Below are 144,179 nucleotides of genomic sequence, written 5' to 3' on the forward strand. Positions count from 1 at the left end.
AGTGTGTGTGTGTGAGAGTTTGCGCGTGCGTGCATGTTTTGGGGCCCACTCAGGTCGCTGTGTGGAGGCTGCTGGACAAAGGTCCTGCATCCCTTACTCTGATTGGTCCTCCAAGAGGAGACAATCAGCCTGGCTTGATGGTGATTGGATGTCCCATGAGGACATCCTTGAAACATTTCTGTCTACCACACTGAAAACCAATTCCAGCCTTTAGCTACTCATTGGCACAGTGCTTCTCCAAGTGAGATCCAGGGGACCCCCAGAGGTCCTTGAGGTGGTTCCAGGGGACCCCCAGAGGTCCTTGAGGTGGTTCCAGGGGACCCCCATAGGTCCTTGAGGTGGATCCATTAAAAACGTTATGTGTGTGTGTGTGTGTGTGTGTGTGTGTGGACACAGAAAGAGACATGGGGCAGGACAGACAGAGGTGGTAGAGTGGGGAGTGTGTGTGTGTGTGTGTGTGTGTGTGTGTGTGTAGGGGAGAGAACAGGGAGCCATGCCCTTAGTTCAGCCTGTGTGATAATTAATGGCTGTCAGCATGTCTTTTAGCGTAAGAAGGTGCTGACAGACAGCACTCCAGAAACGCAAGGAATGTGCAGGGACTCCCTCACAGGGAGAGACAGACAGACACAGACGCATACACGCATGCGCGCGCCCGCACACACACACGCACGCATGCACGCACACACACGGAGAGAATACTTTTGGTTTAGGAGGGTTTCTCTACCATCCCAAGGGGAAATGATAGGGGTCACCAAGCCTGGGAGATCACCCGCTGGATCACCCTCATGTACAGCAGCCATTTGAGGAATTCCAGAACATATGTGCAGGCTGTGAATGTGATACCAGTCTCCTGTCAGTGCAGTTTGTGTGTGTGAGAAAGGGCTAGAGGGCAGGTATTCTATTCACAACATATACAGTACATTTATTTAAACAAAACAGTACCTTGCACTACTGTATAGGTTGCTGCTGCATGTACAGTAATCTGTTTAATATGCCAACCCACACAGCCAGGGTAAGCTTGTACATATGATGATGCAATGTTGCATTATTGAAAAAAGTAATTTCAGAAACTATATCATCAACCATTACTGACAACCCTTTGTGTACTGTATGGTGCTGTACTTGTAGTAGCATGTAACACCATGGAATGTAACTTAAAATGTGCAAATGTCCAATTTCCACTTATTTGATTCATACAGGATCCAGGAACAATCAAATTATATCAAAACATCAGCTCATCGTATAGATTTTCCATTGATCTGAAATAATTTTCCGAAGACACTGAAAGACATTAAACTAGTAGATACCATCATTTTAGTATTGGTCTACTTTAGGGCCCGTTGCTCAGCCTATGTAGACCACAGGGGGGCAGTATAAACACCAGGAGACATGTCTGGGCAGACAGTGCTCCCTGCTGGCACTTCATGTCCCTACATGTTTGTGTAAATGTAAAGATGGAAACTAAGCTTTAAAACAGTGGTTCCCAAACTTTTTCGTCAAGGACCCCCAAATTGACACTAATTAGCCTGACCCCCATTTGAAAAGATATGCCAGGGGCCCCCATAAGAGAAGATTTTTACGGCTCTAGCAGTGATTCTCATCCCGTTTAATTTCAAGGACCCGCAGTTTGAAATGCATTAGGGATTAGGCTACGGACCCCTCATTTAATGGCATTTCTATCTCGGATACCCAAATTTATATTGAAAAATCTACAAATGGAACCAAATGGACCCTAACAAACTATCATTTAGTTGGGGACCCGCTGGAACTCCCTCAAGGACCCCTGGGGGTCCCCGGACCCGACTTTGGGAACCACTGCCCTACACGTTTGTGTAAATGTAAAGGTAACTAAGCATTTAAAAGACCAGGATAATTACCTGTGCAATGTAACGGTTTTGACAGAAAGGACAAGAAACACAAGCAACTTTCCAGAGTTATGTGATTCTCTCTCCAACCTGGTGCCTCTAAATTATTGAATCGCACCTTAAAGAAGGCAAGGCAAAAGTAGTAAAGGCAATTAAGGTATAAGTTTAATATTTTTGAAAAGTATGCATATACAAAGAACAAAGACTTCAGACAAAGCATTTGGTTTTGCACCAAAAACAAAAAAACAAAAACAAATAACAGGTTATAATAATTATACTGACTTGGGCTGGACTTCAACCCAACTCTAAGCCACCAGTAAAGGAAAAACAAAATAACCAATCACAGATAATCTTTATCAAACAGTCTCTCTGCCATTGGAGGTTTCTGTTACGTATACTAAACCAAACCAATCACAGATAATCTTTATCAAACAGTCTCTCTGCCATTGGAGGTTTGTTACGTATACTAAACCAAACAGAGGTTTGCTTTATGTTAACTGGCAGATAAGAGTTCAGGTGAGTTCCGACCCACTAAATGTAAAAAGGAGTTAAAAGTAACCCTCATTTTTAAAAAATATAAAATTAAAAACAAACGGAACAGAGCAAAAAAAAAGGTTTTGGTAAAAACATCTGGAGCCTACATCAACATTGTGTGCCAGCTTACATTATTATTATTATTATATCTGTTAAACCTATCATCAAAACAGAGACCAAGGCTCGGCTACATGCAGTGGCACACCGTTAGGACGGGAGAGAGAGACAGCCCATCCGGTCACACAGAATCTACGCCCTGCCTGGACACAGCTGGCGCTGTGTGATAAAACACGCAAAGCCCGAGTAAGATCAGATCTACAAGATCACAATGTGTCGCATTGCAACACGTTGTGAGGCGCCTGAAGATCTGGTCATCTCGGAGCACAACAATGGCACGCAATTCAGTAGAAAGGTCATGCTTCGAATGTGGCTATTGGTGTACCACCGAGGGTGTCTCTGTTGTGCCCGTTCTCACTGTGTGGTTACAACAATGGTTCAACGATATCCTGCCTACACTCCCTTGGTCCCTGGCAACATATTAAGAACACACCGCTTGTTCTGCTAACACTGTTTTAAAAGTTCCCTGCTTCAAAAAAAGGCCAATTCCTGCGGTCCGCTCACAGACCCTTTGCTATTGGTTTGCCTGTAGCTCTTCAGCGAACACTGCATTCCAAATAGACCGCTAGTGAGCACCCTGAACGCCTTGCACATATGACTGGATTAGATGGTACAGAGCAGAATGGTAGGTCCTAATAGAGCATGTAGGACATCAACTATGGTAACTTCACATAATTATCCAATCCTTTCAGATGTGCACAGTTCTCTGGGTGGCCAAAGCTTAGCTGAGTCAGTCCACCTGGAATATGGAAGAAAGTTTTTTCAGACTTCAATTGTGTTTGTTGAGGGAAGGGGAGGGGCGGGTGTTGGCAAACAAAAACAAAGAAGCACTACTTGTCAAGTGCTGCTGAGAAGGATCGTCGGGACCAGGTGATGAGTGCGCTCGTCACGGGGCGCAGAGAAAGCAACACTCAATCAGGCAGCTGGAAAAGGGGCAGGGCTTAATTCCATCAAAAGCTTTTCATTGGCCAATGACAGCTAAGTGGTTGGACACCAAGAAGTGGATAGGCCACAACACTGACAAGATTCAACTCGACATACCTCTTGAATTCTACTAAAGCCTGATGTAGTATTTCACCATCCTGCCCAGAGCCCAGCTTGTTAGCAGGGTTAGGTTTGTCTTCTGTCTGACCAGGCCAGACTCAGATCTAGGTCATTATTGCAGAGGGTTATCTCAAACTTAGTTGGTCATCTTCTTTCTTAGTCTTTGCTGTTGGAGGACATAGCTGTTAACCAGCCTTAGCAGAGCAAGGGAAAGGGATGGAGAGGGCAAGAGAAGAATGTGTGTGCATGTATGTACATAAGGTAGGTGTGTGTGTGTGTGTGTGTGTGTGTGTGTGTGTGTGTGTGTGTGTGTGTGTGTGTGTGTGTGTGTGTGTGTGTGTGTGTGTCATGTATTCTTTCAGGACGGTATCACTCATAGCAGCACACATTTGCGTTTCTTCTTGGGCTCTGGGGGCTCCAACGCAGCCAATATCGCCTCATCAAACACATTCTTTAGGCCTTTCTGTGGACACAAACACACACAAGCTGAATGATGAGACAACACACTCTCACACAGGTCAAATAAAGGGCTCAATGGGAGACAGACATGGGAGGAAGGTCACTGTGCAAATCAAAGTGTAACATCAGGTCCAAACAAACACCTATTACCATGGATTGTGTGCGCCGTTACATCAGAAACTAATCAGTTCATAGCCGAGTACAGAAATGTATAACCTCATGGAAACTAACTGCATAATTTTGTCCGTGTTCGAAGGATTTGTGTGGGTTGCCAACTCGCCGCACACCGAAAATAGCCAACAGCTTTTTGATCGGTTAGTTTCAGTGTACGAGACACAAGCAGCTATTACCACCTCACACCAAACGTCAAAGACAGGAACATGCAACAAATCGAGCAAAACTCTCATGATTGTATCTCAACAAATTTGTCTCTACCAGTAAAATGACTAAAATCGCTTGAAAAGTTGGTATAAAGATGGCATTAGTACAGTATAACCCAGGCTTTAGGATAAAGACACCAACACAGCACATGTTACTGTGTTGAATGTCGAGGTGCACATTGGTTGTGACACTTCAAATTCATTGGCAATTCAAACAAGAAAGTGGAGGTAAAGAGAACAACGATCCAAAAATATTATCCACACACAAAGGTAAAGAGGTAGAGGCTGAGTGTATAAGGCAGGACAAACAAAACTAACACGTCAGAATCACACAGACAAATCGGGCACATGACCCCACACACACACACACACACACACACACACACACACACACACACACACACACACACACACGCCAAATGAGATTCAAGTGTTGTGATTGTTGCATTGAGATGGATGTTATGAAAAGTGTTTGCCCCTAAGCAGAACAGTGTAAGAGCCTTACATTTAGCCTGATCATGTGATGTCTAAAAATGTGCTGCTGAATGCAGGGAACACCCACAGGGGCTCTAGTCAGCTCAGAGTACACTAGAACACCCACAGGGGCTCTAGTCAGCTCAGAGTACACTAGTCCTAAACTACACTCCTCTGTGGACTAAAGAAGAGAGAACAAGAGATAAGTTAACTTATCCTTTATTAATCAATTCCACAAACCATTTATTACAATTAAAATGTATTAAATATCATCTGAATTTCCAAGACAGGAGGATATGCACTGCAGCAAATTGCACATTAGTCATATAGAGAGGATGAGTGGCCATAGAAATTGTGAACCGAGTATGCTTTGCTTTCCGACAGGAAGCAAACATCTTCCAAGAAAAAAGAAGGAAAAAAAACAGTGTCTGGTTATGAACCCATATAAAACAAGTGTTAAATATAGCTCAAGGTGTGCCAATATTCCATGCTTTGATGCTAAAGAACGAATAGTTCCACATTTGTACTAAACAGAAACCATAAGCCGACATCTTGGCCTGTTAATTATACATCAAACAGTAGTACAAAATTACATAACCATTAGTTTGTTAATGGAGGCACAGGTTGTATGAATGTGCAGATCTTTCAACACTGCTGAGGCCTGAAACGAGTCCCACATCTACTCCAAACCCTCTCTACATTGAATGCTATTAAATGGGAAAAGCAAATCTAGGCTAACTGAAGCAACAATGGCCACATCCCAAACAGCATACTACATCCTCTATAGCTTTAGCTCTACTCTTGGCCACAGGCCAAATATATGAGAGGGCCAAAAGCAGAACCCTCTGAGGAGAATAATGATATGTCTGCTGATGTGTCTGACTTGTAGGTTAATGATGTCCATTCAAAATAAGTTCAAGCTAACCCCTTTCCAAAACTTAAACATAGTAGGCTAACAGGAGCGAAACCAGTGTTGATTTGGCCAAATGTTATTTTTTATGTCATTCAGTATTGTTACAGCTTGGAAAAGGTTAGAAAACAGAGAGACAAGCTGTAGTGAGCTGAGCTCTCAATACAAAGTAGCAGTGGGTGAGAGGAAGTGAAGACAGGAAATGGTTGCTGATTGGCATGTTGGTTACTTGTAAAGTAAAGACGCGAAAATACTTGAAAAGCAGCAGCTATGAAGGGAAAAGAGAGGGGGAGAAGGACATGGGTAGATAAGAGATGGAGAGTAGAAAGGCAAGAGACAAGGGGGATGAGGGGGAAATGGTGGTGGAGGTCAGAGAACAATAGCAAGGATAGGAAGAGAGGTGGTGAAGAGGAGTGGGCGACTTTAAAATATACAGCATTTCCTCTTTCTCTTGGTCTCGGGCGGCTCTAGGGCAGCTAGGATAGCTTCATCAAATACATTCTTCAGCCCTCGCTACAATGACAGAGGGGAGGGGAGAGAACAACAGCACTATTAGCACAGCAAGCACAGGCACAGCGAAAGAGAGAGGGAGATGGGTACATAAGAGGAACATGGGCAAGCAAAGAGGAACAGTGTCTGAAACACAAGCGAAGACTGTAGAGATAGAATTAACCACTTAAGCCTTATTGGCAATGTGAAAACAGACGATCTGCAAACTTGTTGAGCTTGTAGATCCTGCTATTTTGGAAGACAAATTTTGACATTTGTTTTCCTATAATGACATTCCCAAAATACACACCAGGGTTAATGTGGTTAAAGTATGTGGGTGGGAAAGACATGACAAAAAGAGAAGGCGTGTGAGCGAGCGGCCACAGACTAGACGCAGACCAGCTCTGTCAGCTGGGCTGTGAAGCAGAGGTGTGGATGGAGGGATGCTCCCCAGACCACAGGGGCAGCGGACAGGAAACAGGATATTACATCAGCAGCAGGGGGGAGGGGGGCAGGAAGGAAGGAGTGGAGCAGAGAAACTATTGTTCTCTTCCAGCAAGGCCCGTCCCCACAACCTGGGACAGGGCAACCCACCCACCTATTGTTTTCTTCCAGCAAGGCCCGTCCCCACAGCCTGGGACACGGCAACCCACCCCCCTATTGTTCTCTTCCAGCAAGGCCCGTCCCCACAGCCTGGGACACGGCAACCCACCCCCCCAGGGGGGAAAAAAATAAGCTTCTCTCTCCCCATTCTGTTTGTCACTGCTCCTATATCTTCATAGACTCAGCTGAGACGGTACAATCAAGGTGTTAGTCAAATCAAAATATGTTTACTGGAATTTATCTAGCAATATTAATGTATGTCGGATTGTCACTGTCCGAATTTAATTTGGGGTGTGGCAACTCAGTGGTTAGCACTGTTGTTTCACGTGACAATGTCCTGGGAAAGGGATTGAGCCAAACTGAGACCTTTGTGTGTGGAGATTGCACGTCTTCTCTGTGACCAAACGGCATCAAGGTTAGTATGCTAGTTCCTTTGACCACGGTAAATGCCCTTATAACTGCAACCTAGTCACTGCTACTAAAAGTTTGGATCCAGCACAGGGGACAAATGTCCCCACAGGAAATCAATAATGTGCAACTTAAACACCACAACCTTGTTTAATAGTATCTGTACTGTCTCTCTCTTCTGAGCACTATATATATATATATATATATATATATATATATATATATAGACAAATATCAGTGTTTCATTTTGGTTTTAAAAGTCTAAAGACAAACACACATACTGTCACAATACATGCAGGAAAAGGAGTGTTTTTCATTCCAACAATAACAATTTTGAAACCCAACAGATATTTAACTATATCAGCAATCAAATGTTTTCCCTAGCGTACCATTACAATTTTGGAATCTGCAAACCACAGCCCTGATCTAACCTGATCTATTTCGGCTACATTGAAAATGAGGGCCTGCCCCTCAATTGTACTCCGAGCTGATGATCAACCAAGTATGGCCTATGGCCTATACATGTTTCTTCTGAATCATATGTAACCTTTATGGGACTTGAATCAACTCTGACCTCATGAAGTAAGACAGGACAGTGATCAAACATGGTCAACATTCAGGTCAGAAACAGAGGAACAATATGCATATGGATCAGGGGACATATGTTCCTTTTTACACCACTTTCTTGCCTTTTAACCTCTGTAGAACATACTGTACCATATGCAAGTTGATGTTGCAAGTTCTCTATAACCAGCAATCGGTGCGTGATAATTCTGTGCATCAAATTAGATTTTATTCCAAGGCAATCAATGTCAGACTGCCTCTTCCATGGGCAGAGAGGGTGAGAGTGTACGATGGCACTGGACATAACGCATTGCGCAACTTACTCTTACAGGTAAAGGCACCTGGCACGATGATTGGTTTCATTAATGTAACGCCCAAACCACACCTATGCATAATGTTAGGGGTAGCGAAAGTGTTTTAGGGTTAAGGCTCGTGGCGCAATAAATCCCTAACCCTTATACTTAAAACCTTTTTTTGCCATTTTTTACTATTTTTATGAACATTTGTAAAATAGTGAAAATAGCCGATCTACATCGACACGACGTGAGCTGGTAGATCTGCTATTTGAACCATTTTAAAATGTTTTTCAAAATAGTAAAAAAAAATGCCAAACCGTATACGCATATATGTAAAGATAGGGCCCTCAGCTTGCATAGCTCTTACCTGTGTGAGGGCTGAGCACTCCACGTATTTGACAGCCTTAAGGTCCCTGGCCAGTTTCTCGGCCGTTTCTGGAGTAATGGGCTTCTGCTTGTTCTTGGCCAACTTCTCTATAGTGGACGGGTCGTCCCTCAGGTCGATCTGAGTCCCCACCAGCAGGAAAGGCGTCTTTGGACAGTGGTGGGTGATCTCTGGTACCCACTGAGCATCACACAAACACAGAGAAATGTAAGGATACGAGAAAAGCACTACGGTACAAAAAAAACTAACCAAATTGCTGGCATCATACTGTACTTCCCATTGCCTTCAAAAAAATATTTATTTTACAATTTTGTTTGGAGAAAGGAGAAAACCCGGCAAGTGAGAGACAGAGGAGAGAAGTAAGACTTGCCTTTTCTTTGACGTTTTCGAAAGAGGAGGGGGATACGACAGAGAAACAGACAAGGAAGACATCTGTCTGGGGATAACTCAGAGGTCGTAACCTGTCATAGTCCTCCTGACCTGAAGAAACCAAACAAGTGAACACGTGTTTAAAATACACAAGTTTAACACACACACACACACACACACACACACAGTAGCATGCAACAAGAAAACACATACCTGCAGTATCGAACAAGCCCAAAGTGTAGGGCTCGCCTCCGATCATTACAGTTACAGCATAGTTATCAAACACCTACAGTTTGGAAAGAGGGAGGAAGAGAGACAAGTGGTTACAAATCAGTGCACACACGCGCACACGCACACACACGCACACACACACACACACACGATTATAATCTCTTGGCTTCATCCACTGACCGTAGGTACATATTCCGAGGGGAACTTGTTTGTCGTATAAGAGATGAGCAGACAGGTTTTACCAACTGCTCCGTCCCCAACTACAACACACTTGATGGTCTGCATAGCTGGCTTTTACACAACTCATTCAAGATCTGGAAAAGAGAGAAAAACAGGTTGTTTCATTAGTGAGGGGCTATAGCAGAAGGATCAAACAACATGTGGTCAACATAGAACAAAGAGATGAGCGAGAACAGGAGATGGCATTCACAACTGCTATAAAGCAAGTTGGAACTGTTAATATACAGTACATCTACAAATTAAAGACCCGTTTTCAATTGAGTTGGAATCATGGACAGAATCGGAGAAGAAAACGAATAAGAAGCAGTATCTCAAACAAGGGGATCATTATGTCATGCCATTTGCCACAATGATACAGCACAATTTACTAACGATATAGGACTACAAGAGAAAAAGTATCACTGCATGTGATTGTGTCTACACTCCATCACTGTATACATAATATATTTTGTTAAAAAACAGCTCTATTATTCCAACTAGTCCTTACCCGTTCTGATAAGTTTCAACTTGTATAATATACTTGTGTTTTTTAATGAATAAAAACAGCAGTATAACATGAAAGTATTCTTACAAATGCATGGTAGGTTGTTTTCATGGCAAGGACCGCAACATTTACACTTATTATCCCACAGACCCCCAATTGAAAAGTATCAAGGACCCCCAGTTTGACATGCACCACAGAAAGTAAGGACAGTCCTACAGGTACTCCCGAATATATTTGGTATGTCGCACAGATCCAATTGCAGGTGCATTTGAGTCCAAAATGGTCACAATTTTGAGCTTTGGCTTGAGAGAACTCATGGCTTTTGCAACCTGTGATGTTGTGAGCTTGTAGATTAGCCGTTTTGGCGTTTTCACCGGAGCACGCGCTGTAGCCACTTCACGCTGTGTGTGTGTGTGTGTGTGTGTGTGTGTGTGTGTGGGGATCACATTATCCACTCAGGAGAGAAACTGACAAATATAATTTCTTAGCAATTATAGGCCAGTTCAGTACTAACCCCCCACCCCGCCCCGAGCTTGTAGATCGTCTATTTTTGGCAAAGAGATAGTGTAGACAGAAACAAAGCGGTCAAGTATAGACAACTCATGTCCAGTCTAGAGGGTTTTTTTAAGTGATGTGACGGTGAGGAGTTTCACAGCGAGTGTGTACGGCATGCATGTTTGCGACTTTGCCCCATCATCTACCCAAGATCCACTACTTGCTGAACAGGTGCCGTCATGACCAACAAGTACGACTTGAGTCATTGAGTGCAGCGACAACAACAAAACAATATTGTCTGCTGTCTTCCAAGTTCCCACCTGCAAATACCTTAGAGTATATATGAATAGAGACGGCACCCGGATGAAACCCTGAGGCGAAATGGACATAGTGGCCGAATTTGATATTGCAGCGTAGGCCCAAACACATGAACGCGCTGGTCCGTTGACTATCATTGTGCACGTTCACGATGACACGTGAACGCTGAATGCCTGCAATGATAGTCAGCGGCAGCGCGTTCATGTGTTTGGGCCCAATCCATCCCAGAATGCACTCTGTTCCTACCCAGAATGCACAGTGAAATCGCCTCATGGGCTTTTGAGCAACTTAATGCAAGTGGATGGGAGGAGAACTCGGGTGCCGTCTCTATTCATATATACTCTAAGGCAAATACCCCCTCAAAATGACATCCTTGTGACGATCCTTTCAATATATTGACTAAAAACTGATAATTATGTCAGGTAAATCACAACACAAACCTGTCTGGGACTGTAATCACAGACGGAACAAAATCGACCCATTTGAATTTCTGTGAGAGTCAACAACCAAATGAGCTCTCAATTCTTGTAAACCCATACATATATATACATATATAGCCTGCTGCTCTACACCAGGTTTATAGGAGCATATTTTTTTTACTGCCTACATTATAGATCTACATTATAGATGTTGTGGCAGCCAGCAACATTGGATATTTATATGATACATATTGAATTAATCCAACTGGTTCACGGCTCTGGATAGAAAGGCGGTTCAGCTGTCACTAGCACACGCATCTGGACATCAAAGCATTGCGCATTAGAATGAAACGCTTGTAGAATAATTCATGCGTTAAATCCAGTCTGACTGCTGACGGACATTTTGAAAAACAGTACAGTAGTGTGTGTGTTCAACATAATTTGCTACTATTGTATGAGTTACAATAATATACAAGATTTATATTAATAAGAGATATATTGCATTTGTTTAATTAGCCCTAAACAGAATACAGATGGTGGTTTACGTTTCATTTAAACTGTTAATCCCTAGAACATACAGTCCATACATTTGACATGCTGTCTGACTACAAGTTGGATCAGATGTGTACATGGCATTAGTTTCGCTTCACTCACTTTGTTAATGCTGTGCTATTCCTGGATCTGTGCTATTCTAATGGATACACAATAAACCACCCCCAATTACATACATTCCAGAGCCACTGTCAGCAACACAGTAACAGTGACACTGACACTGACACTGACACTCACACTCACACTCACACACACACACACACACACACACACACACACACACACACACACACACACACACACACACACACACACACACACACACACACACACACACACACACACACACAAGCTACCAATTAAGACAAATATTTGGGAAAGTATTACATATCAACAGAGGACATGCGTCCTATCTGATTGCATTAAATGATGTTAAATACACTTTGCCACTCGATTTTCCACTTACTAAGCATGCCATACCCTATATATCTCATATCGTTAGTCCATTATGCTTCTCTTCAAACTGGCCTGCTTGTCACACTATCTGGCCCTCTCTCTTTATTTTACATAATGTACCGATTTAATTAGAGAATTAATAATTCTCTCCTGGGTAACACATTTTCCAGCCAAACAGACGTAGACATTACGGGGTGCATACTTAATTTAGACTAGTCATTGGTTAGACATGGGTTAAGGTTAGGTTTAGGTGTGCTGCCCGTGGGAGGTTAGGTTTAGGGTGAGGGTTTGAGATAGGTTGTAGTTGTAGGACTAATGACTGGTCTAGTTGTAGGACTAATGACTGGTCTAACCAATGACTAGTCTAAACCAAAAACTGTCTAAACTAAGTACTGCACCCGACATTACTACATGATTTTTACCAAGCAATTTCCACAACTTCTCTCCAATATTTTACCCCATTTCCATGAATTCTGGAAGCATATTTTTGCATCCGCTCTACAATGCCTACATATAAGATTTACACCTGCCTCCCATCCCAAATCCAGTGCCGGTCCATCGGTTTGAGTTGGAGAGGTCCAGGTTTACGTTGAACATCATTGCGTGTCACCAGCCTGCCAGAACAACTCTGAGAGCAAGCGACTTGAAGTAGGATGCAAATGTAGAGAGATATGCATAAGCATAAGCAGCATAGCGCTGAAATGTTCATCTTAGCAGCAGGAGTTGTACGACTAACGCCAGGGCTCCACCGGACGCGTTGCGTCTCCGTCGCGTGCGTCAAAAAACGCACCGGTTCAATTTGAATGCACGCGTCGCGTCTCCGTCAACGCAACACGGGCAGTGGAGCCACCCTTCATTGATTAAAAAGGGAACATTCCCTGGCGGTGACGGAGACGCGACGCTGACGCGCCCGGTGGAGCCCTGGTGTTATGCTGAGGCTTCCATGCCTGAGTGAGGCCATAGACTTCAAAAAATATTATTTTGGGGGGAGTGGCACTTTAAGGGCCCACATCACTTCACCCGATACTGCACCCAGCATGGCTTTGCCTCTCTTTGAGCCAGTTATTATGTAATTATGCATACTAGCATTCGAGAGTCATACATTACTGAACACAGACATAATTCCAAGGCATTTCTGCGGATAAACAAACTTCTTGTGCTTGTAAAATTAACATCCCCACCACCAACTGCAAAATGTTATTTACACCAATGTGTATCACGTGATTGATTTAAAATCATAAAAGGGTATCATCATATGTCAAAAAGCTGATCTACAAGCTATAGGAGGTACTTCTGTGGTCTGCTGGCTCTGTCTACACAGGAGATTTGGCTATGATCAGTCTGGAGGTTTGTCAGATTAGCTACGGACACACAGACACTGAGCCTCTTATAGGTGCCACTGCCTATGTTTCGGCAAAGCCAGTTTTTACGGTGTGGCTAATGGCAGAATGCCATAATGTCATAGGCTGTGTGCTCATAATGCACCGTCAACTGATGGACACCCAACGCTGATAAATAATAAACAAAAATACTTGTATTTGACCTGGTAAGTCTTATTCAATTTGACACAGTAAGTCCATTTATATTACTAGATGATCGGGACGGTATGCAGCCCTCACATCTAGAGTACTCATTGTACCCATCTGTGTCCTTATGCCCATTATATGGAGATCTCTGATGTTATCAGTACATGCCCATATATTGGAATGCCATATGGATGGGCCATATTGGTTGTGGACAACTGGACATCACCACACTCCCTCGAGGCCTTGGCACTGCGCACGCCCAGTTTTGAAGTCAGTCGGTCCAATCCCATATATATGCACATATTTATTGTACAATTATAATAACCAACTATTGCAGGTAGTGTGCTCTGGAACAATGCGCATCTGATCGATCGACCTTGGTGATCAGCAAAAACTGTGGTCTATCAATTGGTGCATATGCATACCTAATAAACAGCTATAATAACAGCACTTATTACAACTATGTAATTTACTTTTAGCCAAGCCAAGCCACTTTTAGAGTTAGTGCTGGGCTTAAATGTCACCCTAGGGCTGCTTGTCGATGTACTTCTGTGTATTTGTCCACTGTCCAGTGATTAATAACTGCCCTATCTGGGATCGAAGGGCAAGGACGGACTGTCCAGATGTAAATTCTCTTCGTAATTTAATACACAAAATTATCGTTCCTACAGCACTGCCAGAGAATTTCCTCGACTACACTGAAAATGAGGGCTTGCCCTCAACTGTACTCCTTAAATAAAGGTGATGATGATGAATCGTCCGGGGAAAAAATGGGGAGCAGAATGTCCTTCACACTACAGCGAGGGATGTTAACAATGAATCAATCGATTAATTGGCGTTAAGAATTTACTCGATGAAATGTATCGATTTTCAAAACACTGAACATTCTGTGGTTCTGATTTCCCAATTCCCACCATTCTTAATCAGAATCAAAGTCATTGCTTTTAACGGATCGTTGTGGATGATATACCACAGTTCGTAAAGCGGGGTGTAGTGCTTTGGACATGATATCCAAACATGCTTTCTGTGGAGTGTGGACCCTTGTAAATCACTGATGTTTTTGTGACTAAATTAAATAGCAATCACAAGAAAAGACGAAAGGCCTCTCTCTCGAATGCTGAATGAAGTGACCCATTTGGTAATGGTGAAGAGTCTTCAAGAGACCCGGTGAGAAAAGAAGTATTGGTAATACTGCAATAAACATATCAGATATTGATAGCGTTTTTGATCAATATCTTTTTTACTTTATTTCGAATTCATGCAACATCAGACCCTACCTCTCAAATATCCATGATTTGCTGTTGATGAACTGGTCTTATATGTGCTACGTGGCAAGCCTGCACCAACGTAAACACCAGAGAACATATGGTACTCTTAATTCTAGACATGTAATGCTGCAAGTAGACCAAATCACCTGCACTGTGGCTGCCAAGCAGCTAAGTAACAGCTTCTCATCTGACGTCTAAGAATGGAAATGTCCTTTATCCGAGGGAATGAGGCTGCTAGATCCTCAGCAAAGCTCTCTTTTATGTGACAGACGACACTTTGCTCCCCCTCATTCCTAATTTCCTACATATTGGGCGAGCACACCTCCCATCCCTCTCTCCCAACAGTGGGTCACTGCGGCTTAAAGCTGGAGCATAACGTCATCTGTTTAGTTGTGCTGCCTGCACAGCACCATTTAGCTAGCTAGGAGCCTAGGACATGATCATAGGTGTCAATCTATGAATATTAATGCTGCCATGACAATTCACTTTCACAATTATGATTTTTATAAAAAACGTACTGATCCCAATAGTAGAAATCATTGCACACTGAAAAGCATATGCAGGCAGCATACACATTTTCTGGAATATTAAAGAACCCTATTTGACTGCAGACTACAGCATAGTACAGGAACTCAGCACAGCTTTGCAGCTAACTTTGAATGATGGAGCTGAATTAATAGTAATACCCAATGCCTATAACAGCAATTCACTTTCACTAAGGCAGGACCCAATAGCAACAACCCCCACATCCCTATGACTCTTTCTTTTTTCTACAAGCCTTTGTCAGAACTTGAACCCCAGCCTCAAATCATCCATTCTTCCTGCGCAAAATGCTCCCATGTCCCTATCCCAACATGTTGAGATATATAGACTAGTGCTGCATGATTCTTGCTCAAATGTGAATCTCGATATTCCTCCACAATAATTGAGATCACGATTCTTATTTCTCACACGATTCTCATTTTTTCCATTAAAATATGTATTGTTTTTAGTCTGTAGATGCTGGCCATTACTACAAGTACATTCAAAATGTGGCAAACTACTGTGGCTTTAAACAGACAACATCAAAGTGCTTGACTTAAACCTCTCTTAATGAATGAATGAATTGGACAGCCAACTAGTGCTGCACGATTCTTGCTCAAAATTCTTGCTTTAAAAGAAATCATCCTCAGTCTGTCCTCTCTACAGTGTCATAATAGGTCTGCAGTCTGCACTAAGCCTATGCACATCTCTGCATCACTGGGGGGTAGGTGAATGTACACGAGGTTTAGCAGAGAGGGACACAGCAGCAGAGTGCCTGTGGTTGCAGTTTCAAAGCAGATACTGTGACCATATGGAGAGAGTGTGGGGTAGAGGGGAATTTAATAAACAACGGTTTGACTGTGCTGGACCACAGTTAAACCGTTGTTTATTAAATTCATCCTCCTTAAAAGATCAATTCCGATTCAGTTTGAATTCAAGTACGCCAATAGATTAACAGAAATAAGCTTCCTCCTCGCTAACTGTCCAGTCCATTAGGAAAATGGGAGCTACCCACATCTCTCCATTTCAGTGTGACCATGGCTGACATGCTTGAAAGTTTAATTTCTCTTCAAATGTTGCCCGCAGCATGTACTGGTATGCTAGCAGCAAATCCCATCACAACAAAAGAAACAATATCATTAATCTAGCAAACCTGATCACAGCGAGTCTGAGCACGCTGTTGATACCAAGTCACCAGAGTGACCAGACCACAGAAGGGCTTTATGAAAACACACTACTGATTGTTATTACTTATTAGGAGGGATACAACAATGTGACATTTCTGGCCGATACCGATTAAAACACTTTTATCTTAGGCTACTTCACATCATTCAAACATAATTACAAATTCAAATATAATAAGTGAATGCATTATTTTGATATTAGTTCGATACCAATATTGCATTTTAAGGCCAATGTCGGCTGATACCAATATGATGACCGATGAATTGTCCATCCCTAATTGTTATGCTGCTGGGAGGAAAAATGAAAAACAAAGAACAAATAAATGCATTTGCTGCATGTAAACTCAACACACAACTCATCTTGCTGGTAAAATAAATCAATCTGCTGTACAGTACTGGATGCTCCATATTGGCATGATGTTTGTTGTCATTGTCATGTTGACACTACAGTTGTAACGCGGTCCCGACCCTAACCCTTTGTGTTGTGTTGTCATCTTTAACTAAATGGTTAAGCAACCAAGATTATTACCCAATTACGACATTGTATTTCCTAGCCTTAAAATATGTTTTCATGGTTATGGCAAAAACTATTTTAGAAGCACTACCCACCCATTTAGCCAGAATTAGAACTGCATCTAAGTATGTAGTAACTCCATAACAGTGATAATTGTGATGTTGACCAGATTTTTGCATTTTAGTTAAGTGAGGGGCGCTCTTATCATCGTACATCATCATGATGATGTAACATGTCGATGTACTCGTTCACATGAGACGTACATTCTCCATTCATTGTCAATGGGAATTTAACTTTGTGTAGGACAAAAATACCGATTTGCTCATCCACAGATGACAAATTCTCCATTCATTGTCAATGGGAATTTAATGTTTGTGTAGGACAAAAATCTACACTAATAGCTGAATATAGGAGGGGCTAGCACCCATCAAAAATAATTACTAGATTTAGTTACTAGTAATTACTATACCTCAATTCAAGATTTTCTAACACACTTTGCGCCTGCATTTGCTTGTTAATGCAATCAGGATAAGCTATTGCACTAACAAGTTTGCATTAACAAGTTAGTCAGTTACTGGTTGCAATTTTAACTACATATAAATAAAATAAATACAACTAATACAAATGAGTTAATTAATTCATAATACACAAGTAAAACTGACATTTCTATGTACATCACACTATCTTCAAGTAAGTCATTTGACTTGTACACAATTTAGGAAGGCTAATGGCTCAAAACGCATGAAGTGCAGCTCATTGTGTCATCATCACTTGATTTTCACCACGCAACAGCATATGGCACTTCCTGCCCCGCAGGGCCAGTAATGGTTTGCAAACTGTGGCCTACTTTAAAGTACAATGTGTAACCAACTACCCAGAACTAGAAAGACTTGCATCCATGAACACAGACAACTCTGGAATATCTGAACACGTCCCTGGATTATATCTGAACACGTCCTTGCAGCAGCAGACAGCTTTTTCAGTAAACTGAGATGTGTTGGTAGGTTGGCCACAGCTGCAGTAATGACTATCAGACTTTAATCCACTCATTTGTGTTTGTAGGCCAGCCAGCAGCCCAGCACAGTCAGAAAGCAGGGCAGCCTATGTGGGCTTGCAGTGAAAGCTGCTGAGTTTCAGTTTGCTAGGATGACAGCTGACAGATGCTGACACTTAAAACAGAACACATAGCTAATTGGAAATAAGCACTGGATTGGACACAAGTGCATCAAGCCCGGAATTCACTTAACCTCAAATTAGCTATTAATGATAAAATGTGATGCATCTAATTCCTCCAACTTGCACAATGAATAGTACCGTACCGTCGTGTATTGACTATTACACGACTATTTCACAAACGACAGGCGCTACAGCAAGGTGCTGACTTGCTTTACTACCGGATTTACACACTTTAAATTCCACTGTGATTGGTCCCGCAGTTTGCCTGAAAGCTTTCTTGCGGGCTCTTTTCATATACAAGACCCAGACCCAGTGATGCACATACACACAGGCCTGACCCAGATAAGGATCTAGGGTATTGTGCCTATTTGATGCGACATTTACAGTGTCAAAACACATCAAACAACTAGCCAAAGATTGAAATACTGTTTTAACAGGAATTATTAACAAATGGATGAATAATCAATGTATAAATTACAAGTTTTGCTCATTTAGCGTGAAAGTACATTTTTCGCTCAAGAAAGTGCAATACGCAGCTAGTATACGTACATTTGCCTAGCCATAACATAAGTCATTGCAACACCCACAACTCAAAACTAACAATTGTAATGTTAATTATAGTCTTCGCGTTCAAATCGAACCACATCGTCCGGACTTGATCAAGCTTGCCTGGATTGATTGGCTAACTTAACTGGCAACTGTTCTTACTAAACGTGCATTTCGGCCTTGGCAGAAAAACAATGTTGACAAATAGGTCCATGATACTACCTTTGATTGTAAAAAATAGCTAACAAAGTAGCTCGACGATACTAGACAGTACTGTAACCGCACAACAGCCCCACCTCGAGGCACGTCGCGCTAATGTCAGCTAACATGAACTATTGCTGTTGAGAACTGCCGTTGCTCCCTTACTGTCAAAACGAAACGACCCATGATATAAATGACTGTCACACAACCAAGTTAAGAATTTTAACAATAACGACTTCACAAAGGGTCTCTTTGCTAGCCGGTGTGAACACACACTTCTCTCTTAGCCGGGGTCGTTTACTAACCTAGTTAGCCCAGCTGAGCTAACGTTAGCGGATGCTGGTGCTGAATGAGACAGGCATAAACTAGTATTGTGACCCGTTAACCTCAATATGGCAAACTCATGATAATCGCAGTAGTTTAACTATGAGCATTAAGACAGCATTCAATCGCTTACATTAAAACAAAAACAAGAGAATGAAAAGGAAAGATTTGTTTTCCGTACCGTATCTTCTATTTGTGTGAGCCGGGCGTTGGCAGGCTGACGCTAGGGGCTTCCCACTCAGCAGAACAGGGACACGTCGCGTACTACGTCACTCAGCATCATTCAACACTCACCAGTCCAGTTCGACACGATCTGGGTTAACTTTAAACTGAAAATGTATTTGATCGCGATTTCAATTTCAGGTGTGAAATATGCCTCATATGCCCATATGCCTCAGTACCCCAGTCAGAAACCAAAATTGTGGATTTTCTTTTGTCCACTGCATAAGAACTTTATGCAATTCAGGAATGTGCATTGAAAAATAACATTTAGTGTACTGTTTATATCCCATTTTTATACCATCAGTTTGTTCCCGTTGACAGATTATATTGTAACATTTTATATAGCGTGGTTTACGCTATGACCGTAACACTTGCTGTAAGAATTGCTCATTTCCTTAACATTTGGAAATAAGGACAAAATGCTAATTTCTTTGAGGTCAAGTTTTCCATCTCATACATTTAGCGTTCAACTTACAGTATCTTTTTGGTTAAACTGTACCCACAAACTATATGCCAGAATTAAACTTAATTGGGACATTTCACCATACAAACATAGTGCTTTAAATATTTAGGTTTCAGCTAGTTTGTTTATTGTAATGGTCTATGGCTTTTCCTAAAAGCACTCTTAAAGGTTGTGCCGTCTTTGTGAACTTAATACAACAAAATCACAAACTGTATCTTAAAAGTTGTCTTGATTCGTCTGCAGCTTTGTTTGACCTACATTATTAGAATGCTATTTTACTGCCTACCATTAGATGGCAGTGTAGCTCTATACAATCTCTAAAAATCTCAAAAGAGGTGCAAAATACTGGAATAATGATAACATCTGTAAGAAACAAAAACAAAGGGCTTTATTCTTGAGAAACCTCTAGGAAAACTAACCATTACAACATCCATGTTACATAAACAAGAATGTCCATTTAATTTGCAAAACAAAACGAGTGGGAGAAGGAAAAAAAGTCTAGAAAATTTAGCATCGCAAACATCTCAGTTGTGAAACTTAGGTGGTGGTGGTGGCCACACTCTGCAGCAAGGTGATGTTGTCTCCTTTTAGCATGATCCTCCCTGAAATACATAGGCAGAAAGAGAAAACTGTTAAGTTTAAGACAGTTAAGACAGGCAGAGCAATTCAACAAATGTAATGTAAAAAGGGACATACAATGACAATTCAGTTCTGGATAAGCCAATAATGGCCATAAAGGAGTGAATATTCATATCAAATTCATACATAATATACATACATTAGATGTCATGACAGCTTACAATTTAGTGTCATTCTGACTAAATTAGTTGCAAGGAATAATTAAATAAAAAAAACAAAATCAACGAATAGATCAATTGGGACCGTCTCTAGGTTTAACTAGTTAAATCAAGGGATCTTCTAATCTTGGTTAACTAAAGGTTAGGACAGACAGCTTTAGACTGCATGCATCTCACCCAGGGGCTTTCTGTTCTTTGTCTTCATGTGGACTTCCTCGGAATCATCTAGAACCAGGTTCATGTACTCGTCAAAGCCCTAAGATGAGAAAGAAATGTGAGCATAAGCTTTCTTCTCCAAAATTGATACTTGATTTAAAGACATGCATACACTGATCATTTGTGGGAAAATGCAGGTCTAATAAATAGCCTACATGTAATCTTTACTCATAGCGTCAGCCAGTCAACTCGAGCAGACTGCACTACAGAACTCTTGCGGTGTGTGATGCCTAGTCGGCTATCAATCGTTTAGTGTCAAAGCCACACAGATATGTCGATTTAAAAAAAAAAAAAAAAAGACTCCTGTAGTGTGAAATACATAACGATCTGATGACTCGACGACAACCCCTAGGGGCCATTAATCAAAAAATGATATTGTAGGTAAACATGTTCACAATCACAACCAAACATGGGGAAGAAAGCGATCTAAACACCGTTTGGATTGGAATTGTCCCTCAGGGTAAAAACGTTTATTTATTTTTTACCAACAGCAGCTGAAGTCCCTCCCGACATCAGTCCCACACATAATCACTGACCACTATCTTAAAGGAGAATTCCATGCTAGAAGGCTTTCTTACCTTTCTTTGTAGTCGTTACGTCCCCACCAAAGAGGTCCAGGTGTTTTTGTGTGTGCAAAAACTCCTTATTGGCTATTTCCCCTACCATAAGCCCTCAATGAATTGCATTGAATGGGAATTGAATGGGGCTATGGGGTGTTGTGCTAATTCGCTTATTTCCATCGAAATAAGTAGTAAAGTGTGCCGCTTGGGATATTATTTACATTATGAAGAGAGGATATATACAAAAAATATATATTTTTGAGCGATGTAAATAAGCGAATTAGCACAACACCCCATAGCCCCCTTCAATTCCCATTCAATTCAATGCAATTCATTTAGGGCTTATGGTAGGGGAAATAGCCAATAAGGAGCTTTTGCACAAAATAACACCTGGACCTCTTTGGTGGGGGCGTAACAACTACAAAGAAAGGTAAGAAAGCCTTTTAGTATGGAATTCTCCTTTAAGACGCCAAAACGCTATTAATTAAAAACTACCAGGATTGTTTTTTTTAACTGGCAGTCTTGGGCGAGATGGTCCGGTTGCCCCCCGTGACGCCGGGCCTGGCTACACAGAGTCTGACTGAATAGATTCAGTATAATTACATACAAAAACACCCCTGTCTACCAAAACAAACAGTGAAAACACCAAAATATAGCGAGTGAGCAATGCGTTTCTTCAGGTAAACACCACCACACTACTCAACTGCTGGGAATACTCAATCTACCGGCACGCCTCAGCCTAATACAGCTAGTTCAGTGCGTCACAGGGACAACAGTTGCAGAAGGGATAGACACTGGAGCAGTGGATAGTTAGTCTTTTATTCAGGTGCTAGTACAACAAGAAATGGCTGACGTTTCGATCTTCCTCAGTCACATGTATACATACAGCAACAGACAATTGCCAAGCTGCCTCCGATTGGCCTACCCTTTCTGTGATGCACGCGGAACTGCTTCGCCGTCTAGTCATGTCATTCACCAAAAAAGTCACATTCGCGAGCATTCCGGACCGGCTTTAGTTTAACATACTATTGGTCCGACTGTTATTAGACCGACAACCTACCTCAAACCCTAACCGCATGACCGGGAGCAGCGCATGTTCGACCGGATGTCCGACCATTGTTTCCACATTTCGATCCGTTGGTGTGTCTAATCTGCGTTTGCATCCCAGCATGGCCCACGACTTTCCCTACTTGGGATTTACTATTCTGTGTCTATCGGGTTGCAACTCGAACAGGGCTGAGTCGGCTCAAGCGAACTTCGCAACGTTCGACACGGCACTCAGTGGTGTCTCACTGTCTCTGGTGGCTCAAGTTCGCTTGAGATGGCGCCCCTCTGTCGTGGTCTAAAACTATACTTTATCGGACAAAAAAAAACAGTCCATGTTTGTTGGAAAAATAGTGACGGCAGCGGGATTCGACATGGCTGTGTCGGAGTCCACCAATGCTTTTCAATGGGAAATTGGGAATGCAGAGATCCACTTCCAGATCTCTGCAAAAAAAAAACATCCCGGTGTGATCGCACGTTTACCCATTAAAACCAGAAAAGCATCTCTATCATTTTTAGCTATGTAGTAGCATACCTTTTTTTAAGGCATTTGTAGAATGGACTTTGGGTCTTAAATAAATGTAAATATTAAGTTAAATACTATCCATTTAAATTAATGAAAATGCCATTTAGGTTGATATTTACTCTACAATCAATGGGCTCTGAAAGTGAACAAAAAAAGTTGAAGATCTGTTGGAATCAGTGTAGAGATCAGAGAAGACGCCTGATGCTGCCTTTGTCTCAGTGAAGAGATGGATTGAACAGGCCACAGGGTGGATAATGCAGTGGTGGCTATTTTCATTAGGGATGCCTCAATCACGATTTTTCCACTCCCGATCAACCATCATAAAAACCTATTCGATACCGATCCCGATAGATCACATATTTAAGTCTCTCTATGCTGTCCGATATCTGGCAGGTGGCACACTTGTTTTTATTACTGATTTTCTAGTCTGGAATGTTAAAATCAGGATTGATCCAGTGTTATTATTTTGAGCACTGTAAATTACCCAGGAATAAACAATTATATAATATCACTATCCCAAATGTTAACACATTTTTATTTGAACTTACAATGATGCAGCCTTCTATCCGCATGTTCACCTGTTCATACAACCACACCTGGATCCGTGAGCGCTGCAGCAAAGACACAAGAGGAAAAGATTAACGCCAGATCAACTTCAAGTAGACAAGTACAGACACAAAACATAAGTAAAGTATATAAGAAAAATATAAGAATACTTACATTTTGTAAATACCTGAAAATTAGGTTCTGGTAAAAAATGAGTCAAGGGAAAATGTGGCATATCAAAGCAAATAGCACAGATATAGTCTATAGTGCTATAGTCACAATATTATCCGTGCTTGTCCATATTTATGTTCATACTATTCAAGGGAGAGCTTTTGCACTGCACGTCTTGAGGACAATAGGCCATGTTGTGCTTGTATAACCAGGAAACCAAGACAAATGACTACATACAGTGCATGTTGTATACAGACCTGATGGGCTATCGATATATTTTTAAATGTATTTTATTTAGTAAAAGCAATGCTCAACTCCACGAATGGCCAGGTTATATATTATTACATATATTATTCTTATTCTTGCCGTCGACTAAATGATTTCTGAATCAACAAGTCACTTCTTAATTTCTTAGAAAGCTCAGGGTACATAAACGTTACGCTATAACATAATATGAACATTAATCCACCACAGAAATTGACTCCACTCCAGATGAGTTTTATCTCGTGAGGTTTTCTTTCGCCGACGATGAATGACAAGCTAACTCTGCTATCGTTGCTAGCAATTCAATAGTCCGTAGCGTTTTTAAACCAGAAAGGATACAATTGGCTGCACCATAACCTTCTGGACCTTCTGTCCTTGTCCTCTGTACGCCATCCCTCCAGCTGAGTAGCACGTATCTACGAATACAGTAATACGTTTTTAGATGATTCTGTTGAATTCAATTCCCGTAATAACGAAAGCTGCACGTTGATGTTTGCTTCAATGGCGGGGTCGGTTTCTTCCGCATGCGCATGCGCATCAACCCACGCGTAGTAAGGAGCAGGAGCTTCCGTAGTGGAATTGGACAACCAGCGTCCCCTGGAGGTAGGAGGTCGCGCAACTGGCCGTTTTGTTTTCAGACGGAAACAAATTAGGCCCAATTTGGTGAGCTTACTGTAGGCCCTCTGTTGTAGGCTACCTACAAATAATGATGATAATGATGCGTTCGTAAGTAGGCCTACATAAAAAATAAAGTACAGATACATTCTCTAAATCAAGGTGTAATATATTCGCCTAGATGTTGGCCTCTATATTATACAAAGTTCTCAATTAACATTTCCAACCCCAAGATGATTTTACTACGGGAAATATAAACTCAATCTTAGAACTATAAAGCGCAATGGTTCACTTTTTGACTTTTCCTTTGGCTTTGTCACAGCTCGTTCTTCCAATTTGAACCATCTTCTTTCTTTCCCTTCAGAAATTAAGCAAGCCCAACATTCTAATCTCAATTCTCAACACATTAATTTGTTCAGGTGTTGCAGCATGTGATGTGACATGTCCTATAATTGTTGCATACATTGAAATTTCTATATGTCCGTATTTACATCTTTTCATTCATTTGGTTGACTCTGGCTCATTCTGAATGCAAATAGAGGTCCAGTCCTTCACTGAAATGGTTCAATATGAACTACTCCCAGCACCAAGCGTTTTCTGAATTTCAGTTCTCAAATATGAAATTAAAATTCAAATGGCAGAAAAATACACACCTTCCAAACCTTTTTGCAAATTAATCTGAGAAAGAAAAGGAAATAGATTGAGGAAAAGGTGTGCTCTTTGAAAATCCAAAATTAAACACCCTCAGCTGACTGTTTTCCAATATATTTGGCAGTTGACTGTGTTGATTTTATTACTAGAACTAGAAGGACTATATTGTCCATTAGAGGGCAGTGCAGTCCCATAACAAACTGATTAAAACATCACTAGTCTGGCACATTGACATTCTGCACTTGCCTTTCATCAATGTATTAACAGTCAACGGATGTCAGTCACCATTCACCATAAAGCAGCACAACATAGAGAGAATAAGCCAAAAGTTTATGATTTCCATTTTAACAGATTTTTAACATGTTAATCATTACCCTGTCAGTATTTACTTCTCTATGACTGGAAAGTCATTGGTAGATTCTGGCCTCATCAGGACAATCAGCCAAACACCGTTTGCAGCTGAAGTCCCTCCCGACATCAGTCCCACACATAATCACTGACCACTTTCTTATCCCATTTTGGGCGGGAACCCCTTTTGGTGTTTTAAAGCATTATGTTATACTTTAGCTATTGAAAAATAGCAGATCTACAACATACCTTAGCCATAATTGGCTAAGGTATTCCCCCAGAATAGCTCAGATAAGAATAGAATATTGACAATTTCTCTGTTGTGCACAATAGTCTTGTAATAAGTCAGGGACGGCAGCCTTGAGTGTGCATTTAACAATAGTATTAATACACAACATCGGCCAATACAGCTATCCACATAGAAAGTGTGATGGGGAATTAGCAGCCGAGGACAGACGCAAGTGAGGGGAAGAAAAGAAGCAAGGAGCCATGGTGGCGTAGGCCAAGGTGTCGTGTTTCAGAGCAGGAGCCCCTCTGCCTAATCTTAAAAGGAAGGGGTATTGCTATGGCTTGTGGTAGCATACATCGCTCATCAAGCATGGCTGCCAAGTGTCACATGCTTGTCTTTGTGCTGTGGGTAGATGAATGGGCTACAGACACTCAGTGCCACACACCTGCTCATATTCTCAAGGAACAGTGCAGGCCAGGCGGATACTGTCTGCAGACTGTTTAGTTCATCAACACAGGCCTGATCGAGGCCTTCAATCAAATAGGGCCTAGGCTAAGGCCCAAACCACACCAATGCAACTAGTCGCAACTCCTTGCAACGAAACAGATTTAATATAAGGACACCGATGCTCCTTGCAACTGGACTCCTTGCAACTGCCACTGGGGATAATCAGGGTTGGCTGCATGCAACTACTACATACATGCAACTACTCGTAACTGTTTGGTTGCAAGGAGTTGCATGGCGAATCATTGGTGTGGTTTGGCGGCTGTAGTGAGTGTGTTATATGCAACATACTACCATGTTCATATCAGTATTAAAAGCAAAGTTTATGCACATTGTCTGGGATGAGCTCGAATCCCATTTATTTCAAATAGGAATGGGATTGACCCCTAGTCAGTGTATGGAGTGGATGCTCACTTGGGTTGCAGCCAGAAACCCTTATTCCGACATCCCGTTGGTCCGACTGACCACCAGAAACCTAACCTCACACTAGTCTAATGGTTGGAATGCCTGTGTCCTCATCATGTCAGGGTTCAATCTGCTCAGGAGGTTGGGTGGTGTCCGTGTGTGTGTGTGTGTGTGTGTGTGTGTGTGTGTGTGTGTGTGTGTGTGTGTGTGTGTGTGTGTGTGTGTGTGTGTGTGTGTGTGTGTGTGTGTGTGTGTGTGCGTGCGCGCGTAGTGGCTAAGAAAATATCTCCCCTTGTCCAGCATGTTGTAGCTTATCATATTATGTAACCCCCCTGTAATACACACAGGTTGCAAGCACGCACACACACACACACACACACACACACACACACACACACACACACACACACACACACACACACACACACACACACACACACACACACACACACATACACACACAGATGGCCAGTGTACAGTGTTTATTTTTTTTTATATATATTTTCCTCTTTTCCTATCCTTCCAACCTTTCTTCTCCTCGTCTAACCCTCGACTCGACCGTCCCCCACCACTCTAAACCGGGCCAGCCAAAAGGAACTTCCCCGGTTAAATCAACCTCCTCTTTACATCACTTCCTGTTCCTGTTGGTACTGATTGTTCTGAGGGGAAGGGGACAGGGAGGGGGGGTGGGTTCTTTGTTCCCTTATGTCTGGGCTCACCTGCTTGACCCCCACCTGCCAGACCTGACCCCCCTGTGGGCCTGGTACAGCCAGCCAGCCAGCCAGCCAGCAAACACTCTCTGTCTCTTTCCTGCCTCCGCCGCTGCCTTTCTGACTGACAGGATATTCATAGTATGCGCAGAGCACAGACATAATTCACTGTACCTTGCCAAATGCTTACAATCTCAAATTTGTCAATTGTCAGTTTTTGTTGCGCAGCATAGCACTGCTTCTGTTCTGTTCTTTTGTTTTGTTTTGTTTTTAGTTTTGTTTTATTTTTTTGGGGGGGCAGTAGATGTGTGGACATTGATAAACTGAGCCCTGCGATTACAATCTTATGAGGCTATTGTGATAGTGTTGTTTCAAGCCGTGTAAACCATTTATCAATTCACACTCCTGTGTAAGGTAACCTGTTTATGGTGCTATTTTCTATGTGAAGGCGTCTTGTCTCGTCCTCCTCAATGGTATCACTCAGGAAACTTATGACATAGTGAAAGGCCATTCAGAACCTCTACGGTTGCTGACATGTTTATTCAAAGCAGACAATTGGATTTGCCTCTGTAGAGGGTGGGGTGCCTCGTTATTGCTCTAACCTGTGTTCTAGGGAGTCAAACAAATTATAGAAACATGTGTAATCATGTCTGCGAAGTCTGCCATAATCTTTCCAAATGCTGCGCTTATTTGTACGAGTCACTGGGTAAATCCAGCCAACTGTATAAATGACACACTCGTGTGAAGTGAGGGGCGCTCTTATCATCATACATCATCACATTCCAGCCAATCACAATTGGCGTCCTCACTTTTCTGTCATTCCGGCCAATCACAATTGGCGTCTTCACTTTTCTGCATCACTTTTTATCCTCAATATGTACTTTGCTCAGCCAATCAAATCATCGCTATGGGGTGATCAGCTAATAAAATCATCGCTATATGATTCACACAAACACACAAAGCTGGTAGCCTCGGTCCCAGCCTTACTCATCTGCAAAGCTGGGCATAGGAGGGGCTAGCGCCTCTAAAATAAATGCTATAAAATTGGGCAAAGGCGAGGGACAGACTGTCAAATTCTTACCCATTGTAATGAGTAGTTTTCATCCAACTGCCCTGCATTTACTCTCTATTCTTCCAAGCAAGAATTGCAATTGTAAAACTCTAATTGTCAGGAACAGGAGGCTGCAGCAACAGACAATTGGTAATCAGGGAAGGTGAAGTTCGTTGTGGGCTTTTCTGTGAAAACAAAAAGCTTGAGAGTGTCTGAAACAAAGCATATGCTCATACACATCCAAATTCACCAGTTAGCTATCATCAGTATATATGGCTGTTGAGCAGATGTAGGCTGCAAGGGCTTTGGGAAATTCAAATGCTGTACTGGAGAATCCAAACCACCTGACATCTTTGTCTTTTTAGGGTTATAAATGTTGTAGTTAAAGAAGAATATGGTGTGTGTATGCGTGCATGATGGCGTGCATGCAAAATGTTATTTATGTCCATATGATCCCATTGTGTCTTGTAACCTGTGGCTTCCATGCATTGCATGAGTAATGTCAGCATCAACAAGTGACAGATTTTATTGAACACACTCTGAGAACTTTACTGGGGGACTTCCAGATTGGTCACATCATTTGAGAGAGAGAGAGAGAGAGAGAGAGAGAGAGAAACTGTTTTCAACAAGTTCATACTTTTTTCTATAAAACAATCCATTCAATAGCCATCGCCTTGGACTTGCTCATGCAGCCCTTATCTTGTTTTAACAGGACCGCTGAGATGCACAATACATTTATTTTCCCTCCAATTAACACCGTGAATAATATGCAGGTCCGATAAGGGCTTTTTGTTTGAACCGCTGTTTGTGAAAACTAGGAAACGTGGAGGCATTTTTCATTGTGAGGTTGTTTGGCTGTGGCGCTGGGGATCTGATGAACACGCTGGCCAGTGCTGCTCCCGAGGTGGAGGGGTCAGAAAGCAGAGGGACTGAGGGGGCGGGGCTGCGGGGGCATTGGGTGGCTTGCAGCTTTCAGGAAAAAGGTGCATGCACTAAACAATGCACTGCCCATGGCCAAGGCATTAACCATTGGAACTAACCAGTAGCCATATACTTTACAATTGTTGTTAGATTGCGGATACAAGCGGCCAAAATGAGTTTTCTCCAGCCACGGGTGGCTGGCATCTCCAGCCAGACGTGTGGCTGGCATCTCCCTTAAGCTGCATTCAGACCTGAATATATATAACAAGAAAAAGTGCCCTTCTGGACACAGGTCTCCACCAGGAGGATAGGACTGTGTGAGATGTTTTGGCAAAATGTTTAGGAGTAATATAAACATGTTTTTTTGTTTGTTTGTTTTTTGCAACAATTTTTAACCTGTTGGTGGCGCTATAACAGGCCAATGTGAAAAGGGTGGGATATATTCCTCAGCCTAGTAAGAAAATGTGTGAAAGATTTCACGTAAATTGCATGCTGCGTTCATGATTTGAGGCTTTTGTTCAAAACGGGGCAATCTTGCAAACTGTGAAAGCCAATTATAGCCAATTAGGATGGAATATGAAATATCGGACAGATCCGACTTGAGCACATGACCATAGAGATACTGTGTAACGATTTGTGAATCTGGAGGAGTAATATCAAAAAATGTGTTTTACAAAAGTCGGCCTCCTGGTGGCGCTATAAAAGGCAGATGCGGAAAATGAAGGTCAAAGGTTTGTCCTTGGCCTCTAGGGAGTGTGCATGCAACGTTTCACGCAGATCGGTGCAGTTTTAGGTAAAAAATGTGAAAAGCTGCCTCATGGTGGCGCTATAACAGGCCGTTCTGGAAAATGTGGGGCAGAGGTTCATCGTTGGCATCCAGGGAGTGTGTGTGCAAAGTTTGGCATCGACCGGGTTAACGGTGCCGGAGATTAGCTGGTAACGGACGGACAGAAGGACGGACGGACACACACACACACACGGACGGAGTGCAAAACATACTCTCTCCCCATGCCTTCGGCCTGGTGGAGACAATTATATATTCTCCCTCGGTTCGTCCCGTTTGTACCGCGCCAGGTCGCGCGACTCGCACCGCGCCAGTTCGCGCAATTCTCATCTTTGCATTGACTTTTTATGTAATCATGCCACTCTAACCATCCAAGTCTGAACGCACCTTTAGAGATATGGTGAGAAGTTCAGTCACACGGGAGAGACTCGGAGTAGAGTCGCTGCTTCTTCGCTTGGAATTAAGGAGCATTAGGTGGTTCGGGCATCTGGTTAGGATGCCTCTCGAGCGTCTCTCTAGGGAGGTCCTCGATGCAGTAGCACGTCTCGCTGGAAGAAGACCCCGGGGCAGACCAAGGATGAGTTGGAGGGTTTATATCTCTTATATCTGCCGCTACCACCTCGGGATCCCAGAGAATGAAGTTACTAATGTTGCTCAGGAAAGGGAAGTCTGGAGCTCTTTGGTGGAGTTGTTGCCCCCGTGACCCGACTACGGATAAGCGGTTGAAGATGGATGGATGGATGGATGCGTTGTTAGAACAGTAGCTGTACTGTAGGTAACCTTGAAGGGGGAAAGCTCAGGTTGAGCCCAGAGTTCCATCGGCTCTGCAACAGACAGCATGATTGTTTTCAAGATTTATTTTTGGGGTTTTTTGTGCCTTTATTGACAGGAAATGCAGAGAGATGGGGAGTGACTCTCAGCAAAGGTTGTCGGGATTGGGATTCGAACCCACAACATTCTGTCAGGGCCTAGGTGCCTGGACCAATACGCCAGCTGCCTGGGCCAGACAGCATCATTCTGACTGTACTGATTTGTGAGAGAGATATGGAAGGAAAAGACAGAGACAGATTGTGACACTTAGTCACTTACCCCTTCTCAAGGGACAGCTTCCAGATATCCCACCAAGCCAATCAGGAACAGTGAGGAGGATGGGTGGAGGGTGGGAGGGATTCAGAGATAAATGACATGGGAGCTGGAGACCGTAGCTGTGGGCCTCAAGCCGACAGCCTGGCTGGAGGCTGGACAGGGGCAATGCATGCAGGAGACTTCACACAGATGACCTGGAGGCAGTACAGTGGCCGAACGTAACTGATCTGGAGGACAGACAGGAGGATGGCCAGACATGCACAGCCACTCAGTAAGATGAACAGGAGGACAACCAGATGGGTGGAGCCTCACTGGAGACTGGCGCCATAATCACCCTGGAGGATGACCAGAAGGCAGGATAGATGGGCAGAACAACTTTGGAAATCACCGGCAGGGTTGCCAAGTCCGCTTATTTCCCGGAAGTTGGAAGTTTGTTTTTTGGAAGAGTCGGAAGGTTTTTTCCCCGAGTTGCGAGTTGTGGTTTTTTGGGCTTGTTTTAAAAATGTGTGGCTTGTTTTGAAAATTGAACAATTTTACAATTTACAATTTAGGCATTTAGCAGACGCTCTTAATCCAGAGCGATTTACATTAAGCAATAACAAAAGCATGGCATACATCACATATATAAAAAGTAGTTATCATGAATCATGCGTAAACTATACGTAACAGTGGAGTATCTATGAACTATACATACTATACTATATAATATATTATACATGTGTACTATAAAGTGCTATGACTACATAAAGTGCAATTCTAGAGCTGTCTACGTAACAAGCTATAAGTCTGTTTAAAAATCTAAGTCTACATAATGTGCTATCTAAGGGGATAGGCTAGGGCAAGTGCTACTAGTGTGGTACGAGGTGTACTTCCATAGGATTTCTTTGCTAAAATAGATTTTTTTGCTGTTTTGGCTTTTATAGGGACCAAACTGTCAGAAAATGATGGGGTTCAAATTTTCCCAACCCCCATCCCTTTATAGTATGCCAGACAATTAATGTCCGATTTTCATAATATTTTGTAGTTTATTATTATGAAATATGTTGTTTTGTAGGTTTTAAAATATTCTAAGTTTATTTCTTACACTTTTAAAGTAGCCAGAATAATCTTTTCTGACTTTTGGCTGGGGTCTTTCTTCACCCGGGACCCCTGGACTCATCTCAGTACTCATTTACATTCCTCGCTCTGCTGCCAGCCCATATAACCCCATTGTGAACCCGGACATTTTGAGTACCCTAAAGTTTTATGTTAGAAATGTTGAGTATGGGTCCCCAGCATTTAGAAACTTATTTATAACATTTTGTGTTACACAGTTATAGTGTTGTAGTCGAGTCCACCTAAAGCGAGTCCAAGTAAAGACCAAGTGCTACCTGAACATTCAGGTAGAACATAGATCACACTTTTTGATTGCCTGCAAATGTAGTCTTTCTTCCTGCTCCTGCAGATGAAACATGGAGTCTGCTCCACATCATCACAGTGTGATGCCCAATTTACTTTCATTAGTCATCTCCTGAACCCTGCTAGTTCCCTCTGTCTTAGTGAAGGTGTAAGAGCAGACATCTCAATTGGACCCATACTGCTCCTGGGTCGAAATTAGCTTGAAATTGTTCAAGCTAACCTGCCGAGAGCAGACGTCGACAGAAAGAAAGAAACACCATGCTTTCTCAAGAAGTGTGATCTTCTGAGGTGGGAATGTTCACAGGTTTCTCAATTAATTTGAACAATGTATTTGACTGACAGGCTCCTTACGTGACTTTACTCGAATTAAAGATCTTGTGCAGTGCCCGGTGTTGAGTTAGTCAGACCCACGGTTGTCCAGAACCACCACAAAAGGCATCTGACTGGGCTCTGGACAATGTCCCTGCCCGGGATCCATATATGGAGCTGGCCTGTTCTGACATCACAACACTCCATATTTTGGCATGCCTGACACAGAACTCCATATAAGGGACACAGAGAGACAGATACAGGGCATAAAAGGGACACTGACAGATGGGTGGAACGGGTCTGACACGGGTACAACACGGGTACAACGGGTATTGCATAGCCGGGTGGGGCATGGATCTCCAACTTCCATCATCCATCAACTCGGTTCTCTACAGCCGGGCACCAGTGACACTAATGGCACAAAATATTTTTCAGATGGGGGTCCACAGTTAAATACATATTAATTTATGGGTCCTTGAGTGAGTTGAGTTGAGCTATGCAAAACAGACATCATAATTTGGTCTGCCTTTCATTATTTTCAAGGAAAAAAACTAACTTTTGTCTCTGCCTTTCAATTGCCCTACTTCAGGGCAAAAACAAATACATCATGTCATTGATTAGTGAAGTGGTTAACGCTAAACTCCAGTTTATTTATTTGGTTTTACTGGAACAGGAGGTCAGTCCGGGGGCACCCAGGTGAGGAAACACCCCTATCAAAAGTCAGTAAAGATTCTTCTGGACACTTTAAAAGTTTAAGAAATCAACTCAGAATGTTTTAAAACATACAAAACAATTCTAATATTATGAAAATTGGATATTAACTGGCTGGCATACTGTTCTGGGAGGTCCCAAATAGATGATCCCCCCAGAAACGGGGTGGGGGTCTGGGAAATTTGAACCCCATCATTTTCTCATAGTTTGGACTCTATAGAACCAAGATCTGCAAAAAAAACAATTTTAGCACAAAAATCCTACAGGAGCTGTTTTTTTGACGCCTCGTACCACACTATACGGGCCATGGTGGAGTCTGAAGAGGTGGGTTTTCAAGCCAACATGTCTTTAATGTATATACTATAAATACTGGTTTGGGGGAGTGTGAATCACATTGAGTGACAGGTCTGGGACTTATTAAGCCCTGGCTAAAGTATGTGTGTAATAGTATAATAAATGACCAAAACATTAATTATTACATACATACATACATATTTATATTTGATAAATGCATGAAATCTTTTTTTATTAGGATTATATGGCCATATTATTGGGCTTGTTTCGCTTGTTTTTCGAGGGGAGATTTTGCTTATTTCTCTCGCAAAAGTTGGCATGTTTTTGGCTTTTTTTCGGATTTGGGATGAAGGCCTGCTCTGAAGTCCTGTGACGGGCTGTGACGCCACATGAGTCAATACATCATCAGATCTGCTCTGGAGGCCTGCTCTGAAGGCCTGCTCTGGAGGCCTGCTCTGAAGGCCTGCTCTGAAGGCCTGTGACGGGCTGTGACGCCACATGAGTCAATACATCATCAGATCTGCTCTGGAGGCCTGCTCTGAAGGCCTGCTCTGGAGGCCTGCTCTGAAGGCCTGCTCTGAAGGCCTGTGGCGGGCTGTGACGCCACATGGGTCAATACAGGCCTGCTCTGAAGGCCTGTGACGGGCTGTGACGCCACGTGGGTCAATACATCATCATCGAGTAGAGAGCTACTCGAACCCACACTGTTTCTTTGGGAACGCTATATTCTAGATAACATTACTGTCCTCAATCTAGAGGCATTTTGTCTTGTTTATCTCAGTGTGAGACTTTGTGGTTCAACCATGTCTACAAAACAGATAAAGAAATCTGTCAGGGCTTGTACACTCAGGTATAGCAAGCCATTGTTGCAGATGTTTGAATCCACTCCATAATGAAGTTCACCATTATGCCAATCATGGATTGTCCTCAGCAACTTAACTTGACTCGGATGTTGTCCACAACAGTATACTTGACAATTACAGTTAAGTAGTAAAAATAGCTAGTTTGGGTCCCGGGGAGACATCACATTTCTCGAGTTAAAAAGTTTGGGAACCACTGTGTACCTGTATAAACATTCAGAACACTATAGGAAATGTGTTTATGTTTGGAAGCACAAGAGAAACAGCCATTAAAGGCAAGTGCAGTCAATATCACACAATCCACAGTCTTGCCGGTTGGATTTGCTACGTTTGAAACGGACAAAGACAGGCAGGCAAGCAGGCAGGCAGGCAGGCAGGCAGGCAGGCAGGCAGACAGACAGACAGACAGACAGACAGACAGACAGACAGACAGAGATCTCTATGTATGGGCATGAAAGAGACAGAGACAGACGGGTACAACGGGTACTCTGACAATGGGCACAATGGGTATTGCATAACCGGAGGGGCATGCCTTCCGAAGGCATCAGCTTAATAATATTTGTAACAGCCTCGAGAGACGTAACGTGTGACCAATAGCATGCATCTATAAAACAAAAACAAAATATGGTTAGTCAAAGTTTCCATTCAACAGATGATGATATTTCTTATTCATTTTAATGAAATGACAACTTGTCCGCGGATAGGCTTGGGTTGAAGCATGCACGTGTGCAGAGACCATTGAGTTACAGTGGCCCAACAATGCCAACAAAGGTCCCTGTTTCTGCACAGTCTGTAATTCACTTATATGGCAGTGCTTCTTTCCCCTCCCAGCCGCTTGTCTCAGGACAATGAAACACAAGGGCATGTTTCACATTACCAGAATCAAGAGCTGCGTGGAATAAAACGAGCCTTCTGTGATGTTTGAGACTGAGAGGGAATTATTTAATCTCATAGAACTATTTTATCTTGCTTCCTGTTTTTATCTGTCCATGAAACTGACACCTGCTCACACACAAGACACAAAAGCAGGTGAATACACATACCGTGCGCACACACACACACACACACACACACACACACACACACACACACACACACACACACACACACACACACACACACACACTGGAAGTGGATCCAAATAAAGTGCCTAAATATGGTGAACAAAAGATATGCAGGGGAGCGAAAGGAGAAGCGGAACAAAAAACAAACAAGTAATGAAATTATAACAATACGGAGAGAGGGAGAGGTAAAGAGAGAGAAAGAGAGAGAGAGAAAGAGAGAGAGAGCAAGAGAGTGAGTAGGGTGCGGGTGCCACAATGGCAAGGAACAATCGTGCCGCGTCAATGGAAAAAGAGAGGTGGGGGTGGGGGTGGGGGTATCTGGACAATAGAAGCGATGACAGGAGCACAATGGCTGCAGTGTTTTCAATTAGACATTATCTCATAGACAGAGTGGCAGGTCTCATTGTGTGAGGGGGGCTATTTCAGGGCTGCCTTTGTGTGGGGCACTGCCCCCCCCCCCCCCCCCCCTCGCCTCCTCTCCTCCCCTCAACTACCTCTACCCCCTCGCCCCCGCAGAGGGCCCGTTCCCTCTTGTGTGTGTATATTTGTGCGTGCATGTGTTCGTGCATGTGTGTGCGATGTGGATGTGCATGAGTGTGTGCCTATGGAAAGAGAGCAGGCCTTTTATGTGGCCTGCTATTTGCTTTCCATCAGTCCAGGGCAGATTGTGGGTGGCTACTAGAGGGTGGACCCCAGCCACTCGGAGAGATGGGATGAAAACACAAGGGTGGGTGGAAGGTGAGGAGCATGGGGGATGGGGTAGTAGGCGTAGCCAACAGGGCCTATACCTGCTTTGACCCATGGCCACCTCGCTCGACATCTCGGTGGCCCAGACGGCCATCGACTTGTAGTTCGTCACACTGAGATCAGCACAGCCTCATGCTTTCAAAAGAATTTATGTTGAACGTGCATAAAGCTATCGGTTCAATCAGGTTATTGTGGTCTATCTGTAGTTATGTACAGAGAAGTGTTTGTGATCTGGGGCTCACGCTTTCAGCTCGACGCGTTTACGATAACATAGGTGCAGATGCGTTGTTTTGCCGCTTTCGACGGATGAGGGCTTGGAAAATGGCGGGGGTGGGGTGTTTTGCGGTCCACCCGCTTCTCAGAAATAATGCGAAAACTTCTCTTATCGGACACGGGCATCTATAACACTTACATTTGTAGTATGCATGTTGATGTGTGCACACAACGGCAGTTTTGACAGTTGTCATTTGGATTCTCACCTTATTTCTTCTATGCGGTTGCCCCATGTCAGGGTGTGTGCACTGTGTACTGGCTCCCATCTTACTTGTTGGTAAAAACACCTTGGTTGTCTAAATGCACACATCGGCAGATCTGCGCCTTATCACTCTCATAATTGTGTCAGCTAAGCAGAATAATCTGCATGAGGTTTTTTTCCACTGTTGGTTTTTATCTTGACTGTGATGGGCTCTTCCTTTGGTGTGCATGCTCGATTCCATATCTCTCTTGGGTTCGTGACATAAGTGACATTGTTACCACTCATGGTTATTTAAAAAAAAAGTGTATGCCTTTGAAAAAAAAGTTTAAAAAAAGTAAAAAATAAAACATACAAAAAACCCCAAACATAAATAAAGAAAAATCTAGATATTCAATAACTCCAGAATCACTCGATTATTTTTATTAAGCTACGTTTACTTCTACAAGGACTTACAGGAAGTAGGCTACACAGGAATAGTTTCGCTCAAATATGAAGATAATCAAATAGAAATAAACAATAGACAAACAAATAGACATATTCAATGTGAAAATAACTTTCACAATTTTTATTTTGTCAACGGTGGATCCGTTTACTTCATGTCTGATAACATATGTTGCAAAAACCAAAGACACTTTAATAAATATTAATTTATCCATAATCTAACTGTCAAGAAAGTGCCCAAATCAAACTGGTGGATAACTATAATTACGATGGCGCACTTACTGCCCTTTCAGGCACATACAGTACTGTGGGTCGGAGACGTGCGGACAGTCTTCTGTTTGGAGTGGTTAAACTTCCATGTGGTGCATGATGGCAGTGGTTTAGGCTGCCTGAGCACTGACTGACACACCCTAGTCGGCTACTTTTTGGTGATTTGTTCCCTCAAGTGGGTTTATAAGTGATAATCTAGGGTTGTCCCGATTAAGTTTTCTTTTCTCCCAATCCAAGTCATCTGTCAATAGTCCTGATTGGATTTTTGGCCCCTTGAACTCTTGAAGTAACAGAGGCCTTATCTGGAGAGAGGTGCTCAAGGTTCAGCATAATACACATTCAAATGTTTGTTATGACTTTTGCTGTACAAAAGAATAATAATACAATAAGAATACATAAGAATTAAATGGAGGCATAAAATGTGTGATAGACCATTTTACTGCAAAAATGAAGGCACTATCAAGTATCAATGACTATGCCTCTAAGAAATTGCCCAGAATGTTGCGCATTGTCCAGTCCAGCTAGCAGCCGTGTGCTAAGTTTCATATTCTAGTTTATAGACATTTGGATGTTTAAACTGTTTTGCATGGTTCAGTGGTATTGTTCTTAAACGGTCTGAAAGAAAACTACAACATGACATCACGCCGCGGTGGTAACCGACTCACCGCTCACCAAAACACATCTCGATGTTTTTAATAACCGGTGGTCACCTTATCACCTAAAACTGGATTATGAATAGGCCTTTAGTGAACTACTCCTTTAACTCCACTTGAAGCATGCTGCTTGCTCCTCTTGCAATGAAGTTGGCTTGTCTGGTGAAGCTGCTTTTTGCAATGGTCCTCTCTTTTTTGAGCTGCTTGACCGACTTCCCCAGGACATCTTCTGCGATCTTGACTTCCTCTGCATCAACACAACATCTTATCTCTGGATCTGAAGCCGTTTATCCTCAGGTCCAGGCTGCTTGCAACTGTCAAATTGTTGGTTTACAACTGTCAAGTCCTAACAACTCAACTCAATCAACATTTATTTTCAAACCTTTTGTTTGCTGATCGGTTGGCTTCATTTGTTGATTGATCTAAAGGTTGTAAACCTTTGAAGACAGAGAAACAAAGGTTAACAGCATTGCCATTGTACAACAATTTATAGTATATTTTAAACAACTCAAATATTTTTCAAACAATTAATGTCTTTAGTTTAAACAATTAAATGTTTTAGACATTAAATGATTAAAGTCAACATTGTTAAGCTTTTTCAATTTATTTTTACAATGACTGTATTCTGTTGGTTTAATCTGAATTTGACCCTGATTATGACTGCAAAAAAAAGAAAAAAAGGAAAAGAAAATGTTCCCTTCTAGCCGGGCAGTAATGAGTTTGAACTGAACTGAACTGAAAGGGCTATCTCATGCTGAAATTAAACCTTGTGACCTTATCATATGAATAAAGATTCTTATTTGCAGTCATAAGATAGTATGACTGCAAATGTCATAGTGAGAGTGATTGTTCATATAAGGCTATACACAACCATGTACCGCTATTGGCAACATATTCACTAAGACAATCTTCATTGTTTCTGCTGTTGTTTTTAATAAAACCCTGACTGCCATTTGCATACTGGTATCTGCTCTACAAATCTGATCATGGAGAAGGCCAATTTTGCACATCCTGTATGTATACAGGGCTATATCTTGCGCCACCCCTTAACCCTTATCCCAAAACTAATTTGCCATTTTTTACTATTTTAGAAAACCTTTTAAAATAGTTCAAATAGCTGATCTACAAGCTCACAACGTGTAGATGTAGATCGGCTAGTTGAACTATTTTAAAATGTTTTTCAAAATAGTGAAAAATTGCAAATAAGTTTAGGGATACGGGATAAGGGTGGTGCAAGATGGAGCCCAAACATGTACAGTATGTATACTCTCATGTTTAAAATATTGTCCTTAGCCCAGGTGAGAATTATTTTTAGCAGGAAGAAACTGTGTATTGAGGTACTGCAAACTTTCAATTTCATACATATTTTAACTTTCATTGTATTAATTTGTGTTGTCTTGTATGTCTTGTATTCTTATCTCAAAACGTGACGCAATGAATTTTGGATTCCACCCAGACATCAATAATGCTCATATAATCTTGTTTTATGTTGGGACATAGAATGCCAATGAGAGTTTGCTGTGTAAAAGAGTGTGTTAACGAGGACGTGTTTGTGAGTGAAAGAATGAGAGAGGGAGCGGGCAAGAGAGAGAGACAGAATGAGAGGGGGAGCGGGGTAAGAGAGAGAGAGAGACAAACAGTGAGGAGAGTACTAAAGACAAAGTGACAGAGACCGTGTGAGATACAGAGACCAAGAAAAAGGGAGTAATAGAGATTGAGAATATGTTCGAGAGAGGGAGAGAGAAGAGATAGAAACAGACAGAGGGGTTGTGGTTGTGGAAAAAGACAAGGAGGTAAAGGAGATCGAGAAAAGGAGAGAGAGTTTGAGTGGGACAGGGAGTCAAAGGGATAGTGACAGAGACTGAGAGACAGAGAGAAAAGGGTCAGAAAGAAAGTGGAGTGGCAGGCAGGGTGAGTCAGATGGTTGGAGTGTGCACTGTGCAGTGGGCCCCAGCAGATAGGCATCTAATGGGCGAGGGGGAGAGAGAAAGCAACCGAGTGCTCTGATTCCAATCTGCACCACCAGGAACTGACAACCTCAGAAGAGAGGCGCACAGGAACTGAGTGTGGGTAATTGACTTCAGTTGCGGTTGCGTTAGTTAAGACATTATGTGTATAGGTGAGGCTGCTGATGCATGGCAAAAAAATAGACCACAACTGCCACTGCTGCCAGAGGAGGTATCATTGCTGTAGTGCCCATGATTCATGAATGCCAGTACTGGGCCCACGCTAAAACAACTATATTGGCTAGTGGCCTCCCATGAGCCACACAAACTTCACATTGTACAATGACATGGTGGTTGTAGCCTGTGGTCGCCCCGACAACACCAGTGATGCAGAATATATGCATACTTGACCGTGTTCATCGCTGTAAATATTATTGAATGGTGCAACCACAATCATATATATTAACTGTATATATGATTTCGGTGTGACAGTACAGTACAGTAGAGGGACCCCCTGGGGACCCCCCACACTCTGTCATTTCTCAACCATATCGGACGTGGGGCGGCTCGCCGGAACCGAGTCGGCCCCCTGGGTGCATTCCTGGGGGTCTGGATGTTCCGGGGACCCCCCGGGGACCCCCACATGTTAACTCTGTCATTTCCCGACTGTTTCAGACACGGGGCACACAGGTGGGATTTTTTTATTTACAGTGACACACACAGTTGTATGATGAAGTGGAAATTAGTCTTGAGTCAGTGAGTGCACCTAAGCCCAGTGCTATCAAATAAACAGACCAAACAGACTTGGCACAGCTCAGTATGGCTTGGCTTTGGCTACATCAATGCAGACAAAGGTGCATGACCTGAAAGGCAGCAGAGGGAATAAAGGTAGCCGATTCTGAGGCGTGCAGGTTTGTGTGTGTGTGTGTGTGTGTGTGTGTGTGTGTGTGTGTGTGTGTGTGTGTGTGTGTGTGTGTGTGTGTGTGTGTGTGTGTGTGTGTGTGTGTGTGTGTGTGTGTGTGTGTGTGTGTGTGTGTGTGTGTGTGTGTGTGTGACTGTACATGCACGTCTGCCACTGTGAGGCTGAAAAGATGAAGTGTAGAGACCGGAAAAAAGGAGAATGAGCTTGAAAAACAGAAGAAAAAGGGAAAGGCTAAAGGAAAGAGAGAGAGAGAGAGAGAGAGAGAGAGAGAGAGAGAGGGGAAAAGAACATTTGAATGAAAGGCAGAAGACAGAAGAAAGTACAAACAAGATAAGTAAAAAGGAATGGTTATAAAAGGGGAGTGTGAGAGGGACAGAGAGAGGGAGAGGAGAAAAAAGAAAAGAGAGGGAGAGAGAGAGAAAAGAAAAGGGGAGTGAAAAGGAGAAGTAGAGAGAAGGGTTTTGTAATCCCGGAACAGTGGTGTTGTGCCGTCTCCATGGTGACAGGCACAAAGGCCCGTGGTTGGCCATTGATGGCTAATTGTACTCTTCACAGCTCTTTTGTTAATTGTTGTCTGCCCAGCTCCCACTTCCTGCTGGGCCGCAGCACAAAGCCACGAACAGGGGGGATTAGAAATGGCACATCAGCTCCCAGTGCAGCTATAGCCCCTCTCTCTCTCTCTCTCTCTCTTTCCCTGTCTCCCTTGCTATGACTCTTTTCCCGCAGAGCACTGCTTCTCTTTATCTTCACCTCCCAATGACAGTAGCCTACTATGACTTTGCTTGTTTCCCTTCTCTAGATTGAGCTATAGTTCTTTTACTCCCATGCTACTGCTCCCCCTCTCTCTCCCTCCCTCTCTCTCTCTCTCTCTCTCTCTCTCTCTCTCTCTCTCTCTCTCTCTCTCTCTCTCTCTCTCTCTCTCTCTCTCTCTCTCTCTATCTTCAGACTATAGTTCAGCTGGGAATTTTCTCTTTCATCATCTTGTTCATTTTCTTTTTGTGCTACGTTATAAAGTGGAGAAGATATATGTAAAAAGTAAAAACACAACAGCGTGCAGGTTTTCAAGATTTCAAGATTGTTATTGTAACAATACAGTACAATATATAGTACAAACATGGAACATAGCCTACTATGAAGTTATTCACACTAAGTTTACCTACCTTTGTTACTACAGGGAAAACATACACATGTTACTCTTTTTTTAGGGCTATGCTTTTGTGTTTGTGTGAATAATAGCGATGATTTGATTGGCTGAGCACGGAATTGAGATGATTTGATTGGCTGAGCAAAGTACGGAGGATAAAAAGTGAGGGCAGAAAAGTGAGGACGCAAATTGCGATTGGCCAGAATGACAGACAAGTGAGGACGTCAATTGTGATGTGGCCGGAATGTGATGATTGTTTGCCCTTTTTTGCACTCTTTATTTGCTGTGTTTGATGTTTGATGTTATCTATGCTGCTGCATTGTCTGAAGGAAGCCAAACAAAAATACATTTTACTCTTATGTACCTGTACACAAGATGTAACAATAAAGTACAACCTTGAACCAAGTAGCCTTTTGGGTCCTGTCTCAACATTGTAATAGTAGTAAAACAATAACAAAGACATTATAAATAATAATAATAACCAGTAAGACACCTGAGGGCGAGAAGCGACCTTGCATGCACGCATCCGCCTGGGTAACAGCAGACTGCTGGGCAAGAGCTGGCGCTTTGGCATGGGGGATCAGATCAACATATAGAATTAATTCTGTACTGGCCATATATGGAGCGTGTCTTGAGTGTACAGGGTTTGATGAGGTCAGATCAACATATGGAGATCTAAGGGTGGCAGCAGGGGCAGTGTCTTGAGTGTACAGGGTTTGATGAGGCCCAGGTAGGGCCGGGCCTTAATTTTCGGGCCTGTTGAGAACTCTAGTTTCCGCCGGCTGCTGGGCACGGCTACACTAATAACTTTGGGGCAGGCCTGTCTAGAGTTTAAATGGACAGGTATGAGGTATCAGTCAAAAGGGAGACATCGAAGAGGAAGGATGGATGGCGAAGGATCAACATATGGAATGTCATGAAGGTCAGATCCATGTATGGAGATCTAACTGACTGACTGACTGACTGACTGACTGACTGGCGGACTGACGGGAAATGCACAATTTCATAGTAAATAATAATAATGATGAATAATAGCCTAATAATAATAATAACATTTCACTACAGTGACGCTGACACAACCAATCCTTCACCTTATTCTTCTTGAATAGCAAAAAGAGAATAATGCAGGTGCATTCATTGGTCATCATAGCATAGGCCTAATCGCGTGTGTGTGCGTGCATGCGCGCGTGCGTGTGTGAAGTAGATCAACTTATTGACAGGGAACAATCGAAGAAGACGAAGCGCTCGTCTCTGGGGCAAAATAGGTATTGGCAAGTTGTGGCCCGTCCAGTGAGCCAGGCAGAGTCAAGACCACTGTGTTTGTGTGTGCGTGCGTGCGTGTTGTGTGACTCATGGTGTGACTGCGAAAAGGAGTCCTCTCCCTTTAAGTGGGAGGTGAGCGCCAGGGAGTGTGAATGCTGGAAACAAAACACCAGAAAGTCATCGGGAGAGAGAGAGGAGCGGCGACCGAGAGGAGGTTACCCCAACAACACACACACAGCCCAGCGCAGGACACAAGTAGTAAATAACACGCTTCTTCAGCCCTTTTCCCTGGCTGTCACCACCAGAAGACAGAAGCCGAACAATCTGCGAGCTCATCTGTTCTGCCTCAAACCGCCGTGCTTTGCATGCGGTGAGCTATTAGCGGCGAGACGGGACGGAAGTTTTGGAGCGCCCGGGGCGCACCAGGAGTGGTGAGTAGATGGATGTGCAGCGACACAGACACTATGCACTTTTATTAGTAAATTGCATTCACGCGCGTTCAGACTCAACCCCATTGAAACTATTATATGTACGTGAGTAAAGTATACACGAAGTCTGAACAGTGATGACTTTTCTGCAAAACAAAACAAAAAAAGCCCCATAAAAAAGTTCACATTCTGGCCATGTCAATGATGTCATTATTAAATTACCTCTACCAGGAAAATATGAAGTATAGATGTGTTTTTCATTATATCTTAGCAGCAACTATGATGATTATTTGCATGGCAGGCAGCTCCAACAATTAACTGCAAGAGAGAGATGATGATGTCAGTCCTGCTGATGCAAATGAGTGTGTATAATCAACTTCCCTAAGAATAGACACAAGTGTTAATGTTCGCGAATGGGGTTTCCACACTCTTCTAAACACTGACTAAAGTTGTCAATGCACAGCTTCCTTGTCAAATGTCTAAAACGTTTAGAAGTGACTGTGAGACAGGAGAGGGGGGAAAAAAGAAATGCTCTCTTACTTTCTTCTTTTAGATAGCTTACTTACATTGCAACAACGTTGACTGGCTGATTGACAACCAACAGATGACGATGCGAAGACAATGCATGTGCCATAGAGAAGTCAGCAGGCATTGTCAAACAGTGGGGGAGTTATTGAACGGCGAATTTCTGGATTTTGACACCGCGTGCGCGTGTGTGTGTGAGAGCGTGCGTGTCTTCTGTGTGTCTTTACAGTGACTGGCTGCATACAAAGCTGTCCTCAGTGGGGAGTCCCTGACCTTTTCTCTCTGTCAATCTCTTTTCTTTCCCAACCCGCTTTTATTCCTGTCTCCCCCCCTCTCTTTTTGTTACATCCCTTCTTCTTTCTTTCTTTCTTTCTTTCTTTCTTTCTTTCTTTCTTTCTTTCTTTCTTTTTCTTTCTTTCTTTCTTTCTTTCTTTCTTACTTTTTCTTTCTTTCTTTCTTTCATTCATTTGGTGTGTCTTTGTTGGGTAGCTGAGAGGACATGGGATGCTAAAATTGGCCCTATTAATGGGTGTCAGAACTGTGAGTGCACACGTGCACAGTTGTGAACTGTGTACGTTTTGTCAGGGCCACACACACACACACACACACACACACACACACACACACACACACACACACACACACACACGATGGGCATAACGGCAAATGTATACTTTGACAACCCGTGCCAAAAGTAATAAATCAGGGTATAAATCAGGCTGAACAAATCTCACTGCTCTCTTATCTGATTAGTGGGTGATGTTCCCGTGTGGAGTGTGGGCCTGAGAGGCAGCGACAAGGACCAGAGCAACATAGAGAAGCCTATATGAAGACTTCCATGTGTCCACCTGTCCGTGTCTCCATTCCGCCACAATGATCCACACATGACTTCTGTCCAGTCTCACATGGTCATATCTGTCTGTCTGACTGACCCTTTATCACTCATTCATACACATCATGACACACACACGCGCACATGCACACCTACACCTGCATGGAAGGCTATGTCTGTGTGTATATAATCTCAAGGAGTGGCTTGACGTTTTAACCTCTCTCAACCCCCCCATCTCTTTCTCTCTATCTTCTCTGGAGCTTTGTCTTCCTAGGTGAATGGGTTCATCGAGGGGGAGAGGTGACCTGCAGGGTTCTCTCTCTCCCTTTGTCTCTGTCTCCCCTTCTGCTTTCTCACTCCTTCTTTCTGTCATTCTGTCCTGCTTTCTTCTTGTTCAGGTGCACCAGGAGCCGTAGTGACAGTTGAAATGCCACATTGTTCTCTTGCCGTCATACCTCAGTGGGGCTTTGTGAGTGTTATCAGTCTTACGTTTTACCCCTTTGCTTTCTAATTTGTACGCGTGTGCATGTGTATTGACAGCTTTGTGTGTGTGTGTGTTTGAATGTGTTGTAGTTGTGCATGTGTCAGGGTTTATTGGCAGGTGTGTGTGTGTGTGTGTGTGTGTGTGTGTGTGTGTGTGTGTGTGTGTGTGTGTGTGTGTGTGTGTGTGTGTGTGTGTGTGTGTGTGTGTGTGTGTGTGTGTGTGTGTGTGTGTGTGTGTGTGTGTGTGTGTGTGTGTGTGTGTGTGTGTGTGTGTGTGTTGCACAGTTTCCTATACATCAGACATGTCCATAAGGGCAGGACAAAGCTTTTCTTCTCTCCCCCTGACCTCCTATATAGCTCTGGACATTGTTCTCATTATCCTATTGAACCGAGACTCCACAGACACAAACCACAATGGACAATTGTGTGTGTGCGTGCACGTGCGCGCATGTGTGCACATGTTTTCGTATGTTCCTCCAGCCCTCCTTTAGCTTAGCTTAGTGTGTGTGTGTGTGTGCGTGTACGTGTGTGTGTGTATCATATTGTGTGTAATCACACAATATGATAACATTTCTTTCTTTGGTGTCCAGTGTCCACCCTGAAACCAAAAATCCAGGACTCTTTACTGGAAAAAAAGTACTTGAGGAAAACATAGTTTGGTTACTGACATTGACAACGCACAACTGTTGGCAGCCTTGCTTTTATTGTTTTGGCACAGTCTAGTTAGTACTTACAAGGTCTATACAACTCTGTGTAACTTTCTCTCGTTTCTTTTAGTGTGTGCTTGTTTTTTTCTTTCTTTGGACATTCAATTCAATTGTTGCTCACTCAAAACACTTCATTTGACATCAGCAACCAAGGCTGTGTGTCCTGTTGTTTGAACATACATACTCCTAGTTGTTGAAAACCTCACAAGAATGTAGGGTCATATGTTTTGTGTGGCCTACTTTGTGTAGTGCGTTGCACCATCTCTTTGCACTGTGTAGGAGATCCTGTTGTCCCTGTACTGTGTTGCATCAGCACACACAGTGACAGTATTGGTGTTTAATATTAGTTGTTAATAGCGTATCTCTGCCGCTGTGTCACATAGAGCTTATTTAGCACTCACTCTGTAAATAAAATGCCCTCAACTACTGAGCACTTCTATACTCTTTTATGAGCCAGGGAGAAGTCCTGAAAACGAACTTATTCTGTCTCAGGTGTGGTTGAGACACACTTTATATTTTGTCCTTCACAAGAGACATATCCCTTCTTACTGATGAGATGGAAGAATTTCAGATATAGAGGTGATTGTTAAATGTGTTGGAAGATGCCAGGTGAGAATGAGATGCTAAGTAGTGTGTACTTGTGTACTGCATCTTCTGTTTTGGAACGTTGAGATTTCAATGGTTTGTCTAATTGTGCTTGGCGTAGCTGTGTGTACTTCATATTGTGCCGCTAAACCTTTCCTTCTGTTGTAGTCCTATGACCTTCCTATTCTTGGCCTGCAGTATGCAATGAAAATCTCCCTCAGAGATCAATAAAGATGTGATCGTATCATCCAAGTTTTAAATGATCTGTAACGTAGTTGTCTGTAATTGAGAACTACCACCCTGCCATCTTTTCATAATTTCTCTTCATGGCACTTTTGACACAGTGTTTCACCCGTTACGTTGTGGAAGGAGAATGACTGTTACATTGGAAGAAATGTTTTGTCAACACAAATGTAGACCGACATGCATGGACGCACACTATCTCTTTCCTTGTGGGCGGGGGTGACAAAATGGGGGTGACAAAGTGGAGGTCTAATAATGCTGATGGGCCGTCCTCTGAGAGATACAAGCAGAAAGAGAACACAGGAGAAAGACAACATCTTCTAGACTCATTGAACGCAGAGGACAAAGTCAAATACACAGTCCTGTAAGCATCTTCGCACATTTTAAGGTAAGAGACCTGCTTACTCAGAGCTTGGCCAGTGCCACCTCTTGCTTGTTAAAACTGATTCAATAGCATCATTGGTGTTGAGTTGATTGATCACTCAGACTAGATATTCGTACTCTTTCCATGTGAAATATGCTAAATCCATTGCGTTTATCTCAATAGCATCTGATGCAAAATGAAAATGACTTAATGACTGATATCATTTAAAGATAGAGGCAATTAGGCAAATTATTTATTTTCAATGTAATGGTTTGGTCATATTGTAAGCAGAGACTAAATAACAATTTAAATACTTTCTTTGCTATAATGGTTTTAGCCAAGCCAGGCTTTACAACCTGTACTATTATACAGGTATGATTATGGATTTGCATCCATGGATACATACAGAGCACCAATCCTCTGTGTTTTCCGCTGCGTCAGCCTATTTATCAATTTATCAAGGCCTGTGAATCAGTCTGAACAAGAAAGAACTCAAGTCAAGTGTCTCTGAACACTGACTGCACTGCCTCACTTATGACAATTTATAGTGAGCGGGTTCTGGGCCCTTTGTAAAGCACACAAGTATGGACTTTTCTGTACTTTCTGTGGTGTGTGTGTGTGTGTGTGTGTGTGTGTGTGTGTGTGTGTGTGTGTGTGTGTGTGTGTGTGTGTGTGTGTGTGTGTGTGTGTGTGTGTGTGTGTGTGTGTGTGTGTGTGTGTGTGTGTGTGTGTGTGTGTGTGTGTGTGTGTGTGTGTGTGTGTGTGTGTAAAGCAGGCGTGCAAGCGCACAAAGAGATGGTGCGCCGTGGCAGAGTACAAGCTCATACAGGACCAAGGTGTGTTTCATTAAATACAGTTAAAGGTGAATCTTTTGTTGGGGAGAATGAGTTGTCTGCATATTCTATTGTTTGCGTAAAATCGCTCCGACAGTGGAATTTAACCTTTTTAAGTCTATGTCCATTCCCACGCGGGTTCTCATCACAGAAAATACACCACTAATTCTTCTGGCTCATAGAAGCGCTTCATAAGATAAGCTAAAACATTAATGATCCCCCATGGCAAATTTGTTTATTACAGCAGACCGTTGCAGGATATGGCTAAATTATACCGGTAGTCCATTGTATGACACTGTTGCGCACTGAAAGCAGCCTCTCACGCCTCTAACGCATCAAATCTGCTGTTTTCGACTTCTATACCATACACGAAGACTCAAAATCAATTAAAAAAAGGCTAAATAATAACTTATTAATTGTCCCAACTCAAAACATTCAAAATGCATATAATGGGATTAAAAAGTAGATTATCTGCAGTTTCTGCTATCTCAATCTGTGCAGTTCCAAAATGAATGTACAGGTTGTGCAAAGTAGCACAAATATTGTGGGGTGGGTAGTGGCGTTACTACCATGTAACATGACTGTTGTTCATTGGCTCACTGAAAGCCCCGCCCATACCTACCGTATATTTAAACACTGCCCAAATGCTGCCATTTCATGACTCTGATGAAGACCGTAAGGTCGAAACGTTAGTCTCTCTTGAGTCTCTTTTTTGTACTAGCACCTAATAAAAAAGGCTTTAAATGTCCGTGCTGCTCCAGTGTCCTCTCCTCCTTCTAGCACAAATAGAGTAGTATTATAGTTACAAAGTACTTACAGAATAGTACACAATACACAGTATATTATATCCAGAGATACAGCATATGGACATGGTAATTGTGTATGTATTGTATACATTATGCTGTGTATACAGCATTGCAAATGTGCCAAATTGGTAGTAATAATAATCCAAGATTATTATTTGCAGAATAAAGGATTAATATGCAAATTGACTATGTACATAGATTTGACCATTTCAGATTTTACACCACACACACGCTACTATGATAATACATTTGCTTTCCTTTAAATAAACTACATTTATTTATAACCACGAGGGAAGATATGGGAAGACAGAGAAGCAGAAAGACAGATGTTTTTTGTTTGTTCAACTCAATCCAAGGCATTTATCGGCCTGTTGCCATGCTCTGTCCAGTGAATTTGTTTATTTTGCTCGAGAGAATTCACAACCGTTCTATTGATGCATCAACTCCGTTCGCACAAATAAAATACTAGTTTCCTGGTTAATTTACATGCTTTTTCCAAGCAAACAACACGGCACTGTTTTCATTGGTACCCTTTAACTCAATTCTTCATCACAAGACTTCCCTTATTAGACCCGTGTGTGTGTGTGTGCGCGTGTGTGTGTGCTCGGCGCTGCTCGCGCTAGCAAACGTACGTGCATGTGTGGTCAGTCACTTGCAAATGACCAGAGAGACCATTTGTTTACGCCGCAGCAGTCCTGTGGCATGATTTGCATTTCTTTTGAAAATCTGTGAAATCTAAAGCGACAGTAGAAGCATTATGTGTCCACTTTGTAAAAGCTGGTTGTTTGCTTTACAACTTTGGTAACAATATTTAACGTAATAGTGGAGGGAATAGAAAACAAGCCTCCACACTGCAGTAACTTGAACTATGAGACAAACAAAGCCATTCGATACGATTGGGCATATCATCATTTTACTTTTTTACTTGATGCATATATCAGCGTTGAATAACTCAAACTTTGAAGCAAAGAAAATTAGGTACATGCACACTGAACTGAACTTTAGGTTTAGAATGACTTTACATAACGCTATATTCCTTGTGACACATCTTCTATTGATTTGGATAAATAGAGGGCTTCAACATAGTTGAGGACAACTCCAGAGGGAAGAACTAATTGGAAAATGTCAACGGTTTCCATTTTTGGCATGTCAAAGATAATAATGATTATAATGTGATTATTTCCTGAAAAGTGTGTGCTATGCTATCATGTCTTGCCTGACGGTCCAAGTTATCTCTCCATCACCGTACTCTGTTATCTCCAACACCTCTATTTAAATGATGAGGCCTAATGTAAATTAACCAGGGGGGAATTTTTAAGAATGCATGCTTGGATGTGCCTCTCCCACATATTGAAAATAAGCCTGAGATGCTAAACGAGATAATCGCTGGGAAGGATTTCACACTCTTCCCATCGTCAGGCAACTTCATTTAAAGTAAAACTTTGTATTACATAACTCAAATTGATCTACATCAGGGGTGAGCAACTTTGACGATGGAGAGGGCCACTATATTTCCACACTCACTCCAGATTAATTAAAGCAGGCCATGTTTGGAATTGCAACAGCTGGAATAATATCAGTATTCTGATATTAACCTGTGGGCCGCATTTGGTGATGGTGGGGTCTGCATGTGGCCCCCTGGGCCGCCAGTTGCCCCACCCCTGATCTACATGGCAGTGGCACAGCCATAAATTGGGGATGGATCGTATAAATGTATGTGTGGCGTTATCATATAGCCACGGCCTTGTGTTGGATGACCGCTGAAGGGGACATGAGATGTGTCAGTTGCAAACCCTGAAATTCGTTGTTCACTTTACTTCCTCTTATTTGCTAATCTGGCCGCGCTTTGGTGTGCTGTTGACAGCCTTTGGCTGCATCTCTGTACTGCATACTCACACAAAGACCTCTGTCCACTGTTTGATGCTTTCCACTCGCTTATATTATTTAATCTCAGGTGTAATATGATTGTAGATGAATCTTCACCCCTGTAACTTGTGATGCGTCGCATATGTGAGATTTGACTATAGTCTACTATACTGTATCTATATAGTTATAAATGTCATGTTTACTTGCAATTTATCTACATTCGTCCTTATAGGCTACTGCCTAACTGCTTTCATGCATTGGTATAAATAAGAAGTTGTTGTTTGATAATATGGCATTCAGTGAATCGACTTAAGGCCTGAATACTAGGTGATATCACCACCTTATGGTTAGTAAAAACAGAGAGATGTGTTTAGGTGAGCGCCGCTGAGCGGTGAAGCGCTTACCACCGCAACGTGACCTTATCAAAACTGGAGTATGAATAGGCCTTTACAGAATCAGAACAACACACTTCTCTGAGCCAGAAGATCTGGTTGCTTCTCTAAAATTGTCATTTTTGTATAACTTCCTTATTCGCACACTTTCATTCCAAATGGGTGAGTGGGGAACTGGGGATGGTGATTATTTGTATTTTTATTTATTTTATAGATTTTTATTGAGAGCGAGGTGGAAATGACATACATATAGAAACAGAATGTTCTTCAAAGTCTTCAAACGCATCGCAACGTGACATGTTGTGAGCTTGTAGAATAGATCCTGTATTTTTGCTGAATTGCCCCGGAATAGAGACTAGGTTTCATGTGGTTACCACTCAAGTTATCAGAGAGATGTTTTAGATGAGAGATAAGACATCACTGTGTTCTAGCAATGTGCACAGTGGCATTTAAATGGTGTAACCAATTAAATGACTAGTCCAACAATTACGGGAACCATCAGAAAACAGCCCAAATTGAGCACATTTGATCTATAAGGCCAATAAATTTAAGAGCCATCTGGAAGAAAGAGAGAAAGGTGCTCTTTGGTACAAATGGCTGACAAAATTAAATGTCAAGACGAGTCGCCCTGGCATTGTTGCTGCAATGCGTAGATGTATTTTTTATTCCTACCCTGCATTCCCAATACTATTAAAGAATATAAGAGCCATTTGGAAATACTTCATATACTCAATCTTATTTGAAATGCCACAGAAAAGTAGGGCACTTTGTGATGATGCATTAGGCTCATGGTTATTCCACAATTCTCACATGAAAGCCGAAGACGGAAAACCATGGTTAATGGACATGATAATGGACACCAGGGGCTCCATTAGCCATGCATGTTGGTTGTATTTACTATTTACGTTGGGAAGATAGTATTTTCCCCCCAAATGTAGGCCTACAGTATCCTTGAGGCCGTACTCAAAGCTCGAATGATTATTTCAAAACATCGCCTTTTTGCAGAAGTAAAGGGTGTTTTACAATTATGATAAATAATAAATTAGTGAACGTTTAGTAGGGGCAGCACCATTTAACACATGTGTCTGTGAGGTCTTTCTGACACCATTTTGAGATTTTGAAGTTGATTATCTTTTCCCATGAAGCTCTCAGAAGGTTCCCCTTCCATGCCTTTTCCTAAATATTCAATTCAAATCATCTCTGTTGTTTTTTGTTACTTATACCATCTCTGCCTATTCATTTCAAATGGACCTCTGTCACCCTTTCTCCCCCATGGGATTGGACTTCACACCTCCAGACAGCCCATTGTTCAATGTAAAAGACAATGGCTCTACCCTGCTGCATGGGGGGAGAAGGTGTCAAAGTGTCTGGAGCTCCACGGGAGACAGTGGCCAATACCATCGCAGGAAAACAAATGTCTTTTTGACCTGAAGCCAGCTTGTGTGGTACCTGGCCTTCCTACAGTCATAGCGAGTGTATTAATAGACTAGTTGACTACTACTACTACTATAATGGACCCTGATATGAAAACGGTTGAAGACCACTGCCCTAAGACGAGTGTCATCAGATAACACTGGCATGTCTTGTTTAGAAGTTTGCGGTTGGCACTTAGCACCCAGATAGACACATGAGACCATGAGGATGAGATGTGGTGTCACTATTTAGTTCTCTCTGTTCATTGGAACTGATTAAGATATTTAGCAGAGTTCTTTGTAACACAGGCAACTATAGCCGCACCCACCCACGCACGCACGCACGCACGCACACGCATGCACGCACACACGCACGCACGCAGACATACAACACAGACTGTCAATGCTGAGACGAGCAGGCCTTCTTTAGAATCACCTGTTGTGCTCCTTACTGCTCAAATGTGTTTCCATAGCAACGCCTTGGAGCCCTGGCCCCCTCAGCCTATAAGACCCACGGCAAACATAGACCCCCGACACACACACACACACACACACACACACACACACACACACACACACACACACACACACACACAGACAATATTGTGTGAACACGTGTGCACTCTCAAGCAGGAGCTGTGAATGGGGCGAGGATCTAAAGTGTGCCGGGCTGAAGCAGAGAGCACATTGTGCGAGTCTGGCCCCCCTTTGTCTGAGCTCGCCCGAAGGAGCTGGGGATGGGGGTGGGGGGTCTTTCTGAAGGGAAAAAAGTGGTCTTCATACACATCCTTTCTTCCCCCTCCCTTGTTCTATCTCTTTATTGGGCTATGTGTTTTGTCCTAAGTTCCCCTCCTTCTTCTCCCCGGGCCCCGGCGCTCTGATAAATGCCACTGTAGCCTTTCGCTAGCCGCCACAATGCGCGACCTGTTTGAGAGAGAGAGAGGGAGAGAGAGGGAGAGAGACGGATGATGAGAGAGGCATGAAAAGAAAGAGGCTGCTTTTTAACCTGCGTTTCTGAAAAGCAGGAGAAGAAAGGGCCCGCTACTAAAGCCAGCGTCCTGTTCTCCTCTCTTTTCTCTCCCGGTTCCCTCTTTGTGAAAGAAAGGAGCTGTTGTGTCATCAGCCTATTTATACATCTTATTTAGAAAGCCCACTGAAGGGAGGGAGAACATCTGAGAGAGAGACAAGAGAGAGAGCAAGAAACAGAAAGTGTGTGTGTGTGTGTGTGTGTGTGTGTGTGTGTGTGTGTGTGTGTGTGTGTGTGTGTGTGTGTGTGTGTGTGTGTGTGTGTGTGTGTGTGTGTGTGTGTGTGTGTGTGTGTGTGTGTGTGTGTGTGTGTGTGTGTGTGTGTGTGTGTGTGTGTGTGTGTGTGTGTGTGTGTGTGTGTGTGTGTGTGTGCCTACCCAGCACACGCAAACTTTGGAAGGCCAATTTAAATGGAATCTGACTGATGCATGTTGATCACATGACTCCAAAGATTATGTGTGTTGCTTTACACCCTGTACATATAACTACGCAATGTGACATATCGCTCTTTAACCCATTCAGGCCTGACCTCAAAATTAAAAAAAATCGTCTAAATCCTCCAGTTTTCTGAAATAAATATTTTCACGATTTTGGGTTAACACAATGCTGAATGCTGTACCCCCTCCAACCGTATACTTTCAGCATTTTCTTAAATGGTTTTTACCATATTTATTGCTTTGACAATGTAAATATATTTTTCTCATGCCAGTAAATCTCAATTGAATTGTATGTATGTGGGTAATCGGAACGCTCGCCCCAAAACACACTCACCCCCATATTATATAGATTTACTGAGGTTAAGGTTTAGGAATAAGTTTAGGTTTAGTCATAGTTTTACTGAGGTTACGTTTAGGAATAAGGTTAGGTTTATAGGCATAGTTTAAAGTTTTGGATAACTGGTGGTGACCGCCCAGAGGTCGTCGGAGTTGACCCTGGGCGAGCGTGTTTGGGGGGCGAGGCCTTTGTGATATCTTCTTGATCACTCAATCGCAGCACGGGAGTTCCCAACACTGCTGTCCATGTGTGGCGAGCAGAACAACAGCCATAGAGAACACCAGCACCTTGCCAAGACATGTAGCTTCTGGCGTGCTTTTTAGAACTTGCATGCTTTTTAGCACTTGCAGACAAACACACATGCATGCACTGTTCACAGAAAATGAGAAGAAACCTGTGAAAACAGCATGTGTATTCCTGATGAGTTTTTGACTATATTGTTGTGCCTCTTTCGTTCGGTGCACCCTTGACATCAAAAGGCCAAGAGAACAGCGGAAGAGAAGGGAAGGAGGGAAGGAAGAGACTGAAGCTTTTGTACTTCTGTCCCTGAGAGCATATTCTCTAATGAGGCCCAGTCACCAATGCAAGAAACCTTTGTGTGTTTCTGTGCACATGTGTGCATGCATGCATGATAAGTTTCTCATCAATTGTTCCTATAAAAATATCTTCTGAAAGAGAGTAAGAGACCCAGGCAAGCGCACGCTTCCACGACGCACTGTCGCACTGCTACCAGCTGTATTGTATGTGTAAGTAAGTGCCAATGAATAGCTTGAACCTTGAACCCTGAAGACGGGTCGGGTGCACAACAAGGTTACGACAGACCATATAGTCTGTGCTGACTAGTGTCTTCTTGCCTTCCATGGAAAGGAATAAGGATGAAGGCCTACATGGCCTGACTCTGAGAACATCATGTGTGTTGACATCACATGGAGGTGAAAAATATTATGTACTCTACTCTCTTGTTTGATTTGATTGTATTTCCATCAAAGGTTCACCCTTATTGGCCCGGATGGCTAGGGTAGTGGTCCGGGCACCTTGTCCCTGTGTTGCGGGTTCCATTCTCCCCATCCCTGATTCTCCCCCATTTCCTGTCAGACTACTGTTCCTGTCAGACTACTTTTTACTATCTAATAAAGGCAGAAAAAGAAAAACAGACAGACTGACTGACTGACTACATGGTTATAGCTGCTGTGTGATTGCAGCTGAAGGATATAAGATGTTTTACTGTGAGCTTGTTGCTTGCTTCCTAATCCACTGTGTGTGGAGAGGCAGAGGGACTCTTGCAATTGTTGTGAAAGGAGAAGAAATGCTTTGAACAACCCAAATTGAACAGGTAGAGGCCCACATAATCTCTGATAAGCTGTGGCCAGGCCATTAATTCTGCACTTAATGGCCTACAGGGCACTGATCCATGGATTTGTCTATACTACAGTAGCTGTTTTGTCACAGCTAAATATTTTAACCTATATTAAATATATATTAAATTGTAGCAGTTTTTAACCCATTGTCTGTACTAGCATCACCGTAGCATTCACCAACAAGACCAATGGGGTTCTCAATTAGAGGATTTTTACATTTTTACGCACACAATATTTCAGCTACCCCTCCCCACACCGTAGAATCTGGTCTATTTACTATTAATTTATTTACAGTTAAATCTTTTCACCTTCAGAGTTGAGTCAACACTGGCTTTTACCATGTGCAGTGAGTGTACTACACCACACTATGTACTTTCCTATGTCATTGTGTGCGGCATGCAGGTGTCAGGAAATCCTAATCAGGTATAAAGCTGACTTTGTTACAAGGTGCTCGGAAGACAGTGGGCGGGCAGCCACGCTGGATGGTTGGCGTTATCATGTCACCATCACACCTGTTGGGGCGAGTGGAGCTACACCATCGTTATTGGTGCTGGCAGTGAGGGTCACCTGCAACAACGTGCTAATTATGCAAATGAGGCCCTCATTTGGTCGTGTTTGAAGAGGCCCTTTGTCTCAGCCTCTTGAGGGAGAGATGGGGGGTGGTGACGATGTAGGTGGTGGTATCCATATAACAGACGATAGAGAAGAACGAGTTAATCCTAACGTAGAATATGACCTGCTGAGGGAGCAACAGTGGACCTACGACGTACATGGCAGACATTACTCTCAGGTCAGTTCACTTACCATAGGTTCATACAGAGTCCAGAGGAGCTCCGTCGGTCAAGCCCTGGGGGTGGATGTCGTAGCCTTAAAGTCTTTTTGAAGGGTGGGGGGGATAAATACATTTATAGCAGTAATGCCAATCACGTTTCAGTCCATGGTGTTTATTTTCTCTTGCAGAAGATTTTTTTTTTTATGTTGTTAATTGAAGTTAAAGTTAACACAAATTATTGTCTTTTTTTAGAGATCGCATTGACAGTAAATTCAATGGGTTCGACCCACTCAATCTGCTGTTTTGGCACAAACTTCATCAGCTCGGGCCAATCCTGTGCACCATCAGATACCCGTTGGTACATGATGCACGTTGTCAAACATCACTAAGCAAATACTGCTAACTGTGTGAAACACTTCCCTAAACATTTGTTTATACATGGGGCATGCACTTGTCTTTACATGCCTGCACGGCAGGATTGAAACCTAATATCTACTTCCTTTGCCACTCGGCAAACCAAACGATTAAATCAATGAGAAGTATATTGAAATAGTTTTTCTTTACAGTCAGGGACGTGAGGTGATGAAGACGATGAAGGTTAAATGATATGATTTAGATACTTTTCAGATTTGTTGTCCTCGATTGTCTGTATGTTATCACTGTGCGTTGAATCCGTGCTATTTCCGTCTACGTCTCTGACAGTGTCATTACAGCTGTCAGTCTTCTGGTTTTATGATGAGAATGTTTTTATTTGTTTCTTTTCCTCGCAATGATGAATGACTTTAGATGTCGACCACTTTATCCTGCCACTCTGAACTGGCACAGACCAGCTCCTGACACTCTCTCCCTCTCTCTCTCTCTCTCTCTCTCTCGCTCTCTGTGTATGCCTTTCATGTACTCTCTGCTATTCTCCTGCGGGCAATATTTGGAAAACGACAAAGACAACGTAAAACCCAACAAACTGCTCCTGTCGGGAGGGTTAAGAAAGGAGAGATAGACAGAGAGAGAGAAAGAACAGAAGAACAACAGAAGGGGATTTGCATTGCCAATGCCCTGGGGTGAAATGTTGGGTTTTTACGCGTTACAACTTGTTAGGTAACTGAAGCTTTTGTGTGAAGTGTTTCTTGTGTCGTGGGAAGTGTAAGGTTTCACTGTTGTCGGTGCTCAAAGGAAAGGAGGAGATCTTATCGGTGTGCATAGACATGTTCCCTTCCATACTCGCTCACTCCTCTCCCCTCAGTTGGGCCCATTTACCGGCTTTTGAGGACTTTACTTGGAAACATAAGATTCTAAACAGGTTCAGCTTTCTGAATGAAATGGAGATGGAGATGTCAGTCCAACGTAATGGAGCAGATGTATGTGCTGGTCCGGTTGTGTATGGTGGAACATGGCAGCCCTATTGTTGTATCTGTCAACAGCTGGTTTGGGGTCTGTTGGAGGTTACAATCTCTGAATGCTATATGGAGTCTGGAACTACACCTCCTAAAATCCAAGTCATCTGTTGGTCATTTCAGTTTACGAAAAAATATTTTGAAATATCTTTAGATCTTATTTATTTATTTTTTATTTCTGCTAATAAGCAAGCTATATATGCTTTGATCATTTTGATTGGATATATTTGCACATCAAAAGAGCTTCCGTGCTCCTGACTGTATGACCGGAAGCATTTCTAGATTGTGGGAGCCTGCAAGTAGCGTAGATGCTGTCATCTGTAGCCCAAGTACTTTTTTTGTGGCTTTCGCCTTTATTTTATATTTTTTATGGAGGGACAACAGTAGGCTGACAGGAAATGGGGAGAGAGATGGGGGGGGGGGGGGGTGACATGCAGTAAAGGCCATCGGGATCGGGAGTCGAACCCGCGGCACACTGCCAGACTGGATTACCAGCCAAGGTGCCTGGACCGCTGAGCCACGGCCCAGGCCAGCCCAAGTACTTTTGCGTTAAAGTAACATATTACGATTGAACTGATAACCCCAACTGGTTTGGATTGCTACGTACACGGTGAGACACCATTGTGTGTATTCTGACCAAAGTCAGCGCTTTCACTGTTAAAACATGCACGCGCGCAGACACGCAAATGCACATACCTGATGCATTCCATGCTGTCAACAGCTCTGCGGGTCACTGAGATTCTAGGCATGCCTCTGCATTGGGTGACTCACACGTACGCACGGACGCACACACACACGCACACGGACACGCACACGCACACAAGCTGCATGTATCCTCAGAGAGGCGTGTGAAAGCCACCTGTGGCAGCTTGTGGAGCTTTATAATCCAGTCTGCGTGGATGGTGAGTCCCCAGTCATAAACTCCAGTGGGATAGCATGTTGCTGTTACTGCTGCCAGCCCCCAGCTGCCCTCACTGTTTGGCAATCAACCTCTCGCAGGTGACACAGTGACTGACTGTAGTGCACTGTGGACTCAACAGCTCTCCATCCTCTCTGTTCTCACTGCCTCTCAGCTGTACGTCTGACCAATGAGAACCTTTCAGTACACACACACACACACACACACACACACACACACACACACACACACACACACACACACACACACACACACACACACACACACACACACAGTACACGCACACACAGTACACACACACACACACACACACACACAAACACAGTACACACACACACACACACACACACACACACACAGTACACACACACACACACACACACACACACACACACAGTACACAAACACAGTACACACACACACACACACAGTCACACACACACACACACACGTCACACACACACACACACACACACACACACACACACACACACACACACACACACACACGGTGCTGTATTGTATGTGTAAGTGCCAATTAATAGGTTGAACCTTGAACCCTGAAGACAAATGCATTTGTTGTGCACATGCCTTCCCCCCTGAGTCATAGAGGTGAAATGCAATGCCGCGCTATGCAGTTACTATAAGCTTTATGAAATGGATTTTCAGGTTTTATAGTTGGAAACACACACACACACACACACACACACACACACACACACACACACACACACACACACACACACACACACACACACACATGTTTAGAGCCTTGGACCCAGGCAGGTGGCTTTGTATTGAAACACAGAATGCGGGCAGGGGTGTGTGTGTGTGTGTGTGTGTGTGTGTGTGTGTGTGTGTGTGTGTGTGTGTGTGTGTGTGTGTGTGTGTGTGTGTGTGTGTGTGTGTGTGTGTGTGTGTGTGTGTGTGTGTGTGTGTGTGTGTGTGTGTGTGTGTGTGTGTGTGTGTGTGTGTGTGTGTGTGTGTGTGTGTGTTGCGGGGGGGGGGGGGGGGGGGGCTCTAATTATTATGCGCTCTGCAGAATGGTGGCGTTCCGCATATTTTTTTCCCCATGTTCCCGAGTTGGTCGGCACATTCCACTGGCATTGTTATCCGGGCTGTTTCCTGCGGCCCGCGGCTTTTGTCAGCCTCTCCCCCATTGTCCTGGCTTCCTTTGTTCCCCGCCTCTAACAATGGCTTTTTTCTCCCTCTTTATATATATGTGCACTTTCTGCCCTTGTGTGTTCTGTTTGTTTTGTTCTGCTGTCTGCCGTGTTTTTCTTTCCTTCTGCAAGCGGAGCTTGGAAAACACACACACACACGCACACACTCACGCGCACGCGCACACACACACACACACACACACACACACACACACACACACACACACACACACACACACACACACACACACACACACACACACACACACACACACACGACGCAGCCCAAGTTGATTTGTTCAAGTTCACACAGTGTTTCAACCTCAGCCTCACTCAACCTGTCCTTCGCTCTCGCTCTCTTTCACAGTCCTAGCTCTCGGAGGCATTGTCTGTGTCCCTCCTCTGTAACCCTCGTTTATTCACTCACTCTGGCAATTTCCTAAAAGTGCACTCACGTGCGTGCACACGTGCACGCACGCACACACATCGAGATGCACACACACAAGGTTATGAGAGACAGCCTGTGCTGAGTTCACTTCATTATAAGCACTTAGATGCAGAAATGGTCCGCAGTGCATCACAGGCAACAACAGGCCTGGTTGTGACTTGACCCCGTGACCTTGGCCTCTACCTTCCTCTCATCCTTTAAAACAGTGGTTTTCAACCCTTTTCATATCAAGGCCCATTATCTTTTCTGCATTTGAGGCCATTTGATGACATTTAGCCTCAGACACAAAACTTTGAATATTTTGTTGTCGTTGGACAACAAAATATTTTATAGGCAAACGTTGAATTGTGTAGACTTCTTATAAATTAAGTAATGCAAATGTTTAACAATAATGTAACTCCTACACCTGAGAGCGTAAAATGATTTTACGTTCTCAAGAGTTGAAGATCTATAAGGGTGCATTTGGTTACCAACTCTTCATAATTTAGCTGGGGACCACCTGGAACCCCCTCAAGACCCACTGGGGGTCCCCGGACCACTGGTTGAAACCCACTGCTTTGATTGGACAAACAACGTGTCGCTTCGCGCCGCGCTGTGAGCTTATCATTTATGGAATTTCTTTGATAAAAGAAAATCATTGAATTTTGTTTTTAATTCATGGACACTTTTTGGGGACGTTTTTTGAAAATGTCTTGAAATACAAAACTAAATGTAGTAAACGACAAATAAAGGGACCCGTCATTTTTTTTAAATGTGTCCGCGACCCACATATGGGTCCCAACCCACTGTTTGGGAAACGGTGAGCTAGAGCATCACAGTCAGTGGTTAGGCCTCGCTCTAATACCTCATGTACTTCTGTCCTCTCTCTCTCTCTCTCTCTCTCTCTCTCTCTCTCTCTCTCTGCAGAATGGTTGAGCCCAGCCCCACAGCGCTGCATCTCCACGCCAACGGGGATGTCAGCATGGTGGCTGTCAAACTGAAGGAGGAGGAGTCTGGCGGCAGAGTCATCACCAAAACGTCGCCGGGGCACGATTGGTCGGCGTGTCAGCCAATGGAGGCCCGTCAACTGACCCCGCCCCTCTCGCGCTCCCCTTCGGTAAGAGAATTGAATTTGAATGGGATGTGTGGTCGAGATATGGTGGGGCAAGTATAAATGATTACACTCCAAACCAACACGACTATTACAACATGTAATGTTTCTTTGTGTGAACATTATTGTTGGGTTGAAATGAAAACCTAAATAATTTGGACGTGTCTGTCTGTGCGCAGCTAATCTTGGGAATCGCTGGACTGATCAATGTAAACCTTTGTGCACACTGCACACTGCACACTGCCAGTATAGACGCTCTGAATTATTCAAATCGGAGGTTTTGGCCAATAACTCTTGAATCCTTTAAACGCTGCAACTCCCCACGTTCTTCATTTCTGAGTAAACAGATTTGCAAGTTCTTCACAACACACGTCTTGTACTCAAACTCCTCAAAACTCAACACAATCGTGTATACCGGTATTACCTCTGGAGTCATAAACGCATATCATAAAAAAATTGCATAATTATGTAACTCTTATCTTATATTAAAATTGCCTTGTGGTAACATGCCATTTAAGTATTTTGTTAAAGCAGTAGTTTAACAAATACAGTAAAACCAGTATTTTAAATCAAGTACAAGTTTGACTGAGCAACTTTCACTTGTAGTTTTAGTAATATAGGGTACGGTATCTATACTCAAAGTATATTTCAACTTGGACAGAGTACTGATTGAGGGGTTATACTATAACCCCTCAATCAGTACTCTGTCCAAGTTGAAATAAAGGTTATTAAGTACTGGGGTGGAGAACTTGTTGACCACTGTCTGAGGGTGACTGTGTCTCTCTTTTTGTGACAGGAGGGCTCGCCAGGCAAGGAGCCTCTTCTCAGGCAGAGTCCTGTGGGACTTAAGGGGACCAGGGCCCACGAACGACCAGTGGGACAGCCTGCCTTCATCGAAGGTACAGGCAGGAGGCAGTCTGTCTTGAGTGCTCACTCCCGCTTTCTATCTTATCTTACACTCGTTATACTTTCAGCCTCTCAAATGTATGTATTTGTCCAAGTCTCTTTTATAATCTCTCTCCCTCACTGTTGCTCACACACATACACATACACACTTACATGCACGCATACGGTTGGGTAGAGGTAAAACACTCGCCCACGACCGCAGCAGGCCAGGTTCGATTCCTGGCAGCGATGCCTCCGGCTTGGCTGGGCGTTCCCAACAAACACAGTGTTGGCAGTGTTCACGGTCAGCCAGGAAGCCGGCAGGGGATTGCCTTTTTGTAGCGGCACTAACGACATGCACTGGTTGGTCAGGGTGCCTGTTCAGCAGGAAGGGGAACTGGGGAAGATGGCATGAGCAAGTGTTATGTTGTCCCAAAGAGACTCCTCGCTGTCAGGCGAAAAGAAGCGGCTCGTGACTCCATGTATATTCGACTTGGCATGTGGTTGTCTACTCCCCCTCAGGCCAACAGTGGGGGATATACAGGGGGAATTAGTAATGACTACATTGGGGGGGGGGGGGGGGGAAGAATAGTGAGTGCAACTAGGGGTCAGAAAGCAGCACTCTTCGGAGTCTTAAATTTGTATGCATGCAGATTTTCCTTTGTATAAACACTGGGCTGTATATATAACTGGGCTTCTCTATGAGATACAGTATATCGGGGCATATGATAGCTGACCACCAACACTATCCATTCGTGGTGAGGAATAAGTACGCATCTGGTAATTTCTCTACTGAAAACTAATTTGAGCAAATGACTATTAACTATTGTTGTTAGCCTATATTATACATAATGTTAGGATATATTTTATGCAAATTAAAGACTTTAATGAAAATGAGATGGTTAAATCCAACCTCGAAATAGCATTTTATTAGTCAACAAGAACTTATATATATATATATATATATATATATATATATATAAAAAACAGTGCACACAAAATGTGCACTCCCAGTAATTCTTTGTAAACAAGAAATCCATCTATATACTTGTGTTTAAGTGAGGTGCACTCTGCCTCTGTTCAACATGGCACAATGCAGTTCACCACCCATAACCAACAGAGAGGACTGTCCGTCTGGAAGAGTGGAGGTGTTGTTTTGGCCCCCTAAGTGCACCTCAGGAGGGAAGGCTTTTTCTTTCTTTTTTTCCCGTTTATTTCCTCATTTCTCTCAATGCTTCACACATATAAAGGCTGCTCTCTGAGCTACAGCCGAGACTCTCTGCCCTCAAGTCTTTCACCTTGAATTTCACCTGGGGGACCTTTCCTCAACATCTGTTGCTTGAAAGAGACTTTGCTCCTCACATGCACACCTCGCCACCTGACCTTGGAATGTACTCAGCCCAAATATCGATCCACTCGAAAACACTCAAACCTCCTCTCAGACAGATAAACAACACGCTGCTTTCTCCGGGACCTCAAAGCGTCTGTTTCAATCAACGCCATTAGGGAGACAGAAGTGGGGCTCGGGAAAGTAGTCTTTGTTAGTCAGTGTTATCTTATGACCAACGTTTTCACAGAATCTTGAATCGGTGCCATTAGGGAGAGACACAGGCAGGAGTTTATGTGTCAATATTTTGGCCATTTTTTCACATCATCCGCTGCATAAACCTTGTGCTGAGTGTCTGCTGTGTTCTGCTGTGTTAACAGTGATGCCCACCATTGAGAAACTGCTGAATTCCGACTGGAGGGAGAAGCTTCTGGATAGGAGTGCTGCGGGAGGAGGTCAACTGAAAGGTCAGCTCTCAGTCACCTCCACCTCCTCTCCTCTATGTTCTGTCACAGACTTTTGAAGGAAAATCAATGGAACCCCAACGTTCCACCCATTTACTCTTTTCTTTTTCTTTCTCCAAAGTTGGCTGCTGCAGCTTTAAAATGCAGCTTTTATTGTTGCTGGGGCAAGAAGACCCTGTATCTCTCCATGTTTCAACCTTTTATGTTTTTTTCCCCCATTTTGTAATGTTGTACAAGAGGTAGCAACAATGGCCGATCTACAAGCTCCCAACGTGTCACAATTTTTTGCAATTTTTGAGTGGTTCAACTGGGATATTTCTACCTTCAAACATGTTTCGGCTACCCAGGCTTGTGTGAGCATCCCAGGCAGTTTTTAAGTTGCTTGATTCAGTATTTACACATTTGATATTCATTCATGATATGCATTAGATCAAACCTTCTCCATTATAACCAATATGTAATCAAAAACACCCATTCTTGGTCCTGTCTTGTCTTTCTAATGCGTGAGGAGAAGACCATAGATTAAATACTGGTTATGTCTGAAAGTGAAATATCCCTTCAAGTGTGTCTGTGTGGGTTTTAGAAATATCGAAACAAAAGCTTATGACAAAGCAATAACTCTCAGAAAACATGTTTTCCCCCATTTCCTGATAAGTATAGCGGTTTTGGGACATTCAAGGTTACTTACGCATTCCGGCGGTTGACGCTAACTTTGTGTCCGACGCCTGTCCTTCCAGGTACACCGGAGGCTCTTGCGGAGAAGGAGCTCCAGCTGCTGCTAATGATCAACCAGCTGAGCGGTCTGAGGGAGCAGCTACTGGGGGCCCACTCTGAGCAGAGGAACATGGCCGCGCTGCTCCTGGAGAAACAGCAGCAGCAGATGGAGCTGGCTCGACAGCAGCAGGAACAGGTGACGCCTGCGCTCCACATCCATAGACAGACCTGAGGCCGATTCTACAAAATGTCTTCTAAATCTTAACAGTTTTTTGAAAAACGTATGTTCCTATATGTCATTAGCCTCGGAGACCGCAGGCGTTTTGTTTTCGAAGGAGTAAAAACGCTCATAGCGCGGCACGAAGTGACACAATATGAGCTGGTAGAGTCTAAAATGACACAGATGCTTTCCTGGTTTTAATGGGTTAACTGAAGACGACTGAAATTGGACCTGGGTACATTTTTATGCTCTACACCAGTGGTTCCCAAACTATCGCACACATTCTTATGGGTCACAAGTAAATATCTATTTTTTTCCTACAATTTTATTTTATTATTATTATTACAAAGGATTTAAAAGAAGGAATCTGTCAATATGTCATGTTTCTGTCGGAAACATGACACCCCCGCAGACAAGCAAATTGTCTCCCCTTTACCGGTTTGTGACATCAATTTACAATTTATCCATTTAGCACTGTTACCCAGAACGACTTGCAAATGTGAAATCGAAATGGCATATTACACAACAGGTGATAAATTGTCACATAAATAAAGAGCAAAGAGAACAGGGTAGTGCTTCAAAGAAGCTAAGATACCAGGGCAGCATCAAACTGTCTAATGTTTAGACTGCCTTAGGAATGTTATTTAGATAGGTTGTTGTTTGACTCCAAACAACATGCTACAGTTAGATAAATAACATTCTTAACGGGTGTGTTCAAGACGATCTAAATAACAAAGTCATCATCATTAAGTAATCATCATTCATCTGCATACTATAACTACCAAAAAGAAGGGATATAAGGGTGAGTATGTAGGGGGTGAGGTGAAGGTGAGTTCTTAGACTGGCGGGACATGGGGAGTGAGTCTGCAGTTCTGACTGCAAGTTGGAGTTGAACATGACGCACCAGAAAATAATAATAACCAGAAAGGCCTACTCGCAATAGGAAGAGTCAATTGGCTATGTTTAACAGGTTTTCCCACGCTTAAACATGCATATACGCACGCATTTCCGGATGATAATTTGTGTGCCGGCCTGCCTGCCTGCCTGCGTGGTGTGTGTGTGTACCTTGCTGAGAAATGGTGTTTGTAATGTTGTATTTAAAGCTGTGGTCCTCTAGTGAACATATTGATGTCATGTGTTTCAGATAGCCAAGCAGCAACAACAACTCATCCAGCAGCAACATAAAATCAACCTGCTGCAACAGCAGATACAGGTCAGTTCAGCCCTCAGCCATCAGCCCTTCAGACTCATTTCATGAAGCAAAAATCGCCCTTGTTTGAAATGAACAGGCAGGCATCTCAGTGGCTGGACACGTGACAAGTTGGGAGATACTATTGCTGCGGTTCCATTAGTATTCTCCCTAAAACTCTAAATCACTTAGTTACCCAGACATGAGTACGTCTGTAATCTGTCACTTGCTTACTTTCACTACACTGGCAGTCTGGCACACATTACATCTAAACCTTACAATTTACAATTTACAATTTAGGCATTTAGCAGACACAAACCTTCAGACACATCTCAGAATTGTATTTGGATTTGACCTGACAGTAGAAGCGAGGGACTGATCTTGAAACGTTACATCATGATAGTATGAAAGACAAACTGTGCACAATCAGCTGATGTGGTTTAACAGAGGCAAGTCTTACTGTGAATAAACATTGGACATTTAAACGTGACTTGATATCTATGCAATAGTTGAATATTTACACATCAGTTCCGATTTTTAGGTTAATGATGATGGATACTGATGGATACGGGCGGATTAGGACGATTGTGATGTAAAGTGGAAGTAAGCATGATGTCTCAGAGCATACTATTGAGGTGGAAGACTACTCTTCTACTCTTTCACCTTCAGCTAAAAATAAAAGAAAACATTGACAACCAACTAGTCCATCACAGCATCTTAGTCAAAAAGCACTTCAAGAGAAACTTAAAGTTTTGAACTTCGACTGAATTCTAGAATCAAGCACTGGAAAAGAAAATATAGGAGGGGAGATATTTAATACCTGATTTGATATGAGAATATCATCATCATTGGTCTGTTTTGTCATGGTGTGATCAGTCAATGGGACTGTTGCTCACAAAGATACCTCCTATCTATCTATATCTATAGGACATTCTAACCCTAACAGACCACCCGGTTCAAATGCTATCAATGCACTGAAAGGGACAAAATCATGTTTCAGTAGCCGTCTACTGACCTTCCAAGATCTCAGTAGGTGCATTCTGTGAGTTGATCACGGCTACTTGGAAGGTCTTGGAAGGTCAGTAGATGCTACTGAGACCATTCAATGATCTGATTAAACGTGATCCCCCCCCCCCCCCCCCCCCCCCCCCCTTGGGTAGTACAATTAGAGGGAAGACTTTCACAATATAAAAAATAACAATATGGACATTATGTTATCAAGCCCTATGTGGATTTGAATCCTTAGACTCTGGGGGTGGACAGGTTTAAAAACGTTACCTCTGTGTTATTCAAGTGCCCTCCCTGGGTTTAAAGTTGATCATAACTTATCTCATCTTGAGCGCAGGCACAGTTGTCTTGTCTTGCTAAGTTGCTACTCTCTACGCCTGTCATCTGATATTCCACATTGCACTGGTGTCAGTCTGCCCTCACAGCAGCAGTTCTCCACATTTGGAAATATACCAAATCTGGATCTTCTGACAGTCTTGTTGTAATTGTCCCATCACTGTACATGGTACATGGTTGTTCTGATGAATGCCGGTGGGTAAGGAGGCCGGTGAAACTAGTGAAATGTTTCTTACTTACTTACTTATTCAGCTGCCAGGCCAGTGATTATTCACGTTAAGAAGCGCGTGAGCACATGTGCCTCATTATTTAACGTCACAACCAAAATTATCACACAGGTTGCTGCTGTAGACAGGCTTTTTGTTTGATCTGCTTTTTTCTGAATTGTGTTGCCAAAAATATGCACGTTACTTTTAGCACTGCTGCCAATTGTGGATACTGTGAAATCTTTCAATGGTGTAGTGAGGTATTTTATCACTGGGCTTGTGATTATTCATTAAGTATTCATCAGAGACAGATGTTTATGTGCTAAAATATGAACATAACTTTGGGGCTCACAATGCGTCACACTGCGACGCGTTGTGAGCTCGTAGATCGGCTATTTTTGCAACCAAGAGTAAAATCAGGCATTACGACGACATCAAGGCCTGCCAAAATACATATTAGTCGACTAAATCATCTGTAGATTTAGTCGACTAAATTATTATATTTAGTTGACCAAAACTAGACTTAAGGCCTATTCATAATCCAGTTTTAGGTGATAAGGTGACCACCGAAACGATGGTTAGTAAAAACAGAGAGATGTGTTTTGGTGAGCGGTGAGTCGCTTACCACCACGGTGTGATGTCATGTTGTAGTCTTACCACCACGGTGTGATGTCATGTTGTAGTCTTACCACCACGGTGTGATGTCATGTTGTAGTCTTACCACCACGGTGTGATGTCATGTTGTAGTCTTACCACCACGGTGTGATGTCATGTTGTAGTCTTACCACCACGGTGTGATGTCATGTTGTAGTTTTCAGTGGTCACTTTATCACCTAAAACTGGAGTATGAATAGGCCTTAAAAGGAAAAACATTTCAGATGACTGAAATATAAATATTATAAAACAAATCTTCAAAAAACAGACTAAAACTAGCTCAAAATATGCTGTCAAAATCAACACTGCTGTACTGTGAAGAAGGTGTTGTGAGATGAGTGACATATGAGTGACATACAGTATGTCCTTCTGACCCGTCCCAGCAGGTGAACATGCCCTACGTAATGATTCCGGCTTTCCACCACAACACGCAGCCCCTACCGGTGACCTCTGACTCCCAGATGACCCTGCCACTCCAGCCAATCCCCTGCAAGCCAGGTCAGTCACAAGTCATATCCCCTATCATTGCAAAATGATTAAAGAAACAAATGCTTTCAATTAGAATTTGCTTTGAAATGATGACTCATGGTTATCATGAAGTTGAAGTTTACTCACAGAGATAGAGTTCCTTGCTGGAAAATAATAAAATGTGTCGTTGGTCAAGTTTTTGTTTTGGTCAATGCTATTCCATTTTCTATTATTATCCAAGACTATTCCTCAGCAGTCAATTAGAGCTTTGCCACGTCTTTCATCACTTATCTTTGCCATCAAGGACACCTGGACATCTGTTGTCTCAACCCCTTCCATTGAACATACATGCCAGTGAAAAGAGCTCAGAGAACAGTAGGGCTGCACAATAATGAGGGATCAATTCATTATCGATTATTGAGTGGTGCAAACCACTCCAACAACCAGCTTTGTCTGTATGTTCGTGTACCTGTCCACTCAAAAAAGGAGCATGGTTGCTATGGTTAGTGTGTGACGTCACTGTTGCACCACTCAGTTCACACGGGTGTGATTTTTTTATTAAATTATCAGTTATTATTATATTTCTTTATAATGAATTAAGCCGATTAGTTCAGTCAACAGTTGCAGCCCTAGAGAACATAACCCATGGATGGGTTCAGTCAGTACTTGGTATGCTTGAGGGTTGTTGCCATTTTAGATAGAATGCTGCTTTAGATGGAATGATGCTGTGCATTCCTCCTCTACTACTTGTATTTGAGTGCACAGAGTTGGTTGTGTTGTTGTTAGGACCACAACCTTTGAAGGCTACCTTTCTTTTGTCAAAATGTTGTTGCCCGCCACATTGTTGTCTGTATGCCATCTTTGTTCCGCAATGTGTCAGCTCTCCAGAATGTCTGAGTGGTTTTAGCAGCTGCTCATACGTATATATAGGCTTCCTTAACTCAAGGTCTCTTAGAAAAGAGCCTTTACTGAGCCAGAAATGTAAGCTTCAGGTGAACAGCGTTTTGGATAGAACCTCCCAAATAAGACACACACTCTTTCATATAGTCTAGTTTGTGGGCTGTAGAAGCGCTGCCGTTGTCTAGCCATAAGGTAGCTTTGTGCAACCTTTCTTTATGTGTTAAAAGCTGTCGTTAGAGGCAACTTTGTGTTTTTTATATCCAGTCCTAAAAGACACTAAGGCCATATTCTGAAACATTGCAAGCAGAATTAGTACTGTTCAATGTACTAGTGGTGTCCTTATTCTGGGGCGGACATTTTCCAAAAATAGCTGATCAACCTCACAGTGGGTTGTAGATTGGCTATTTTTGGAAAATATATTTAGTGTAGAGTGAAAACGTGTGTGTGTGTGTGTGTGTGTGTGTGTGTGTGTGTGTGTGTGTGTGTGTGTGTGTGTGTGTGTGTGTGTGAAGGTGTGTGTGTGTGTGTGAAGGTGTGTGCTGTGCGTGTGTGCGTGCGCAAGTTGTGCATTTGTGAAGGAGTTTGGTGACATGAAAGCGTACACAGAACTTCAGGTTGTGTGGAATGTGTCAGGAAGATATGTAGATGGATGTAGCACTGCCACTTGGAGGAGATTAATGCTTAATTTATGCTCCGTCGCTTGATGACATCATTCGCTGAAAATAGCCGATCTACAAGCCCACAAATCGGCGAGGATGTGACGCATTGTGGGCTTATAGCTTGGCTATCGTACGACACGACAGGGCATTTATGTGACATTGATCTTTTGGTTAAACACGAATCTCCATCTGTCCTATTATATCATTGTTTTTTATGTAAAGCACATTGAATTGCCTCGTCGTTGTTGTAGTTTGATATACAAATAAACTTGCCGTGCCATTTGAGCTAGAAAGAGGGATGCCTTTGGCCTTCTAAACAAAAAAAAAGACAAGAAAACACTTTCACTTTAGGAAAGAAGAATGCACACCAAGTAAAACAATACAATTCAATTCACAGGAGCTTTATGTGGCGTGCTCAGCAAAATTCTCTCTCTCTCTCTCTCTCTCTCTCTCTCTCTCATGTAACAGTGGACTATCCCATGCAGCTGTTGTCCAGTCCTCACTCCACCTCCGTCAAGAGAAGCAGTGGTTCCTTTCGTCAGGTACTCCAGCCGCTTCCATCGCTTTTTTGTTTATTTTGAATGCAAGTTGGCATGTTAAACCTCTAACTAACATGTCTCAGTTATCCAAATATTGAGCTAGTTTAAACAAACTCCTTTCCTGAGGTCTTTAAATATGCAAATTCTTACCGCAGGGGTCAAGATGATTTGCCTGGAGTACAGCTATTGCTTTCCATCGGCATTGGGCTATAGCAGTGGTTCTCAACGTGGGGTCCGGGGAGATCCAGGGCATCCCCAGCTAAATGCAGTTTAACCCTCGATCCAGGGCATCCCCAGCTAAATGCAGTTTAACCACTTAAACAACACACATCTTGCATGGGTGTCCCTCGCTTCTTTTAGGATGGGGCCAAGTACATATTCATTTTGGGGTCCTCGACATGGAAAATGTTTGAGAACCATTGGCCTACTGGACCAGTCAGTAATACTGCCTTGTGAAGGGGGGGGGGGGTTCTAGAATAAGGTGTTTCCATATGTTTGGAGTGGCCCTCTGCTATGCAAAGAGAAGAGAAGCAACACTTTCTGGTAACTGGGACAGTCGAAAACATCACCTAATACACCACACCCTTATTACAATTGTGTGTGTGTGTGTGTGTGTGTGTGTGTGTGTGTGTGTGTGTGTGTGTGTGTGTGTGTGTGTGTGTGTGTGTGTGTGTGTGTGTGTGTGTGTGTGTGTGTGTGTGTGTGTGTGTGTGTGTGTGTGTGTGTGTGTGTGTGTGTGTGTGTGTGTGTGTGTGTGTGTGTGCGCGTGCGCGTGTGCGTGTGCGCTGTTTGCCCTGCTAGTTCTCAAGTGGGAGGTAGGCCAACACAACTTAAATAAACAAAAGGAAGAGAAGGGAAAAGGCCTGAATACCAAGACAAAAGTGAGAAAGACTACAAAGGTGTGACAGATATGCTCTGACATGCCAAATCCGCCACGCATAGTCAGAATACATACACGCCCTGCTCTTTGTTATTGTGCGTGCATGCGTGTGTGTTTACACATGCGAGAGCGAGAGAGAGAGAGTGTGTATGTGTGTGCCCCACCTTGATCATCTGCCGCCCTGTGTGGGATTGTGTTTTACTGTAGGAAGCCAGTCAGCCCTTAAACCTGACCTCCAAGCCCAAGGTACCCAGCCCGCAGAGCTTTGATATGGGCTCACTGGGGACCTACAGAGCCAGGGACATCCACAGAGACGGAGGGCTGTCGCACAGCCCCCAGCGCTCAGCCCTGAGTGAGTACTACCTGCTGTGCTGCTGTACTCTCAAAATCAATTTCTAGAAACTAACTTGGCAGGCATCAGGGGCAGGCTGGTCTCAGAAACTTTGGGTGTAGGAGATGGCAAAGGTATGTGTTCCTATTCATCAATACTTAAATTTGTACCCCTCCTTCTTTTTTCCTCTTCTCCAGGTTTTCTAGGAGATGGGGATGTGGTCAGTCAGGCCATCCATGATGCCCAGCAACTCCTGAGAAGCCACCGGAACGGAGGGAGAGACAGTAGTAGCAAGATGGTGAGCCAATGTCTGTCTTCTACACTACGATGTTTTTCTTTTACAAGAAAGAAGGAGACGGCGAGAGAGAGGGATATGCAGGGGGTCTTGTCAAAGGTCAGGTTTAGGATTACATGAAGCTGTGTTCCTGCTATGATAGCAACAGACTAAAGAATGTCTCAGTTAGAGAACTTGCACGCACGCACACACACACACATGCACTACTGCAGACAGCTCGCAACTTGAAGCAACTCGAAACCATCAATAGGAAGTTCTATTCTCTGTCACTCCAACAGACTACAGCGTGGAAGCTTTGTGTGTAGGACTTGCTTTGTTTTGCATTACTGCAAACGTAAATGTACCAAAGACTAAACATTAAACATTCTAATTAGGCTGTGTCCCAGACCATACATTTTTTTGCACTATTGTTCTGTTTCAGTTTATTATTATTATTATTATTATTATTATTATTATTATTATTATTATTATTATTATTATTATTATTATTATTATTATTATTATTATTATTATTATTTATTATTTATTATTTTAATGGCCACCAGCCTCAGAGGCAGCCACACACTGCAGAGCAACAGCTGTTGCCGACTCACAAAGGTCCCTGCGTGGCATTGAGCTGAGCCACCTGCCCCTCTGTCTTTGTCCACAGTATTACTGTTATACTGTACAGTACACAGTTGCGGGCTGTCCTCCTTACACGGCTCTGATCGAGCCTCTGTTCCAAATATCAGGTTTTACACCCCTGCTGCCTCATCTATTCGATGACACGAATCCATTTGTTCGATCTGTGCTGCTATCTGTGCCGCACAGAAGTAATAACAGTGTTTTAGAAAATGTGTGAAGTAGCCAGACGCGGTCGTTTGATTGCGTGGTGCTTTTGCATGTTCAAAGGTGGCGACATTGCATGCCTTCCCTCTGTTCTGTTCCTTTACACCCTCCTATTCTCTCCTCCCTGCCTCCTCCTCCTTTCCCCTCTGCTCTCTTGGACAATAAACACCATTCTTCCTCCTGTGTGGCTTCATTATTTCCTTTCTTTGCATTTACGGCTCTGAATTTAAAACCGTGGCTGATATGACAGGCACGTGGCTTCTTTACCTTAAATAGCGCTGATAGAACGCATTTACTGCAGCAGGCAAACATATTTTACTGCCCTCACATTCAAATAATTTCCTTTCTTTGTTTTTATGCGTGTGTGAGAATCTATGTTGGTGCGAACATGTGTGCACTTTTACTGTCTTATCTAACGGTTATTTCCACCATAGGAGTATAAGGACGTGCTTCACAGTGAGCGGATATCCCACCCGGAGCACTGTGACAAGGGACAAAACATGCGCTCCACTGAGGACCGCCTAAGCAGTGATTCTGAGGGTAGGTTTCAAAATGCAGTGGAAATAAAGCAACCTCTGGAACCATAACACACGCCACCGACACGACGGTGCAGGTAGTTTGGATGTGTGGATCCCCTGACCTTTGTTCCCTCTGTCTCTGTAGGCCCCCTGTCAGCCCCTGGTGCTGGGGGATATGCTGAAGCCCGGGCGCCACCCACCTCTGGTCACATCAAGAGGCCGATGAATGCCTTCATGGTTTGGGCCAAGGACGAACGCAGGAGGATCCTCCAGGCATTCCCCGACATGCACAACTCCTCCATCAGCAAGATACTGGGTGAGCTCCCCCCCTATGTACTCCACACTCCTTCATACTGGGTGAGCTCCCCCCCTATGTACTCCACCCTCCTTCACACTGTGTGAGCCCCCCCCCCCCCCCTATGTACTCCACCCTCCTTCATACTGTGTGAGCTCCCCCCCTATGTACTCCACCCTCCTTCACACTGTGTGAGCCCCCCCCCCCCTATGTACTCCACCCTCCTTCATACTGTGTGAGCTCCCCCCCTATGTACTCCACACTCCTTCATACTGTGTGAGCTCCCCCCCCTATGTACTCCACACTCCTTCATACTGTGTGAGCCCCCCCCCCCCTATGTACTCCACCCTCCTTCATACTGTGTGAGCCCCCCCCCCTATGTACTCCACCCTCCTTCATACTGTGTGAGCTCCCCCCCCTATGTACTCCACACTCCTTCATACTGTGTGAGCTCCCCCCCTATGTACTCCACCCTCCTTCATACTGTGTGAGCTCCCCCCCTATGTACTCCACACTCCTTCATACTGTGTGAGCTCCCCCCTATGTACTCTACACTCCTTCATACTGTGTGAGCCCCCCCCCCCCCCCTATGTACTCTACACTCCTTCATACTGTGTGAGCTCCCCCCCTATGTACTCTACACTCCTTCACACTGGGTGAACTCCCACTAAACGGTATGTACACCACACAACTTCAGTAGTCTCTTTGTGCCTCTGGTGGTACAGTTTGCCATGGGAGGGAATGATCACACACCTGCTAGTGCTTTCCCTTGCAGGCCCGCACCCCTTTCCTCTGACCAAACACTCACATTCCTTTCCATTGTGCAGAGTCTCCCCCACCCCACCCCTCCCTCAAACATACACAATGCAAGGATTTCAAGCACATTCCCAGTCAAAACCTATTAACAGTGTTTAAAAAAGGGAACTATAGGAAAGGGGAGACCTGGTTAATCCTGTGGGGGACTTTATTTGAATTAATTTATTTTAGCTTCACCTGCTAGCTGCTCTGATAGCTCTAATGAGCACTCAGGGGGCGCAATAAAGGTTTGTGTCTTGCTCATGGAAACCTTGACACACCAAACCTTGGGGCCGGGAATCAAACCTAGGACCTTCTGTTTCCGAAGCAGCCTCTTTAACCAAATAACAGCTATGACCGACCCTAAAGCGTTTTCTTTATGAGCGCTGTCTTCTCATCTATGTTTTCTGTCTGGCCTCGTCTCCAGGCTCCAGGTGGAAGTCCATGTCCAACCAGGAGAAGCAGCCCTACTATGAGGAGCAGGCGCGGCTCAGCAGGCAGCACCTGGAGCGTTACCCAGACTACAAGTACAAGCCGCGGCCCAAGAGGACGTGCATAGTGGAGGGCCGCAGACTCCGGGTGGGCGAGTACAAGGCCATGATGAAGAACCGCAGACAGGAGCAGAGAGCTACCTATGCGCACAGGTAACAAACGCGTGTAGAGAGAAACAATAAATAAGGCCGGCACAGGAGTTAGGCGAGATAATTCAACACAACGTGTCCCTGACAGACAAAAGTGCTCAGCCTTTCCACAGTAAACAAACTGCACTCAACTGTCTGCTTTTTTTTTGAGAAGTCAAACAAACTGGAGACATAATGCTGCAGCATGCACTGTTTATCAGTCTCTCTCTCTTTGAAGAAGAGCACACTCCGCTCCATCACCCCCACCCACCCTAGGCGAGTTTAGCTCATCTTATGGGCTCTGGAGCTTTGCAACTCAATAGCTTGATATGGAACATACTGAATTTTGAAAACAAAAATACAAAGTGTAAACAAATAAGTGTAGATGTGGATGCTCAAGATTGAGAAACCGAGGGGGCACGATGGTGCAGTCGGTAGCCTCACATCTATGCATTTCTCTCCACATTTCTGTGTGGAGTTTGCATGGTCACCCCATGTCCCCTAGGGTAGGCACCCTCACCAAAAATATGCAGTAATCCTGGTCTCTATCCTGCCTCCCCCTGGTCAGCCTGATCGAGGGGAAAGGAACTGGTTGGAATAATATGTACCTATACCGGAGAAACTCCCCCATGTCAGGCGATAAGAAGCGGCCTGCTCACTCCTCATGCATTGAAGGAAGCATGAGCTCAGTTCGGGGCTCTCCCCAGGTTGGCAGAGGGAGAGTAGCGCCCAGGATTACAAAAAATCGTGGCCTAGAAATTATAAAGATTAAGCAATTGTATGGCATATTTATCACCTAAAATATATTGATCTTATAGACCAGCTGCCAGAGACGAGCACACCTCTCAGTTCTGCTGCCCGGCCACGGCTGCATGCTTATGGGTCACACTGCTGCTCCACAACTTGCTCATTAATTGCGATATATTAACAAACCACTAAAGTCCACCATATCAGCCCTGACAAAAAAGGACAGTCATTTAATAGGCCTGACTTTAAGAAAATACAACTCCACAGTGAATTTAATAAACATACGATAGTAGAGAAAAGTAATTTTGCATAACTCCTGGGACAGGCAACCACTGCAACATGAGAAAAATGGAAGTCCCGCACACTGTTCACTTACAGCAGTAGGTTATTAGGCTACAACGTTCGTCATAATATACCGAAACGTTGTAGCCTAAAAAACTACTGCTGTAATTGAACTGCGGGACTTCCATTTCTCTCAATAAGAATACGATACAAATACAATGTCATTATATTAGCTAATACTAGGTTTATAATACCGTTTTGTTTGGCAGAAGAGGAAGAGGGATGCCTGTGGTAGTCTGGTTTGTGGGAACCTCGGTGGCCAATGGCGGGGCATAGGAGAACATCCGCTTGGATGAGCAGTTCTGCATTTGTGTACAGTCATGGATTGTACAGCTGATATAAAGCAGTCCACGTCATAAGTGCATTTCTAAACAATTAAACTATTTTCAACTTTTAAAAGTGCAATGCCATCGCATTTTAGTCATTTCTCATAGGGTTTAACCCAATAAGACTGGGAACACCTATGCGTTGTTATACCTTTAAATCCGGGGCGTTAGCTGTTGCTAGATATATAAGGTTCAACGTTGTACTTTATTGTTACATCTTGTGTACAGGTACATAAGAGTAAAACTTATTTTTGTTTGCCTTCCTTCAGTCAATGCAGCAGCATAGATAACAGCAGCAAACGGCAAACACAGCAAGCAAAGGGATAGAATAAAGAGTGCAAGAAAGAGCAAACGGAGAGTATAAAACAGCAAACAAAGAAGAATTATAACAACATGTTTGTTTTTGAAAGTTTTTCAGAAAACATTTTCAGGTCAGGATTTTAGAAGGCGTTTTTAGAATCAGTCTCAGGTCTAAAATGCATTTACGGTATGTAAGAAGGTGGTCCTTTTTAGTGTTTACGCTACCTAATACTGAAATATTTATCTGGGCTTTATTTGTACGTTTATGTTCAGAAACGATACAAGGTTTCCTAGCTTTCCTGTAAGTCAAAGAAGATAATTCGTCTGTGTGTTGTTTCGAAAATATTGAACCAATGGAAAGTAGTAAAAAACGCTTTGGACAAAACCTCTTAACTCCATTGGAGCCTCATCTTAACTCCATTGGAGCCTCAAACTGTCTGCTAAAGCAACTAACTCCACCACCGTTCCCCCTCTCATGCAAGTAATTGTCAATATATTAACTCACAACACCAACTTTGATGAGGCATTTGTTGAGTTGAAAATATAAGATTTTCTTAATTTCCTGAAAATGTTATATTTTTAATTTCCTGAAAAATGAACATTTTGGAGTTAGGTGGTTTCTTCCCGACAGCAGAGATATATTTAGTCATGTGAAATGTCTCTGTCTGTTTCCCGTCTTTCAGCCAGTCGGAGCCTCAGCAGATGCACTATGCGCCGCCTGGCGACGGCCAGTACCCGAGTGGCACCGGGTCCGTCTCCATGGCGACCATGCCGTTCCACCCTGCGCTGCTGGAGCATTACATGCCCCAAGCCCCGCCTCCGCGACGAGCTGAGGGTCAAGCCACGCCCACCCCGCTGCCCAGAGAGCGGGAACGGGAGAGAGCGAGCGCGCCGTACAGCGAAGGAGAGAGTGATGGAGGAGAGCGGAGCGAGGGAGAGCTGGTGCTCCTGACCGACTGAAGAGAGGGAGAGACGTAGAAAGAGAGAGAGAGAGAAGTATGAGAAATCAAGAGATCAGAGAGGACAGAGGAGGGGGAGAGAGAGGTGAGGGAGGTAGTGTGTGCTCTCTTCATAGACTGACCATCATCAGAGAAATACAAACATTAGGACTGTGAAAGCGGTGTCCAGTCCACACAATGGAAAACTCTGCCCTTCTCTATGATGAGAGTGAAGACATTTGGTGGTTGAAGAGAGAAGAGACTACTCACTCCCTTGTAAATTAGTACAATCTCCAGTTTAGCACTCCCTTCAACACGCACACATACAACACGCTCTTGTAATTAATGATTGTCCCCCTCTCATCATAAGCTGTTTTTGTTCATAACACAGTAGATTTATCCCTTAACGCCTTCTTGCCCCGACACTCATCACACATTTTTCCCCACTGTCTGCGAAAAGCACCTTTTGCGATGTCATTAGACTAGGGAAATGTTAATTGTCATTACCTTAGGTTGGGGTTTCAGGTCATAATTATGTATGAAACATGAGAGCAGTACATTTTGGAGAAACTACCAGAGGGATTTCTTTTATTTTATTTTCCCCCCGTGTTCTATACAAACCCAGCATCCGCCTGTCTAAAGGCCAATCTACAGTTGTAGCAGCCAAAGTAGCAGCAACAATACTGATACAGTAGATTTGGTTGTTTATCAGTGTGAGAGTGCTGCCCCCTGCTGGCCACCACTCACTGAGAAATTGCAGACCTACCTTAAATCTGACATGGGGTTGGTATTCCCTGTGTAAAGGCAAACAGCAGTGACACTGGACATGCTTCCCATTTCCAAAACACACTCAATTTTGCATTTTACCATAGTGTGAGCCTGTCCTCATCTGCACATTCTGTCTTTTGATCCGATTATAGCACTTGGACGGGTGAAAGCAGTATGGCATGCCTCTGTGCAAAAATTTGGTTTAAAAAAACACCTTGTTTTCTGGTGAGCCAGCTCGGTAGTCAAGGTACATTTTTCTTGCACTTGCAAATTGTAAAACAAAATTTTGAGACTCACTTCTCGCTCTCATTACATCCATACTTGAGCTGTGTACATGCTAATATGTATGTGTGTGTGTGTGTGTGTGTGTGTGGTTGCGATCAGCCTTGCCACCTTTTTTTAATATATACCTCTGTGTGTGCTTCTTTGAGTGTTTGACTGCGGTCATGTTGCGAACCTTGCGTCTGTGTGTCCCGCTGCCTCCTCTGAAACCGTTGGGTGTGATTATTATCTCCTGAAGTGTTAACACCCCCCACCCCGCCTCGGGACTTGAGGCCCTGATTCCTCATGTTTTTCTTTTTCTTGTTTCATCAACATGATGGAGATGCTCACTGGTTCGTCAATACGTTTCAATCATGCTGGAGATGAGGCCGTTTTATCAGTAGTTGGAAAGCACTTTGTGATGGATGCAGCGCTGGAGATGGGGCTCAGGTGACTGGGCAGGGTCGGTCCTTATTGTAATAGCAAAAACATATTTTTGTCACACTGCTGTAAATGCCCTTTGGACTGTCAGTTTACCTTTTTTTTCACTTAAGTGTACCAGTTTCAACGTGGGGAAATGTTGGGAGTAAAGATACCAGGGTTTGTGTATAGAAGTCGGGAGTTCTCAGAGATAAATAGTATCTTACCCTAGTGGAAAACCATGCTGAGGAGTCACCCGTTGTCACACCTGCTGATGTAAATATAGATAGAGACTTTATTTTGTTTATATGAGCCTGTGTAATTTAAAGGTGTACATTTTCTGTATGTTCTCCAAGTTTTTTCCCCCCTCCCCGTTTTGGACGACAATAAATTGGTTGTGTTAATGGCATTTTGCGAGTGAGTTATTTTGGCTACTGTGCGAGTTAATAATCCCATGATTGGGGCTACAATTAAAGGTTATGAAGAGGCATAATAAAAAGGTGCAACAAATACCGAGGTTCCAGGAACACTGTAGCCTCCAATCTTCTGTCCATTCATTGTACTGAAAAGTCAACAGTATTGTGATGTGTGGGGTTTACTTGATGAAAGCATTTGTTAGGCTAAATGTTTGTTGATGGCAGGAGACTATACTGACAAATTTCAGAAAATACTTAATTATAATAATAATTATAATAAATTAAACCTGATTCCTCCCCAAGTCTCCAGCTTTCCCAAAACAAGCCACCATAGTTGAGACCTAGCTGCTGCATTAAGAAAATAAACATAGCAGATAGTGAACTAGCTATGCTATGGATTCCAATGTTAAAGAGAACTAGAAAGGTCGCAATTTAAAAAAATTGCAAAGTGTGGTTGCCGCAGTGGCTTACATATGCCCCTCCCACTGATATTGCTAGCCAATTACAATTTCAAGTCACACATGTGATCATGTGTAAGTATTGTAAGGGATTTATGCCCCCAAAAACCATGTTTTGGCTACAAATGGTTAAATTTTTCGCATTCGCGGCGCCCCCTATGGATAAAAATAGAATTGCTTTTGGTAGTTGGTTGATTCAACGACCCGCAACATGTGATTCAAATTTGGGATGGATTGGACATTCCGTTCGTGATTTATGGCATTTTTTGTAAAATAGGCCCCTCCTACTATCTTCGGACGACGATTACAGCCGAACGATACGCACTATCAAAATTCTGCAGTTGGTGTTTTAATCGGATAGGTCTGGAGATCATGTGTGCCGATTTTTGTGAGATTTGGACAAAATCTGTAGGAGGAGGAGCCAAAAGTGTGTTTTGGAGAAAATTCAAAATGGCGGAAAATCTATCATGACGCAAATGGGCGTGGCCTATATGGGGAGATGCGTCATGACCCAAGGAATCCAGGGAAAACATAATTTTGATTTTACGACCTACGGTTCAAGAGTTATAAGCCAACCACCCGCGACATGTGATTCAAATTTGGGATGGATTGGACATTCCGTTCGTGATTTATGGCATTTTTTGTGATATAGGCCCCTCCTACTAACTTCGGACGAGCATTACGGCCGAACGATACACATTACCAAAATTCTGCCGATGGTGTTTTAATCGGATAGGTCGAGAGATCATGTGTGCTGATTTTTGTGAGATTTGGTCAAAATCTGTAGGAGGAGGAGCCAAAAGTGTGTTTTGGAGAAAATTCAAAATGGCGGAAAATCTATCATGACGCACCCCTGCGATCATGCGTGGGGGATTTATCCCCCAAAAATCATGTTTTTGCGACATTTCTCGCATTTGCGGCGCCCCCTATGGATGAAAATAGAATTGCTTTTGGTACTTGGTTGATTGAACCACCTGCGACATGTGATTCAAATTTGGGATGGATTGGACATTCCGTTCGTGATTTATGGCATTGTTTGTGATATAGGCCCCTCCTACTAACTTCGGATGACGATTACGGCCGAACGATACGCACTACCAAAATTCTGCCGATGGCGTTTTAATCGGATAGGTCCAGAGATCATGTGTGCTGATTTTTGTGAGATTTGGACAAAATCTGTAGGAGGAGCAGCAAAAAGTGTGTTTTGGATAAAATTCAAAATGGCGGAAAATCTATCATGACGCAAATGGGCGTGGCCTATATGGGGAGATGCGTCATGACCCAAGGAATCCAGGGAAAAAATAATTTTGAATTTTCGACCTACGGTTCAAGAGTTATAAGCCAAAACGTAAAGTGGGCTGTTATAGCGCCACCATGAGGCCGACCGATAACATTATAAGTTAATTAATTTTAGTAAGTATTACGAATTATCCCTCCAAGTTTTGTAACTATAGCCCTTACAGTCTCTGAGGAAAAAATACTTGAATGTGATTTTTCGCACTTTCCCATTCATGTCAATGGGGAAATTTAAATCACTAATAAATTCATATCAATTAAACTATAGAACATTTCTCTTAACAAAGTACAAGCTATCGATTCCCGATTTTTCCGGTCAATTTGACATATGGTTCAAGTGCGTACAGTCAAAACTGTGGGAGGAGTAGTAGTTTGAAATTTAGGGTTACTCTAGAAAGTGAAATAATAATAAAGTGTTACAATTACAATAGTCTGGTTGCCCTTTAGGGCAACCACACTAATTAGTGTCCGACATTTGGGTTTATTTTATGCCATTTGTTCAAATCCACATAGTTTTAAACCAATCCCCTTAACTAGCTAACTGTATGGCTCAGTGAATCTGACAAACCACCAAGCCCATGGAGACTGCTGGTAGACGGATTTACAATATTGGCCTCCTGCAATAAATTATGCAATGTTATGATCCCCTGTTACTAGGTCTACATAACTGCAGGCACATATCAAAACTAAACATTTGAATCATTAAAATGTGCCAATCCAAATGATACAGTAAACTAGACAAACATATTATGAAAATGTCTACAGCACACAGACAATTCTCACATAGTGAATAATTTATTTCATTGTGAGCTCTTCGATCCGTTATATTTGGTGCATGACACCCACATGCAACTAAGTATAACTGAGGTTCTAAGTCTCCAGGATGTTGGCGTCAGCTGGAGGTGCAGGTGTGTGTGTGTGTGTGTGTGTGTGTGTGTGTGTTTGTGTGTGTGTGTGTGTGTGTGTGTGTCAGGAACTCAGGATCCCCCCCACCACCAGCAATGGACTTCCACTTCCTTCCTTCCGCCTCTCAGGGCCAAAGAGCCAGTTCAGGTGGCAGATTAGAGACAGATGGGAGGAAAGCAGAGTGTGAACAGCAGTTGATCCCACACAAACCAGGGACGGATTAACCCCCACGAGGGCCCCTGGGCCGGTAATATTTGCAGGGCCCCCATATTTTTGTGTTTTTATCATCTTTTTAACCTAAATTTAACAAAATCAACAGCCAATGGCGGGTCCCAGAAGCCCTTTTCAGGGCGTCAAACCTAGTACCTCACGGTCCAATTTCCCCGAGGGGCCCCTGAATGCCAAGGGCCCCTGGGCCACGGCCCCACTGGCCCAATGGCTAATTTGTCCCTGACACAAACTCAACTGCCGTCCAAAAAACAATGGACCCACACAACACAACAATCTGAAGGGTCAACGGAACTACATTGAACACACTGTAAAAAAAATCATCACAGGTCCATTTTGGTTACATTTGCACACAACACACAGTTAAATCAACACTGAGGATTAAGCATATTTCCTCAAGAGACTCACAAAGTAGAAAAACACGTGACTCGTTTTTTTTTTTACATTTTAATGGACATTTTCACTGACAAATGTTTATTAACTCTTCTTGCCAGTCCTACACAGGCGTAAAGGATGGCTGTACAGTCGCATTTCACAGTATTTCTTACAGTATTTACACTCCCCACTCGCATCACTGTGCTGGATGACTTCATGCATCTGCACGTCAGCCAATACAGATGTCCGCATTCGTGCACGCACACACACACACACACGTGCACACACACGCGCACACACACGCGCACACACACTCACACACTCACACACTCATCTTTGAAAGGATGGGTCCCATTTAAACAGTCTCCAATGGACAGTTCTCTTCTAGATCAATGCATGTACAAAAACGTAAATATATAAGAAAGGAGGAAATAAATCAAAGTTATACCGTATGTACATTTAAAAAGTTATGCCAGTTAATACATTCACACGCACACAAAAATAACATTTAATCTCAATCTCAAATGAACTGCAAAGCAAACTTTAGCTAGCCATTTTGGTATTTCGATGGAATAGAAAAAGCAACAACGAAAAGGAAGATGAAGAGAAATGCAGTGCCAAATTCACTCAATAAATACCCCCGCGTTGCAAAGGGCTTCAAAATACGCTATAAATTACAAACATACTAATGGCCAGCAAAGAATAGTATTAACTTAGGTTGGTCTGGAGCAAAGAGCATTAAAAAAAACAGAATCCTGCATGTGCAAGGTCATTTTCATATGTTGCCTTTAAAGCAGGGATTAAACGTTTTCAGTAACTTCGCTGAATGTCCTGCAGACATCGAGTGCAGTGCTTTAATTTAGGCAACCTCAGTTTCAAGGGATAGGTCAATTTTCTGTTGACCTAACAACTCTACATTTGGTTCGAGGCTTTAACCTCTTGTGAGGGAGGACAGAAAAGTGCCTAATGTATAATAAGCTTGATTTATACTATATTCATACTACTGCGTTGGTGTTGCTGATCTACAAAGTACAAGCTCAACAACACATTGCGTCGCACAACTATGTATAAATCACCCTATAGGGTGTCATTTTAAAAACCTACCTACCTCATGGCTGACCTCAGTGCCGTAATACCTTTCTCCTCCAATAGTCCTTCGAAACCAGTGGTTCCCAAACCTTTTCATGTCAAGGACCCCCAAATTGACACTAATTAGCCCGCGGACCCCCATTTGAAAACATATTCCAGGGACCCCCATAAGAGAAGATCTTTACGGGTCTAGCAGTGATTCTCAACCCGTTTTAATTTCAAGGACCCCAGGTTTGACCTGAATTAGGCTACGGTCCCCCATTTAATGGCATTTCTATCTCTGGGACCCCAATATTGTATATTGTAAAATCAAAGTTAATTTAACTCTGAGCATGTACAAATGGAACCAAAATGTACACTCAAATTTGTACACTCTCAGAGTTACAGACCCATAAGGGTCCATTTGGTTACAAACTATCGTTTAGCTGGGGAACCCCTGGAACTGCCTCAAGGACCCCTGGGGGTCCCCGGACCCAACTTTGGGAACCAGTGTTCTAAAGTGTGCTAGGATCTGAAGTGCTGTCTAGTCCAGATCCAGTACTTCATTCTATACACCTGGTCCAGGTTTCAATCCTCCCACCATTGTGCGGTCAAGCAGCAAGTTTACTAATTCAGCGTACACCTGAAATATCTACCTTCACTGGTGTAATCACACTTAGTAGCAAGAAGTACAATTTTGACAACCAATTCTAACCCATTTAGGCCTGACGTCGAAAGAATATATATTCAAAGATTTGTGCTGCATTTTCACGATTTTTCAAAAATAGCAGACCTACAAGCTCGTAGCGTGCCACTCGGTGGCGCACTATGAGCTTGTAGATCTGCTATTTTTCAATAGCTAAAGTATAACATAATGCTTAGTTAAAACACCAAAAGGGGTTCCCGTCCAGAATGGGTTAAGTACCTAAAGACAGCTAAAGTGGCGGTTATGTGCACTCTATCTGTGCTTCAGTGTGTATATATATATATATTTATATACATTTCCTAAGATTGGCATCTGATTTCAAATATCACTCCTATTCAGCTGCTCATTGTCCTTGACACATACTGAATAACCATCAAGGAAAAGTCCCTCACCTGTCGAGGTGCACGTTTCACCCCATCAGTGCAGGTTAGTGACATCAGAAAGATAGAGCAGGCGTTAGTGTGCCTTCGAAACCCTTCACAATCGAGTGTGTACTGTATGTACAGTATCTGCAATGAATAGGCCTTAGGATTAAACATTGCTCTCATTTGGGCTCACATGGACCTTAAACAGGATACAGCTCATATTCAGTAAAGGCTCTGATCATAGCTTCAAATTAGAAAAAAAAAAGAAGACAAAAAAAGAAAAAGAAAATAAAGTTCTGAAAGACAGTATGCTCATTCACTACTGAGCATACTGGTGAATTATTAAACTAGTCAGTAACCTGAGAGCCACTGCCGAGGACAAAGGTCAGAGATGAGTGTCGCCCCCTGCTGACAGAATAAAGGTGAACAAGCTGTTCCTAAATCAGCACGATCTGAAGGCTGTGAATCTTGTCTTGTTTTAACGTCAGTCACAGTACCACACCATAGATGGGAACAAGGACCTGTAAGGGATGACCCATTGGTCAAGGTGTTAATGAGAACATGGTGATGCTGGGCACTCAGTGGGAACTTGTTGGAAAGAGACGATATGTCCTGGCCACGGCGCAGACACATGCCCGCTACCGTCTTGCTACATCCTAGTAATAAGTGATCTTATAACCATTTCGCGCAGCCCAAAATTACAACTCATTCCCTAAAAGCCAAACTTTGTTTAACCCTAGACTAGAACTTTGCAACGTGTGATTATGTAAAAGACTTGGCTCAAACTTGTGGACGCTGAGAAAGGATTATGTATCCATGTAGGTGTCTCATGGAATGTCCGTCATTACCTAATTCTCAACAAAATGGAGAGAAAGAGAGAGAGAGAGAGAGAGAGAGAGAGAGAGAGAGAGATGTGCACGAAAAATGGCCTGGAAGGAAATCAAGGTGAGGCCAATGCAGGGAGGAAGAGGAGAATGAAGGGTAAGAGAGAAAGAGCAGAGGGGGGTAAAAAGCGTTGCAGGGTGACGGGGTTGTGATTTTCCAAGTGGCCAGGGAGCAAGACGGGTGGAAAGTTTAACCGAGCGGCTCGCTGTAACCATAAAAGCCAAGAAGGCGGAAAATGGCTTAAGAGATGAGGGCAGAGCTAGACACAAATCCACAAACACAGACTCACACATTTCATTTGAGCTACATCAAGCCTGCACTGCTCAGCACTTACTAAACAATACCTCAACCAAAAGGGGACTGTTTCCCCCCGGACCCCTTCGGATGTTGTACTGCATGCATTGGACACATATGGCGGAAGAGGTCTTCAAAAGCATTATTTTAAAATGTGAGAATTATATGTAGAGAGGTACCACACACACACACACACACACACACACACACACACACACACACACACACACACACACACACACACACACACACACACACACACACACACACACACACACACACACACACACACTCACACTCACACTCACACACTCACACACTCACACACACACGTGTACTGTACACACACAAAATACTCTTGAGCAGCAGTAGAATGTTGTATACGCAACATTCAAGTGCGTATACAACACGCAAATGTCAGTGTGTTAGTATTCTGGTCCCCATGTTCACTTTCATTGTCAGTGTTTTTTTTTGGACCATTAGGTGCTGGACTGACAGACACTAGAACCAGTCATGTGTGTACCGACTCCAGCACTGATCACATCAGTTCTGTGAGCTGCACGGGGCCTTGGGCGTCATTCACTACAAATACCCATATATGGGTATTTTAATGTTCGACACTGGATCAGTCAGTGGTTTCGAAAAAATTAAATAAAATGCAGATCAGCGCACGCACACACACACACACAAACACATGTGCGCACACACACCTACGCGCAATCTGAGGTGACGCGAAGAATATTGTCTTGCTAAAGTTGCAAGGCAACCGGTGGACTGAGATGAAGAGGAATGAAATAGTAATTGCGCTTGTCGTCACGGGGGTCTGAAGGAATTAACCACGTAATGGTTCAGTCCTTCTTGCACCCCTAGAGAATGCCCCATAATAAAGCCCTATCATAGAAACTAAGGTTGTTGTTTTTTTTACCCCCCAAACCCACCCCGCCCAAAAAAGAAAATCACCCCAGCCTCCCAGCTCCTCAGCTCAAAGTGCATCTGCTTCTGCTGCCAGCTGCAGGTGATGGGGGGTCTCCGCTGTTTGTCCCTCTTCCTCCCTTCATTCTCATTCTGGGATCTGTAGGGCCAACACCGCGGGCTTGGTCTTGAAGTACTGGTTAAAACGCAGCACAGCATACCTGTCGGAAAGCCGAGACATGAGAGAAAGAGACATGGAGAGAGAGAACAGACGGACAGGCAAGCTGTGATTTATGCTGCGTTCACATGGAACCAGGCAAGCGGTAGACGGCAAACGGCAAAACCTGCTGGATGGCACGGAACGGTAAGAAGATTCAATATTTTAACATTGATGCCGTTACCGTCGCCGGTTCTGGCTGCCGAGCTGCCGTGCCGTCCTGTTCCGTTTACCGTCCTGCTCCCGTCCACTAAAATGAATTCCGGTTTGCCGTCTAACACTTGCCCGATTCCATGTGAGTACAATAGCGTTGCATGCATTACGATTATGCTCAAATAAATTAAACTGAGTCCTTCTATATCCAGTAGCAAGTCAAACAATGGAACAGACAGACTGTTAGAAGGCTACATGGGGGGGGGGGACCAGCAGTCAGTGTCAGTTGTCCACACAGAAAAGCATTAAGGCTGTCAGTCACCAAGCACAAACACTCTCACCTGGCTAACACTTTTACTTCGTGTGTGTGTGTGTGTGTGTGTGTGTGTGTGTGTGTGTGTGTGTGTGTGTGTGTGTGTGTGTGTGTGTGTGTGTGTGTGTGTGGCGGGATGGACATTCACAGGGAGATACGTTGGCTATGAGTTTCACTCTCTCATCACACCCTATTTATCCCATGCTGACAGATCATATTCAGGCAACAGTATTACCTATCCCTTATGTAATACGCTGCCAAGAGGGGGCCAGGCAGAACCATGCACGGCTCACGTACAGTATGAAATGCAAAAACACTATTGTGCCAAACCTACCCCAGGAAGTCAAAGTCAATGGTGGAGTACTTGGCCTGGATGAGAGCCCAGAATCCCCAGAAGAAGTGGGAAGCCTGAAGAGACAAAGAATAGATCAGACTGATCATAGTACATGTTTGTATTTTATTGCCAGTCATTTCCCAACTGCCCTGTGAATGTTTTGCTTACAAAAACTATACATGTAATGTCATTTGAATTTATATGTTCCAATGTTCAAACCCCAAAACACAATTGAACAATTAATAGCCACTATTTGTATGTCAATTAAGGGTCTATTAGGATTTCATGATTTTGAAAGCCCCGTCACTCACCAGGGCAAACTTGTTGACCTGTACATAAAGTGTCTCCAGCTCCCGGGGGCTGACCTCCTCGGTTTTTTTGGTGAACAGTTTGTAGGCCTGCAGGTACACTCGCAGCCACTCCATCTGCATCTCACGGCTGGGTAACAGCCCGTAGTCTAACTCACTCATACCTAGACAAACACACAAACATACATACAGTGTACTGTGTGCACTCCTGTTGGAACGATGATACACGCCAGAAGCCATTATTAACCCAATTACCCATCCTAACCCCACACACAAAGGAGTACACCACTCCATACCGTGAGTGTGCGATAATACTGTAGGACAAATTAATAACTATTGCTAATCTTTCCATTTATTTTTTACCTTATTTTCTTTTTTGTATCTTGTTTTTCTTAGTTAGTTTATTACATTTAATTACAGTCCAGTACCATTCTTATTTCATATTATTATCATCTTGTGTTTATTGTATTGCTGTTGTTGCACAGTCTGGCAGACCATGTCACACCAACATTTCACTGCCTCTACTTGTATGAGTGAGTGACAAATAAACGCCTCTTGATTAATCTTGAGTCTTGATAATCTCCAATGAGTCCACAAACAAACCTGCAAACTCGTTGAAGTGGTTGCCGATGTCAAACGCCTGGTAGTTGTAGCTGGAGTACTCATAGTCTATGAACCGAACATGGCCTGGGAAGACAGCAAGGGGAGAGAGTAAGACACATAGGGACATACAAAAAGCAACAGAACATGCTTGCGCATCAGGCAGCTAGCCAGTGCTAGAATCACTATAGTACTCTGTGGCAGGCGAGGTGACTGAACAGCTGTATTGGAGCAAACGGCCTTACTCATGGCATGGGTACCTTGACAATATTTACTGATAGACAGGCCGATTGATCTGATCGATACCTAGCCTGAAAATACGCTCTCTTTCCAAGGCGTAGAGGGGCAGATTCATACTAGCCGATGCCGGCTCCCTATTGGTTCACCAACCTATGTGCTCACCTCACCCTCACCTCCCCCTGCCCCCCTCCTCCTCCCCTCCCTGGTAGAACACAGTGGAGAACGCGGACGTCACCACATTTGGAGCAGGGAAATTTGGAGTAGGAAAATATAGAGTTCACTCCCACTCCTATGCCACATTTCCTTGGTCGTTCGACCAGGCATTTTTCCTTTCTTCGTCTGAGGATGATCGATCCCCGACAGTCCAGCGACTCCAACCAGTCACATACTGTAGCATACTTCTCCAACAACCCCTTGGGTACTGGTAGCACTGCCCTCACTGGGCTCAAACATTGGGAGGTTGTTCTGTGAAGAGAGTTGTACCAGCAGTACCTACCCTCCTTGCTGTTGTGGATGATGTTCTTGCAGAGAAGGTCATTGTGGCACAGCACCACAGGGGAGCCCAGCGTAGACAAGTGCTCCTTCATCCACACCATCTCCTGCTCCAGCACCGCCTTGCTCGGCACCTCCTGCTGAATCCTGGACCATGAACGTCAAGGAGATGGAGATGGAAAGAGTCAGTTGTTCATCTCCTGGATGTTGTGACAACTTTGAGCAGTGTGTGTGTGTGTGTGTGTGTGTGTGTGTGTGTGTGTGTGTGTGTGTGTGTGTGTGTGTGTGTGTGTGTGTGTGTGTGTGTGTGTGTGTGTGTGTGTGTGTGTGTGTGTGTGTGTGTGTGTGTGTGTGTGTGTGTGTGTGTGTAAATAAGGCTTTGGCTCGCTTTGTAGTAGGAGTGGAACAGCTATAGTTTTACTACTTGTGTTTTGGGCTATAGGAGAACAAACATCTCTGGTTTTGGGTATCAACAGAACAGTTTATGGGGGAATATTTTCAAAAGACTGTTTGATTGATTGATTGATATGTATATTGACAATGTTTTGTACAGAAAAATGCACATAGTTATACATCACTATCAAAAGGATAAATGCAAGAAAGCCAACGGCTTATTTCCATTGCAGTCCCTTTACTCCCTTAGTTGAAAATGGAACACAATGAATGTGTATGAGTGAGCGTGTCCATGTGAGTGTATTAGGAATGTGTTATATAATAATTATTATGTTATTATTATTATTAGTAGTAGTATTATTTTTTATTTTATTTTTTATAACCAATAAAACATGGGGAGCATTTATTTGCTCCTCCTCACTTCATGTCGAGGTGTCCTTGAGCAAGACACTGAACACACCTACCTCATCCACATAGCCAAGCCTCGTTGATACTGAATGATGGAGAACTAGACCGTTTGAGATTAAATACCTTCTTTTTGAGTGGTGTAAACCACTCCTACAACTGGCTTTGTTAGTCTGTGCAGAAAAAATGAGCATGGTTGCTATGTTCACCCTGTTCACCCGGGTGTGATTTCATTACGTCAGACATGATTTAATTACGTCAGACAGGCTATATAAGACCTTACACCACTCAGTTCACACGGGTGTGATTTAAACAAGCAGTGGCACTTTGGGAAAAGAACACAAACTTCAGGTTTGTGGTTGAGATGTGAAATGTTTTATATTATATTATTATATTAACCCTTTGTATTGATTCCATAGTGTATTAAAATGGCAGATGTTAGGTTTGTTGATTTTTGGTAACTTTGCTGTATCGAAACTCCAAATAGTTGCCAGATACCATGCTCCGTTGTTCCATTAGAAACTGATATTCCAAAATAGTCTCATCATTGACTTACATAGTACAGTAAAACGGGTCTCAAATTCACTCTTTTAGCACATAAACAAATGCAAACAAAGCAGATGCTGCCAATATATAACATTAAAACCTAGTACGATATTAGGAAGAAGACCCAGACTTGATCTGTGGACCTTCAAATAATAAAATCAAGAGGAAAGAAGAACAGAATGAGGTTTGTGCTTTGTGTACATTGTTTTAATATGTGAAAAATGGAAATAGCATATACCAGCCTTAGCTCTAGGAATTTGACCCTCAGTTCAGCCTAATTCATGAAATAAACAGCTCTTGTGTTTAGTATTCGATTACATATTATATGTATTAAAAAATAAAAATCATCCTTAACCATTCGGTACAAGTAATTATTTCATGTCATTGCTGCCTGGGAATTTGACCTTTGGCCAAGTGGCCATGACCCTAAAACAGTGAAAATCCAATGTGCAAGAACGGGTTAGGACCGCTAACAAAGAACGAGTTAGCACCGGCGCCACACACATTCACACATATTGTGCTTGAAGACATATGGGAGTTTGTGAAAACAACTGAGCTCCAACATGCACAGACAGCTCACAGTCTCAGCGGGGCTGAGACACTGGGGAACAGAGGAGCTGATCGTGCTAGTTACAGTACTCTAGGGTCTAGGCGGTGTTCTTCTCCTGGTTGCTATATTCACTGGCAGTGGGGAAAGGGTCAAGTCTCTTGTGGAGTGTCTCAACCAATCAGACGGGCAGGAGTGCACACCGATGAACAGGGGCCATTCTCCTGCAGGTAATGGGCTTATGGAACTAATCCAGAATGAGCCTGACCAGAGGCGAGGAAGAGAGAGGGAGACGGGAGAAATTACGCCAAGGGATTTCACGCACCCTGGAGTCTCTGTTATTTCCACCTGGCTGACTCTCTTTCACCTGCTGCCTTCCCTTTCAACTCACTGCCTGCCTGGCTGTGATGTCTTCCATCTCCAACAGCTATAAACTTGAAGTATTAACAGAACTAATCAGTGCCTGTTACTCATTTAGGATGAACAGAGAGGGCACGATGACACAGGGTTACATGTTTTGGGATGATTCACGGTCATCAAATTAGCTATAAAGTCTTCTCTGCCCCCGGCCTCTTTGAGTGAGTCTAGGACCAATTATGTCCAACAGGTGTTCGGGTGGGCAGCCCTCTAGCTATCTGTGTTACCAGGGAGCAGAGTTAGGTTGACCTTATAAACCTGGCTACGCAAACATCTGCCGGCCTGCCACATAGCTCAGCCTCCCTAATCTAGTCTGCTGTTATGGTGACGGTTATATAATGTTCACGCTGGACTTCACCGAACATCCGGCCAAATAAAGATGTCTGCTGTCTCCAGCAGCCATCTCAGGTCAGGAAGAAATGGTCAATGGATAAAAGATGGCAAAGTCAGAAACTAGACTCTGTTGGTGTTGGTGGTGGTGAACGCTCTCAGTCTGTTGTTTGGAGAAAATAATGTTGGTTGACCTACCTACCGTATTTTGCTAATTGTATCTTTTGTTTATGTTATGATACTGTGGTGATCTTTGAAGGCAAATTGTTATATGACGTTAATAATTGTATGGTATGAGACAGCCAAAAAGCTGTCTATAGGCCATATAACACATACAAAGAGCCACTAGTCACAAGCCAAAAGAGGCTTTGGAACAAAGGGAAAAGAGAAAACAAATTAATATCAGGGCCTGCATTTATAAAACCTCTCAGAGACAGTCTCAAAGTAATGAAGATTTGGTCCTACATTTAGGCAGACGAGTACTGTATACTATACTGTAAGTTATCAATATTCTTTCTTAGGAAACTTCTCCACCAGAAAAGTTGCAGAATCCGAGATATTACGATTCTAAAAAATGCATCCCCATAGACAGCATAAGCCAGCGGAATTTTCATTTCCATATTTTTTTGGGTCTGACCGCTACTGGAGTGTTATGAGTGCGTACAGGACACAGTTGTGAACCGTAATTAATTGATGAAAAAAGGTGTGAAAAGGCGCACTGAGCGCTGGGACTTCGGACCAGAAGGCGTCAAAAGACGCAATTGGCACCGAATGAGTAAACCTCACCTACCCTACAGTGGCAAAAGATTTAAATAAGTTCACGTAAATGAATAGACCAAGTCTAACTAAACAGTAAAACATTGTTTGAGTTTGTATTTTGTGAAATGAATCTGTAAGCTATTGTTGTAAATGTGTCAAATCTACCCACAGCTGTCATCTCAAGTTATGTGTGCATGTGTGAGAGAGGGAGAGAGAGAGCAAAAGAGAGCGAGTCAACTCCGGAATATATATAGATAAATAGATACAGGAGGGAAGGTTGTACTGTCAGGTGCTGGAGGTCGCACATGTCAGCGTGTCACTTGATGCAGGCTGTCCAGGTTTATAACGTTGAAAAGCACAGTTTGGGGTGTTCTGCTCTGCTGTGATTCCGTTTGCAAGTTTCATCTCTGCTCATTGCAAATCTTTGTTCTGAACTAGGCTTTATTCGTACCCCAACACTGTTCTTATATACAGTATTTAATCTATTTATAAGTACAAAACTACCGGTACTTCACAGAAACAAAACTGGTGTAACAAAGATTATGAAATCTGACCATGAAGTCTTTAGGGATATATAGTTTGGGAAGTATATTTAACAGGACTTAACATGTGTATAATATATGAATATATTATACATACATATATTATATATATATATATATATATAAATGCAATCCAATATTATTATTATAAAGTATATATTTTAGCAGTCACTGATGGGAAATAGATACAGAAATGTAGAAGTGCATGACTGACTTATTAACAAAAGTTTATTACACTAAAATAGCCTCGCATGTCATTGATTTGGACAGAAACATCTGAACCTTAAACATATCATTAATTAAAGGGAAATCAACAATACCACTTGACAAAATATTGTACGGTGTTATCGGGGTACGACATAGTTCATTTCATGTAAACTGTGTCAGGCAAATTAGGCTATGTTTTATGGCATTTTGTGTAAAAAAAAAATCTTACCTGACATTGGAGGCCTGCTCGGTGAACTCGGTGGCCACCAGGGAGAAGTATTTACGCATCTTGATCCATAGGTTGGGTTTGGGGATGCAGCCGTTATGTGCATGAATGGCGTGTATACGAGCCATCTCTCTGGCGATAAGTCTGCAAAGAGACAGACAGGCAGCCACAGACACACAATCAGTTGTCTCATTCACGGCAACAATATGTCAGTCTATCAGGTTCATTCACAGCTAACAAACGTGTTACCATCATGGCCTCATTTTCTGTGCGCACGTAACATTTCTGCCCGTTTCTATCCGACTGAGCAGCCCTGATACAAGATACAAGACACTTATCTCCACGGTAAGATGTGGGAAATAAATAATGTCTAACAGATTTCCTGGAAATAGCCTGAGGATCTCAAGTAAGTGGATCTTAAATAAACAGAGTCGGGTGTTTCTACTGTAAGGAGTGTGTATACGTCTTACACAATCATGCAAAGCCTCTCTGATAGCTAAGGATTGATATAGTTTGGGATTTTTTCCCCCTTCATAATGCAGCCTCGCCCCCATGACTGTACCCTATCTGGGTTCCCAGGTCTCCCTGGTATATCATATTCTGACCTGAGCAGCGTGGGGTCCCTGACATCCAGCGGCCCCAGGGCGTCGCCCTGCATGAACTCGTAGCAGATGCCATTCTGAAAGGTGCAGTACAAGCGGGGAGCACAGCCATTGGCATGCAACACCTAGGTCCACACACACACACACACACACACACACACACACACACACACACAGGTTATTTATTCATGTCCACATAAAGAGCACAAGAAAAGGCCATAAATAAAGGCCATAAGAAAAGGTGAGGATAAAGGCAAAAATACACTGGCAGATGAAATGGTGCGTGTTGTGACACCATTACAAATAACATACATAATTTCCACACACACACACACACACACACACACACACACACACACACACACACACACACACACACACACACACACACACACACACACACACACTATTCGTAACAAGTTTGAGGCAGCTACTGTGATTGTTCGTTTGAGTTTTTTCTTTTTTCTTTTGCTACCTGGAAGCTCTTGAGCTCATTATCACGGTCCACTATCAGCTCCGTCTTATTCCCATAGACGCGCACCAGAACCACATCCTCTGGACTGTCCTCAGTGTAGAGGCCCACCAGCTTGTTGGTGGTCCCATCGGTGAAGAGCTGGGAGAGGGAGGGAGAGAAGAAGACAATGGTGGGTGTTTTGTTCATAATTAGCAGCTTGGTTGTCATTAACGTCTAAAATCTAACAGGAGGGATTGTTTAAAAACGATTATCTGTCGTGTTTTCTAATAGGTTTCCTGAGTTGGAAAAAAATAAAATGTCATATCAGTGCAAATGGCCATGAGAGAGATGGTAGTGTGACTACTGCAGAGAATGTCACACTTTATTAGCATTAAACTGTCCTGATTTGTACAATGTCCAAAGTCACATCCATTTCTGACTCACTCAGGATAGTATCTCCCCAAAGACACCACCACCGCCTCATGAACTTTCCACTGCAGAAGTGTTCGTGTAGATCCAAATGTACTCCCCAAGCCGCTCCCCACTCTTCTGTCCTACCCAGCCCAGAAGCTCCACGACAACCAAAACGGCATAAACATCTTCCCCAAATGTCATCTGTAAGAATTCAGAAACCACCAAGACCTATACCCCCAGAGTGAAATGGCAACATCATTGCTGACGGCGCTGTAACTGATACACAAAACACAATAACTGATATTTTCAGGTTCCCTGCTGCAACAGAATTCTCCACAATTTAGCTTGGATCCAGGACATATGCTGCATTGCTGCTGGTTCCCCATCACCACCAAAATATCCTATTTTAGTGCCTGTTACTCCTTCCCATTCTTAGTGATTAGTGAAAGACTAAGGGCTCCATTTCCGTCACCGCTAAACCCCTTATCCCTAAACTTCTTTGCCTTTTTTTTACTATTTTGAAAAACATTTTTGAATAGTTCAACTAGCCAATCTACATTGACACGTTGTGAGCTTGTAGACTGGCCATTTTAACTATTCAAAAATGTTTTGCAAAATAGTAAAAGAAAAAGGCCCTTATCCCTAAAGAAGTTTAGGGATAAGGGCCCTAAGTGCCTAAAATGGAGCCCTAAGTGCCTTCAACTCACACTGCCAACTCTTTCTAATTTTCTAACAATATGTTTAGATTAGATGTGGAATTGGGGATAACATAGACCTATTCTCAGGTCAGCCACCATGTTTAGATAAAGCTAGTACTATGAACCTAGCTCTGTTAAATGTTAGATCTCTGATTTTATAGGCTAGTTAATTATAAGCTTGAATTTATGCACTTAACTGAAATTTGGTTAGCCATGAATAGCATTGTGACATGTATTTGAGTCATGGCCAGCATTGGCCACCAGACCATAGATTTCTATCAGTCAGTGAGACAGGAGAAGAGGAGGTGGTGGAATTATTGTAGGGCTGGGTGATATAGTCAAAATCAAATATGACCAAATACCCTCAATATCGATATTGTGACGATAATCTTTTCCCCCAAAATTTGCAAACATAGCTGATCTACAAGTTTACGAGTTGCATCGTGACACAATTGTGATTTGTGAACCAGGGACCACCACCCTGACTAAGAATCAACCTGTTGTGTTGGGATGGGATATGGGCTTTCGTAACACTTGCTATGCAATGCATCCCATGTCTATACATACCACTGTTTCTCAACCGATATTCCACAGACTATATAGGCCTGCAGGTGGTCCATGGGAAAATGTTTTAAAATATGTTTAAATATTACAGTATTTCAAAAGTCCATCAAATGTAAGAAAATATTTGAATTAATAGCTAATAAAAAGATTGAAATTAAATCATGACTTTTAAGGGCTTGATTTCATTCATTGCATGAAACTACGTGCAACAAATTATATCAATTATTTAACTGAAATATACGAGTGGGCAAGAGCCGATTCGTGTTGAATCGTTGAGCATTCAAAAAAGGTGCTTCTCGATTATTCAATGAATTGAAATTGAAAAACGTAAAATCGATAGAATATTCATCGCTGAGGAAATTAGCAACCTTAGTATCAGCATCATCAGTCCAGTGGATACCAGTACCACTAACCAATGGGGCAGCCCATCCCCGATCCCACTGCACTGAGCACAATAATAACATACACAGTGCCTGTCTCTCCCCCTAGACCGGCCGCCTACCCACACATAACTAGCATTCCACACGCATTTCGCCACAAAGATGGGCACACAGGCATCCCTGTTTTGACCGAACATATGCAAGCACAAACATGCCTTTGGCACCCCATGATTGATCCTTCTACCCGCCACACAATGCACCGCTAAGACCGCTGATCAATACGTCAACAGGCAGCGCGCCAGCGATAAGCTAAGCTCGGACACCCGACAGAGGTAAACAACAGTCATCTCTATACTGTCTGCTTGCAAGGGGACAGTGATGATGGCATCATATGTATTGTCAATGAGTGAGCGCCAGGCTTGTTCCAGTTTATTTCTACTCTCAACCAAAGTGGGCCTAGTTGGGGAGAGCTCAGTGATTTAGTCTCAAGCATGAGAAAGTTGAAAAATGAGATGGGTTCTCCTTTGTTGCTATTGGCACCTGCCACCCTTTCACATGTGTGGGAGTCCAGGATGTTTGGAAGCTGGGGAGAATGTATTTACAGTTAAACCTTCCTGTCCAGGTGGCTGGCTAGGCTGGTCAGGTGATTCTGTCAACAGTACCCTACTACTACAGTATACTATTTTACTGCAGTGAGCCACAAAATATCCTTACCCATCTTAAACAACCTGTTGCTGCTAGTCCTTTCTATGCTCCACTGTTGTGTGAGCTGGCCAAAGGGCACAGGGCAGGGTGCAGCTGTGTGCCGGTCTACATACTGTACTGTACGTGTTTGCTTAGACAAAGGCAACTAAGGCCGGTACGGGTGGCACTCATTGAGAAAAGCCCTGCATTGGTCTGGCCTGGAGAGAAAGAGGTAAACATGATCACGTTCACAGGAGGGGTCTGGGTCACTCAGGGGAGCTCTACACAGCTAAATCCTGTGTTCATTTAACTCTGTGGGTGTACATGAATTAATGAACACAGAGGATTTTACTGTAGGGATTAATAGGTCTGGTATGTAAATATGCAGTAGAGTACAGCTGGCATTGCCATGTTCAAATCCCCCTGTTTACCACTGTGTTATAGTAACGATCATGGTGTAATAATGTCTCAAGAAAAACATTGTCACGCTAAAGCCGATCCACTTAGGTGAGGATCAATTATGTATTTCCCTTTCCCTGACTGGCTGATCCTTAATAAGTCTGTTTACCTAAACACAGATGTGTGTGCATGGGGTCAGGCAGTGGGGGGCTTCCGCCTTCCAGTGATGAAGACACAGTCACAGATCTAATTCAACTGCAGTACTGTACAGTGTACACACACACACACACACACACACACACACACACACACACACACACACACACACACACACACACACACATTTTGCTGGGGACTCTCGGGCTCCGGATCCCACCAAGAACCACTGGTTTATACTGTATGCCAATTCAAGCCACTTTTAAAAACGAACACTTGGTTGGTCGGGTAGACGAGCACGCACTAACCCGGACTCGCATGCACGAGCATCACCTGCTTATTCTACAAACAGCATTATTACTTTCTTCTGCTGATTCATCCACAGTGACCCTGACACCTAAACATAAGTGCCCCTATCTATACTATAGGTGTTGCAAGAGCCCAGGGCAAATGTAAAAATACAAAAATGTACTACTTTATCCCCCCCCCCCCACACACACACACACACACACACACACACACACACACCAAATTTAAGAATGTCTGGGGAGAATGGCATCTGCTGATCAAATAATAATAAAGTTTTAAATTAGCAAAAGAAGCACACACTGAATCTCTCAAGGCAAAAGAGCATATATGGATATTATCCATATATACTCGAACTGGATACATGTTCATGATGTTCTTACAGGATAGAGTGCCACTGCCACATATACTGTAGTCTGTAGTGTATAGCAAGCAAGCTGTCCGCATCAAGCTAGCTACACGCTTCACAACTGAACTCTCTCAGCTTGTCAACTAACATTAGCCAGCAATTAAGCAGCAAGCTGATCGTTCCCTTTACCACCTGACAGACTGCAGGCTTATATGACATCAATGTGTCGGATCAAATGCATCCAAACAAATAGATCTTTATGATGGTCCCATGAGCTTCTTTCAATGTTGTAGCAGACAGACGTGTGCATCAATAGACGTCAGTGGTCAAACGAGTATTGACGTGATGCAACAACTTGAACGTGTTATAACGCTGTTATCACCTTGAGTCGTTTCAACTCGGGCAGGGAAAAGAAAGGGACAGAGACAAGGGGCATGCAGTTACAGTAATAACTTGTAAAAGATGGCTTGTAAAGAGACTATACCATGCTGCACGGGCCTGCTGCAGTGCTGCTAGCTGCCTGCAACAGTACTAGCACAGCCACAACATGCAGTTAGCAGCACGACAGTCAACATAACGTTGGTAACTTACCTTGGTCTTAACCTGGGCTGAGTCCCACGCCGGCCGCAGCTGTTTTATTAGCTTCATCGCTCCATCCGTCACGTTGTGTTCGTCCACGAAAATAGGGAATTTTCGAATGACCGGCGACCCAACGGGCACATGTATTTCAGTCTCCATCCCGTACAGTGGTTCGTTGGTTAATTTTTCTTTAATCTTCGATATGTTGTTATAGATGTTTCTATTAAGTTGGTTCATAAAATGTCGCTGGCTAGTATCTGCTAATATGTGTCAATCTCTTGCGAATTCTTGCTAGGTCCGAGTAGGCTACTAAAAGAGGGGCTTGTTGACTGTAGTAGAGATGGAGTTAGAAGAAGATGAGACGATGATGCTGGTCGCTCGCCGGGTTCTCTGTCAGTCAACTGGGCGATTTCCTTCCTCCTCCTTGGCCCCGCCCCCCACGGGATCATCCGATAGTAACGGCAGTGATGCGCATCCATATGACAACTGAACACGCCCATTATTTCCGAGTTTGTCCGAGTCGATCCGAGAACTTCAAGAGTGGGCCCTCCTGGGCACTGGGCAGTGCAGTGGTCACCAATGTACAAAGTGGGCACCATTGCACCAGACCTCGGAAGACTGGGCACCTTTTAGTATGCTACTGGCTACTGTGGCCCCCACCTTCACTTAATGCGTCCCGCAGGTTAATATCGGAATACTGATATATTATTGATTTCAGCTGTTACAATTCCAAACATGCAAACATGACCAATTACAATGACTTCAGTCTATAGCGTAATGACTAGTACTAGTCTTTTTTTATATGTCCAATGTATTTGCAATTAAGTTCATAAAGTTAACATAAGAACATATAAATGTATTTGAAATTCAATAAAAAATTACATTTTCAGGATTCCAATTCAGAAATAGCAAAAAAATAATTCAAGATTCTAATTAAAAAATCACACCCGTGTGAACTGAGTGGTGTAAGGTCTGTCTGACGTAATGAAATCATGTCTGACGTAATGAAATCACACCCGGGTGTGATTTCATTACCTGGCTTTGTTTGTGCAGAAAAAATGAGCATGGTTGCTATGTTCACCCTGTTCACCCGGGTGTGATTTCATTACGTCATTACAACAGGGTGAACATAGCAACCATGCTCATTTTTTCTGCACAAAAAAGCCAGTTGTAGGAGTGGTTTACACCACTCAAAAATAGCAAAGATTGCAGTGTCGCAGTTTGAGCTGTAGATCAGCTATTTTTGAGTGGTGCAAACAAACCACTCCAACAACCAGCTTTGTCTGTGTCTATGTATGTGTGTACCTGTACTGCATGTGTGTACCTGTACGTGGGACCCAAAATAATGAGCATGGTTACTATGGTCACTAACATTACGTCAGACCACAGCTGATCAGGCTATATAAGACCTTGCACCACTCAGTTCACACAGGTGTGATTTTTTACTAGTTAGTTGCTGCAAGAGTGAGGTCTAGCCAACACATGTTTTACTGTATGCATTGTGGCCCTCTCAAAGTTGCCCAACCCTGCCTTATCCAAAAACTAGTTATTATGCATTAAAATTAAGACCTCACACAAGACACAATAGAATAATTTGATAATATGCCACATGCAGTTGAATGCAAGTTGCAAATTGCATTATGCAATACACATGTGGCCCACTGCCCACAGGTGAAGTGGTTTGCCATTGATTGCAGTTGGTTGATTGAATTGTTGGCAATATGGCTAGCACAGTAAAGATGATAATAATCTAATATGATGTGTGTAGTTCTTTATAGATCGTCTCTTAATTTTGATCTAAAGTGCACAAGATTTAAGCATTTTCATCGCAAACTTCCTTTTTTTTCCTGGAGCCCGACCTGCCACAATCATAATCCGTGGAGACCCTTGATCCACAGCCTGGGTGTCCACAATCTCCACGCTTGTTCACCTCTGATGAAAGTTAGTAGCCCTTGCATGGAACTAGTTGTGACAGTGCATTCCTTTAAATCCTGGCATGCTCTTTTTTATCGTTATCTAATCACTCATCATGTACGTACATGTACATGATGGTTTTGACTCTTTCTGTTTCCATTGTTCCATTGTCATGCATGACATCACAACTATGCAAGGTCTAAGTCTAAGACCTCTAGGATGTCTCATCAAGATGTCACCAACTAAGCTATATACCGTTAGTTAGTTAGTTAGTTAGTTAGTTAGTTAGTTAGTTAGTTAGTTAGTTAGTTAGTTAGTTAGTTAGTTAGTTAGTTAGTTAGTTAGTTAGTTAGTTGCTGCGAGAGTGAGGTATAGCCAACACCAACTCGGGATTCCTGGATCGCTGCCCTCCACAATTTCCTATCCAACATCAGGTTCTTGAGCTCTGCAGTGTTGTCAGCCAAGCTGTCGTGCCGCAGCACGTCTACATAGGTGGTACGCTTCTGTCCCCTCCTGGCTTTGCCCTGGGTTGGCTCCCATAGGGTCAATAGAGCGTCGCAGTCCCGCCCCCTTTCATGACGACGCTAGGACCAGAAATTAATTCCTCATTCATTTTTCCCATAGACATTTCAAAAAGCCAACTCGAGTTGTGACAAATCATGACAACAAACACAACATTTTGGGCCGAACAAATAATTACAAAGAAGAAAAACAACAAAAAAAGTGTTGTAACCTGCCGTTTACTTCTTCTTTCTAATTATTTGTTCGGCCCGAAGAATTGTGTTTGTTGTCATGATTTGTCACAACTCGAGTTGGCTTTGTACGAGGCTTAAAAGGTCTTTAAATAAATACATTTTTAAATGTATATGAGGAAAATGAACGGGGAATCATTTCCTGGTCCCTGGTAGGGGGGCGGGACTGCAACGCTCTATTTACTTGCCTTAAGTTCTGGGTGCCCAGCCTCATCCTTCTCTCTCTGACTTTGTCCGTGACCCGTGGTAGGTCCCTATAGAGGTCCACATTTCTGATGCGGTCCGTCCACCTAGTGCCATTTGTAGCATTCTTGTGTAGACTCCATCCAGGGCTTTTTCCTGTTGTACTGTGAGGGTCCATGTCTCGGCCCCATACAGCAGTACTGACTCTACAGTAGCTATGAACAGCCGCCTCTTAAAGTCTTCTCCCATATCTGATTTCCACACTCTCCTCATCCCATGCAAGGCTTTCCAGGCAAGTGCTCTCCGAACCTTCAGATCCTGTTCAGTTGAGGCAGTCCAGGCCCAGAGGTACTTGAAGTCCTCGACTCGCTTGAGCACCCGTCTGCAGTGGCAATGGTTTTTTCCTCTGTGTTGACTGTCATTACCTTTGTTTTCTTGGCATTGAGCTTGAGGCCGATCTTTCTGCACTCCTTTTCTACTGCCAGTATAGTAGCTCCCTTCCTTTCTCGACTGTATCCAAGATTAGGGCGATGTCGTCTGCATAGTCGAGGTCAATGACCATGGGGTGTACTCGCCTTGACTTCCTCGGAACTAGAGTGAACCCCAGTGCCTCCTCTCTGCTATTGATTGCAAGTCTCAGTGCATGATCCATCACTAGTAGGAAGGGGGCAAGAGTGTCACCCTGTAGTCTCTGTCACAATCACTTTAACCCCCCTATGGACCGGCCCGATTCTCTAATTGAGCCAGTGGCCAGGCTGGGTGCAGCCTATGTGGGGGTTTTTTTGTTTGTTTTTTTGGAGGATTTTAGTTATTTATTTATTTTTGGGCGCTCAGCCGGACCCACCCTGCCCAGCCCTTCTGGCAAATGCCAGAATTGCCAGACCGTCCAATCCGTGCCTGCATAGGGCCACCTGACTCCTAGAACCGGCACTGCTCAATACAAAAGATGACAACATTTAATTTAACCTTGTAGTAGACTTCCAGAGCCTTGCAAACAAATGGTTTTAGATGCAGAAATATCCCTTAACCCCAAAAGAATTGATACAAAAGGTTTTTCAATGGATTCTGGTAGTATTGGGCATGCTAAATAACATACTAAAAGTCTACCAAAATCTACTCTCCAGAAAGCCATCATTTTCAAGATTGCGTCCCAGACAGAGTTTAAAATGGCCATATCTAAAATGGGAAAATATTTTCAAAGTATTTTTCAACTTATTCTAGTACCTATGGACATGCTTAAGAACATACTACAAAATATACCTTTGGGAAAGGCGTCATTTCCAAGATGGCATTAAAAATGGCAGGCTTATAAAGCTTATAAACGGCTATACTGTATATCTCATTTGAAAAAAATATATATATACAAAGGGTGTTTCACTTGATTCTTGTACCTGTAGACATGCTTATGAACAAACAGAAGATTTAGGAAAATAGACCTCCCGGAAAGGCTTCATTTTCAAGATGCAGTTCAAAATGGAAGCCGGCACCGCTATACTGTATATCTCAATAGAAAAAATTGATACAAAAGATTTTTCACTTGATTCCGGTAGTATTGGCCATGCTAAATAACATACTAAAAGTCTACCAAAATCTACCTTCAGGAAAGGCTTCATTTTCAAGATGACGTCCAACATGGCAGCCGTGGCAGCCAGCCAAGCTTAAATTGGCTATACTGTATATCTCAATAGAATATATTTCTATGAATGATTTGTCACTTGATTCTGGTACATGTGGACATGCTTATGAACATAACAAAAATCTAGGAAAAGGCTTAATTTTCAAGATGGTGTCCAAAATGGCGTCCGGGAGCTTAAAATGGCTATATCTCAATCCATCTTGAAAATGAAGCCTTTCCTGAAGGTAGATTTTGGTAGACTTTTAGTATGTTATTTAGCATGGCCAATACTACCAGAATTAAGTGAAAAATCATTTGTATCAATTTTTTCTATTGAGATATACAGTATAGCGGTGCCGGCTTCCATTTTGAACGGCATCTTGAAAATGAAGCCTTTCCGGAAGGTGTATTTTCCTAAATCTTTTGTATGTTCATAAGCATGTCTACAGGTACAAGAATCAAGTGAAAAATATTTTGTATAATTACTTTTCAATTGAGATATACAGTATAGCTGTTTATAAGCTTTATAAGCCTGCCATTTTTAACACCATCTTGGAAATGACGCCTTTCCCGAAGGTATATCTTCCTAAATTTGTAGGCTAGTATGTTGTATGTTGTCCATAGGTACTAGAATAAGTTGAAAAATACTTTGCAAATGTTTTCCCATTTTAGATATGGCCATTTTAAACTCCGTCTGGGACGTAATCTTGAAAATGACGGCTTTCTGGGGAGTATATTTTGGTAGACTTTTAGTATGTTATTTAGCTTGCCCAATACTACCAGAATCCATTGAAAAACCTTTTGTATCAATTTATTTGGGGTTAAACCTTATATTGATTGTAGCCTAGGGTCAAATGCAGTATATGGCTATATTCAACTAGTTTTGATTCACTGATTGAAAATGTTATGTATGTAGTATGTAGAATGGGTACATTTCAAACAAAAGTCAATACAAAAACTGTGGACGACACCATTGTGATATGGATTCCCCTGGGTCTGAAATAAAGATTAAATTGAATTGACCATGATAAAGCATTACACTGGTTCACAACAGGGTCCACTATTTTAAATTAATCAGAGTAGGCCTACCTTCTTCCACATGACATGTCATCACTGAATGCAATTTTATATCTGACCTGTGCAATCACCTTTTATTTTCAAAACTCATTTTAAGTAATTTCCATGAAATGGAAACATACAGTCATTGTTTAGATATGGACTAGTAGGCCTATGTAAATATCAGAGGTTGTCCATTATGTGTTGCCCACACTTGCCCTAGCTTGAACTTATTAAGAGCACATTTGTGGATAAAACTAGGATGGATTGGAATTGAGTTTAAACTTTAAAGCACATAAAGTGACACGTTTTGAATAAAACCAGTAGATGGCGTGGGTTTGCAATCTTTCTGCCTGCAAACTACGGAAAAAGCTATCGTTGTCCGTTGTATTCTTTGAGAAATACATCACACATGACACAACATCCAGCACCTTTGTTTGCACCTTCAAAGGGTCAATTAATAAACAAGGGAATCACTTGACGTTGATTCCCTTCCCCTATTCGCTCATACAAACGTTACATGACACACGTGTAGGCAGAAGAATACCTTCATAAGAATAAACATGTCAGGAATGCTATCCAGATGAAATGTCTATATCACAATGCAGAGCATTTGCGCCATCTATTGGACAGCAAGGAGAATTAAGGAAAATTATTATTTCTTCCCACATAAAGGCCCTTCACCCTTCAGTGTTCAAACTGTATGGATTAACTGTCTGCCAGCAGCTAGGAGAAGAAAAGAAAACACGCCCATGTGAAGTGAGGGTCACTAATATATTAAAGATTAACGTTGATTCTAAATGTTGATTAGGTGATGTAATGGTGATGTAAAACAAACGGTGCAAACACAAACATTAAACACCATTAACAATAAAGAGACAACATGACGTAAATGGCACATGACGTAAAGTAATTTCCCTTCATTGTCAATGGCGTTTACAAAACAAACATTGAACTAAAGACAAACATTAAACCTGTGTATAGGAGGGGCAAATACAAATACTTAGTTTAGTTTGTCTCTTTTTGATGCTTCTGAGGCCACTTGAATACTCCAATTCCTGTACAAAGATGAGGGAAGTGCAAATGTAATCTGACCAATGCCTCACATGCACATACAGCTCAAAACCTGTAGGCACACGCCCAGTCACTTCCCTTTAAAACACTCTGACAATTAGGAATGCATTTATCAAATTTGTGTTGGCCAGTCATTTGAGTATGCATGGCATTTATGGCATGTGTGCACACACAAGTGTACACATGTGTTTCAACCATGACCCCTGTTCATAGGAGCTAGGGTCAGCTCAATGGTAGACCAATGCTCTTTTGATAGCTCAGGAATGAGGAAATGTTTACATTCTTTCTCACACACATGTACACATGCACACACACGCACACACGCACGCACGCACACACGCATGCACGCACACACGCATGCACGCACACACACACACACACACACACACACACACACACACACACACACACACACACACACACACACACACACACACACACACACACACACACACAACACACACAACACACACACATACACAACACATACATCAAAATGGAAACTGAATCAATATCTCCATTTAAAAAAAAGTTAGCTCATATTTTCCTCTCTCACCCTTCCCTAATTTCTCATGTCAGAGACCTGTTGACTCACACCTCATCTATCAGAAATGGCTGTTACAATGAATGGGAGATGTTTGGGAAGCAGAAACAAAGTAAACCAATTCATGTGAATAATATTTGCTCACACACCCATGCACACACGCACGCACGCACGCACGCACACACGCACACACGCACGCACACATGCAGACAGATGTTCTTTGCTATATTATTTAACAATGTGTGCAATTTATGATCAACAACTAAGAAGTGAATGGTAGTTCCTAACCCTGACCATCTGGACAGTGGACACTGAAGGACTTCTGGAACTGAATGTTTGTTGTAGTCTGTCTGCTTTCCTGTGCTCACAAGCTTTTCTGTTTGGTATGGCTGGGATGACCGTTATGACAAATGTTGGGTACAGGTAATGTTTGACTTCACCAAAAACAGAGTAGGGTGCAGTCGCACCAAACTTTGATTGTGCCAATGCGGTGGATTCTGGCAAAGCTTGTCAATGAGAACATAGTGGTTTGTTGCCATTTGTGTATTTCCGAAAAAAACAAAACAAAAAAAGCATTGGCAGAATCTGCTGCATTAGCAGAGTCAAAGTTCCGCGCACATCCATCCGCACAGGCTTGCACATTCTAGGCAGGTGCAGGACCCATAGACAAAACAGAAAATAATGGTCAGCAGTGACTCAGCACACTGCCTGTGGCTCACCTTTCCAAATTTTGATTAAAGATAATGATAAATGATGTCTTGAGCAGACATCACGTGCTTCAGATTTGAGATTTGTTTTTCTCTTGCACTGCACCCAAAACACACAAACAAGCATGTGCACGTACGCGCGAGCGCACACGCACGCACGCACGCACGCACGCACGCACGCACGCACGCACGCACACACACACGCACACACGCACACACACACACACACACACTCTCTCTCTGGCCTCCACTCCTCTTTGGCTTCCCCGGTACTGGTTACTGTACTGACTGTATTTAGTCTCTTTGACTCTCTCTACCTACACTACCAGTGCCAGCTGCTGATTTAGGTCAGTGATTGTCTCTCTAGATAGTCACACCTGAGCACACAAAAGTATCAAATCAGTTGAACCTGGGAGCTAGCTGGCTTTTATTTCAAAAACAGACATCACACACTTGATCTGATAAACCCATTTCAATATGGTTGCAAGGGGGAAATGGTTCTGTCCCAATGTCCCTGAAATGTGGGGACAGGGCTGAAAAATTGGGAGGGATTATAAAAGGATCATTAAGCTGTCTGGGGAGAATAAGATGGACGAACATACAGTATGTATAGAATCAACACTTTTTTTGCTTTAGTGATCTTAAAGACCCAGAGGGCTTCAGTCAGGACAAATCCAGAGTAGACTTGCGTGGCCAGCCTGTTGCCTCCCACAATATTCAAATGTTTCCAGTCATACAGTCTGGAGCACGGAAGCTCTTTAGATGATTCAGGGGGAAAGCGGATTGTTGCAATAATGCAATTACCTGCACTATTATAATACTTCATGAAATATAACATAAAATGTAACAATGTGTACGTTCCGTATTGTTATTCCAATGGTGAAAGCTGTGTTTGACGAAAAAATGGCGGATTCTGCCATGCCCGGAAATACCCGCAATTGTGTCTCAAAGAATATAGCATTCGGAGATTGTACAAAAGTTGTCTGGCTACGTGAGACCAAGCCCAGAGCAAAGCAGTGCATTTCAGATTTGTTAGCATCTCACCTTTAATGGAACAGCACGTGTTTGTGTGTGTTGTGTTGGGACATTTTGTGTGCATTATGTATATTGTGTTTCCCTGTAGTGGGGGCCATATAGTAGTGAAGACAAAGCCTGAACCCAAAACCTATCAATTGTGATGTTACTGCACTCCTCCTCTCAAAGGTGAACGACAGGCCACTGAGCCATGCCTGTGTATGCATGCTTGCGTGCACATGCACCAAATCCACAATCACACACAATTCCTTCGCTCACTGGCCCACCCCCCTTGCATACAACCCCTCTGGTAGTCTTTCATCCTTTTTATTTCCAGATCAGGCCCTTTCACCCGGGGCAAGCAGGCAGCAGCTGGAGGGCTGTCTCTCAGTGTGAGGCTGACAGCAGGGCTCCATTGACCTTATGCAGACCGAGGCCATCTTGCCATTAAGTTAATGGCAGCGTAGTCTCTCGAGACAGACTGTTGACCTGCGACAGATTTTCGTACAGCTGCAATAGTGAGTTTGTCGTTGTTTAATACAATCAGATAGGACTTTTCTGTTTGGATGTATGGGCTGCCAATGGCTAGTTGCCAGCCTGCCATTAACTAAATGACAAGATTGCCACGGTCTGCATAAGGTCAATGGACTGTCTTTAAACTCACTGGCACTAGCTTCATTGCCCTCTGTCACATCTTAGTTAGTTAGTTAGTTTCATTTATTTGTCCACGTATGGAAATTTGTCTTCGGTCTCAACAGTAAAAAAACAAACAGTTACAACAACAGCAACAACACTTAACACAATTATTTTCTCATGGCAAAACAAAAAGTGGCAAATACATTGGAAAAACAAACAAATCTAGCGAGACATGGTATCATTTAGTGCCTTAATGGCATTTGGTATGAAGCAATTTTTAAAAATGTTACGGTTAGCTTTTGGTACTTTGTACCGTCTACCAGAGGGAAGTAGTTCGAACTCCCTGCAGAGTGGATGAGAGGGGTCATTTGCTATCTTGACAGATTTTTTTACGAAGTACCTCCTTGTAGATACAGCCTAATTGTTGCTGTCTCTTCCCAATGATTTTTGATGCTAGGTTTACTATTCGCTGCATCTTGCACAAGGTTAAGGGGTCAACAATCTATCCCGACTTTCAAGCAGAATGTATTGTGTTTGTTGTACAATGGATAATCTTCTCTTTTGCAGTGACAGCAATGCAGTTGCCATTGGAGGAAACACATAGCAACAATTAAAATAAGTAGCCTATAGAGGAGGCTCCCACTCCCAAATGAGCTAGACCTATATAGAGTACTACTGTATGTGCATCAGTCAGAAAGGTCATGAATATAGGTACCATGACATGACGACATACTTTGTTACACCCACAATTGAGGAGGAGAACTGTAGGCTAATGTTCTACTCCAGTAACTACCAGGGCGGATGTGCATAAATATGTGGGGGTGTGACTGTAAGTCTGAGTGACAGGTGAACAGTGCTTAAATAACTGACAGCTAATAATTAACTTGAATAACAGCACTAAAAGGCCCTCCTGAATGCGCATAGTAGTGTGTGTGTGTGTGTGTGTGGTGTGACGTGTGTGCATGTGTGCGTGCGTGTGTGAGTGCGTGCGTGACACACACGGACACACAGTGTGTGTTGGGTGTGTGTGTACACACAGTACTGACAGTAGGCTACATTTCCACATACGGTAAAAGTGATCCTGTCCCTAATGCCTAAACTTGTACACAGTAGGCTAATTCATGTACCTTTGATTGATTATCATATCCGAGAGTATTCCTTGGACAGGAACCACAGGAAACTCCTGGGGGATTCCACCAGAATATAGCCACTAGTTATACATGCCTTGACATGTCCATGAAATAGGTCACAGTCAATAGTACCTTTGTATGGCTGCCTGTGTGTACTCATGATAGCCCTGAAGCCTAAATAAGAAACCCCGGCAGAATCAAAGTGGGACTGAAACTCACCGCGCGTGAAGATTAGGTTAATCTTATCAACAGAAAGACTAAACTGTACACGTTTTTCCTCTGACTGCATGTGCCTTATATGACTCAACTACTGTCCAGTGAATTATCCTTGGGGTGTATAGGCATGTGTGTGTGTGTGTGTGTGTGTGTGTGTGTGTGTGTGTGTGTGTGTGTGTGTGTGTGTGTGTGTGTGTGTGTGTGCGTGCGTGCATGCATGCAAATGTACATGTCACATGCATGCTTGTGTGAGTATGTATGTGTGTGTGTGTGTGTCACGCACAGGCACACACACACACACACACACACACACTGTGCGTGTGTGTGTGTGTGTGTGTGTGTGTGTGTGTGTGTGTGTGTGTGTGTGTGTGCCTGTGCGTGCTTGTGTGAGTATGTACATGTGTGTGTGTGTGTGTTGTGTTTGTGTTGGAGTAGGTAACTAAGTGCAGTGTGGTGAGGCATTCCTAATTCTGATGTGTGCTGGCGCGTAGGAGAGTATGTGAACATATTATGGTCGCTGTCTTTGTTTTGAGTGTCAGGTAGCTAGCTGAACTAAGGTGTGGAGAAGAAAGGTATTTCCGCTATATGAGGCCAGAGGTTTCTTGAAAAGAGGTAGAAAAGAGATTTGCATTTAACCTGTGAGTGAAGTTATGTGCCGTAAATGCATGGCAGCCCATTGGCGAGAGAGGTGGGTGACTGCAGAGAGGTGGGTGACTGCACTTGTTAGGTGTTGGGTGTCAGGTTTTGTATCTGATGTCCCATTATGTTTTTTCTGGCAGAGCTGACTCAGACACACTTGAGGTAAATTGCTGTAAAGATGAAACTGAGACCTCATGACTCATTTGGACCCTTCTTTTGTGTTTGTTTGTGCCACTGCATGCATTGATGAGAAAGGGCACTCTAGTGGCACAGTTACGAACGTGTAGGCTACTAATGTCACTGTCAGAAAGGGTGGAGCCGGGATTGGGTTTCTCTTGGGCTATTCGTCAGAAGACTTCAGCCCTCAGCCGGGGCTTTGTTGCAAGAATCATCCAAGTAGAATAGATACTTTTTTTTGAGTGGGACGCCCACAAGCAGCTGCTTTCGGCTGCAATTATTTTCTTCTTCCCCATGATGTTACCTTTTTACTAAACATCACTTAGGGATACATCTAGAAAACTTTAGAAATTTGACCCCGTAACATATAAGACCAAATTAGCTTTAAAAGCAACATGAAGCGAGGCGTAGTGGAACTTCCAGCTGCTATGCTACAACCTTGTCCTCCACGGGCAGCGCGTAAAAGCGAGTGGCTGCGGAGCGCACTCGCCCATCACCATTCCCCACAGCCCGGCGTAGAGAACGAAATCGTCGTGCTGGCGACAGGAATAGACCAATATCTCCAAGAGGTTTTCCACCACCTGGCTTACCCCAACCAGGAAGACGCCGTGTCGGCGGAGGATTTCACCGTTCTCTGCGCAGTGCTGGGACTTACGAGAGATGGAGAGGGCAGAACGACAGACGCACAGAGAGAAGATATACACGAGTTCCAGGATGTGTATGCGGGGCTTCCTTGCCAGCTATCCTTCAAAGACTTTCACTCGCGACTCTGCGGGTTCTTTCGTGTGCGTGCCACGCGTAATGGCACCGGGGACAGTAGTGCACTGCGCCTGCCTGTTTCCGAAGAGACTGAGCTTGTGGAACGCGAGATCCGTCTCCGGTGGCCACGCTTCAGACGGAGGAAATCTGTCAGTTTCAATCTTACCAAGGACCAGACAAGTGTGCGAACTGTGGCAAAAAGGAACCATAAGGCTGCCGCTGAGGATAAAGAGAGTGGTATGGAGTGTAAATCTATAAAAGCCTATAGTTCATACTTCATAGAGGAAAGCATTTTATGTATTGTACACACGCACGACCACGCGCACGCACACACACGTACACACACACACACACACACACACACACACACACACACACACACACACACACACACACACACACACACACACACACACACACACTGTACACACACACACACACACACACACACACACACACACACACACACACACACACACACACACACACACACACACACACACACACACACACACACACACACACACACACACACAACCTATAGCCATCCACGTTTTATTGGTGTATACTGTCCTGGCATGTTTCTGGCATGAATAAAGCAGGCTATATCTGAGATAAAGAAAATAGCTAGAGTGAGTAGCATTATAGCCAATATTTAAATGGTCACATAGGTCCCTCTCCTCCCCTACCCTTTCCTCATATCCTCTCCCTTTCTCTCCTCTCCTCTCTAGTTCCTGAGGAGGCAGCAGCTCTGAGGGAGCTGGTTGAGGACCTGCGCTCTGCGCTTCAGGGCAGCGATGCTCGCTGCCTGGCCCTGGAGGTGGCACTCAGACAGGAGAGGGCCCGTAATGCCCTCAACTACACCTGCTCTACTTCCTCAGACTTTACCCCCTTAAGCACAGCCCCCCATTCCAAGTCCCCTTGTACTGTAGGAAACGTCACAACAGCAAACAGTACCAAAGTGTCTCTGGCTTCCCAAGGACGAAGAAGCGGGGTAGGAGGAGAAGTGGCGAGGACAGCGTCTCAGAGGTGTGATGCCAGGGACCCACTTCTCCGGGAGCTGAAGCTGATACGTTCCTCACGTGACGGACAGCTGGAGGAAGCAATCAAATATAACCATCGCCTGGAGGAGGAGCTGTGCTGGGCCTATCAGGAGGCCTACAGACGTGAGAGGGTGGAGTGTGTACTGCGTAAAGAAAATACTGAAATCAGGTTGGTTAGTATGTAATTTCTTAATTAGGGGTCAAGTCAAAGGGCGTAGACTCGTTATTGTTACTGTGACAATTCCGCCATTTTAGCAGTTTTGGCAGTTCTGTGCTATCGTTCTTCACGAAATTCGGCAATTTGGTAGAGGGCCGTGAGGATCCCTCAGGAACTAAAGTTCACACTCATTCATCAAACGACCTCTGACCTGTAGTTCTCCCGATGAGTAAATCGTTATGATTTGCTCAATCCTTTTTTTGGCCATGTCAAAGAAATTGCATTTCTATAGGCCTACATGTGAATGGAGTCTGACTCTGGTTACGGGACTACAGCATTGACAGATGTATGATGATAAGAGCGCCCCTCACTTCACACAAGTGTGATTCTTTTCTTTTTGGCCTTGACCCTAGCTGCTTGCATCTATATTTTCTATTATTATTATCTGCACCAGGAGACGGCCGACGACAAGGAATTATGTTTTCGCTCCTGTGAGTCTGTCTGTCCGTCCGTCCGTCTGTTAGCAGTTAATCTCAGGCACTGTTGGACCGATCGGTGTGAAACAGGCTCACTCCCAGTAGGCCAAGCCTCTGCCCCGATTTGGCTGATTCCAATTTAGCAGGAGCTGGTTAGGCAATCCGGCCTGGTGGGGATTTGTGCTCCTCGGAGTGAACTTTTCTAGAATATTATTGTTGAGGGGCGATAGTCCCTCCTATGTCCAGCTTTTGGTGTGTGTAACCCAATGTTGTCCTAACACATGAACACATAAACATATGGAAATCTTGGTTTGGATTGGTTGTGATATATATGGCTTGATGATTGCCATGGTTAGAGCTGGGGAATTAACCAGAAATATATCAAAACTGATATTTAAAACCAACATCCGATTTACATGTAATCCCTTCTCATGTAGAATAATCAAATAATTTAGAAGCTATTTTTTTAAATGTCTTATTGACAACGAATTGACATGAAAACATTCTAGTTTTATAATCGACTAAAGCCTGATTGAACACTTGTATCGCGACAGGTTGTGAGCTTGTTGATCGGCTAATTTATTTCGTGATACTGATTTGGAGAGACTTGAAGATGTGATGTGTAGTGTGTGTGTGTGTGTGTGTGTGTGTGTGTGTGTGTGTGTGTGTGTGTGTGTGTGTGTGTGTGTGTGTGTGTGTGTGTGTGTGTGTGTGTGTGTGTGTGTGTGTGTGTGTGTGTGTGTGTGTGTGTGTGGCTCAGGAGGTAGAGCAGGTCGTCCAATGATCCATGGGTCGGTGGTTCGAATCCCGCCTCCTCCTGTCTACATGTCGAAGTGTCCTTGGGCAAGACATTAAACCCCAAATTGCTCCCGATGTGCTAGTTGGTACCTTGCATGGCTTCCGCCGCAATTGGTGTATGAATGTGAATGTAAAGCGCCTTGGATAAAAGGCGCTATATAAATGCACCATTTACCATTTTATGTGTGTGTGTGGGTCAGGAGACGAGCGGAGGAGGCCAGAGAAGCTCTCAGACAGGGCCTCCAGAGAGTTCGACAGATCCAGGAACAGGCACACTCTGTCCCAGCGCTGGAGGCCAGGGTCAAACAACTGGAGACTGAGCTACACCAAAATAGGTAATGTGTGTGTGTGTGTGTGTGCGTGCGTGCGTGCGTGCGTGCGTGCGTGCGTGCGTGCGTGCGTGCGTGCGTGCGTGAGTGCGCGCTTGCGTGTGTATGTGCTTGTTGCAGTTGCAGTAGGAAAATGCACTGTGTGTGTCCGTGCATGGATTTCCACATGATTTGACTCTACGCCCTGCTGGTTTGTAAGTCAAAGCTCAGCCACAGGTGGATTAAATTACATTAATGGGAGTGCGGTGAAAGCAGTTGGGTTAATATACAACCAGCTATCGCATTGAAATCTAACAAAGACCACATAACACTGCACAGGAGGATTCTAGTTTCTAGTACATTGTTTACCTTTAATCATTATGGTAGAGTAGCTTACAGTGAGTGCGTATGCATTATGCAAGGGTTCATTAATTGTCTTGAACAGGGACACATTGACAGGACGTTTCTGCAGTTGTACTGAAGGGATCGACCTGCGAAATCTTCGTCATGGAATATCTCTACAGCCACTAGGCCACTGTGTCAACTGCAGTGTGACCTCTACTAGCATCAGGACAGCATCAAAGCGCAAAGCAATATTTTACAAATAGGCTGCCGTAGCCACAAGCCTAAAACCACAATTGATCTACAAGCACACAGATGTAGATCTGCTATTCTAGCTATATGTTGCCAAAAGGTTAATATTAATTCTTTCTCTGCCAGCTAGCTATTAGCATTTATGAAGTTCCCAGTGCCACCATCCAGTGCCCACCCCCCCACCCCCCACCCCACACACTCACTACACACACTTTAGTATCATTGGCACAACCACACCCTGTTTACCTCTCGCCAGAAGCATTTACATGTCGCAAGCGACACGGTACAAAGGCACAAATTACATCCGAATTTTTGATGGCAGAAGATCCACCAAGGACAGCTCTCCTGGATTCCGACTTATGGAGGTTTGAAAATCCTGCTTGTAACCAAGCAAAACGGTGATCAGATTTTACGTCCCATAGCTGGTGGTGACGGGGCGTTGCGTCTCCAATCTCAATCGACCCCTAAACGCAAGACTGTGTGTGTTTGTGTGTGTGTGTGTACTGTGTGTGTGTGTGTGTGTGTGTGTGTGTGTGTGTGTGTGTGTACATGTGGAGATCTCAGATATAGACTATATGTAACGATGTACTGATGTATGTTTGTATGTGCTTGTGTCTGTGTGAGCAAGTAAGAGAGATAATATATTTTAGGCATGTGAAACTGGGGTAAAACTTTCTGTTGTTGTTGTTGTTGTATGTTGTTGTTGTTGCAATCAGACACAGTGGAATTCATTAGAAACACGTCTTACCTATGACCCACTCAGATCCCTTTGTACCTGCATGGCGGACACCAGCCCTCAGCCCTCGTTCCCAGTGGGAGCAGAGGACGCCTGCAGCACAGGTGAGTGGCTGGCAAGAGAAGGGACGAATCACTGCACCAAAGAGTGAGAGCTCGATGACAGGACGAGGTGAAGAGTTGTTTCTAAATTGTGTTCAATATAATGTACTTAACAGTAGTACTGAATGTCTGCAGGAATAGAGTAAACAGGGCCAGGGTGCAACACTGTTACCATTGTTATCTGTACACATACGTAACATCCATTAAACAAACGCCAGATGTAACCTATACAGTAATAATATGATTACTGTGTAATAGTGCTTGAATCAACAGGATCATGGTTGATGTGCTAGTGTCCAGTAGACTTATATTTATTAACAGTTTGCAGAATGGGTACATTTCACATGAAAGCTCAATACAAAGACTGTTACTGTGGACGACACATTGATAAAGCATTACACTTGTTTACAACAGGGTCCACCATTTTCAATTCATCGGAACATTTAGAGACGTACAAATATACACGTTTTAGATATAAAAAACAGGAAATCATGTAAGGAGGTAAAAAGGGAAAAGAAACATAAACATTAAAGGGGAAAGGGGTGAGGGGGGGGGGATTCAGATTTAGCTGCCGTCCGTAGGTGCTCTTTGAGAGCGGTTTTGAAGGAGTCAAGGGATTCACATGTCTTAATGGCTGTTGGTAAGGCATTCCACATTTTGGTGGCATAGGAGCGAAATTAATTTAGTCCCTTGTTTGTGCCGATTCTGGGTTGCACATGGTTTTTTGAGCTCCCTCTGGTGTTGTGGGTGTGCACTTTGTTGACATTGAGGAAGTATTTAGACAGGTACATGGGTATCTTGGTGGTGTATCGAATCTTGTGGACCAGACCCATTGCAAGATGCTGTATTCTGTCATCAACCCTAAGCCATTCCAGCCTGACAAAGTGGGCAGGGGTGAGGTGGGTTCGGGGAGGGAGGCCAAGTAGTAGTCTGACCAGTTTGTTATCCTAGGCTATGATGACAGAATCACACAGAATCGTTAGAAGGAACAGATCCATCGAATTGCTTGAGAGTTTCTCTGGAACTCTCCCGCTTGAGAGTTTCTCTAGAACTCTCCCTTCGTGACAGGCTCTCAGTGTGATATGCATGTCAACACCACACACACGCCAAATCTTACCGTTATGCAACCAATTTACAGTAAACAGGAAGACGAGGAATGTCATTCTTCCTCTTTGGCACACCACACCTGCCCTTCTTCTGCATGTCCATAATCCAGGTATGGTATGGATGGAATGTATCAAACAATTTCTCGTGCGTGTGGATGTCTGGGGGTGTAGAGATAAATCACTCACTCACACATCACCACAGAGGCCTGGGTGTGCTTCCGAGCAGTGGTGCCTCCGGCTTGGCCAGGCACTCCAATGAACAGAATTGGCAGTGTTTGTGGGTGTGAAGCAGCTTGCAGGGGCTTGTGTGCTTGTTGACAGTCAGCTAGTCCAACAGGTTGGTTGAGGGCAGGCGCTTGGAAATGGGAAGTCACGTTTACGAATGACGTTTTGCTACAAACTATCAGCATTGATGGTTCAGGGCTTAACAAACTATCAGCTCTTTGTGTAGTAGATTATCAGCATTGATGCTCTGTGCGTGTAAGATTTGTAACAAAATATCAGCTTTTATGGCCCAAGTACAGTACGTGAGGCAGTACACTGTTCTCTCTGCCCTCAATTTACGTGATTATTATTTAGCTTGTTGTTTATTGACTAGCTAGAGTTCATGTTTACTCTGCTTATTCTGATCAGTCTCGCTCTGGATAAGACTAAATTGTGGACGTTAACCTAATATCATAACAAAAACATGTATACATCTTTTTTTTTTGCTGATCTAATACTTGTCATGTGTATGGGAGGATTCAGGCTTTCGTAGGCATGTGGTTATCAACCCTTTGCACAATGAAACAGTGGAGGTTGGCAGTGACAGTCAGGTTCGACCTTACAAAAAGAAAACTTCTGTGCATACAGTAATCTGATTATTCTCATGTACATACCTGTTACGCTATATGGTGGATATTTGCATTATCGTCTTTCTATCTCTATTCTTTTTCGTTTCCTGAAAACTAATCACCCACAATTTACACGTGCAATGCTGTGATGTGACAATCAAGTAGCCTGGCTAATAAGCCAGACCGAATCAGCCGTTGGCAAAAAAAATTGCCTGCCGGCGGATTACGGTCTGGAGAGGCTCAATTGTACGCCCATTTCCTACACCAGAGAACTGGTGTGGCCAATCGGGACACGGTATGCAATATGGGCGGGCTTTGGTACAGTGACGTTCAATGCTTGAGACCTTTGACTGACAGTAGCTCTAACCAATTGCGTCAAAGAGAAAATGTTTGAACCCGCCCCCCGGGAAACAAGATCCATACACAGCATCTCCAGACTTAAATAGCACACGACAGTGTGATTTGAGTCTGGCTTATTAGCCAGGCTAACAATCAAGCTGATTCTGATTCTTCTATTGGAACTGTGTTCTAGATGCAGAGTGCCTACAGAGGGCAGTGGAGGGAAAGGCAGCCTCGGATGAAGAGGAGGAGGAGGAGGAGAAGAGGCCGGGACAAATGCACCGGGGGAGAGAGGAAGCAGAATGCTGCCTGATGGAGGTGAAGAAGCTCATCAGCCGACTGCATGGCTGTGGCAAAGGGTTAGCTCCTTATGAGACAATGAAACGCACGCATGCACGCACGCACGCACGCACGCACGCACGCACACACACACACGCACACACACACAAACCAATTTGTATCCAGGCTTGACCAAGGTCTTTTTCTTACTGGAATAAGTTTAAGGAGGTATTTCTTCCTCACATTATGGTGTATTCCTCACACAAACACGATGGAGTGAAGACCGACAAACAAGGTCAATTGGTGTTTTGGCGAGATTCATTCCCTAAAAAAACCCTGACTCAAATGTTTGTTTATCCTAAATCTAACCTTAACCTAACCTAACTTGTATTCTTCTTCTTCTTCCCCCATGCAGCTGCCAGAGACCCACTGTTATGATGATGCCTCAGGGCTGTCTCCATGACAACAGCCTCCATCCTGCCATTCCTGAGGAGGCCAGGGCTTCCAGGTGGAAGGGACCAAAGCAGACAGCTGTCAGCAGGAGCTGTGGACAGAAGAAGGTAGGTGAGAGAGAGAGAGAGAGAGAGAGGGAGAGAGAGGGAGAGAGCGTGAAGGTGGTTGAGAGGCCAAGCCCTATCTTGCGCGCCACGTTACCTCTTATCCCTAAATGTTTATGCCATTTTCTTTTTTACTATTGTATAGAAAAACGACTTTAAATAGTTCAAAAAGCCAATCTACAAGCTCACAACGTGCCGATGTAGATCGGATAGTTGAACTATTTTAAAATGCTTTTCAGAATAGTAGAATATGGCTGATAAGTTTAGGGATAAGTGGTAAGATAGGACCGTATCCCCTTTCTGATTGATTGATTGATTGATTGAATACTTTATTAGCAGTTTGCAGAAAAAAAAGCACAGGAAAGGGGCCAGTCGCCTTGAAGTTTGACGGGTGCAGGCATTTAACCTAACGCATGCGGATGCAACGCATGTTGCGGACACAGGGCCACAGGGCCGGTGTGCATGTGGTCGGTGTATATCATTATAATATATAGTAATATATAGTAATATACTTTGCTTATTAGTGGGATGTGTGACAATTTTTGACAGAGACCGTTTCGTTAGTCTTACCTCATCCCAATGCACCTCTCATTTGCCAGTGGCCTGAGGAGGAGAAGGGTAAATTGGGGGCAACAGAGAGAGTCCATCTATCTTTGCTAGAAGAGAAACTCACTGACGCCCTCTCGCTCATGCTGGAGCTACGCAACAAGGTATGCACACACATACAAATAGACCTCCATAAATTAAGCTGTGAAGACTGTAGTATTATCCTAACACGGGCGCGCACACTGAGAGTCTTCACAACATCAGGTATCACTTTCAGCCCCACAGTGCCTGCGGGTTGCCTTCAGGGCGTGTTTTCTTTTACGGACCTTGCCTGATAAACTTGAAAGAACAACAATGTATTGTGCGCACACAGATAAACACATTAATATACTGTATCAGTTTCATTACTCAAGTGCCACCCAGTGTTTATATATATTATACTGATATGGATATGTCTGTCTATCTGTCAACTCAACCTGTTAAACAGGGTGGGATATACAGGGCCTGTTTATATCCTTTTTCACTCTTCTTTCTCTCTCTCCCCCTCTCTCCCCCCCCCCCCCCCTCTCTCCCCCCCCCCCCCTCTCTCTCCCCCTCTCTCTCTTCCCCCCCCCCCTCTCTCTCCCCCCCTCTCTCTCCCCCCCCCCCCTCTCTCCCTCTCCCTCGCTCTCTCTCTAGAATGTATCTCGTAGAGCTTTGGGGAAGATCCTGATAGACACTCTGGATATGTGTAGCAGCCATGGGAATGGTAGGCTTTACAGGACTGTCTGTCTGTCTGTCTGTCTGTCTGTCTGTCTGTCTGTCTGTCTGTCTCTACTTTATTAATTAACTTATTCTTTCGGGCTGTCTTTCTTTCCTTCTCTCTTCCTCTCTGTCTTTCAATGCTCTCATCCAGGCCCCTCCTGGCTGCTTCAGGTGGCTGATGCACTCTGTGTCCAGCTGTCCTCCAGTGAGCTGCTGCGAGATGAAGGAGGAGGAGGAGAGAGTGGAGGGATGCAGGTAGCTGCTCCATCCTCCCCTCACCAGCCCACCAGCACCAACCCCCTGCTCATCTCCTGTTAGTTATAGTGACAGCAGTTGTAACTATTATCACTTTTGGTTGCATGCCGGTGTCAAATAGCAGATCTGCAAGCTCACAACACGCCACATTGTGTCACGTTGTGAGCTTGTAGATCTGCTATTTTACAATTATCAAGCCCTTTAGCAATTCTGTAACAATGCACTTATCATTACGATGTGTACATACATCCTATTTTCCTACAGTTTATGATTTTTCACCTTTTCCATACCTATACTGTATATGTTATTTCTCAGATGTATATCACGGAGATCAAAACATTGTATATATATTTTTATTCACTTAATTGAACTTCCTAACCTTATTTGTATGCGCTGTTTATATAATTGTATTAATAAAAAGCTATATGGAATCCTGCATCTTCAGGAAATGCAAGCTAAATGAAAGTCTGTCATTCCTGTAATAATTATTGTTGTGGGCAATAATATGTTTCTGTCCTGAGTTATCCTTGATAAGACATTGCAAAAATAATGCTGTACAGTGTGTGTGTGTGTGTGTGTGTGTGTGTGTGTGTGTGTGTGTGTGTGTGTGTGTGTGTGTGTGTGTGTATGTGTGTGTGTGTGTGTGTGTGTGTGTGTGTGTGTGTGTGTGTGTGTGTGTGTAAAACTAGATTAGACGAGACCAAAACCACGTATAAACAATAACTAGGACCAGAGGCGAATACTTCTTATAACTGTCATGGGTGCGGAACTCCTGGCGGTCAGTGACGTCAGTTGGAGCTTGGAGGCCCTCCTGAGGGTTTCAATTGAAACTGGTGAAACATAGCAAAGGCCTCCTATGACAATAATAACAGGGAACTGGCCATAGAGTTTAGTTATAAGGAACTGGGCTGGCTGATGTGATGGAAATAATTATCTCCAGGAATTGTGTGGAAATGTAGGTGAGCCGTGAGTGGAAATGGTGGCACAACACTTGATCAGTGGTCAAGTCATTAACTAATGTAGTAGCAATCAATAGGCTATCTCTGATGAATTGAAAATGGAGGACCCTTATGTAAACAAATCTTAGTGCTTCTTCTGGTTTCATCCTCTTAGCAGATTTTGTATTGACCTGTACTTTCGTTGAACTGTACCTAACTGTTAATACAATTAACAGTTAGCAGTAGCTTGCACCTACTGGACTGGTGGTTGGTTCTAACCCATATGTTTAGTGTTAGGCTGTACTGGGTTCAGTGTGGTTGAACTGGACATTGGTTCTATAACCAGGTGTTGTCTTGTTAATAAAAAATCACACCCGTGTGAACTGAGTGGTGCAAATCCCCCCCCCCCCCCCCCTCTCTATCTCTCTCATTAGCAGGCAACAGTGCAGCACTATCTCTCTCTCTCTGTTTCTGGCACAACAGCGCCACTTTTGGTACTCAGTACTGGTGCTCATAGTCACACACAAACACACAAACATGAACACACGGTTGAACACACGGTTGACACGGACATTGCTGTTCCTTGGAGTGGTTGCACCACTCAATTTTGTTTAATAAAAGCCTGTTATTATAACTCTATGACTATGGTACCGAGGCCAAGTGTTCAGTTGGTTGAACTGGACATTGGTTCGTGTGTCAAAGTGTAGGCCTATGTGTTTTTGTGTACATCTGTCTCTCAGTCTGTGTTTGTGTGAGAATGTGTTATGTGTACTCTGTGTGTACACTGTGTATACGCTGTGTGTACTCTGTGTGTACTCTATGTGTGTGTGTGTGTGTGTGTGTGTGTGTGTGAGAGAGAGAGAGAGAGAGAGAGTGAGAGTGAGAGAGTATCCTAATCAGTATCCTGCTGTCAGTATCCTGGTCAATATCCTGGTCAGTCTCCTGGTGTCAGTAGCCTGCCCTGCATGGTAACAGTATCCTGGTCAGTCTCTTGGTGTCAGTAGCCTGCCCTGCATGGTAAATATCCTGTTAGACTGTTCAGTATCCGGGTGTCAGTATATCTATCCTGGTGTCATGAAGTATGGCGTAGACTCGAGGCAGCTCTGTGTAGGTTTGTGCATTGAGTCTCAACTGTCTCATGCCATAGTTCTTGTCTAGCCTGTGCTCTCACACACAGTGGTAAACATTTTGGCTGCCTCCTCCAAACACCATGAAAAACACTCTACTTGTATCATGCATGTCATTGCGAATCATTGCTAATCCATTTTTATATATTTATATTATATTATATTTATATATGTATTTTCCAAATACATATTTGTATCTCAAATTCATTTCTCAGAGCAGTATTTTGTGTTTGTATTGTGATACAGTTTGTGACCCAGAATTTGCAATTAGTATCAAAACTCTGATGCATTTTCAACCACCTGGAACTGTTGCCAGGAGAGAGAGGGGGAAATTTAAAAACTTGAAATGGGACATTCTGCACAATGCATACTTTGGTACTTTAAGTACATTTTGATGCCAATACTTTTGTACTTTTACTCAAATTCTGGACTTTTACTTGTAACAGAGTATTTCAACATTGCAGTATTGATACTTTTACTTAAATTAGGGGTGTGGTCCGATGAGACCTTTTGGCCGATATCGATAATAATTAATTGCAATAATTAATTGCTGTTATGGCAGATAACCGATATTACCGATGTCGATATGATCTCCTTCAAAAATTACAATAATTTTGAAAAAATACATGTGGGTATCTGCACTGCAGGCTTAGGCAAGTCAGATTGAACTTTAATACCTAATATTTAATATTTTGAGCTTGTAAATCTGTTCAAGCTGTTACTTGTTTATCTGTAAAGCATAGTATAAAGACAATCGACAAAATGGATTAATTGGACCGATGCCGATTAATCAAAATACAACTAGAATCCACCAATACCAATGTGTACCAATTAATCTCTCCATCACTAACTTAAATAAAACATTTGAGTACTTTTTCCACCACTGAATTTAAATAAACATTCCAGATTTTACTAGACCTCATAGTTAGTTTACCAGTAAGGCGCCCTGAGGGCGTGCGCACGCATCCACCTGGGTGACGGCAGACGGCAGACTGCTGGGCGAGCGCTGGCTCTTTGGCATGGGGGGGTCAGATCCACATATGGAATGAATTCTGTACTGGCCATATATGGTGCGTGTCTTGAGTGTACAGGTTTTGATGAGGTCAGATCAACATATGGAATGTCAGAACAGGAAGGACGGGTGGGGAAGGAACAACATGGAATGTCAGAACAAGTCAGCTCCATATATGGAGATCTAAGGGTTTGAGATTTGAGGTCAGATGTAGAGTTGCTGGCCGGCTCCATATATGCAGATCTAGATGATGATCCAGTCTTCTCCATGTATCGTTATCCAGGGTTAGATGAGGTCAGTGTCGTGATCTTCATATATGGAGATGGCCATATACTGTATGGAGTATGGCATGACCATATATGGAGGCGTGATGTCACGAGGCGTGACCATTTATGGAGGCATTATGTCACGAGGTGTGACCATAAATGGAGGTGTGATGTCACGAGGCGTGACCATATACAAGGTCGGAACAATTATTGTTTGTCACCATGTCTACCAACTCACAACTGAAAATAGTTCACTTTGCTCTTAGGTTAGTGATTACTATTTATTAATTATGTTTATTGTATTATGTTTATGTTTATTATTATTATGTTTATTGTATTATGTTTATTAATTATATTTATTTCTTTTAAATTCTAAAACAGTATGTTAAAGGTATCGTGTGCAGGATAACCTTTCTATTCTCTATGAAAGTCTTAACGTTTCTCCTCATCATAAAAAACATTTATTCTAAAGCCATTTATACTTAGTTGTGCAATACCACGCGCAACGTACATATCAAACCCTTAAGCCCTAACCACACCAAAGGGTCGAGATGGTTTTAGCGTTGTCCCAGCGGTGTGATATGTCCTGTTGCACATTGACCCACGTCGTCCCAAGTGATTCAACGCATGGAATTCAATGGCCCACCAAAGGATCACCATGCAACTCCTTGCAACCGTTTGGACCCAAGGAGTTGCATAGTGACCCTTTGGTGTGGTTAGGGCTTTAGAGTAAGACCAGGTAATAATTTCATTCTGGTGTGGATGTAAACAGTCTAAAATGAATAGAAGTGGACTAATAAAAACTCAACAGATATTCACAGAGCCACAGAGGAATGGTACGAAATAATATAATCCTTTATTTCCAGCAATTTACAAAGTCCTGCAGGGAGGAGAGCCTTCCTACAGCTTCACAGGGAAAGAGAGAGAACTTTACAGGGAGGAACACACAGGGAACAGAACAGCCTCGGCCTGAGTACATGTGCATACATTTTATTTACAGTGTTATTTACGGTTTCACATGTGCATTTATGACATACATGGCTGGCAGCTTTTATGTCAAGGTTGTTTTATGTCCAGGTTGGCATGAGGACACGGGTGGCCAAAGATAGACCAGAGGCGATCTGCATCTATCGTGTGTCTATAGTACTGTATGTATGGCACATGCTAGCAGCCAGCAGTCACACCCAGAGCAGAGTGTCGGCCTGGTTCCTTGTGGGTTCAGGGGGCTTGGGTTTTGGAAGCACTGAGGTCAACAAGGCAGAAAGTGGTCGGTTGTTATGGGTATATACGGTGGCTGGCAGTTAGATAGAACTGATCCTGTTCATGATCCATTTCTCATAGTGAGAGGCTTCTTGCAAAGGTACATTTCTTTTTTCTCAATTTTATCGCAGCAACAAGGGATTCCCCTTAAAAAGCCCTGCTCTTATTATTAAGTCATTAAAAATTACAACATCAAAATAAATCTACTGTACATCTGTTATTCATTCAAAAGCTAATTATAGAGACACTATACTCTGTGGTGCGCCATAGCTCCTGATTGGTTACTGAGTTGAGCCTGGCTGTGATAGGTTAAGGCCATTCTAATATAGTCTGAGTATGTTTTCCCCCTGTGAGACAGGGTATGTGTGAGGTGTGTCAGGTGTTTTTTTTTCTTTCTTTTTCTGACTAATATTAGGCACGATATGCTATTTATTAGCCTAACCGCTAATCTATTGCGGCTAATGCCAAAAACCTCTACTGGCCCAATGCACAAAAAATAAAATAAGAGAGACACAAAAGAAAACATAAGGGAAGAAAAGGATTATCAGCAATTACAAAAAAGTGCAACATTGACAAAGAACTGAGTCAAAATAAAATGATAAAATAAACACCTTATTTATAGAATAAATATAGTATGTACAATTCTGCTTTGTGTGCATCTAAAAATAAATAGACTGCGTCACTTGCCCCAACAGAAGTATTCACAACTTTCCATTGACTTTGAGGCTGTACGCTGGCACCTGGTCGATAAGATAGCAGGGGAGGGCCTGGGTACGGGTTCTGGAATTAATCAATACAGGACAGGATATAGAATCTCTGGGCAGAGTAGGCCTACTCCAGAATGTAGGATGTGACAGAACATCAGTGTAGGTTAATGTAAATTCACTACATGAATTAACTTTAATGACACAGTGGCGCCCTCTGGTGGCTTTTGTGTGTGTATGTTTGTGTGTGTGTGTGTGTGTGTGTGTGTGTGTGTGACTGTGTGTGTGTCAACAGTGGATGCTTGCCTAAATCCTTTCACACGAAACTAAACAATAATCATTAAAGGCAAAAAACAATAAAAAAAAAGATTAGACAGGGATAAAGGAAATAAAGATTGCATTTCTTTTAAATGCAAAAATCGCAGAAATCTTCCACAAAATCTGGCAGACGGAAAACAGAAGACAGACATTTATCAAGGATGAAATAATCAACATATATTTTCATAATATGCATTCTACTGGCCCCTCAAAAAAATAGCACAGCATATGTGAGAGCTAATTTATAGCCTACTTTGTTGCACAATCCTTGTTGACGCAACACTTTGTTTTTGCAGTTGACAACAAAACCTTTTGTCGACAAAATGGTCGGGCGGTGAGGCATGAATTTGCCTCGCCGCATGGGCTCTGTCTCTGGGATTCTGTCTGTACTTGGTACAGTCTGTCAAAATGGCTGTGTGTGTGCGCTTATAATGCTTTGTGACCTTCAAATTCATGAATTCCATCCTCCTCCTTCTCCTCCTCACTTGGACGTGCTTACAGAGCGCAAGAAACTTAACTTAACTTATCGGGAAGCCATCAATGTCCAAGTCTCATGGCAGACAGTATCTGTGAGTGCATGTTTTCCTGTGCGTGCGTGTTATGGGTGTGTGTGTGTGTGTATGTGTGTGTGTGTGTGTGTGTGTGTGTGTGTCGCTGTTGACACATTGTTAAGTTGTGGATCTGCTATTTCCGACAGGTTTGAAAAGTAAGTGAGTGTTGGACATGGGCTACATGGTTTCTGCGTCACAGCAATTACCGGTATATTATACACAGTGACGAAGGCGTGAAGGCAAATCATAAGAGAAGCAACAACAACAGAGTGAATTCTGTTGCGACGTGCTGGTTCAGTGTGTTCCAGTCACAATGCCAACCGTTTGGCAGAGCTCTCTCTGCATTTTGTTCAAGCACAGAGGAGAGTTGGGCCTCTTGTCACTGTACTGTAAGCCCAGCTTGGGCTACACAACTGCCTGCTGGCACTGGTTCGGGACTTGGCAGGTGGTGTTTAACCATGAAACGGGCGCTATTCTCACCTGAAAAAGCTTGTTTTTGAATAAGAAGAAGAGAAGGCCTCTGCTTGAGAACTCTAACCCCAATGAACCTAGTGCAACGCAAGGTGTGTGTGTGTGTGTGTTTGTTTGTGTGTGTGTGTGTGTGTGCGCGTGTTTGTGTGTGTGTGTGTGTGTGTGTGTGTGTTTGTGTGTGTGTGTGTGTGTGTGTACATGTATGCACTAACTGATAAATCGCCCGCCCGAGCAAACACATACCACGCATTTCCCACTGCCTCTGTGTGTTTGTGTTTGCTAACTAAGTAAACACGGAAGGGCCACAATCTGACTTAAGACATGTCGCAATCCACAACGCTTAGCAGATTCCGGCAGAAAAAAACAAGGACGTGAAACATTCCAACAAAGGTCCCTATTCTTTAAAAAGCCATGGACCTGTCCAAAGGAGAAAGGTGACTCTAGCCAGCAATCCATCCCTGTAGTAGTTAAGATTAGAGCAGGGTGAAGGGCCATCTAAGGTCAGATGTGGCAAATTGTTCCTGCAACAGAGGCCCGAGGGATTGTTCTGAGGAAGTGGAGAGTGGGATATTACAACCTTGATTTCCTGTTCCTGTCCCTGCTCGAATTAAGCAATCCACATGGGAGTGGTGCCGAGAGAGATTGTTTGGCTACAATCCCGGTTTATAACCGCATAGCACTCGACTGCAACCAATCATCCTTTCTTACTGATACGAGGCCATAGAGAGAGAAAGAGAGAGTGAGAAAGTCAAAGAGGAGCAGAGAAAGTGGTAAAGCTACCAGTACCAAGTAAAAGAGAAAAAAGAAACGGGAAGAGACAGACAGAGACAGAGAGCAATGCTCTGCCATAGCCCTATGCACTGTTCTACTACCGTAAGTCGGACACAATCAAGGTGCACATTTCAAATCATTTCCATTCAACTTCTCTATAAACAATATAGCACTTGGTGAAGCATTCTAGGCATGTGTACTTTTTTCTTTTTTTGCTGTCTTTTTGTTGTTCCGCCTGTCGTTCCATTTGTCTTCATTTCATTTCAAGTGTTAAAAGGTTTGATCTCGTCATCTTTACAAACGTGGGCCACCGTCGCGGCCCACAAGGCTAGTGTCCCCATTGAAAATAATGAGGAGCTGGCCCTAGGAAAATAGAACAGATATCGATTGATATCAAATACACTATTACCAAGAATATAAATCATCGTCCAAATGATAATGTAACGATATTGACAACAACAAAAAAAGTAGTAGGACATTGTTATTTAGTAGAATAACAAAAGAAAGGCAGAGGGTGAGGTGAAAGCTGATAAATTGACTGCTGATCACCATGTCCAGGCGTCTGTCTTGAGTGAGTTGTCGGTCGAGTATGTTGAGGTTGAGATATACTCGTCCAGATTGCTGCCATGCTGAAGCAACACAGATACTGTCCAGATACTGAGATGTTTGTTTATTTCTTTTATTTTTCTCAGCGTAGCGATGTCCCAAATTGAGTCTCCAATTGAGATGCCATCGATTGGATAGCATCTCGGGATGGGGCGTGAAGCGGGTCATCAGAGAGCAGCCCTTACAGTATGACTGGTCATGTCCAGTTTCATATAAGGTACAGGAGGTGTTTGTCAGTGTGTGTGTGTGTGTTGTGTGTGTGTGTGTGTGTGTGTGTGTGTGTGTGTGTGTGTGTGTGTGTGTGTGTGTGTGTGCGTGCGTGTGCGCGTGCAGGGGGGGGGGGGGGGGTACTTGTAGGTATGTGTGCCTTCAGTCTCCCACATCGGCATCTTTTTTGTCCGATATAAGCCACATGATGTGGAAGCACAGGGCCAGGAAGCCGGTCCCCAGCAGATCTCCCAGGGCTGTCAGGTAGGGGATGGAGAAGTTGTCGGGGTCCATCCCTCGGCCCCACATCCAGTTGACCATCCAGTCGGCCAAGTAGAGCAGGATAATCACCTAAATGGAAAGGCAACATGAATTAGTTTCAAATCTAATTGCAATGTCATGTGTATTGGAGGAGGCCTGTTGTTTCAATACAACAATAGGACCAACCAGTAGGAGTCAGCACTGAGCAGACAGGGGGGGGGGGGGGGGGTTATATGCATAGACATATATACATAGACGCCTCATTTGCCGCTGCAGTTCATTGGAGCGACGTGTATCCCAATGAAGGCGGAAGTGCAGTGCTGAAGGCTTTTTTTTTTTTAAACAAATCTTTATAACAGTCATTACAATATACATTACAAAACAAGACAAACAAACAAACACAAACAACAAAGTTATTAACAATACAACATCAGAGCCAGGGGGGATTAGATTACTAACAGAAAACATTAAAAGAGTGAACACAAAGCAACAGTTCTCCGCAGCTTTCTTATTTAGAAGTGCTGAAGGCATTTGCTGAAGGCGACTGCGTCGCTGCCCGAGTGACGTCACTCATGTGAATCCTCCATGTCTCTCGCTGTCACTCAAGTGACTACTGGCCAATCACAGCGCGTCTTTTCCGGGACTTATGTTACGCACGCGGAAGCTTGACAAGCTTCCGCTTTGCTTCCGCTATTCTTCGCAAGGAATGTCGGGAAAATAGTGCCTTCAATTTTGACACACGTCTCAGAGCCGGAAGGGGCGTCTATGTATATATGTCTATGGTTATATGAACCAAGTTTGGAGGTAAAGACGTGAGAAAATTGGCAGGAAAGACAGAAAACTTCTACAGTGTGGCTGTGCTCCTGTACTGTGTATGTATGTGAGTGACTGTGTGTGTGTGTGTGCGTGTGTGTGTGTGTGGGTGTGGGGGGGGGGGGGGGGTCATGGGCATGACGTTAAACTTCCCCGTTGTAACTAATTACCCATCGTCAATGTTGTAGTGGATGCAACTTCTGTGGACTATGTACAGTAGCTTGCATACAAGAAGGCACTATTCACACCGGTATAATCTACCAACAGACTTTATCTGACAGCCCCTCCTGTGAACACCGGGAAGAGAGGCAATAGCCCCAACAGCCTTCCAGTGGTATGTCCGCCAACTGTCAGAATGGACTTCCAGGCACATGAGAACAACTACAGAGAGCGCTTTAACACCAAGCAGCAGTGCAAGAACTAAGAACTTTGTTTCCGCTGATGATCCAGCCTAGGACATACCCACAGACTGGTTGTCGGAGGGTTTCCACAACTTTGGATGCCCAAAGACGAGGCATAGTATTGTGCCGGCCCTGCTGCCAAATATGGCGGAGCCAGCACTACTTGTGCCCATGGAGTGCTGAGTGACGTGTGATGTATCATGAGGATATATCCATGAGTTTGTCAATGTAACCTTTACTGCACCTAAAATATTTGTGTCCCTGTATGCTTTCCCTGTGTGTGGACATAAATACATTGCTGTGTTTACCTGCAGAAGTGCAGCAGTCATGTAGATGACGATGAAGACTGAGGTCAGGCTGGTGTTGCCTCCTCTCAGGGAGTGGATGGTGTAGAGGAAGACCAGGTGTCCCGGGGCAACAAGGAGAAATAGCACACGGGCCGAACGAGAGTTCAACGCTGATAGAGAAGGAGGGGGGGTTGTTAGTGAGGGATTTACTTTTTCAAACAAATACATGCAACCAATTCAACTGTACATGAGGGCATGAGGGCAGCTGAGGCTTACTGCAGTAATGCCCAAGTCTAGCCCAAATTTGGATCATAGTTTTTCAATGGTGTTTCCATTCTATTAACAAACATGGCCCCTGTAAAAAAGTTCGTACCCCCCATTCTTCTATACTGTACATTTCTCTAACTGTGTATATGGTGATTTCTTTCGTCTTTTAGATAGAATTGCGTTGAACTGTACCCATTCTACACCCATTCAACTGTGAACAAAATGTTCAATTAATCAATCGAACCACCATGACAGCTTAATCAGGGAGTAACATCATGCGATTAAATGATGGCGGTATTATTCCACGGTCCACCCAACAACTTACTGGAACTAAAGAAGGTGGTGCAGGGTGTGGGGCACTTCCGCGCATTGGTGTTGGGCTCCCCCATGGGAACGCCGTTCATGTGGAGATAGGTGGAGATTCTACTGGCTTGAACGGCAACAAGGTTTCCTCCCACCCCTGGTACACACACACGCACGCACGCACGCACGCACACACACACACACACACACACACACACACACACACACACACACGCACACACACACACACACGCACGCACACACACACACACACACACACACACACACACACACACACACACGCACGCACACACAGTGTGCGTGAAACACAAATAATTACACACGTTATAAGAAACATGTTGCCGTAACAATTCATGAAGCGATGAAGAAAGAAGACAAACAGATGAGGGAGTGTCTTCTTTTGGCGGCGGCTCACCGTTTATGACCGGAGTGAAGACAGCCATGCCAGCGAAGTTTGGATCGGAAACGGTCTTGTCTAGGATGAGACCGCCAATACTGAGGAACAGGTGCGAATAGGAAGGTGTGAGTTACGGCCCGTTCATACTCAACACTGAGCATGCATACGGATACAGGCAGGGCCTGTCTGTCCTTACTCTGACTTCTGCTGTAAAGAACAGAAATGTGCCTGTCTTGACAAAACAGCCTTTGTCCTAAATTGTGTGTGTGTGTGTGTGTGTGTGTGTGTGTGTGTGTGTGTGTGTGTGTGTGTGTGTGTGTGTGTGTGTGTGTGTGTGCACACATTGATGATTGTGTGTGTCAAAGTGTAGGCCTATGTGTTTTTGTGTACATCTGTCTCTCAGTCTGTGTTTGTGTGAGAATGTGTACTCTGTGTGTGTGTGTGTGTGTGTGTGTGTGTGTGTGTGTGTGTGTGTGTGTGTGTGTGTTACCTGCTGATGGCCATAGCGATGATGACAGGCTCCCAGCCTGAGTACAACACCTCTCTGGTAGAAGGTATCTTCCGGGCGATCAACACCCACACGGGACACAGTGCCACGAACACCGCACACACCAACGGGTTGGCGTAGTCGTTGTGTTCTAGCAAGAAAAAACATAAGACACAAGTTGGGATCGTATTATCCTAATATATATGCACCACGTCTCTGTGTGTATGTACATACTGTACGTACGTGTGTACGTAAGTCTGTAATCCACGCAACTCGAAAACCGTTCGCCCCACCGACTTCAAATTCGACCCACGTGTTCCACACGCCCACAGGGAGCAGCACAAAAGCCTCTGCTCGATCTCTGGACCTGATCACCCCTATATCTCCATATATGGAGCCGGCCTCCATATATGGACATCACGATGATTGTTCTGACATCACAATAATGTTCTGACATCTGCATAGACTCCATATTTGGTCATGCCTGACAAAGAACTCCATATGGGACACAGACATAATAACTGGCTGAGGCAAAATAACTCCATATATGGGCATAAAAGGGACACAGACATAATAACTGGTTGGGGAATGCATTTCCAACTTGCATCGTTCCAAGTAGGCCAGTGCCCAACGGGCACCGCTCAGACATAAAGTGATTTTATAATGCACATTGTTATGCCATGAGAGGACAGGGGAATATGTTGCCTGGAAATGACAGTTTACTGTCTTCCTTGGTTCTTATAATCATGATGTTACTCCTCTTTGCATTAAAAATAATGTCACAGTCTGAGCCATATTGAGCGCAGACCCTCAGCTGAAGGCCAGCACTATATGGGCATACAGTAGGATGACAAATCTTCATTCACCAGGTGATTGATGACTGTGTTGCCAACCTGACACCCTGTATCGCAGCTGTTCAGTGTACACTGTACAGTACTGTACAGTGATGCATTGTAGACTAAACTGAACCGAGAGGAGAAGTTCTACTTCAATGTCTCCAGGAGGAGGCGACATTACGACTGAATTGACTACATCACATCATTATTCCACAAACCCAGCATATAGTATTCAAAAACAATTCACACCCACGGCAAACCAAGTATAGCCAATTATAAAACTGTGCAGGCTCCATACACACACCAGACTGGATCAGAGAGTTTATGTGATGTGCCTTTAGTCTTTAGCCTTTAGTCTACACAATGTTCGCTTTTTTGGCATGTGTGAGTAAGTAGTATGCATATGGATGTCTGTCTGTGTGTCTGGCTGGCTATCTGGCTGCCTTCCCCACCTCTGTATCTGTGGTATGGAATCTTAACTATGGGACAGTGGACAGCCCAGCAAACCTGGGTGTGGTGAAGATCGCCCGGCTAAAAAGGACTGGACGAACTAGAAGTTCATGCGTGCATACTCCCAACACTGAAAAGTATGCTGTCATAGTATTCTGTCACATCACAAGAGTGATGGATAGGAATTAAAGTCGCCCTTTTAACAACTCGCTTCGGGCGTACAGCCGGTGGAACTGCTCAGCCTGGCATTTCTAACGTAGCCTAAGTAAATTATGCTTAAACGGTTAAACCTAACCTTATTCATAATAGTGATGCAGGATATAATCGCTAGCATATTGATTCTAATGTTTGAAGGCAGCATAAATCCGTATAATATGACCCTGCAAATAACCGGAGATCGGATATCGGTCATAATGTCATAATCGTGCACCCCTAATTCCTAACCTTAACCTCAGTAAAACGGTGCCATAACCTAACCCTATTCCTAAACTTAACCCCAGTAAAACTATACCTAAAAGTAAACGTATTTCTAACCTTATTCTCAGTAAAACAAAATAATGAATACAAGAACTGCCGTACTGAGTGGTCGGCGTGAGGTCGGTGGAAAGAAACGAGGGCGAGATGGATTATGGGCGACAGTACCTGTTACCATGGATGTTACCATGGATGTTACCATGGTTACCATGGATGTTACCATGGATGTTACCATGTTACTCATAGCCTACTGATTTCAGGTCTATGTGTATACTGAATTATATATTTTATTTGCATTTCATACATTGTCAGGTGTGTACAGGATAATTCCGCCTGCACTGTCCAAGCATGCAATGGTGGACTCTGTGCATACCGGTATGTTGATGTTTGGCATTCGGTACCACTAAGAATAGGACAATTCCAAGTATAAGCCAGGTCAGCATAATACCTTATCACATGTTTCCAAACACATGTTGGTACACATGTACCAACAAATAAATTCATCTGACAGAAATAAATTATGGGAAGAAACTATCTTAAGTGTAAATATGAGCATATATTTCATAAATTCGTTTTAATGTGTAGGCATGGCTTGCCAGTTGCCACACAGATACAGTATGATAACTGTACATGAATGTTTTAAAGTTGCACTTCACTCGTTTCCAAACGTATCTTCATAATACAGTAATTGGTCCTCACTAATGCTCATTACTTTTAAGACATAGATGGCACAATTTCTGTCTATTTGCTCTGCGTCTCAGAGAAGGGACGTGGACAGTTCAGAAACCTCCCTTCCAATGACATCATCGGTAGGCAGGTTTCAAGATATCAAACTTTGTTTTATTAATGCGCAATGCTTCTCTGTGTGTGTGTGTGTGTGTGCGTGCGTGCGTGCGTGCGTGCGTGCGTGCGTGCGTGCGTCCGCACACATCTTACCTAACTCCTTAAACAGTCCAGTTGAGATGCCCGCCAGCAAAGACAAGGTGATGAGGTCACCCAGGCTAGCAGCGATGGGCGTGGCCACGTTATCAGGGTTGATCCCAACCTTCCTGGATAAAATGATCACACCAATCATGATCAGCCCTGGAAACATAAAGGCGGGATCTTATAGCTTCAAACAAACCAATTATATTGGTACAGTGTCTCTATGTGGTATCCTAAGCAGAGGTCTCTTACCTAGTGCCAGAGAGGCTATGAATGCTGTGGCCACACTGGATGCACACAGCAGCACGGCATGACCCAGCCTGAAGTGACCGTCTGGAATCCAGCCAAACGTAACTGCAGCTAAGGAGGCTAGGAAACCCACCACAGTGGCCTGGACCTAAGGACACACATAACAGTAACAGTTGGGTAGACAAACTGCAATAAAGTGAGGCATTATAACTGGAAAACACTTCTGTCTAACCATTGATTCATGCATAATCCACCCTTAAAAACGGATAAGATTGCACTACGTTATGGAGCACTTCAATTAATTGGTTCCTCACCGCACCGCCTCTGACAATAATATTTAATAGTGATCAGTACGTTGTCAGACACTTATTATTTATAAATGTTCCTTTTATAAGGACTTACTTACTCAAAGGTGAATCGGACGTCAGGACGTTTGTGTGTGTGTGTGCGTGCGTGCGTGTGACTGTGTGTGCCTGCCTGTGCGTTTGTTTGTGAGTGTGCTGTACATTAGCACGGTATGTGCAGGTGACTACAGGTCTATATAATCCAAAAAGTATGACAAGTACCGACCCCATTAGTGGCAGGCTGTGTCACAACCAGACCAGCACGCACAATCTCTCAGCACCTCAGACCCAATTCAGGCTTATCAAATATTATATAATGCCACTCCACATCCAAAAGGACACTCTCCATTCACAAGGACAAAGTCGACAGTTGTTTTTAAATGCTATGTATTGTATCATTTTAGGGGGAAATCATTACCTGAATATCATTGCTAAATATCTGTAACATACATTTTATGTCGACTCTGGACTGATCTGAAGTTAACCAAATATCCTCTAACACTGGACTGGGCTGTTGAGGAGTTTAGAATGAGAATAAGTCAGGCCGTATAACTTTGCCTGCGGGTGCCGGTCGAAAACAGGCGGTGGATCCTATTGGTTCAAAGATCTGAGCGCCCGCCCCCCTCCTGCCTTCCCCTTCCCAGTAGAAAACAGCTGAGAACACTGACGTCACCAATTTTGGAGTGACGTGGTAGTGGTTAGTGAAATACAAGTTGGCTCCCACTTCCTATGCCAGATTTTCCAATGGGTTTCCCCAGGCTTTTCTTTTTGAGCCAAATGAGAACGAGAATAAAAGCCTGGGTGCCGAGGCTAGGTATAACTTAACAAACAATATTGCAATATTAACTTTATCTCTCTATATTTTTGTATGGCTAATAACTGTATTTTCCCAGTGATACCACTGGGTTACATTTTGTGTCAGTGAAAACTACAACCCTGATTTCCTTTTAGCTGCTATACTAATATTGTTCTGATTCGCTGGGTCTACGGCAAAATAGCTATCTTGAATTCTGAAACTATTAATCCATACGAGACCATATGGGTGGAGCAGGCTGGTGCTGGCCCATTATGGGGCATTATGGGGCATTGTAGCAACATGGATAAAGTGTATATTGTTGTTCCTGTAGTGTACACTATGATGATTATCATAACAGAAACGCACATCAACAACATGATCGTGTCCCTTTAAGATGACAACAACTTAAACCTTGTTCGCAGGCGCTATACTTTATAAGGTTTTCCCTCTACACCAAATCTCTTCATGCCGGTCATGCCCTTGACCAAGTTCACAGAGCTCGTAGATCTGCTATTCTCACCGAATGTAACCCTAACCCCAGAATAGAGGCACTAGGCTTCATGAGATTAATATGGTGTTCAATTTACCTGGATGAGGGCCAAGTTGCCCATGATCATATTCCACATGTCCTCGGCTGTGTCCATCTGGCCAATGTTAGCCTGGCGGAGAGACGGACACAGTACACATTGTTATTCCAGCATCACAAGGTTCACACATTTGATTGTCATCTGTATCTGTAATGTGTGAGAGGTTGGCTTTGTGATATGAGAGGGTGTGTTTATTTTTGTCTGCCCAAGTATTTGGGTGAGCTGTGAGTGTGCGTGTGTGTGTGTGTGTGTGTGTGTGTGTGTGTGTGTGTGGTGTGTGTGTGTGTGTGTGTGTGTGTGTGTGTGTGTGCGTGCGCCGTGTGCGTGTGTGCGTGTGTGTGTAGTCTCTACTCCCTTATGCTGTGAGTTGTGACTGACAGTCAGTGTGACTAAGTTATTGTTGTCCTCGTCTAGTGTTCTTTGTTTTATGCATGTTTTTTCTCCTTTCTCTTTCTTTTCTCTGAGAGGAAAGTACTGAACCTATGAACCTGTGTGTGTGTGTGTGTGTGTGTGTGTGTGTGTGTGTGTGTGTGTGTGTGTTTGTGTGCGTGTGTGTGTGTGTGTGCGTGCGTGTGTGCGCGCGTGTGTACGTGTGTGTGTGTGAGAGCATCTGTGCGTGCTGTTGCCTCTTAGTTCTGTCAGAACAAAGAGGTGACAGTTCTGTAGACAAAGATGTTCTGATCTCTGTACCCACCCCTTACCCTGCGGCCGACTCCACTTATCTCATCACTCTTTGGCACACACACCACACACACACACACACACACACACACACACACACACACACACACACACACACACACACACACCGATGGTCTGAAGCATCAAGTGCCTACAGTGGGCCACTGTGTATCCACTGCTATGATACTAACTAAGAGGATGCAAACAGAGGCAGACTCACACACTATTTCTGTGAGTGGAGTCACAGAGCTAGAAAGAAACCAGCTGGGACCAACGGTCTGACAAGTACAATTTGGAAAGGAGAAGATGCCTTTACGCTGTGGCCCTGCAGGAGACAAGCCGTCTATGAGAGGTTCTGTCCGTCTGTGTGTCTGTGTGTCCACAGCTAAACAGCTACATTTTCACGTGATTTATACTTTTTTTTTTTTATGTTTTATCCCACAATTTTGTAACCCATTTTTTCACCCAGTGTCAATTATCTAATGTAATACTGGGCGCTACACTTCCTCTGCCAACCTGGGGGGGCAGCAGACTGACCTCATGCTTTCTTCTATGCATGAGGAGTCCAAGCTGCTTCTTTTCACCTGACAGGGGAGAGTTTCCCTGGCCGGACGTAGTGCGTGGAAGGAAGGTGTGTGTGTGTGTGTGTGTGTGTGTGTGTGTGTGTGTGTGTGTGTGTGTGTGTGTGTGTGTGTGTGTGTACGTGCGTGTGTGCGTGCAATGTCAGATGCCAGTGAAGGAAAGACTACTACCACACAACAGTGATAAGGTAGTTTTGGACAAACAGATAAGAGAAGAGGAGGTCAAACATCTGTGTAAAGCACCAGGGCAACATAGGGGCCGGCCTACACACGAACGCACAAATGAAAGCACACACACACACGCCACACACACACACACACACACACACGCACGCATGGCGCACACACACACACACACACACACTCTATCAACTAAACGTTCCCTAAGAGATGCACATTCCAACAAACTGATTAGACAGATAAAGCTGAGAGGAGTCTAGAATGAGATGTGATGAGGCTTCAAAGCCATACAGCCCTTCTTAGCTTTGGATGTTTGCTGTGTTCAGTCATTAATGTCTCCCTGTCTGTCCTCTGCCTGGCTGTATAAAAATAAACACTGTTAAACACTGTGAGTTGTGACTGACAGTCAGTGTGACTAAGTTATTGTTGTCCTCGTCTAGTGTTCTTTGTTTTAATTGCGTTGCAGTACTGGAGGGTGTTTTAATTAACACTTAATTAATAGGCTAACTGATTTGTTCTTTATTTAAATGTGTTGTTTTGTTTCCCTTCCTCCAGTTATTTATACTCAAAGTGGGTTCTTTGGGAATAGAAGATTACTGAAATGTTGCCTATTCAATTATATCTTAATTGAGCAAGTCAAGTGCAGAGGTGTTCTTAATTTTCTACTTCACCAATGCACCGGACATAAAGATGTTATTCGGGTGTGCAAAAAGGTTTTGATGACCTGATGATAACAGGTTGTAAAAATGGGACCCAGGATATGTCTTCATTTTATTAACTGTAATGTTTTTTAGTTTTTAGTTTTTTTCAATCATAACTACATTTCCATAACCGGACTCCGCCAGATGGTGGCAGTAGTGAGTTCCTCCTCCTGCTCCCATCTGGTCTCTCTCGGGCAGAGACGATCAAATGCTGATCGGAGCGATATGCGGCCGTATGTGGCCGCTAGAGACGGGATCAACGCGAGACTGGTGACATTATTGTAGCTGTGCCACAGCGCAAATGTAAACACAACCTAACAAGACTACAAATCGAAATTATTATGGAGATATCAGATTTTTGTCCCGCTGCTTCGGGTTCATCGTTTCTGCTTGAGAGAGACCAGATGCAGGTAGGAGGAGGGAACTTGTGAACTCAATACTGCCGCAATCTGGCGGAGTCAAGTTAACATTTCCAATGGACATAATACAAATAACTGAATTTCCCCCCTTTGGAATCAATAAACAGCAATCTAATCTAATTAGTTTGACACTCAATTTAAACACCCTCAGGTTTCATTACTCCAAAATGTTTGATTATTCAATTACGTATACTGTCTAGAGTCACATTTCATTAAACATATTTATGTAGATAATAATGATAATAATTATAATGTTAATAGACAAACAAAACAAAAAGCAACCAAGAACATATAAATGAGCAAGTGAAATGAATACCCCTTTAGCCCTGGATTAGTTTTTATTTTTTCCTTTCATTAATAAGCGCATTTGGAAACTTACAGTACTCTTAATCTTCTGATAATTACCAGCAGCATGGAAATAATCCTGGCTCGCTGCCAAGACTGGCCTGCTGATCCATACCAAGGACCAAGGTCTCAGAAAGCCAGCACACACACTGGGAGCCCCTTCATGCCAGGTTAAAGACCAATGCCTATTGACAGATCTTTGTAATTGGGACAGAGTCTGGGGCCTGAATCTGTCAGGGGCAGCTTTCCATTCTGGGTAGGCAACGCTCTATGGCTAATCAAATCAGCTTCATGGTGTTGTTTCACACAGGCCAGTGGAAAGAATGCAAGGATTGGTGAACTTGGGAGCAATACAAGACTAATTCTTCTAGAACCTACATAACTAGTTGTAGGGTTAGCTATTCTATTTCGGGCTGCTGCCCCCCCAGCAGTATAGTTGTTGAATTTAAACATGTCTGAGAAACATCATGGGTGTATGTTTATGTGCTCTCACAGTCAGTTTCTCTCAGAAGTAAGGAGTGGTTCCAAGGAAAAACATTTGGGAGCAATCTAGACAAACCTTTTTCTCTAAACTTAATAACAAGTATTTATTTGTAATGATACAGTGCCTATTTCTCTGCACTATGTATATTTTTGAGCAGTGCCAATTGCCTGACCACTCGAAAGGACCGCTATGTCTGTCCCTATGTATGTATGTCTCCATGTATGTCTGTTTCTGTACGGACAGCGGTGGCACTGTTGAGCAGTTTTTAATTTTATTTATTTATGTATGTACTTTTTACACTGGAAGCCATCTGGATTTCAGCCCCTTCACAGCAATTTGACTGGTCGTATTAAGGTTCTCAAAGGCATCTGATTCCAATATTAAATCCTAATGTTATTAGATTTTAATTACTTAGCCGTTAAGCTTAACACACTGGGAACATACATAAGTGTTTTAGAAACCAAACTAGTAATGACCAGTCACAGTGCCACACATTGATGATAATTGACTGAACAGAAGAAAGATATGCTATTTTGTTCTCTCATTTATTTGAATACGGTAGTCTAGGCTCAAAGTGCTTTTCACAAAGAAAGCTTATTCATTTCTCTTTATTACATTCTATTTCTTATGTTCCATTAAATGCTGGTTTACGCCTTATGTAAAGCACTTTGTGTGCTGTACAGATAAACTTGCTATGCCTGCTTTATTAGCTATGGTGCTAGCTACAGTATGTGTAGTATTAGTTCATATCAAATCGAAACATTTGTGCCAGGTTCAACAACCCCCAAGGCCATTGGTTGGGTCATAAACCCGCGCTGGCATGACAATAAGCAAGCAGCTATCGTTGTCAAATAGTATACTGACAAATTAGCAATCTTTCATTACAGCAACCGTGTAGAAAATGTGATAACATGGAGTTACAATGTTGCTGATTAGTGCCAGAGTGAGATGATTAACACCACTGAGAAACAATCACTTATCCATTATTTAATGCTGAAGAGGTCGTTTGGCAGTAAATACTACTTCAACAACAAAGGAAAGGCCTTTAAACCACCTGGTGTAGTCAGATGGAGCAGGCCAGTTTGGGTCGGTGAGGATATTCTAACCAGAGGTGGTGACCCCAGTCACATTAAGCAATAGCCTATGACCCCTGAGCTCTCAAACAGGCCACTAGCTTGATAAATCAGCCTGAGGAATGCTGGGTAAATATACCTATAGATTGAGCAACTTGTTTTGGGGGGAAACACATCTCCAACAAGGTGCTTTGTTGCAGGTGAACTGATTACAGGACATGTAGCCTGTAGCATGTTGTCACTCGCAAGCACGCACGCACGCGCGCGCGCACACACACACACACACACACACACACACACACACACACACACACACACACACACACACACACACACACACACACACACACCACACACACACACACACACACACACACACACACACACACACACACACACACACACCACACACACACACACACACACACACACACACACACACACACACACACACACACACACACACACATACAGTACACTTTGCTTACCGCTGTTGAGAGTCTTGAAGCCAGCGTCATCTCCAGGTTGCCTTTGAGCCCCAGCAGTGCTGGAACCAGTATGAAGACCTCGGTCACATCAGTAAACACCCTCCAGTGCTGCAACGCAAAACCATCACATAATTGTCAGTAACACAGCAAGTAGGCTACTCATTCTCCGCATGAGGTCTGGGGACGTCACGTTGAATCATGCATTGATAGAAAAATGATTGAGTGGACCTGTAACTCAAAGAGTGTATACATGATTAGGGTCCCAGAGTTGAAAAGAAAACATATCAAATTGGGGTCCATAGCCTAAAGCCTATCAAACAGGGGGTCCTTGAAATTATTGTAAAAAAATTGAGAATTACTGACTTAGATAGTGTACCGCCATGTTGAAACATCATATACAGGTAATGTTCACAGAGGCACAGGACTGTGTCACCTACATGATAGATTTGTATAGTCAGTCTCACTTTATGTTTTTTGCCCGTTCTATATTGATTTAGTTCAGTTTAGTTGTGCTGTTCGATGGGGTAGGATGATATTGTCTCTATGTATCACACATATCACAAAGTCAGCCAAGAGCTAGCAAAGCTAAAGACAATTTTTGCAGAGTGGAATGGCGCAAAAATGAAATAAATCATTTTGTGTAAGAGCACACACATGTACACGCACACACACACA

The 144,179-nt window shown here is 43.3% G+C and overlaps 6 protein-coding genes across 9 annotated transcripts in view; 2 read left to right on the forward strand and 4 right to left on the reverse strand.

The window, feature by feature from the left end:
* Nucleotides 1-2,012: 2,012 nt before the first annotated feature.
* On the reverse strand, nt 2,013-19,655 carry cdc42 (cell division cycle 42). 2 transcript variants are annotated; one of them, XM_079509375.1, is made up of 6 exons: nt 19,535-19,655; nt 9,309-9,442; nt 9,111-9,183; nt 8,899-9,008; nt 8,511-8,708; nt 2,013-4,023 (listed from the first exon to the last, which is right to left on the reverse strand). In XM_079509375.1, the coding sequence occupies exons 2-6, from the start codon at nt 9,411-9,413 to the stop codon at nt 3,934-3,936; spliced, it is 576 nt and encodes a 191-aa protein (XP_079365501.1). In that variant the 5' UTR covers nt 9,414-9,442; nt 19,535-19,655; the 3' UTR covers nt 2,013-3,933. The 2 variants fall into 2 exon arrangements, with proteins under 2 accessions (XP_079365501.1, XP_079365502.1); XM_079509376.1 differs by lacking the exon at nt 2,013-4,023 and adding an exon at nt 5,077-6,296.
* Nucleotides 19,656-20,404: 749 nt separating this feature from the next.
* snrpe (small nuclear ribonucleoprotein polypeptide E) lies at nt 20,405-24,734 on the reverse strand. Its single transcript, XM_079510285.1, has 5 exons — nt 24,502-24,734; nt 23,902-23,928; nt 23,730-23,792; nt 21,013-21,091; nt 20,405-20,640 (listed from the first exon to the last, which is right to left on the reverse strand). Exons 1-5 carry the CDS (start codon nt 24,553-24,555, stop codon nt 20,576-20,578), a joined length of 288 nt encoding a protein of 95 aa, XP_079366411.1. The 5' UTR covers nt 24,556-24,734; the 3' UTR covers nt 20,405-20,575.
* A 19,397-nt stretch (nt 24,735-44,131) lies between these two features.
* Nucleotides 44,132-81,022, forward strand: sox13 (SRY-box transcription factor 13). Of its 2 annotated transcripts, none has more exons than XM_079509427.1 (14): nt 44,132-44,394; nt 62,197-62,386; nt 63,177-63,279; nt 64,973-65,059; nt 65,794-65,966; nt 67,135-67,203; nt 69,767-69,881; nt 71,879-71,952; nt 73,037-73,181; nt 73,358-73,458; nt 74,718-74,823; nt 74,947-75,117; nt 76,319-76,535; nt 78,910-81,022. In XM_079509427.1, the coding sequence occupies exons 2-14, from the start codon at nt 62,198-62,200 to the stop codon at nt 79,184-79,186; spliced, it is 1,827 nt and encodes a 608-aa protein (XP_079365553.1). In that variant the 5' UTR covers nt 44,132-44,394; nt 62,197; the 3' UTR covers nt 79,187-81,022. The 2 variants fall into 2 exon arrangements, with proteins under 2 accessions (XP_079365553.1, XP_079365554.1); XM_079509428.1 differs by having other exon boundaries at nt 69,770-69,881.
* Nucleotides 81,023-88,594: 7,572 nt separating this feature from the next.
* Nucleotides 88,595-101,493, reverse strand: etnk2 (ethanolamine kinase 2). The gene is made up of 9 exons (XM_079509777.1): nt 101,149-101,493; nt 96,629-96,766; nt 96,157-96,278; nt 95,555-95,695; nt 91,184-91,326; nt 90,451-90,534; nt 89,851-90,011; nt 89,540-89,613; nt 88,595-88,743 (listed from the first exon to the last, which is right to left on the reverse strand). Exons 1-9 carry the CDS (start codon nt 101,371-101,373, stop codon nt 88,671-88,673), a joined length of 1,161 nt encoding a protein of 386 aa, XP_079365903.1. The 5' UTR covers nt 101,374-101,493; the 3' UTR covers nt 88,595-88,670.
* Nucleotides 101,494-113,049: 11,556 nt separating this feature from the next.
* On the forward strand, nt 113,050-122,563 carry LOC306929633 (EF-hand and coiled-coil domain-containing protein 1). The gene is made up of 9 exons (XM_079510245.1): nt 113,050-113,789; nt 114,284-114,764; nt 116,227-116,361; nt 117,692-117,768; nt 120,237-120,402; nt 120,738-120,882; nt 121,479-121,589; nt 122,104-122,173; nt 122,321-122,563. Exons 1-9 carry the CDS (start codon nt 113,189-113,191, stop codon nt 122,485-122,487), a joined length of 1,953 nt encoding a protein of 650 aa, XP_079366371.1. The 5' UTR covers nt 113,050-113,188; the 3' UTR covers nt 122,488-122,563.
* Nucleotides 122,564-130,794: 8,231 nt separating this feature from the next.
* slc41a1 (solute carrier family 41 member 1) overlaps nt 130,795-144,179 on the reverse strand; it is a 23,142-nt gene continuing 9,757 nt past the window's right edge. For both annotated transcript variants that reach the window (XM_079510253.1, XM_079510254.1), the window contains exons 3-11: nt 143,505-143,612; nt 138,553-138,624; nt 136,829-136,973; nt 136,589-136,735; nt 133,896-134,043; nt 133,424-133,503; nt 133,010-133,144; nt 132,439-132,587; nt 130,795-131,006 (exon numbers count right to left, since the gene is read on the reverse strand). In XM_079510253.1, coding sequence (XP_079366379.1) covers nt 130,818-131,006; nt 132,439-132,587; nt 133,010-133,144; nt 133,424-133,503; nt 133,896-134,043; nt 136,589-136,735; nt 136,829-136,973; nt 138,553-138,624; nt 143,505-143,612 — 1,173 coding nt within the window. In that variant the 3' untranslated portion in view covers nt 130,795-130,817. The remainder of the gene's footprint in view (nt 131,007-132,438; nt 132,588-133,009; nt 133,145-133,423; nt 133,504-133,895; nt 134,044-136,588; nt 136,736-136,828; nt 136,974-138,552; nt 138,625-143,504; nt 143,613-144,179) is intronic.

This window comes from Electrona antarctica, assembly GCF_951216825.1.
Source record: "Electrona antarctica genome assembly, chromosome: 9".
In the NCBI taxonomy this organism is placed as follows: domain Eukaryota; kingdom Metazoa; phylum Chordata; class Actinopteri; order Myctophiformes; family Myctophidae; genus Electrona; species Electrona antarctica.

Bases quoted from the DNA above. Each gene is read 5' to 3' on its own strand.
- cdc42 (XM_079509375.1), bottom strand. From the start codon at position 9,413: ATGCAGACCATCAAGTGTGTTGTAGTTGGGGACGGAGCAGTTGGTAAA. The intron at 9,009-9,110 runs GTATGTGTTTTC...TGGTTTCTTCAG, and splicing joins GGGCTTGTTCGATACTGCAG to GTCAGGAGGACTATGACAGG. The intron at 4,024-8,510 runs GTAAGAGCTATG...TTGTGTCCACAG, and splicing joins AGTGCTCAGCCCTCACACAG to AAAGGCCTAAAGAATGTGTT.
- snrpe (XM_079510285.1), bottom strand. From the start codon at position 24,555: ATGGCGTACAGAGGACAAGGACAGAAGGTCCAGAAGGTTATGGTGCAG. The intron at 23,929-24,501 runs GTATCCTTTCTG...ATTTTTTACCAG, and splicing joins AGGTTATGGTGCAGCCAATT to AACCTAATTTTCAGGTATTT. The intron at 20,641-21,012 runs GTGAGATGCATG...TATGTATTTCAG, and splicing joins AAAGAACAGAAAGCCCCTGG to GGAGGATCATGCTAAAAGGA.
- sox13 (XM_079509427.1), top strand. From the start codon at position 62,198: ATGGTTGAGCCCAGCCCCACAGCGCTGCATCTCCACGCCAACGGGGAT. The intron at 62,387-63,176 runs GTAAGAGAATTG...TTTTTGTGACAG, and splicing joins CCCTCTCGCGCTCCCCTTCG to GAGGGCTCGCCAGGCAAGGA. The intron at 71,953-73,036 runs GTACTCCAGCCG...GTTTTACTGTAG, and splicing joins GCAGTGGTTCCTTTCGTCAG to GAAGCCAGTCAGCCCTTAAA.
- etnk2 (XM_079509777.1), bottom strand. From the start codon at position 101,373: ATGAACCAACTTAATAGAAACATCTATAACAACATATCGAAGATTAAA. The intron at 91,327-95,554 runs GTAAGATTTTTT...TTCATGGTCCAG, and splicing joins GAGCAGGCCTCCAATGTCAG to GATTCAGCAGGAGGTGCCGA. The intron at 90,012-90,450 runs GTTTGTTTGTGG...GTGTTTGTCTAG, and splicing joins CCACTTCAACGAGTTTGCAG to GTATGAGTGAGTTAGACTAC.
- LOC306929633 (XM_079510245.1), top strand. From the start codon at position 113,189: ATGAAGCGAGGCGTAGTGGAACTTCCAGCTGCTATGCTACAACCTTGT. The intron at 113,790-114,283 runs GTATGGAGTGTA...TCTCCTCTCTAG, and splicing joins CGCTGAGGATAAAGAGAGTG to TTCCTGAGGAGGCAGCAGCT. The intron at 114,765-116,226 runs GTTGGTTAGTAT...TGTGTGGGTCAG, and splicing joins AAAGAAAATACTGAAATCAG to GAGACGAGCGGAGGAGGCCA.